Consider the following 117,400-nt stretch of genomic DNA (forward strand, 5'->3'; position numbering starts at 1 on the left):
CATCAGCATGTTCTTCAGATAGAGAACTCATCATCTTCCTTCTCTTCTGAGCTGTTGTTCATCACCATCTTCATACTAACACTGTAAGTTTCCGACGCCCCTGAGCCACTGTGGTAGAATTTCATGTTAACTATGCTGCACATTGCTCACCATACTAAAGCGGATCTATACATAAGATGGGGTCGATATGAGGCGGCTAGTGAGCAAGTAGCTCTTGCCAGGTCAACCTTGAGTAAACCTGGGGGTTTTGTATCGACCAACTGGGTCAGTGATGTTGTTTTCTTACAGGGCTTCATCTGTTGCGATACTTCAGAATGCTTAAGAGGTGGTAATCGATGAGGCAAAGGAGGCAGTCGCCATCGTAAGGTTGTTTAAGATGCCACCCGGCGCACGCGCGCGCCTTGCTTGATTATTGATGAAAGCGCACCTCATGGACCCTGAAGAGTATCGCAAAGAGGCCTCGGAGGCAAGAAGCGAATCGCAGAGACCGAGGACGCAATTGCCCCCTGGGAAAACAGACTTGAGTGATGAAAGCGACAGGGCATTTGATCTGTTGGTGGATATTAGTGTGTGATAATATGAATCAATGAAAATTGCTTTACGCTTTCAACTGTAAACAGGCATTCAATGTGTCGTTAGGTTCAATGATAATGTGTCGGCTAGTCACGATTGCTAGAATGAGAGCACGGATAGATTCTTGCGCACTAAAACAGAAAATTTAAGGGCTTGCATTAGATATCTATATTTCTACATATTTTAGCCGAAGGACTATAAATAACGTAAGTTGGCTATATATAGAGACATCTATAGCAAGGAATTAGTGAACGCTATATTTATCGGTCACGAGTAATAATTAGGCCGTTAACTTAATTAAAACAGACCTTGAGTATATAATAGTTAGTATTCGCTAGTTATTACCAACCTAACTACCATTTAGCCCATTTGTAACTTAACTATAGGAGAGTGGATATATGTCTATGTTTTCTATAACAATTATATTACATAGTGATTTCTTTTATAGACTAACGTTGCCTATTTATTTTGCTTGTCACAGACTGCCTAGACTTCAGGGAAGATTAATATAATTATCCTGCGCAGAAGACCGTTGATCCGAAACATACAGTAAATACATATATAACCAGTTGAACCAGGCCAGCGGTCGTAACTACGACACAATAGCTGAGAAACAGACAATTGCTGGTGTATTTGAATACCATGCACTTTGGTCCTCAGCTTCCACAAAAGGACTTCGATTCTGGCGGCAAAGGTGACTGCCATTAAGGATCGAGCGTGCCAAGGGGCGACGAATCCCGAGCCATTGGCCGATTATGAGGAATAACTTGAGCCCAGAGGCCCCGCTGTCTATTATTTTGTACGAATTCGTATCAAATTACGTCGTCTCTTCGAATCCCTTGTAGAAATAAGGAGTGCCACTACCGCCGTCATACATGTTGCCGCAAAGACCTGTGGACGGAGTTAACTGGCCCCCCGCCGCCGAGGCTCCCGCAATAGGGGCTTCAATAAGGACACTCCAACCGGTGATAGAGCACACCATGCTAAGCAGAGTCCCTTGCCTCTATACGTGAAACTTAAAGTGACTGAGTGCCGCCCATTTTTGGGCTGAAGAACACAGTCAACTCGTAGAGCGCGTTTAGTGGGGTTTCGCTCGACGAGAGACACATGATGAACGCCCTGAGATGCGACGTGGCCTATGAACAGGTTAAGCGGCCAACGTAAGGCTATGAAACTGAGGCCCAGACGCCCAAGAATGCTCCTTCGTCCTCACATCCATATCATCAAAGTGGTGTCGTCGACTCGTCGATTGCTCGGTTGCTCCACCACGCCAGGCACGGGCCGCGCCTTAGCCCGGGCGAGACGCGAACAAGAAGCCCCCGGGTCTTTATCTCGCGACCCGCCTCTGGCGTTAAATCCTGCCAATCCACAATACGTCTATTATCCGCTTGGCAGCCGCGCGGCGACTGTGATGCACAGGCCGCCTGTTCATGGAGAACGTAATGGATCATAAGTCCGATGCCGTACACTGCGCGACCTGTAGCCGCCGAGGCGTAGGCTAGTAAGCGCCTCGGGTTGTGATCCGTTTCGACGAGCCGCCTTAGCCTCACCAGTTCGGAGAAAATATGCAGGATTCAGGATGCTCAATTTTGAGCTAATACTGCATCCGGTCAATATCCCTCATGATGGATTGCATGTGAGGTGGAGTCATGCATTCAGCAACAAAAGTGCCTTGTGGTTCCAATAAAGACCTACCTCCTGTGACCAAGGGCTGTCTGGCTTCGGGATCGCCGGGGTAGCAGTTCTGGACTGTTGGTTCCAACCTGTACTCACTTGCCCCCTGGGCGGCCTAGGTCATCCCGACCTGGGGTCGATGGTGAACATGCCGAGCACACCAAGACCAGTCGCTGAAGTTTCAGCCACCCAACAGGCAGATTCGAGTTGCATACGGGTCGGCAGTGCTTCGCATAATCTGCTGGCACCTCAATGGGGGGCGGGAAATGTATTATTACCGCATCACCAAGGCGCGCTGCAGCCTGGTAACTCTCCCAAACTTCCACCAGCCTTCGACTTTCTTTCTGTATCATCCTATCAATCGTTTTCATTGTCCATTCTACTACAGAACAGTAAACCAAAACGGCCCTGTCTTTGGCCATGGAAGATGTGGCCGCGCTCGATATTGCACTTGATTCCGTGGGGCTGGACGAGCTCAATAGTCCGGAGGCAAAGGCTTTGCTCGACACAATCGACAGCCTCCGGGAGATGCACGTTGGCGAGATTGTTAATCTGCCACAAATCATTGTCGTTGGGGACCAATCTTCAGGCAAGAGCTCCGTCTTGGAAGCCATTTCCCGCGTCCGCTTTCCCACCAAGGGCGGCCTTTGCACTCGGTTTGCCACGGAGTTGGTCCTGCGACGCAGCCCAGAGACCAAGATTGGGGTCAGGATTGACGGTGCTACTGGGGCTGGATCTGGCTCCTCTCAGCAGTTCCGTCGGATCAGCTTTGACAAGGATGCTCTCCCGGAGATCATCAATGAGGCCAAGGAGAAGATGGGTATTCGCGTCGGCAGCTCGAAGGGCTTTTCTAAAGACATCCTTCATGTTGAGATAGCCGGCCCGGATATTTACCCCGTCACTCTTGTCGACTTGCCAGGCTTCTTTCATGCTGAGACTGCAGATCAAACTCCCGAGGACAAGCAGCTCGTGAAGGAGCTCGCAGAGTCGTACATGAAGCAGTCGAAGAGTATTATTCTCACTGTTATCTCGGCCAATCAGCCCCTTGCCAACCAAATCGTTGTTGATGAGGCCAAGAGATATGATCCCAACAGAGAGCGGACGGTTGGCATCATCACGAAGCCTGACCTACCGGCACCGGGATCTGACGATGAGAAGAAGTGCCTCCAGCTCATCAGAGGCCAAGAGAGCAAGCACAAGCTAAAACTAGGGTGGCATGTTCTGCGCAATCGACCGGAGGGCCAAGAAGAGACGACGGCGGACGACCGAGATGCGGAAGAAGAGAAGTTCTTCCAGTCCGGCGCATGGTCTAGCATCATCCCGATGAGCCGCGGCATCACATCCCTGCGAAAGAAGCTCAGCAAAGTGCTTTTGCAACATATCCAGAAGACACTTCCTGGCCTGATTGAGGAGATCGAAAATGGCCTATCTGCTCGCCAGAGAGCCATTGAGCAACTTGGAAAGCCCCGCTCGAAACCAGATGAACTCCGAACGTATTTGCTAGAGATCGCCGAGCGGTTTCAGCGCCTTGCGCGTGATGGTATCGATGGCCGGTACGGTGACGAGTTCTTCGGCGACTTGTACAACAACCAGGGAACGCGAAAGTTACGTGCAGTACTGAGAGCATTCAACCGTGCATTCCACGCGACCCTGGTGTCCAAAGGTATGGATCGTGAGATTGAGTGGGACGGTGCAGAAGGCTTTTCGGTTGATGATGGCGCCTTCGAGTGGATTCAGAACGGACATGACGCGCCCGAATACATAAAGCCATTTCTTGATCTCTTCAAGGACTGTCCAGACCCCACTCGAATATCTGAGACGGAGCTTCGCAAGGAACTCGAAGAGCTGGCGGCGGCAAATCAGGGGACCGAATATCCCGGTTTGCCCAATGGTGATCTGGGATTCCAACTCTTCAAGATGCAAGCCAAACCTTGGGGTGGCATCGCGGACATTTACCTGGATCAAGTCGTCGATTTTGCCAAGGTCTTTGTAGAAGACCTGTTCATTCACATCATTGGAGCCGACAAGCAGACCACTAATGCTGTCTTGGTGCTCTATGTAAGCAGATTCTTTGAGGAGAGGCGAAAGCTGCTGAAGGAGAAGCTGCAAGAGATTCTCCGGCCATACGTATCTGTATACGCCCCCCCGCTTGACGCGGCGTTCCATGCAGCCCTCTCGTCCATGGTTACTAGACGGGAGGCGGAACGTGTTGTAAGCCTGCTTGAAGCAAAGTTTCCTGCAGCTTTCACCGACAAAGCTGGAAAGGGTCTCACACATGAAGAGGTCGAGGAGGCCATTAGCAGTGCTGGAGCAGCCAAGGCGAGCGAATTCGGTACGGACAAGATTGTTGGCATGACAATGACACACTTCAAGGTCCAGAAAACCGTCAGCGCAGTTTTTGATTAAGGCTAATAGGTGCTCTTAGATGTCTCTCAGAACATTCGCCGAGAATGTTGTGAACCTGGCTGTTGAGAACTGCCTTGTTTCTGACATCCCAGCAATCTTAACGCCGTCAACGGTGGTTCGAATGGATCAAGAACGACTGATTGAACTCGCCTCTGAGTCTGAGACCGTTCAAGCGGAGAGACTGGAACTTCAACTAGAAGCCAATATCCTCAGAGAAGGCCTGAAAAGGTGCCAAAGGTCCCGTCTACACGAGAGAACAGGTAGGTCGGCTCTGATCAACTATTAGGAAAGGCCAGTCGATCGTTACTTTACAGATGGTTAACAAGTACCTATAGTCCTTCCTAGGTCCTTCTTGAATACTCCGCCTTCAACTTCGGGTAGGCACTCAGCGTTGAGTATGTCCTCGTAACTGCCTACGAACCACAGACATCATTATTTGTGAGTTTCAAAGACTAAATTATCGCCAGCATCCGAAACGCCTAAGCAAAGTTCGCCTCGACCGAAAAAGCCGGCACAGCCATCATCCAGCTTGGCAGGGCAATCTAGCTCAGTGAGGCCCTCAAAAACCTCAACGCAAACGCTCTTTGCCAAAGACACAGGTTGCGGTAGACCCACGTCTGCACAGTCATCGAAAGCAGAGTCATCCCCCGCACCGTTCAGCAATATCTCCTGGAGTGACGTCTTCAGTAACAGCTCAACTCTCCCTAAAACAGACCGAGACACAACCAGAACTGCCGAGCCGACACAGACAACAGGTTTTGGTTCATTTGGAAACCCGATTTCCAGTAACAACGGCGCTGGAACTGGGTCCTCTCTCTTTGGCGCAAAGCATGCTCAAGCCTCAGTGTCCGGTGGCTCCACCAGTGTCAACACGCAATCCCGCGGCTTTGGCTCTGGGCTTTAAGGTCAGAAGCCTCAGCTGCTTAAGGCGTTCAACAATGCGAACAAATGTGTTACAGATTCGGAGGGCAGCTGCTCTGTTCCAGGACGAAGCGTGATACTTGTATACGAGAACAATGTGAACATGGTGAACTCAACTTTCCACCCCTGCGGCCGTTGGGACGAATATTGCTGCGGCTCAACTGTTCGTGAGTGTTATCCTTTTGGCCTCTCAAGTAGTTTCTCTAGATGATATCTGTCACGGACCAGACAAAAATGCCCGTAGATGCGATGCCGTGTGGAGCAAGGACCAGTGCGAACCAAGAGGAAGAGGGGCTCTAGTATTTACCAGCAACTACTTGTACGTGATAGAGCTAGAGCTCCCTCTTGTTGATTCTCCTTAGCTTTACAAAGGCATAGTAGAGCCCCCCTGTTGTTGATCAAGAACGGGACCAGCCCTTGACACTCATCGCCTTAGCTCCTAATCGAATCCACGTCCAAGGCCACTACTAATAACACCGTATCGCCCTATTTATACCATTGTAAATGGTAGTTCTCTCGGGATAGACGTTGCCACTTATAGCGATGTTTGCTCTCACCTTGATGCTAGTAGTTAGTTCGCCGACGACCACCGAATGCCAGCTGGCGTGTGTTTTCGCACTTTTTTTCGAGGGAAAATTTAACGACTGATCAGAGCAAAGGGCGGCTGCCCATGTATAGTTACTTCCTTGGAGGTACCTTCACCTCTTCTGCAGTGCCTGATACTGTAAATCGATTTCATTAGCTGGGCAGGCATCGTACAGGACTAGACTAGGGCGACGATGCGGCGTGTACGCAGATGTGTCTACGCCCAACTGAAAGCAGACACTGGGACATTTGATCCCGCCATAGCCGCCTCAACTGTCCAGACATGGAGGATCGGCTATCTGTGGCGCGTATCTACAACAATGGCATGCACTCATCTGCGGACAATCATGGCAGTGCACGAAGCATGTATGCTTGACACTTGAGGCAAGACACCAAATGCTTTCCCAGCGGCTGCCTCTGGAGTCTGGTTTCAGACGGAGGGGCAACTGCATCTGCATGTGACTTGTGCTGTGCCGTGCCGCAAAAGTAGCTGATGGGATGTGAGCAAGCATTGCCCGTGTGGGAACGACGGTGATTTGCTTAAACCAAGCGCGCCAAGTCGTCCTGAGGTTCTTGATCTGACCAATGCATTGCGCACTTCCGCTGACTGTATGCAACAATGTTCTTCCAGCCAAAGAATCCCAGCGTTTCTTTCCAACTCATCATTTCGGATGCACAACTATGGACGGCGACACTGATTCGCAAAGCCTGCTGCAATCTGTTCTTGGATTATTCGCTCGAAAACGACCGCAAAGTTCGGCCAGGGCGTCGTCACTGAGGACACGAGAACGCGAGGGCTGGCTACGGACGAATGCATTTGCAGCATTTCTACAGCGCGATGGTCTTGGCGAAGTTGGTCTAGAGAGCGCAGAGAGCGTTGCGCGGACTTTACGGGCATTTGAACATCTTGCTCAAGACGACTCTGATCGAAAGACAGATTTCGTAGGTATCCTTGAAGTGCAGCACGCGCCAATGTTTCAGTCTGCTGGCCTCTCACTTCCTGCCTACCAAGTACTAACGATAATTCGCGGAGCAGAGCTTCCAGCAACCCGGGCATGGGCGGTATCCGAACCTTCGCCGCATAATCGAGAATCCAACTCGCGGTCTTCATGCCGACCCAGGCACTGGCGTCGGCGTTAGCAAACGGGGAAGAGAATGCGATGATGCCATTCAGGAACTTTTGCAATTGGAACAGGAGAGGAAGAAGCGCCGAGTCCTCCCTCATGAGCAGCCACATCCTGTGTCCAATCTCGACGACCCCGATGCCGACTTTGCCGTGCTGATGAGGAGACATTTGGTGTCCTTGGACAATGCGTTGCGAAGACACTGGGTTTGCGTTTGCCAAAAGTGCTCAGGGTTGAGCGTGAGACTGTCACTGCCACAGCACAACAAGGGTCTCGAGGCTGTGGCGAGTTTCGAAGTATTCTTCGGTGTGCGGTCCTTACTTGCAACTGCATTGCAAGAAGCGAAAATCACGGTCAAGTAAACTCTCGGAGCTTTGTGCGACGACTTGTATTTGCTAACACTATCGGTGACAGAGACCTGCATAACAGCACATCAAGGCGCTTATCTGAGCCGCCTACACGTACAATGAGCAACCCGCCCGAGTTTGCCCACATATGCCAAAACATCACGGAGTCTCTCGGCCAGCGAACTTGCTTGCATCTCGCTCTCGAGGGTGGTACATTTCAAAGACTTCGCCCGCAACCAAAGACATTTGGTAGTGACCGAATGTCTCGGACAGTATCCTTGTCGGCATTGTTCAATCGTCAGCAAGAATTACTTGGTGGTGAAGCGGTACTACCACTCAAAGGGAAGCGAATCCTGGCTGTCACACTGGCCTCGGCACTTCTCCCCTTCTTGGAGACACCGTGGCTGGAGTTCTCCTTCAATCACTCCATACTCTTGTGCGAGCTTCACTATTGCACACCTGTGGAGCTGATGGCAAAGGACCCGCATGCCACCAGAAACGTTAATGATGATTATTATACCTGTCTCGATAAGCTTGAAGCTCTGGAAGCCGACGCTGGGATAGATTACTATCTCGCTACCAAGACATGTCTTACTGGGGAGTACTATCCCCTTGGTCAGCACGCTGGCTTCGAAGATGTGAGCGTTCAACGTCTCTTCTACCAAAACGTCGTCGAACGACTGGAGGCCGAGATCTTCAAGACGTGGGGCATTCGATTGGAAAACTTGGGTTCCTTCAATTCTCGACAGAATGATTCATGTTGGGGCTCTGTCGGTCGAGAAGTTGTCCGCCTCCATACAGGCAAGATCGATACCTCTGATGCAAACTATATAGCAAAGGCAATTCCGCATCGTTTAGTGTCTGACACCGCGCCCATGAGCCACGCATCCCTCCACTCAGATGTTGTGCTAGGCATGTCGGCACAAACTTGTTCGAGACCGCAAGCCCACGGATGCCTCGCCTCGCCTTCAGAAAAGAGCCTCTACTTTTTTGATGCAAGCCACCAGACGGGCCCTGAACGAGAGTGAGTCTCTCCCATTGCCTATAAGACTTCAATGTACTAATGACCTGCCAGGAATCCACTCTCGGAACGATGGATGGACAACCTGCTGTCCTCGATCTATCCCTATGTCGACCCTGTTTTCGACCTCGCTGAACCGGTGCGAATAGCAATTCTGGACTCCGGGCTCGACCCTGAAAGCCCATTCCTGATCGAGGATCAACAGTTAGTCAAACCACGAGTCAAGGAAGCGCGAACTTTTGTCCATGGGTCAGAACCGCATGATATTCGAGACGAGATTGGGCACGGCACTCATGCTCTTGGCCTCCTTCTCAAAGTTGCCTCAAGCGCTGAAATCTATGTCGGCCGAATTGCGCGACGAGAAACTCTGGACACTTATACCTACAATGACATTGCAAAGGCAAGGCTTTCTTTATACCAGAACAGACTTTTTGGACTCAGCTACTGACATGTGCAGGCCATCGACCACGCAGTTGACCAATGGAAAGTGGACATTATATCCATGTCATTTGGGATTCGCGAACATCACGAGTCCATCAACACAGCTATATCTAATGCACTGAATAAGCGGACCTTGTTGTTCGCAGCAGCATCCAATGATGGAGCAAATCTTGGCAGAGCTTTTCCAGCTCAGCATCGCAGCGTCTTTTGTATACACTCAACTGATGGGAATGGCAATCCCTCGCCTTTTAACCCTACAGCAAGCCGTACGGACGTCAATTTCAGTCTACTTGGGGAGAATGTCTCTTCTCACTGGCCGACTGGCATAGATGGACACGATCAGATTGTCAAAGTGATGTCAGGAACATCAGTCGCAACACCAATCGCCGCTGGCCTGGCCGCGTCGGTCCTGTCCTTTGTCCGGCAGCAGGATCAACATGTCGCTGCAGAAAATGAAAGACTGGGACCGTGGCTGAAAAGAGACAATTCCATGGATGCGGTCTTCAAGAGCATGGTCAAACAGAGGCGGGGGGCAGGCTACGACTACATCACGCCTCATGTGCTCTTCGATAGCGGCTTGACGAGGGAAGCGGTTTACGGGAGGATCAAGGATATCAAAAGGAACATGTATAAATGACAAGATCCGTTTAGCATGATCAAGCGGGGACGCAATAGACGTTGCCGTTCTCGGTCACATCGGGAACTACCTCAGCAGTCTTGATATCAGCTCCATCCACGTCCCCAACCAAAACACATTCATCATCCTCTTTCTTGCCGCCAATGGTCATAAAGGCGCCCTTGTTGTACTCTTCAAGCTTCAGCCTCCGCCCAAACTTGAGCCTCTTGACGCGGAACGCAAACACAAATTCCGACTCGCGGTTCGACTCTGTCGCATCACCATTCGCGCCAGTCCAGTAGCCTTTCGGGCCAAAGGTCATGCCCAGCGCGACCATGTCAATGCCAAGCTTCCCCTTGACCGTCGTGGTCTGTGAAGTCGAGTACTTGATCTGGGCGCCCTTGACGAGTTTCATGCCCGTGACGAGAAAGAGCTCGCTGACGAGTGCAAACTTCTGCCTGGGCTCTCTCAGCCATGCCTGGACGGCAGGTGCCTTGACAGCCTCTTCCACGTACACCTGGGTCGGCTCAAACGCCAATGTCGTCACCGTGTCGAATGCAAACGTATCTGCCGTTGTGTTTGAATGCTCAATGTCCACCTCGGGACCGAGGGCCAGTCCTCCGGTAGCCAGCTGCAGGAATTGGGCATAGACACCCAAACCGAGCCCTTTCTCGGCGAAAACTGTCTTCTTCCAGTCGGTCTCCACGATAGGTGGGAATGCATCAGCCACGGGAACTACGCTCGCTCTGTTCAGAGGGTATTGTGGTGCTGACGTGGAGCGGATGACAGACCCGAGACATAGCGGGCCCTTTGGTGGTGGATGTATGAAATCGGATGTCGGACACAGAAAATATGTCTTTGTAAAAGGCATCGCTTGAGGATACAAGGGCAGATACTTCCCTAGGGCCCAGCGAAATGATCAAAGGAGCAGAAGAAGGGACTGGAGCGGGTTGACAGACCGGAGGTTCGACTTCCACAGGCACTGCCCGGGGTGTAAACAATCACTCAAGTTCTCGACAAAAGTGTCCCCGGTCTATAACCCCCAGAGGCCCCGTCTTCTCACTCTTGACTCTTCTTGACCAATCAAGTCGTGTATGGTGACCTGGCCAGGTACAGCAGCCAAGCGGCAAGCCGCTGATCGCGAGTGGTCAGGGCGCTTTGTATCCGTACATGTGCCTCATGTACCGCTACTTCTGTCTGTGCCATCACGAGAAGGATGAGGCGGGGTAGGAGCTCCAGTCGGAACTCGGGAGCACCCTTGACACATTATTCCACATTATCGGACTCTTTATTCACTCAGGCCTCAGGATCGGCTCACTGTGTCTTTGCGGCACTCAGAAAGACTCACGACCACACGCATCGCGCCTTCCTAGTTCCCACCATGGAGCGTCTCGAGCGTGCGGGTGACGAGTCTTTGGAAGACGTCTTCCTCCAAGATAAACTGGGCTCGACCATCGCAGAGCATGCGGCACAATGCCAGTCTCTTTTCCACAAGTACATGGCCATGCCGGAAATGGCGCCAGACCCGACTATCATGGACGACCAGCTAGCACGCTTTTCTCTGTGGGCATCAAACATGGACGTTTACGGGCCGCTCAATGTCTCGCTGGACTACAGACTCCGATTCAGTCCCACAGCTACGGACATTATACATCAGCTCTTGGATATCATTTGCGATACTTTGCTGTCTTGTGGGTACTTTCCGCGCCGCATTCGGATCAATCGGAGATCAAGGTTAATCAGAGGCTCGACAATAGTGAAGCCAATCGACGACCGACCACCACCAATTTCGAGCAGGAAGAGACAACGCATTTCAGCACATGGCAATTCAGAGGTGCCGAAGAGAGCTGGCGACGCAAGCGGTTCAGAGAGCGATGTCGATCCAAAGGAAGGGAACATTTTGAAGATTACCCAGACAATCGGCGGAACAGTGACGCGGCTCTTCCGTTTGTCCAACGCTGTTCGAAAGTCCGCCAAAGCCAACCGGGCTCGTAAGATCGAAAGGTACATAGACGACCAAGAGGCAAACAAGGCCGTAGACGAGTTGCGTCTCTACACCAAATGCTATATTGAGTTCCGATTCCCCGAAGTGCCGCAGGCGCTCCGCTCGGCATTGGTCGAAGCCAACGCGCTGCGACTTCGACGGCTGTACTATCAGCGCTCCCATCGAAGGCGCATTGATATGAGTATTCAGAGCCCGGGAACGGCTCCAACCGTTGTCGAACACCTTAACATGACTGAGCGTGCGCCGGCTGTACGGTTTGCGCCTGTCGCGTTGCCAAAGCCTGCGTTGACCAACAAAATGCCGGCCCCTTTGCCAGCGCCAGCAACGAATGCGACAACAGCTCGACAAACTAACGTTGCGGCCTTGTACGCCAAGTCCACAACTGAGGTTCCCCGGGCTCACTCTGTTCTTGTGAACAGCAAGTTGTCGTTCCCTCCCCTACCGCCGACGCAGCAGTGTCCATACTGCGGCGTCATTGCCGAGTTCACAAACACTGCAAAGTCATTGCTGTGGCAGTAAGCAGAGCATGCCTGTCGTTTTATGGTGAAATCCGGCTGATATGCAGCAGAAATCATGTCATCAATGACCTGGAGCCTTTTATTTGCGTATTTTCACACTGCCTGGAAGGAGGTCACGACGGGCACGGGACCGGTCCGCTCACATTCGAAACGTCGAAAGCCTGGCTCGGCCACATGCAGACTGCTCACGGGCATGTATGGGAGTGCAGGGCCCCTTCTCACGATCCAATCGTCTTTGAGCAAGAGATACAGTACCAGGATCATTCCATCAAGGAGCACAGCGTGCCTGAAGCACACGCCGGGACCCTCAGCAACGCCGCACGGAGGCCAGTAATCGAGAAAGTGCTGGAGTGTCCTTTTGGCGACGATTTCCAACTCTCAGAAAAGGTCGAACCGAACTCTGTCTTCTTGAGTGAATCAGTCACATGTCGCAGGACGTATGAAGGAAATTGCTCTTCTTACACTGCAAAAGCTTCCCAGCGATGGTGACGAGCATGCGGAGAGCGTCGATAGCGACCAACTATCAAAAGATAATAGGCAGGCCGGGGCTTTTGGAATTGCACGTGTATCCATGTACAGCGTACTGGACGACGAGGACCTCGCTTTCCAACCTGGAGACGGTGACACTGACGCCGTAGATGTCAAGGTGGAACGTCGCGGAGAAGATATCATTGCAAAGGCGACAGTACTCGACCTAGAAAACAAAGACGACTTTGGAATGACGAAGCTTCACCACGCGGTGCAGGCCAGTGATCTGGGCATGGTTGAGTCCTTGATCCAGAGCGGCGCAATCTTGAGTTGTAGGGACAAAAATGGTCAAACACCCCTGCATTACGCTGTGGAAAGGGGCTCTCTCGAGTGCATCGACGTCTTGGTCCAGAACGGTGCGGATTTACATGTCAATGACACCTTTGGGTTTTCCCCGTTTCTCTGGGCTGTAGTTGCAGAGCAAAAAGACGTCGCTACGAGACTAGTATACATGGGTGCTGATGTCAATTCATGCAGCGCCGATGGAAACTCTGCGCTCCATTGGGCGGCCAGTTTGGGATGGGATCCGACTGTTCGATTTCTTGTTGAATGTGGTGCCAGCATATCTGATACCCGAAATACGCAGCAAACTCTGCCTTTGGAAGAAGCGGCAGCTTCTGGCAACCTTGCCACTGTTCAGGTTCTCCTCGAACTTGGTGCGGATCCGAACCATCGTGATCGTGATGGTTGGTCCGCGATACATTGGGCAGCAGAGGAGGGCCATGATGAAATTGTGCATTTGTTGCTAGAGGCTGGGGTCGAACCCGATACTCTCAGCTCTTCCGGTACGTCCCCGTTGCATTGCGCTGCAAACGGAGGGCATGTTGACATTGTGGACTTGCTTCTCTGGGGAGGAGCCTACCCACTCAAGTCAACATGCCACGGCTGGACTGCACTGCACCACGCCGCCTTCATGGGGCACTCCCATGTCGTCAAGAGCCTCTTGTACTACGATCACACAAGATCCGCTGCCTTTCATCAGGACATCCACGGCTGGTCAGTTCTTCATTTGGCCGTCCACAATCGAGATCTAGCCACCGTCCGTATCCTGCTCGACAACTCTGACATTGCAGAGTCTCTGACCCTATTCGACGAAAATGACCTCACCGCAGAAGACTGGCTGATTCGCGGGCCGACAAGCCATGCACATAAAGCTACCAGTGACTTGGCGTTCAAAAAGTCGCGCTGTTGCCGGGCCGTCACGGGCCTTCGCCAAGCTGTTATGATAGGCGACGTCCCCATGATCAGACTTCTATATAAATTAGGTCATAATATCAATAGCATGAGCTCTGGAAGGAGGACTGCGCTCTACTACGCCGCGAAGAAGGGCATGCTTTCCATCGTGGATCTGCTTCTTGACCTGGGCGCGGATCCGAACGTTCTCCCCGCAGGACGGAAGAGCTGGGAAGAATTCATTTCGACTGCTGACATTTTACTGCGGCTCAACCGAGCAGGATACTGTAAGCGAGATTCCGGCCCTGAGCTAGAGCGCCAGATTCGTCAGGCACTAAGAAGAGTGCACGTCTCGGACGAGGGGATTTCAGCAATTCCGGACCTGCCCGTCTACCAAAGGTCCCGACGACCGATCTCTTCTGCCCCAGAGCTTCGATGGCACAAAGCGAAGCGAGAGCGACGTAGTAGGACATCACTAGAAGAACATCACTCAAGGAGCAAAGGGGAAGCAGAGGCAAAGGCCCAGCCCTTTCATGACTAGATCGACAAATCGCGACGCACGCTTGATGCGTGCGAGAAAGACCTACTCCTGAAGCCTAAGTAGCTATTTCACCCGCTCACCTACCGGGTCCGTAGGCCCCCTCGGGAAGCAACTGCCAGAACAGCTAGTAACATGTCCACGGGCGCTCCGTGCTCAGTTGATTGTCCCTGTGCTGACCGATGAACGCGATACGGAGTGCGGCTGTACTACAAAAGGAGCAACTAGTCGCAAGCTCCATCAGTAGACCTCAAGGGACGTGTACTTTTTCAAAGCATCAACCCATCCCACAGAACACTCACAGCACATCTAGGCGTACCAGAAAATGGACAACAGAATAGTAAATACTGAGTAGTAAAGTCCTCTACTTTCCAGCAAAAGGAGCAATCCATCACAGACAGAACCCGGTCGACGGGGTCGGCGAGAAGAAGACGTACAGCGCCCTTGACCCGGATTTCATGGCCATTCCTCATATTCTCGTCTGGCGAGGGTCCCAACCCGATCGACCCCGTCTATTCCTCGTACTCCTGGTCCTCCTCTTCCGGATCATCTTCATCATCAGGCTCAGCATATCCCTCTTCGTCTTCTTCGTCTGGCTCCGGATCAGCGTCGTCGGCCAGTTCATTGCCATCCTCGTACTGTGGCTCCAAGGTACGCGTAGCATCCTCCTCCCCTTGCTCCTCCTCGTACTCGCCGCCATCATCTCCTGCAAAAGAGGCCATGCCCGTTCCTGCCAGCGCCCCGACCCCAACCCCGGCACCAGCAGCAGCGCCAACAGCAGCTCTTCCACCGCCTCCGCCGGAATCATCCGACTGACCAGGCCCACCACGGGAGCGGATCGGGTAGGGGGAGTCTTCTTGGAAACCCCTGTCTTCCTGGAACCCCCTGTCTCCGTCATTGCCTCTCCCTCCACCGGTGCCGTTGATGCCCGCCGAAGAAGCATAGTAGTCACCGGCGAGTCCATGGCTCTGGCCTGTTTGCGCTGGATCTACAGGAGCCCCTTGCAATGCTTCCTCTCCCTGCTCCTCCTCCTCCTCCTCCTCAATGGCATCATCAATATCCTGGTACGTCAAGTCCTCCTCGCCAAAGTCACTATTGACGGGTTCCTCCTGGCCTCTTCGCTGGAGACTACGGCGATGCTGGACCTGACGCTCCTTGACTTTCTTCAAGCCAGCCATGATGTTCTTGAAGGCGGGGAACCTGCGCTTCCTGGCCTTTGCCTCGTATGACGCTAGAATGAGCTTGAAGTCTTCCTTGCGGCCGAGTTGCACGGCCCGCTCCATGGCCCCCTTGTAGGCCTCCAAGGGAAGGTCCTCGCGCGCGAGCAACATGTGGATAATGTCGTGCCGCTCTTCGGTGTCCGAGTCGTCTTCCCATCTGCTCTCGCGGGCCACGGCGGCCGCAAGAGCACTACCATACTTGCCACTGCCACACAGGCTCTGGGTGGATATCTTGGCTCCTTCTTGTGCTTCGTCTTCCCCCTCTTCTCCCTCCACCAGCAGGTGCGAAACGAGTGCGGCGTCGCCCTTGAGCGCAGCGGCCTGGAGCACAGAGCCGAGCTTGCCGGCCGTCATGTTGGGGTCTGCGCCGCTCTCGAGAAGCAGGCGTGCATTGCGGTTGCAGCGAGCCAAAGCCGCCTCGTGCAGCGGTGTGCCGAGCTTGGCGTACTTTGAACCGGGCCCGGGGACGACTTTCAGTTCCAAATCCGCCCCTTCCCGCTCGAGCAGCTGGCGGAGACACTGATCGTCCTCCTGGACGGCCGCGGCGTGCAGGGCGCTGTAGTGCTTGCCGCCGTAGACGTCGAGCGCGACCTCGTTCTCCAGGATGGCCCGGACGCAGTCTGGCTCGCCCGAGGCCGCCGCGGCCTGTAGGACGGTGTGGTACTCGCCGCCCAGCAAGGTAGGGTCCGCTTCTCCCTTGGACAGGAGCAGCCGGCAGGTGGCCGGGTAGCCGTTGGCGGCCGCGGCGTGGAGGGCCGTACCGCGATGCTTTCCGACAATGTTGACGTCGGCGTCAAACTCGAGCAGCACCTGGACGCAGTCGTCGTCCCCCAGGGCGGCGCAGACCATGAGGGCCGTGTCCCCGTCCTCGTCCTGGTAGTCGACGCTGGCCCCGTTCTCGAGGAGCACCCGGACGTACTTGGCCGGCAGCGTCGAACAAGCGTTGATAAGCGGGGACGCCATGCTGGGCCCTCCCACCGCGTTCGGATTGGCCCCCTTGCTGAGCAGCAGTGCCATGAGCTCGCCGTAGGCACAGTAGGTGGCCGCCGTCAAGGGATTCGACAGCCACCCGGCGCCGTTGTTGGGGTCCGCGTTGCGCGCCAGCAGGAGGCGCGCGACGTCGATATCGCCAACCATGCAGGCCTCTTGGAGGGCACTGCCGCCACCCGTGACACGGGTGCTGTGGCCGTTGATCTTGGCCCCGTTGTCGAGGAGCAGCGCGACAATCTCCTTGTGACCGTTGGCCGCCGCCATGTGCAAGGGGTAGCCCGCTTCGGCCTCTGGATCTGCGTCGTGCTGGAGGAGCAAACGTGTGATACCTACCGTGCCATCGTAGGCCGAGGCCGTGAGGGCGTTGCCGTATTCGTCGCCTGTCGCGTTGGGGTTCGCGTCGCAGGTATCGAGGAGGAACTGGACCATGGCCTCGTGCTGCGCGTCCGTGGCGACGTAGAGGGTGGCATCAACATCCTCGCGGGAGAGTTGATTCGTGTCGCGCGCCGCCCAGAGCAGCTTCACCGTGTCCTCCTGGCCAAACGCGGCGGCCTTTCGGAGCGCCTTGCCCAGAGGCAGCGACTCGGACTGCTCGAGAATCGCGGTGAGGACGGCCGGGAACCCGCTGGCCGCGGCGTGCTCCAGGGCGGCGCCGCGCGAGTCGAGGTCCTCGTCCAGCGCCAGGAGCGACGTGACCATGTTCATGTTGCCCGTCGTGGCCGCGGCGGCGAGCGCGCTCTGGTAGTCCTGGGAGCCTTGCTTCGGGTCGCTACCCTTGTCCAGCAAGTCGGTGACGAGCTCTTGGTAGCCCCGGAGGATGGCGGCGATGAGGGGAGACTCTCCGCTGTCTGCTGTCAGGGTTATGTCGGCGCCCTCGTCGACGAGGAGCTTGGCCGCCTTGCAGGGCGAGCGTGAGCGGCGTCCCCTCCCCTTCGGCCATGGCGTTGATGTCTGCCTTGCCTTGGTGACCCTCGTGAGCGAGGAGCATCCGCATGACGTCGAGGCGACCCTCGCTCGCCGCCATGTGCAACGGGGTCCACGCGCCCGTCTCGAGGCCGTTGTTGATCGCGGCGCCCTTTTCCAGGAGCCGGACGCACACGTGTGTGTGGCCTCGAGCCGCGGCCCAGTGCAGAGGTTGGTTGTCCCAGCTGTCGAGCTGCTGCATCTCGTCCCCGTGTCCGTGCTCCAGAAGCGAGTTGACCAGAGGGAGCAGGCCAAAGAAGGAGGCGACATGGAGCGCCGTCAAGCCCCTGAGCTCGCCCTGGCCGTCTTGACGGGCAAAGGTCCCCCACCAGCGCCTTCGCGCGGTCGAGTCGAGGGACCAGAAACGCTGCGACATGTCGAGCGAGTGGACAAACTCGGGCGTTGCGTCGTATCCGTGCCGTAGCCAGTACTTGAGCGGGTACACCAGAGCCTCCTCGTCCTCGTCCATGTCGCTCCCGCTGTCGCTCTCCGAGGGTGCCTCCATGTCTTCAAACAGCTGGTCGATCTCGGCCTCCTTCTTGTCGACGACTGCCTTGGTCCTCCACTGCATAATCATGGCGTCGTCCTCGTCGTCCTGCGCGAACCGGGACATGATGTAGGAGAAGCACCGCAGGCCGACGATGCCGTGCTGCCACTTGAACTCGGTGCCACTGTCCTCGCCTCCCTCCTCGCGGTCGCCGATGCCCAGATACTTCGCAAGCCCTGGTTGCTCCAGGGCCGTCCTGGCGAGTGGGTGGATGAAGGAGACGCAGGTCTCCTGTGGCCAGTAGCCCAGGGCGTCGACACGCGCCTCCATAGTGCTGACCCTGAGCAGCGGCCCGCAGGCCTTGATGTGCTCCAGCACCCTGTCCTCGACCGAGATGCCCTCGGGGCGGTCTTCATCTTGGAGATCGGCCATGATGGCCAGCTCCTGGATCGTGGGATCTTCGTACGAAATGACGAGGGTGCGGAGGATCTCCCTGACCACTTCGAGCCCTTGCTTCTTGCTGTCGCCAAGCACGTGGACCCAAGCTTGCTCGATCAGCATGGACACATCCTGCGGCAGCAGCTGCAAGGCCTCTCGGACACTGAAGAATGTCGCTGGGAGCTGCATGAGCAGGCTGCAGACCACATCCACCCACAGCGTGCTGCTCTCCGCCCTTTTGACGAGGCTGCTAAAGACAAACTACTCGAGGGCCAGGTTGTACCCCTTGGCCTGGCCGAGCGCCTTGACCCTGTCGCGCGTGTACGTGGCCAGGAACTGGAGCTGTCTCGCACTCCGGGAGCTGCTGTTCAGGTCGATCCGCAGCAGCGTGTCCGTCTCGAGGGCCTTCCTGATATCGGGACGATCGCGGCTAAGCAACATCCACTTGGCCTTGTCGCGCATCGCGTCCCCGTCGGGGCCGTCCTCGCCCTGGAGCATCTCGGACAGGCAGGTCAGGAACTCGGTCCTCGATTCATCCTCTGTGAGCGAGTGCACGTTGGCAATGACAAAGTAGACCTCGTCGACGGACTCATCCTGGAGCATCTCGGCCAGCCCCCTCCAGAGCTTGCCCACGCTGACGTTGCCGCCAGCACCGCCTCCGCCTGGGCCCCGGGACGAGGAAGGGGCTTTAGCGGCGAACATTTTCACGTACTGCGCCAGGTCCCGCCTCTGGACAATGAGCTGCCATAGGAGCGACTTGACCACGTTCTCGGCAGAGCGACCCTCGGTACTCGGGTCGCAGAAGAAGTAGGCCAACATGATACTGCCCGTTGAGGAGGGATCTCTCTCCGTCGCGCGGACGAGGTCGTCTCTCTTGGTCCGGAGCACGTCAATGGCGACCGCCGCCGCCTTGGACTTGCCCAGCCCCTGGTGCCCAGACACCCACAAGCATGATGGCGTAGGGGGATCCTGGCGGGCCCACCGGACAAAGTCGGGCTCCTCGCGTAGCCAGCGCGAATCACCGCTCAAGTTCTCGACACTCGCCAGCTTCCTCTCTGCGTTGACCACGTTGAGACTCTGGACGAGGCGCTGAAAGGTGGCGTCGTCGACGACGGACTGGCGCGACGCCCGCAGGCGGGCCTTGACGAGGGGCCCCGCGCCCTGGACACTCTCCCGGATCCAGTGCAGCACGTACTTGTACTCGGCATCCTTGGCATCGTCGAACCGGTTCAGCTGGCGGTGGTTGCGGCCAAGGCCATACTGCTTGGCGTGCGACAGCGTCGCCGAGGCCTGCGAGACGACCATCTCTCCGCGTCCGAGTCGGGGCGCCCCCTTGAACCTCTCCTGCAGATAGTTGGTCGGCATGAGCTCGTAAAGACAAAAAAGGGCCGGCCGGGGCGCCAGCCTGGCCGTCAGCCGCGCAAAGTCCTCGCGCAGCTCGTGGAGCGAGTCGCGGTTCGGGTCCAGCGTCTGCAGCATCTGCGACTGGTACCCCTTCCCGTTGAATTTGGCCAGCAGGCCAGCCAGCAGCATGCCCCGAAACGACTCGGGCGCGCCGCCAAAGGGCGTGCCGAAGAAGAGGGCCCCCGCGAAGCAGTGCAGGATGCGCGTGTAGGCCATCTCCTCGGGCTGGGCCGCCGCGAGCGTCAGCGCCTTGGCCAGCACCAGCCCTCCCATGCTGTGCGCGAGAAAGACGATGGGTCGCGTCGGCTCGTCTTGGTTCTTGTCGCCACGACGCTGCGCCGCGAGGCTCACCAGGAACAGGCTCGCCACGTTGTACAGCGTCTGCTCCTTGGCGTCGGAGCCGAGCCAGCGCGAGTCGTAGTGGTATAGCATGATCCGGGCGCCCGGGATCGCGTCGGGCAGGCCTTCCTTGGCATCCTTGAGCCAGTGAAAGTCGGTCGTCTCGGAACCGAAGCTTTTGGCCGGGTCGGCCCCCAAGCCGGGGACAGCAACGATGCTGGCTCGTCAGCTCAACTAAATTCTCAAGAGTCAAGGGCCACACATTCGCTCTGCTTACTCGACATTGATACTCCTCTCCGTTGCGTTGTTTGTATTGGTGTCCGGATAGAGAACCTCCATCATGGTCGGCTCTTGCAGACTTACACCCAGGCTCTTGGCCCAGCGTGGGAATGAAGATTTTTTTATTTTCCCAACGCACTAGTCGTTGAATAGATTTGTAAGTAAATTATACGACGACAGGTGAATCTAGCCAAGCCCCGGGGCAGACCTTGTTAATAAATGTCGAGGCTGTTTGCGCTCGAGTCTATTTCGAGATGCCAGGGTCCTCCTCTAGCGCCTATCATCAGCCCTACGGCTATGAATTACTATCCCCTGTCCAATGGAGCGGTGGTCGGGTCTAGACTCTGGCATCCCAATTTATCCAAAGTGGCCGCATCTGCAGTCAGCCGTCACCGACAAATAGTCAAGTATAAGCAGACGGAAGACATGGACCACGACGCAATCGGCACACTGTCTGGTGTCGAGGCTGACGGGACGTCTTGCTATACCATGAGACATGCCATGAGACATGGATAGATGGTAATTCCCGATAGTGCTCGCGATGCTTCGAGAAGCCCATGCAGTGAGAACCAAAACCCTTTCAGCTGAGCAAACAGACCCCTGTCGGCGGTGCGAGGTGTATGGGCGGGGGTGGGCGGGAAAGATGGAATATGGAAAAGTCGACTAAAATTAGCAGACGATAGGCTACAACTTGATGATCACTACTTTTATCTTTTTACACGTGACGGTGGTAGTTTTCATGGCTGGCGGAATCTCTTCTTGTTGCGGACGTGCCATCAAGCAGAAGGTCTCCGAACAGGGAATCCGGAAGGACGCCGGCGTGCATTTGTGATCAGCGTCATAATTAGCCCCAGTATGAAGCGCTACGCTACGCTACGGTCCGTACAAGTTGCAGCAAGGCGAGGCATGGGGGGCACTGATTGCTTGCATCACAGCCATACCTTAGCCTCAATGACCTGTCGTGGCCTACTCGCTCCTCATACTTCTGAATCAACCACCAAGTGAAGGGGCACCTCATCATGACCTCTCGCGCGACGAGCAATCGACCGCCCCATCTGTCTCGCGCAATGATTTGTACATAGCCATTCCTTGCTCCCTACCCTTGGAAGCCGACGCAGGGCAGATCAAAGTCAGGCACCGGCCACAGGGAGGGGCTGCCCCAGACGTACCTATCACTCTACATGTAGACGGCAGGATCATTTTTCCGGTCACCACACCACCGTGAGATGAGCACCTTTGTCAGGCAAGGTTCATTCCACTACTCAATATTGAGTACAACGCTACTGTTCCTCAAGAGCACCCCCAAGCCCCATAACCCATCACTCCCAATATCCCTCTACTATCTTCACTAGATCATCCGCCTGGTTACGCTCTTCGCGTTCCTCAGCAGAATTGTACCAGCCAGCGAGCTCAGGGACATGGTGATAATCTGGATGGGATGGACGAGCGGCAAAGAGACGGGCTTCCATTTCTACTCGTCTTGTAGTTAAAGTAAGAATATTGATCCATATTCGACTCACCCTGTTCCTCGATCTCCACAAGGCTCTGCCGACCCGTAAAAGCCGTGGACGGGATGCGGTGAAGGAAAATAACTTCATCGGCCGAACGTGGGTGACGAATGTTTAATTTGGTTGTTAACTTTGCCGTGTCGAATACGTCAACATCCGTCGACAAGTTCGCTGTGTCTATCTCGTAAACGCAGACCTCGCCGAAGGAGCCAGCGTCCCGCGTTCTGTCTCGTTGCTTCGCCCACCTATGGGCATGCTGCTTGGAGCTGAAGGCCGATATGAAGCAGCTTAGTTTCTAGCAAGCCCAATTCAAATGGGTTTCGGCCGCATGCTTTAATGTCGACTCGTTGGAGATGGGTCGAGTGTGATCGGACGCAACTAAATCTCTGCTCTCAGCATCCCACCGAGACTGGGACGTAGGATGGGTCACCAGCTAGAGAGCTCGGGGAGGATTGGTGCACTTATAGGCAGAGAGATCGAAGTTGGCAGCCTCGCCTAACGGCCTGGACGTTGCTGGTGGTTCCATGGACGGCACGAGGTCTGCAACAACAAATGCCCCAAGTGGTATTGAAGCTGTAAGGCATCGACTTGCGGGTTGGGCATCACGAGGATTTATGCGCGTCGTCTTGCCATGTAGCTTCTTTATCGAATCGTTGAAACTTGACGTCATGGGACGCACAGCTCGTTTAATACACAGACTACTCCCTTGTCGCCCCCAACTACTAGTAGAGAAGGCGTGGTACCCCCTTCGACACTTGACATTATCTAAGGACATTTGTATAGGAGCTCGTATACCTCAACTAGCACTTGGACAGCCCGAACCGAGCGGGGAGTCGCGCCTCTTCCGCTTTTCAACAGGAATGTGTCGCGCTCACAGCCCGCTCATCCTACCGGCAGATGCCTTCCACCAAGTGCGGTGGGGTACAGATGGCATTTCATGCACCAGGTTCGTAGCCGCCATCTCGCTTGCTGTATTGTGCGGTGGCATCTCATGGTACAATGTCCCCTGCCGCGGCGACGTGGCAGCGTAGAGCTCGGATGGGGGAGGGGCAACCATGTGTGGTTGGGACACGGACGGCGGTGATTGAGTCGGGGATGGAGTCGAGGTCGAAAGGGTAAGGGTTGGCTTGGGAGAGTATGCATCTGCCTCGTGGATGGGCCTTGTCGTCGTTGGAACATCTGAATCCTTGGCCTCGGCCTGCTGCTGACCGACAGAGGTATGATCCGTGGTAGTCGGCAGTGTGCTCGTCGTGCTCTTCCTTCTCCGTCGCATGTAGAAGACCATGTACCCCACAATGGCGAGAGCTAGGAGGATAATTCCAAGGACAATGGCCGCAATGATCCCGGGATGCAGCGAGCTTTCGCCTGTTTCTTCTCGAGTCTCAACTTGCGTCTCTTCAGGAAGCAGATCATCATCCGTTTCTGTAGGACCCAACGTCCTCCTCGTCGTTTGGCTTCCAGCAAAATAAGGCGCGCAGTACTCCAGTGCGTACTCGCCCGTGTACATGTCTGCAGCATCTCCATCAGTCCATCTGCACATGCGGGACAATCAACGTGAAAGAAAACCCACCTGCCATTTCAAAAGTGCCACAGAGCTCGAACGCTAGGCAAGTGTAGAGATCCGTGACTGCCCCCATGTGGCTGTTGTAGATATCGAGGCTGTCCGTGCACTGACAGCTCAGGTCCTCCAGCGGGCACCCGATATCGTCGAGATATGCGACGTAACAATCGCGCATGCATTCTGGTATGAGGGCAAGGTCTCCCATCTTTGCGTACTTGCTTGCGCAATGCGTGCAAGCTCAATGGGGATGAGTGAATGATGATGAACAAGTCGAGGTCAGCTCAGCGACCGGGAGGTGGTGGAAGACCGCGCGGTCGTCAAGGCACGTCTGCCCTTGTTGGAGCTGAAAGCCTTTCCTGCAAGCCCAGCCAAAGCATTCTTCCCAATGGTTTCCATCCGGTGCGGATCTAGACCGCGAACGTTTTCTTGCATGGTGATGTGGGAGAGGGGAGCTGCGCAGTGTCTACGGGTACGGGTACTCCGTACTCACAGTCAGATTCGGTACCACCCGGCAGCTGAGCTTATAATGTCTCACCATGCCCCTTTTTTGCATCTTCAGCTTGGGGCAATGGGGCAGCTCGACTGGTCGAGAAGAACAATGTCGCCGAAGAGAGCGGAGATGCAGCAGCGCCACACCGCAACCGTGTCTCAGTCTAGCCACCCTAGTACACAAGAGTCACCTCTTGATGAAAGGGGACTATTTAGTCGAACTTGACCCAAACGTGATGGCCTATTACTACCCATTCCACTTTCACAGTCCTTTCCATTCTGCCTTCCCCTCTCCTCGAATAATCATCCGCAAACCAGCAGCTGCCTAAAGTGTCGCCATGGGCTACCCTTGACAGCGTTGGGAGCTACCATGCCGGCACTCCCCAGCGGGCGCCTCGAATCCTGCCGTCTACGGTCCTCTTGATTGACATTCAGACGTCCAGCCTCGATATGCCTGGCCTGGGCCATAATGAACAGTGCCTGGAGTCTCACCTCGCTCTCGCTGTCTGGACGACAGCCGCCGGGTCGTTATGAGAAGTCGAGCCATGCTTTGCGGAAGTCGGCATCTAGGATGCTATGCAGCTTTTCCGCAACTTCCACTCCCTGTTGCTGTGGGCCCTAGTCAGCGCTCCTAGAGACTCGGCGAACATGGCCCGAATTCTCTGCGATACATAATTGATCATCAGCAGCATCTCCTCCCTTTGGCGTGCCGTGGCCATGGCCACCCGGAGTGCCTAGAATTTATCTCCAGGAGCTTCGTACTCTTCTTTCTCCGCAGTGCCCTCTTTTTCCGAGACACACACCGCTTCAAAGGGCTCAAGACGTATCGCTTCCTCTGCCGTTTCCGACAGAGCGATGGCACGTTGAGGAAAGCACACGCTATAATGTGCTGTTTTTCCCACAACCTTTTCGAGAAGCTTGGCGGAAGTTTTCCTAGCCTTTGAATGGAGTAGAGTGTTTGCATCTCTTAGTGGGCGAGCAATGGACTCGTTGTGCGAACCAAGCTGCAGTTGGTTGATAGCACGTGCACGCTCCCTCGTATGGGGGTTCCATCGGAGTCTACTCCGCAAATCCGTAGTAGGCAGTGCTTGGCCTATTACGGTGAGCATCTGGATGGCTATCAGATTGAAGCGGCATGGCTCCTGGTCTTTGCCTGTGAGGAGCCAAGCGCGGCACCATCGGTGCAGAAGAAATGTGCATGGAATACGAGTTGCCGTTGTCGTCGCGCTGGATCAATGAACAGGCTTCCAGAATAGAGAGTCGTCTCTCGATATCATGAAAGTGCACATTCACCTGGAAAACAAGTGCCAGCCAGCTCTCCAACAGCGGCATTGCCATGATCTGTTTCTGCGGATAGATTTCGTTCAGATGATTGGGAAGGATGTCTTCGTCGTGGAAGAAGCTGAGGACCGTGAAGATATCGCACGCATGCGGGGACCGGCTCATGACGGCTGAAAAGGATGCCTCCCAGGTTTTCATCATGTTCGGGCCATATATGTCGATCATTTCACGTGGCTGCTCTTGGAGCAGCTGATCGAGACGCAGTTGATGTTCGTCGATATCGGGCAAGGTTGGAGGAGAGTCTCGGTGTCTGGGAAATGTACGACCCAGCAATCGAGACACCAAGGGCTAGGCAGCCGAAATCACCAACGATGAGTCGGGCCTCGGCTTCCTAGCTAGCTCTTTCGCCCCGTGTCTTGGCGCACCGGAAGAAGAGCTCGACCGCTTCCTCGAGATGGACTTCTCCAACTTCAACTCCTTCGAAGGTCGAGAGGTCTTTCACGAGAACACTGCGACTGGTGATGATGATGTAGACGTTTGGGCTGTTTGTGCACGTAATCGCAGCTGATGGAAGCAAAATCCCCAGCCTGGATCCAGAGTGTCGAGTCTTAGGTGCTGTAGTGTTGCTGTACGAAGCTGCGGGCGAGCTGAGACTTCCCGACCCCTCCGGAACCCCATATTCCGACGACCCTGACCTCGCTTGTGCTGCTGCCTGCGTCGCGTAAATAGCTGGTCTCTGATCTGCTTCTGAAGCGCGGTTCGCTGCACAAACGTCTTGACTGGCTCTGTGGAGCTCTGTGGGTAGCTCGGGATCCGGTATGCCCGTTGTATTACTCGAGGGGCCATGCAAATCTTACTTCCCCTGAGTGGTATCTTGTTTCTTGACACGTGAGGGCGAAACAGGTGGGACTCGGCCATGGACCCGTGACACTCCTCGCAAAGACCGGGAAGGGTTCGAAAATAAGCATGGAATGGTTCACGAACTGCTTAATGCATGTCTTGTGAGCTTCTTGATCTTTCCACGAACATTGTCTGCCCTCGGTTGAGTGATAAGATGAGGCGCGCGTCGTCTTCCATTGTGTTGAGGGATTGCGAGGCCAAGAAGAGCGCCTGTTGTATTGACATTGCGACGAGATGAGATGAGCTGCCCGAAAACTCAATCTCGGTTTTATGTACTGACCTGTTTGATGACAAGACCGCCTAGACTATGTCCAGTAAAGATCAATGGATGAGTCAGTTCCTGCGATAGTAGTACAAGCTCGGTGGCTACAGTACACCGTTGGGCTGGGCCACACGGAATGATGTTGCTGTTCCTGGGCTTCCTGTCTCTGGTTGACAAGACTACTTACTCAGCAGCGACGACCCAAGACCCCTGATACGAACCCAAGTTGGTCTCAAATCCGGCGAAATGTCCGCATCATAGCCAAACGTCATGATCCAGGCATCTTGTAACATGCGTCCGGAGCTCCCATGGCCAGAAAAAATTGGACTCGTCGTGTCTCCACGTCTTCTCGGGGTCCCCGTTGAGCCCGTGGAGGAAGACATCCAGTTGGCCGTTGTCACCGTTGTACAGAACAGTGATGCCTCTGCGTCGGACTTGAGGGCCTGAAGACTGCGCCAGACTATTATCTGGCTATGTCATGGTGAGCCATGGTGCCGAATCGTTGATTTTCGAATCAGGCACTTCCTACCATTGTTCAGAGGCAGAGGCAGACACACGGGCTCCGATGTTTGATTCGATGGTATTCCGTGGACGGAGAGACCTACAAGGCCATCAGCACAAGCACCCACTGCCAGGTCAAGGACGTAGACCTTGATGGCGGGGCCTGTTCCAGCCGCTCATTGCCAAGAGCTGTTCTTAAGCGGCTGAGGCAGGCTGTACTAACACCTGGCCACTCGGCAGCGAGTTTGTTATGCAACAAGGGGCCGGAGGGCCAAGCACAGTACATGAATACCGCGAATTATACTACAGCACTCGGCGCAATTCGAGCACGATGAGCTGGTCGCCACTCAAGCAATCTTCTTGTCGGTGTTAAATATCTATCGCTGTTGACTTATCCTTTGTCGGGTACCGAATGTCAGGCACAGTATGGGGTGAGGCCAGCGTCACAGCGTGGGTCTAGGGCCTGGTAAAGGTAGATGCTTCATAGAGTCGGGAACTATGGTTGACGTTGCATGTTAGACTTTGAAGCCATCGCTATTGGCGCTGGAGGTAATTGGGCACCTTGACCTATACTTGCTTGCCGCTACGAACGTAAATTCACCATTGACCGTGTCATCATTATATGTACGTAGTATACGGATATTACGTACCTGACTTGTGTGCTTGTAGCAGACGCATGACCAGCCTCTCGGGCTACGTAGTACTACCCCTAATTCCCGGATGCACCGATTGGTCGATGCTATGCCACCCGGAAGTACGGGACCCCAAACGGATGCATCTCGCGCACGGCATTGCTATCAGCACCGGCTTTCCGAATACGACTCGCTCGCTTCGTTTCGTTTCGTTTCATTTCGGGTTCGTACTCGCAACGACTAACTACTTACACAGAGCGACAGCATGACTGCGAGGCCAACAAGTGCAGAGAATCCCCGCGAAAGGCCCTCGAGCAGCTTACAAACCTCGGCATTGATTCTGGTGACTTGTTGGTCTACGTAAATCGCCGGCTCGGGTGCCGAGAGAAGAAGTTTAATAATCCCCCTGGTGCCAGGTGGTGTATAAGTATGGATCAAGATCCAGCCTCGTGCCATCACGTGGTGGATTTGGGGGGTCCAGCGACTGGACCCGCACCTTGACATGCCGTGACGTAACCGGAAAAGCTTCAAGTACCAGACACGTCTATTCTCCAGGCGCGGGTAAGCAAGCACCCTGCGGCACCCACGGAGTCCGGGTGCGTCGCCAGTCGTATAATCAACATCACCACCCGTGGCCGTCTTGTCTCCTGTCTTCTCCCCCCTCTTCATTCGAGTCTCGCCCTGCACATCGAGTACGGCTGCCGCGCAGGCCAATGCCCCGGTCACCATGAGCTCCTCTGCCGACCTCGTCGCCAATGGCGTCGATCGCCACGACCATGTCTTGCGTCCGAGACCGCGCAAGCCCCAGCATTCCGCCGTCCGAGCCCTGTCGCGCGCCTCCTCCGGGGAGAACATGGACGGCCAGACCCCCTCGTCCGCCGCCTTCGAGAACGGCTCCGCCAGCGGCCTCGCCAGCGGGCGCTCGACACCCGTCCCCGAGAACGCCCCTCCCTCCGTCAAGAGCCTGTCCAGTGCGCGCAAGCAGGCGCGTGCTGAGAATCGACGCAGGAGGATCTTCCCGTCGACCGACTTTGAGTCCCGCGTCTCGCATTTCGACCCCGAGTCCGATTATAGGGACTTTCACGGGTTCTTCAACCTCTTCTGGATCGGCCTCTTCATCATGGGCATCACCACTGGCCTGAGGAACATGAAGGACACGGGCTTTCCCTTGCGGTTCCAGATATGGACCCTCTTCACCATCAAGCTGTGGCACCTGGCCGTGGCGGACGCCCTCATGGTGGGCTCGACCATTGTCAGCTTGGGGATACACTGGATGTCGAGAAATGCCCCGGCCAACGGCGTGCTCGCCTGGAAAAAGGGTGGCATGGCGCTGCAGAGCATCTACCAGGTCGCCTGGTTTGCCTTTTGGGTCTTCCTCCCCTTTTACCTCGACTGGACATGGACCGCCCAGGTCTTTTTTCTTCTCCACACCATGGTCCTCCTCATGAAGATGCACTCCTGGGCCTTCTACAACGGCCACCTCTGCGAGACGGAGAAGCGCCTGCACAGCCTCGACAACCACAGTCGCAACAGCCCCTCCGACCTCCGACCGGCGTACCTGTACCCCAGCGCCGAGCGTCCCGAGCCCACCACCGCCCCCAAGAGCCGCGTGAGCCTGTCAGACGAGGACAATGAGAAGAGCGCCGATGAGCTCGGCACCCTCCGCGAGGACCTTGCGCGCGAGCTCACCTCGCCCATCGGCAACGTAACCTACCCAGCGAACCTGACGCTGGCCAACTGCGGCGACTACCTGCTGTGCCCGACCCTCTGCTACGAGATTGAGTACCCACGTCTCGAGCACCGGAACTGGATCTCGCTCATCTCCAAGATCATCGCCACCTTTGGCTGCATCTTCCTGCTCACCGTCGTGTCCGAGGAGTTCATCCTGCCCGTGCTCACCGACGCCGCGCAGAAACTCCACCCCGTCCTGGGCGCCCCGCCCCCCATGTCCGAGTCGCTCCTCATCCTCCTCGAGAGCATCTCCTGGCTGCTCTTCCCCTTTATGCTCACCTTCCTCCTCGTTTTTCTCGTCATCTTTGAGTACGTCCTCGGCGCCTTCGCCGAGATCACTCGCTTCGCCGACCGTCACTTTTACTCCGACTGGTGGAACTCGACCGACTGGATGGAGTTTTCGCGCGAGTGGAATATCCCCGTCTACTCCTTCCTCCGTCGCCACGTCTATTCCGCCTCGCGACCCCATCTCGGCAAGTCCAGGGCTACAGTCATCACGTTCCTCATCTCGGCCGTCGGCCACGAGATTGTCATGGCGTGCATCACAAAGAAGATTCGAGGTTACGGCTTCATCTGCCAGATGATGCAGCTGCCCATCTTCATGATGCAGAACACCAAGTGGGTCCGCGGCCGGCAGACTCTCAACAATGTCTTCTTCTGGGCGAGCATGATCCTCGGCCTGAGTCTGGTGCGTTGGTCCTGTCAAGCCGCCTTCGTCTGCAGCATAGCTAACAATCACAGATCTGTGCACTCTACGTGCTTGTATAATTACACTATGCATTTACATGCAACATATACGGCGTCGAATTGACGAAATCATGGTCGGCAGCTTGAGGGCTGTCGAAGTTGGATACTTAGATATGGACACGCAAGATAAGGGTTCCGGTAGACGTTGTATTATAGTCTCTTCTCATTACTTTCTCTCATATACCCCTGGAGCAGCGTCTCCATGCAATTATAGCTCATGCTTTTTATCAATGTCATTATTCAACAAATTCTGCTTCGCTTTGTGTGCCTTGGATGTCGAGGATGTCTCGATTATATGAGTTGATGACCACCAGGATGAGGCTGTCGCCATACAATGCAGTACTTAACCGGGTCAGTCGCTACGTTAGTGCTTTGGCAGGAAGAGTGAAACAAGTTGCAACGGGCTGGTTCTTGAAGTGCGGATTGGAAAAGATCACCATCACGACTAGAGAACATTGTGTCGGAACATGCATTTATTCTACTTCATCTTCGTTGCTAAAGTACATTGATGCATTACGGGTGCAAATGCCCCCTGGTTCGATATCGCAAACTCGTAAAGATCCGTGTCCTCATTAAAAAGAAAACCCAACCCTGGCCTAACTCCAAAGACTTTTCATTCGTCGGGGTATCAGCATTTAGTCAACCTCCTCCATGGCGCTGTCACCGGTGGCGGCGGCAGGGGTATCAGCGGCGGTGGCACCGGCAGGGGGGGCATCGTCCTCGTCAATGCTGAGGCCAACGCGGACGAGGCGGTGGATGCGCTCGGCGAAGCTGTTGGGCTCCTCGATGGTGAAGCCGGAGACAAGCAGCGAGGTCTCGAACAGGAGAGTGACGAATGATTTGACCTGGGAGTCGTTCTCGCCGTCGCTCTCAACCTTGTTCTTGAGCTCCTGGATGATGGGAGACTTAGGCGAGATCTCAAAAGTCTTCTTGGAAGACATGTAGCTGGACATGGAAGTGTCGCGCAGGGCCTGGGCCTTCATGATGCGCTCCATGTTGGCGGACCAGCCGAACTGGCCAGTGCGGACAGCGCAAGGCGAGGCGCCGAGCTTGTGGGAGACGACAACCTTCTCAACCTTCTCGCCAAGGATGTTCTTGAGGGCCTTGGCAAGGCTCTCGTACTCCTTCTCCTCCTCCTCACGCTTCTTCTTCTCCTCCTCAGTCTCCTCGAGCTCAAAGTCCTTGGTGATGTCGACGAGCTTCTTGCCCTCGAACTCCTTGAGCTGGGTCATGGCGTACTCGTCAATGGGGTCAGTGAGGAAAAGAACCTCGAAGCCCTTCTCACGCAAGGCATCGAGGAAGGGAGACTTGGCAACGGCAGCAGTGGACTCGCCGGTGATGTAGTACATGTTCTGCTGGTGCTCGGGCATGCGGGTGACGTAGTCAGTCAGCGAGGTCATTTCATCACCAGACATGGTGGAGGAGAAACGCAGGAGCTTGGCGAGAACCTGGCGGTTCTGGGTGTCCTCGTGGATACCAAGCTTCAGGTTCTTGGAGAAGGCGCTGTAGAACTTGTCGAACTGCTCCTTGTCCTCGGCGATCTCCTGGAAGAGCTCGAGAGACTTCTTGACAATGTTCTTCTTGATCACCTTCATGATCTTGTTCTGTTGCAGGGTCTCACGAGACAGGTTGAGGGGAAGATCCTCAGAGTCGACAACACCCTTGACGAAGGACAACCACTCGGGGATGAGGTCTGTGGCATCATCAGTGATGAAGACACGGCGGACGTAGAGCTTGATGTTGTTCTTGGTCTTCTTGGTCTCGAAAAGATCAAAGGGAGCGCGCTTGGGGACGAAGAGGATGGCGCGGAACTCAAGCTGACCCTCAACAGAGAAGTGCTTGACACCGAGATGATCCTCCCAGTCGTTGGACAAGGACTTGTAAAAGGAAGCATATTCCTCCTGGGAGATGTCGGCAGGGTTGCGAGTCCAAATGGGCTTCTGCTTGTTGAGCTCCTCCTCCTCAATCTTGCTCTCCTTGACCTTCTTGGTCTTGGGCTTCTTCTCCTTGTCCTCCTCCTCGTCGTCGACCTCCTCGACCTTGGGCTTCTTCTCGCCATCGTCTTGGACCTCCTCGACGTCGGCCTCCTCGTCGGGGACCTCAGTTTCGGTCTCCTTGAGGACGTGAAGGTAGATGGGATAGGAGATGAACTCAGAGTGCTTCTTGATGACTTCCTTGATCTTGGACTCCTTGAGGTACTCGAGCTGCTCGTCCTTGAGGTGGAGGATCATCTCGGAACCACGGCCAAGGGCAGGGCCCTCGTCGTGGGTGATGCTGAAAGTACCACCGGCAGACGACTCCCAGACGTATTGCTCGTCGTCGTTGTGCTTGGAGCGGACGATCACACGGTCGGCCACAAGGTAGGCAGAGTAGAAGCCAACACCGAACTGTCCGATCATGGACACATCAGCGCCGGCAGTGAGGGCCTCCATGAACTGCTTGGTGCCGGAGCGGGCAATGGTACCCAGGTTGTTGACAAGGTCAGCCTTGGTCATACCGATACCGGTATCCCGGATAGTCAAGGTCTTGTTGGCCTCATCGGGAATGATGTCGATGCGCAGATCTTGGCAGGTCTCGAGCTCCTTAGGGTCGGCGAGAGCCTTGTAGCGGATCTTGTCGAGGGCATCCGAAGCGTTGGAGATGAGCTCACGGAGGAAGATCTCCTTGTTTGAGTAGACGGTGTTGATAATCAGCGAGAGCAGCTGAGAAATCTCAGCCTGGAACTCGAACGTCTCAGACATGATGACGGATTCTGAGAGCGTTAGGATGGCCTCGTGGTGTAGCAAGCGGTGTGAGTGTAGCTTACTGTGAGGGTATCAAGGGGCAATGGGACAAACTCTATACGCTGAAGGGGAAGAGTTGATGCTTTGGAGAGGAATGAGAAAGGATGAAGAAGAAAGAGAAAGGAGGAAGAGGCGGTGGTAAGAGGTTTAAGAAAAAAACGGAATGGGCCCCTCTGTGCCTGCCTACGAAGCTCAAGAGATTCCATCGGATTCCATCTGCACTTTGGGCAGAATTCTGGTCTCGCCAGCTCGCAGCCCCTCCAACCTTCGAGAATCAACGGCCGCCGCGGCAACCAAGCTTCTGATTGGCCACAAAGTTTCCGGGGCATCCTCACCGCCTGCCCCTTCCGCCATTTGGTCAAGTTTGCCTCTAAAGTGGAGGATGCTGAGCACGATGGCGAGGGCAAATTGAGCATCGCCGTGGGAAGAGATCATGACATGTGTCTCAATTCTTCATGTTCACAGTTCGCGCTTGCATTGAGCCGTGGTAGCTACTACATCTTTGCCTGTCGCACTGCGAGGCTGAGAAAGAGATCAAGCAAGGTGACCCCACGTGCTGTTTCGGTTTAGCGCCGTGATGCACACAGGGACCGAGCAGGAGTTGGGGATCGAGGTGCTTATTCTCTCACTTTGCCTACCCTAATACTAGTTCTGCGACAATCATGAGAGCTTAAGCAGGGTGATGGCTAGTCACTTGTAACTGACATTGATATGCTTGCATGGCTTGATTCATGCTCAAGGCATGTACAGAGCCTACTTTAATTTCGGTACACGCTTACAATAATCAATCGCCTGTGGAAGCCTGGATACTTCCACTCTCACAACACACGCTGCAACAAACATTGCAGGACATCACTCGTAAATTCTGGGTATCTATCGAACCCTCCCTGCTCCATATCAGAACCGCTCGCTAATGTCGCATTCAAGAGACCCAGTACCCCCTCCAAAACCATACCATCTACCTAGTTTGCAAATATCCTCAGCTTGCAGTCTACCCCCACAGTAGCCAGAACACATCGTATTTGTCCCTCTGCAGCAGAAGCCGTCTTGCTTGGTGAGCCGTTGGCGTCGCCATTCGTCTCTGTGGTCGCTTTTGAAGGCGCCCAGCGTAAGCATGAGATGAAGTGTTCGTGCGAGTCGCTGAGTACCTTGACACATTTTCCTTCCTGGCTGAGATCCCATGCTCGGAGTGACTTATCGTCTGATACAGAGATGAGATATTTGCCTCCTGGATGGAAGACCACCGCTCTCACCCAGTTGTCGTGCCCTACGAGTGTCTTGATACACTGGCCCCTGGCATCCCAAAGCTTGATCGTCTTGTCACGAGAGCCGGTAGCCATGAACTCGGCCGAACTTGTAGGCGGCGGTGGTTTCTTCAGACCTGCCAACGGTGCCAAGTGTTGATATGATGATGGCGGCGCGATAGCGCAGCATTCGTTGAAGTGCTCATGTCCAATCATGGTCATCTTCGTCTCCGCTGTCTGTGTCGAAATGTCCCACAGCCGCCCAGTCTGGTCGTCGCCTGTTGAAAAGAGAAACTTGCCATCAAAGGAGGGCGAAATGTCTCGCACCCACGCTGCGTGCCCTTCTAATGTCCTGACACAGTATCCTGTTGTAATGTCCCATATTTTGATCGTCCTGTCTCGGCTGGCGCTCACGAGTAGATTGCCCGATGAAGGTATGAAGCGGACTGCGCTCACACTATGGTCGTGGCCTGGCAGCGTCCGGATGTTCTTGTAATCATCGCTCGGGTCCCAGAGTTTGATCTTGAGATCAGAGCTGCATGATGCCAAGAGAATGCCTCCTCTTGGACCGCCAAAATCCACGTCCAAAACAGCTCTGGTATGGCCTTTGATCGTGCGCTCGATTTCGCCCTCTTCCCAATCCCAAATTTTGATGGTATAGTCATCCGATCCGGTCGCAACTGATGAGAAGACCGGGTGAAAGGCGACACAGTTAATGACATTGCGATGCGACTCCATTACATGTCGAGGAGGATGCCGCGGTAGCCATGATGACGGATCCTTACTTCGCTGGGACAGCGCAGATGGTGTGAGGTTGTCCATTTCCGTCTGGAGTGTCTTGTTCCTGCTCTCGAGATCCATGACCTGAGCAAGCATTAGCTGAGCCCTTTCCCTCGAGTTGCTTCCTTACCCTCCGTTGCAGCCGGCCGACAATATTCCACTTCTTCTCTAACAAGGTCTCGTACTTTTTTGCGGTCGCCGCGTCAAAGGTTTCCTCGGTCAGATTGGCTTCCGACCGCAACGCCGCAGCAGATTCAGGTAGGTTGTGAGTCGCGAGGTACGCGATAATGGCCTTGTGCCTAGAGCTGATTAGTGGGCAGTTGCAAGCTTGGGCACAGGTACGGACAGCTCCTCGGCCTGCTTGGGCCCCAGCATAGACGTGGCCATCCTGGGCAGCTATGCAACTTCCAGCTCGAGCTACCCAGATTCCTTAAAGCAGTGCGAGCTGTGTATGGGCGCTTCTCCCAGAGGCAACTTGCGGTGCAGTGGTGGTGGTGGGGTATGGACGGTCGGTGTGGTGTTTACGTCGGGAGCTTGCTGAACGTCGGACTACAGCTCCACGATGCGCGTCGTACAGCGCCTTTTGGGATAGATTAAGCGTCGGCAGAGTTGCATCAAGTCTCAGAGTTTCGCATTGGGCGCATCGCAGACTGAAAGTCTCGCGATCGCTACAGGTAGGCTCACCGACGTCAAGCATTGGCAGAGGTGACGGGAAGAGCGGCGGGGCAACGTTTTCCCCTGTCCCGGCGCAATGGCATGTGGGGCAGCATTTTGGTAGCTTCCGAGCTCAAACTTCATCTTGAGCGAAGATGAGCTTCATCCTCAACCAGTGCTCGTTTTCTGCTCTTTGTGTTGCTCTGACGTGAAACGAAGAGTGTCGTCAGAGCGTGTCTTTGTACTCAGGTGTATGCCCTCACGCGGTAACTTTGCTCGCCCATTTTCTGTGGTCGGCTTTGGGCCAACAGCACGGGAACCAGTTCTGCCTGTGATTTAACAGAACAGGTTCCTTGAAACCTTCCTACCAAACTTGCTTTTTCATGCTAAGGTACCAGACAGCAACCCTTTGAGAACCTCTTTCGACCGCGGCACCTTTGGCCATTTCAAGCAGCGGCTAAAAAGCTTGTTGAGGATTGACCATGGTGAAGTGGATTTGAGCCTTGGCATCCGACCTCGGAATGAAACACACAGACAATCCTAAATCTTGACACAAGTAGGTTGGCCCTGACAGCCCAATTGCAGCATTGGCAAAGCTTTAAACCAGCCTCACCGTACGGATACGGCATTCACATTTCCCCAGACGAGATTCGGCGTTCGACTCTGAATCCCGTATATTGATAAATAAGTACAGATACTAGTTGCGACTAGTTTGTACATCGAGAAGATCGTCAGGTGCTCATTCGCCGACTGGCTTATTCTATGCGGGCACCTGCCTGCTTACGAGTCGCAACGTGGCCTTATGGAATGAACATGGTCGCATCAGAATCTACGCCCTCGCGCCAGGTCCAACGAAACGCCTAGGAACGGTGCAATGCGCCTGTGACCGAGTCGACTGTCCGAAAATGAGGCTGGTAGGGATTACGGTGATGTCCTCTTCGAGAGACGTCCCGTTTCTGAATGAGACGAGCGCCGCATAGTCATCCTCAGCCTATTGTGGTGTCTTCAACAACAGACGTGGTATGTTTGGTGGCATTTGCCGAAATCAGTCGCTAGTCTATGCCTTATGATACTTTCGCAGCACCTTGCCCCTCATGGTATGTCCAATTCCATGCCATACCCTCTGTAATTGCCTTGCCAATGCGTCAATGCAGAGTGGTCATCTCCTCCGGGTGTCGCTTCCTCCACTTTGCCAACCACAACCGCATGATCACCGACTTGGATCATGCCACCAGGAGGGTATTTGTCGCCGGCAGCCAGCCTGCACTTTAACACCGCCATGACGCCGTCATCATGTATGACTCCATGTTCGTCCCATTTGAGCCCCTTCCATATACTTTCCGAGTTTCCCTTCGTGAACCTGTGCGCCAACTTGGCTCCGGCGGCTGCTGCCAGAGGAATATGTATGTTGAATCGTGGATTTTCGGTCAACGCCGTGAGTGTCCGACTAGGCGTCGCAATGTTGAAAGTGATTAATGGCGTAGGTGATATGCTGAGGCTTGTGAAGGAGGACAATGTCATTGCGCGGGGTTTCGAGATTTCTGAGTTGGGCGAGGTTGCGGGTGGCGAGGTAAGGACGACAACGTTGGCGGTAATGGCGCGCATTATATGGCGGTAATTCACTTGAAGCGGACTAAGGTGTATTCGCGTTGAATTATGCCGCACTAAAGGTATTAGTCGCATCTTTTCGAAAAGTGACAGAAGCTTGGACTTACCCATGGTCTTGGATGGTGTGGCAGCTGTCCATATTGGCTGCGATAGCCGGACACAGCGTACCGAAAGACCGCACATTTTAATTTGACGCCCGTCGCAAGGACCAAAAGAAGAAGGGAAAGAAGAAAAGGAAATACGTTGTGTTTAACGAGAAGGCCCGGGGTTTGACTGTTGGACCGCCGAGTGACGAGGTTGCGATGCGACCAGAAAATCCTTATCGATAAAGTTCCGACGCGATAGCACGCGACGGGATCGACCCGATTTTTTCCCATGCCGACCGACTTCGAGCATGACTGGAGCATCCTCGCCCCAAATTCGATCCTGCGACGACCTCATAAGCGCAACACTCGCTTGTCCACCGCCAGCGCCTGCCCATAGATCAATTGGGGAGACATCAGTCGGTTCGCCGCGCAACAATCGACATGGGGAAGCTCTCACCCCTATCCTCGTCTTTTCGCCCCACGACCTCCCCTTCAACTCTCACATGCGCCGCCCAGCAGGTCAGGCATGCAACCTACGTGGCCCGCCCTCGACGCCCCTACACATTCACCCAGATCATACAGCTCTCTGATGGATCCGCATACATCCACCGCACAACCTCGCCTCAGGCCCTGTATCGCGCCAACAAGGACTCACGGAACACCCTGACGTGGAACCCCAGCGAAACCTCGCTCAAGAACGTCGAGGTCGATGAGGCCGGAAAGCTCGCTGCTTTCCGTGAGCGATTCGGCCGTGCTTTCGACAACCAGAACAAGGAGGAGGGCGTTGAACAGGCTCAGGAGGAGGTGGAAGATGAGGGCTACGGAGACCTGATTGCGAGTTATGCACCAGACAGGAGTCATGAGATGAAAAGCCAGGCGCCGCCGCAGAAAACAGGCAAGGGTGGAAAGAAGAAATGATCAGGACAGTGGAGGAACCGCACGCACTGCGACATGTACATCACGAGTTGCGCTGAGGGAGGAGGCGAATGTACAACATGTATGTTGGAAGAATAAAAACATCTGTTATAGAGGCACAAAACTACGCTTAATCAGAGTCCTCATGCAGACGGGCACGCGCCCTGTCGACAGCTGTGTCGCCGGGGACTTTGGTGGCGTCCTGGTTGTACACTGGTGGTTTGTAGAAGGCCGACTCGTCGTCTTCGGCGTCGAGCTGCATCAGGAACGTCTCCCACTTTTCAATGAGCTGCAATGATTAGCACGGCGCGCACGTCAATGCATAAGCTAGGGCTGTGACTTACCTCCTTCTGCGCCTCGACAGCACCCTCGAGGAAGGTCTCGACACCGCTTTTGAAGTCCTCGACCTTTTCCTTTTCAAAGCGGTCCAGCTCAGTCTTTAGTGACCGACCCATCTCATCGAACAACAGTCTGGCTTGGTGTACCTTCCGCTCGGCCTCCCCGACTTCGGCGTTGACCTGGTTGAGACGGTCTTGCTGACTCTTACCCTGGCGAAGTAGCTTGTCTTGGGAAGACTTTTTCTTCTGCAGCTCCGACTCAGCTGCGTGCCAGGCATGGAATCCCTTTTGGCGTTGAGAGAACGCTTGCTTGATTGACCCAATAAGACGAATGTATTCCTCAATGATGATGCCAAAGGTGAGAACGTCTTGCTGCGCCTGGCGATCGTAGACATCGCGGATGGTCAGCTGCAAATCCGACAAGGCGTCCAATGGCCCGGACAGCGAGGGCGATAGCTCTACAGTAGAAAGAGCGTGAAGCGAAGCTGAGAAGTCGCCGGCCGCCTCGGCCATCATCTTGCGCTGGCCAACCATCTGGTCCATCGCCTTCAACAAGCCCTTGAGCTGATTCTCGAGCGCATCCAGGTAGACCTTCCTGTCATGGAACCAGTCGTCCTGCTCGACAAACTTGTTGCTGCTTCCCACGCTAATGCCCAGCGAGCCTAGGACGCCCTTGCTTTCTGTGGGTAGAGGGTCCCTCCGCTCCTTGTGCTTGATGTCGACATTGAACGCTTCGCTCTCCAAGAAAAGCTTGAGGTCCGCATCATGTTGCAATATGGGGTGCGAGGCCGTCTTGTTCAGCATCTTCTCCAGGGCGGCCCTTCGGCTCTCGACAAAATTGCTATCGAATCGTCCGACGGCCTGCTTGTCAGGAGGCGGGGGCACGACAAAGCCGGGATTGTTTGCGTGGAGTGTGTTATACAGCCACAGGAAATCGCGGTAGCGGCGCTTGACTTCGAATTCGCTCTGCTTGTAGGCCTTGGATGTTGTCTGCCTGGTCAGCGGCGGAGCTCACGGAATATAAGCCAAGTCGTTCCACTTACCCTCGTCCGCACAGAGTAAACAATGTGCGAGCTCGTGAGATCGCCAATCTTGACCGGGTCCCCGACGTGAATCGTGAAGTTCGGCTTTGAGGCTTGCTCCACGCTCATGCTAGGCTGCGTGCTCGTCCTCACACCACTCGGCCGTGCGGCCTCCACGGGCGGTGGCGCTCTCCCGCCAATCTTCTGCTCGGATTCCTCGCCCTCATCATCGACACCATGTGGATCATGGGCACGTCTCGCTTGCTGGCCCTGGGGCATGCTAGTCCGGATGACCATCTGTTCCTTCAGTGGCGGTACCGGGGGCGCATTGTCGTCCTCCGCGGGAGGCGCGGCACCAAGGGGACCGAGAGGATCGTCAACCGCTTCAAGGCGGGTTGGCTGCGCAACCATGCGACGAGGTCCGCGAGATGGCTTCGACGAGGCTGCTTTTTGCGAAGCGGAAGGTGTCGAAGGGGACGTGTCAGCTGCCTGAGAGGGCTGCGACTCTTCGGCCAAAGTAGTGGGCTTGGAGGTATCGGCCCATGGCGATTCTTCGGGATCCATGTTTCGGAATGGCAGCGATACTGTCAGTGAGTGTTGCGAGGTGTGAGTTGGAGCTCAGAGAGCTGTTTATTGGAGAGGCAGATGCGGGTTGCATGTGTCGCTGGTCAACGTCAGCGGTGATTGGAAGGCAGCCAATGAGGTGATGCAAACTGCCCCGCATCTTCTATGGCGCTGTGCCATGAGCATCAGGCTACCACTTTATATGCTAGGTTTGTTAGAGCATTCATGAGAGGAAAAGATTTGGTCGACTATACTTTTTGTAGAGCAAGATCTGGTTCAGCTCTTTGTGTCATTCCCCAACACTCAGTTTAACCACCAAAATGTGACCATAGAAAGATGAATTTTTCAAACGCTAAACACCGAAGCCATGTAAGAGGACGCTGCCATATACCATGTTATACAAATGACAAACAGCTTATCGCAACGGCACACCCTGTATCTGTGACCTGTGACCCTCCTGGCTCCTCCTCAACATGCCTCTGCCCTCGTCATCCGCCTCCCCGTCGCTGGTCAGCCCCTCGAGCTCAAATTCTTCGGCATCCCTGATGCGACCCTCTTCCATGGGTCTCCCGTTGACGCCTGTGTATCCATTCATCTCCTTGGAGGACGTGGGGTTCGCCAGCCTGTCATACATATGCACCAACATATTGGCGAACAAGAAGACCAAGGATGCCAGCGAGAAGAGAATTAAGATGTAGGCCACGTGGTCCATATCAGAGCCGGCAACAAGCAGCATCTGCTCCTCCGTGGCACCCATGAAAAGGAAACCGGCGGTGTAGAGCAGGAAGATGGGCAAGAACTGGAACGAGTTCCACGTCCTGCCATCCTCGGTGAGACTCTGCTTGTCACCAAGGATGAACGCCACCTCAATGATGCGCGTCAATCCCGCGGCCATGAGCGTGTGCCCAAACATTTTGTGCGTCGCCTCGCTGACCATCAGCTCCTGCGGGTGGGAGGACATGGCCCATCCCGTAATGGCGATGACGAGGCCGGGGATAAAGTTGCGCTTTGGATTGCCATCGCGGTCACGGCTCATCCATATCCCAGCCAGGCCAGCGCACCACCAAATAATGCCCATTGACGTGTGCTGCCAGTCGTTGCGCACCCAGGCGGTGCCCCAGTGATGCTCCGTAAAGGTATTGACGCACCCCCACGCGGCGATCACGGCGCTGTCGTAGAACTCTTGCGAGCGCCCCGTTTGTCGCATCCACACCTGTCCTACGAGGAGAATAATAGTCAAGAGAATGCCATAGGCAATAAAGGCGCTACCCATGATAAAGTGTGCCGCGCATTGGCCTGTGTACTCACCCTGGCAGAACCCAAGCGCAGTGATGCCACCAAAAATCATCTGTGTCCAACTCAACACAGGCATCGCTTTTCCTATAATCGAATGGCAAGGTCTGATCAGCTTCCGAATGAAACCATTGATGCCCTTCTCCCAGTGGCCCTTGAGGTACAAGCCCAGCACGACCTGGGCAATGAGCAGGATCTGCAGAATGTGTGCGAACAGGCCGTGAACATTGTTGCCGACAAACTCGCGACCGCCGTGCGCGTGACCGAGGAAGAACCCGAGGAGGGCGAGCATGGAGCCCACAATCTGCGTAGGAACATGCCACCGGGATTTCGTGATCTGGCCCTGTTAGCTTAAATTCCGGACCTCTGTACATTTACCTACACCAAGCACCATGCCTATCGGAAAGATGACGCCGTAGGCAAACATGTTGACGAAGATATGTATCCACAGAGTCGTATCCTTGTCCCGTTAGCCAACGCTCGTTGATAGCTCTTGTGTTCCGTACCAATGGCTCGACGGAGACCGTCTGTCCCTCTGGTATCTCGCTTCCGCCATGGTGGTCGTGGGCGATCGCTGGTCGTGCAAGCAGAAGCGAAGATATGGCAAGTCCCGGCAAGGGTGTTGGGAGGCCCCGAAGTGCCATGCTAGCTGTTGTAGAATGGGCCGCGTGGCCCTTGGACCCTGACTCTAGGTAGCTCAGTCTACAGTCGGGATTCGGGCGCTGACGTGATGTGACCGTGAAACGATGCAAAACGATGCAGTCAGGAAAAGTGAAACCTCCAGCAAGAACGGCGAGAGGAACAATGAACACTGTGAGAAGAGAATGAAGGTTTGCTGCCAAGGTTTCGAATTCAAAGCTCAAGGGAGGCTTATAGGGTCGACCTGGTCTTGTCGGATTCTTCGGTCGCGGGTGGACCGCGAGAGTCGCGACGGCATTGCGGGCCATGTGATTGGCCACATCTTACTCACGAGTGGGTTCTTAGCTTCATGAGCCACGCAAGGCCAAGACCTCACTCCTTTTTCTTATGACGGTATCACGACGCTTCCGTAATTGTGTTTTCTATTCGCTCATGGGTGAAAGCCAGGCGAGGGCGATCCGTGATACCGTCTTGTTACGTTACAGTACGATACAAGCATGAATGGCTGGTGTACTAGTATGGCGTACTTTGGAGCGGATATCTTCTGATATATTATTTAAATCAGTTTGCAAGACCGCCGCCAGATCATGTATCAAGCAACAACAGCTGCATAGCCGCAGACTTGAAGTATCCTGCATCTTGAGCGTGAGCACGTAGTCGCATGACGGACGAATGGCCTGGGCAACTTGCACCTTGATTGTGTGCAAACCCTCGTAATGGGAATGATGATGTGTCGTTTTTGTTGGTCTGAGTAGCATGCGGACCCTGTTTGCCTTCGAGATTTCTACAGCAGTGTGGCACTGTCGCACCATCTCGCCGAGGGCATACCGTCATGCATACCATCACAATTGATTGTGAAACCGAAGCGGCCGGGTCAGAGTTATCCGACTGACCTGGCTACATGTGCAGGTGCAAATGGTAGCTTTGCCCAGTAGACCACCTCCATCCCGAACCGTCCGAGAAAGCTGGCGAGATATTCGACCTCGCAGAATCGCTATGAAGCTCACTTTCCTCCTGGTCAGCGTCTCCGTCCTTGCCGGCAGCCATCTTGTACTGTCGCTGGTCGCTGGCTACCTTGCCTGGTACTACCGCAAGCAGTGGAAGCGGCTCCAAGCTCAACGTTCAGTTGACGATGAGAACCCGTATACTCTCCCCGCAGCCAAACCATTCGCAGGTTATCGAGCCATGGCACCCTCCGCGAAGAAGATCGCCGCCAGCACACACGACGCGGAGAAAACTCGCAGGAGGCTGGCATCCCCGACGGAGGTGCTCAACAAACGAAGCGGAAGCCTCCTAACCTGGGAGGAGTTCATCTTGAGTGCATTTGAACATCCGCGCACTCCGCCCGTGCCTCCAATGCCTGTGAAAAGTGCGGAGCGTGGTGTCAAGAGAGCTTCATGGTCACTTGCAGCTGAGATAGCGAAGACTGGAGAAAGCTCCAAGCAGCCGCAGGCCATGGAGAACTAGAAGAATCCTGACACGGCTGCGTCAGAGGGCGAATATTGGCGTATCGGGTCGCCAGTGTCGGGGAGGCCGTTGTGGCTCGAAAACTCGACCCAGGATGGTCAGAGAAGAAAGTCGCAAGACGGGTACATCTGAACAGAACGTAAGCACACCTCATCCGCATTTCGTGGTGTAGTAGCTTACCTCAAACCTTCCTCAAGCTCTCGCTCTCTTTCTCGAGGTAGTCTTTTGCCTTTGACCACAACTCAGCCTCCATTTCGCGCTCCACCTTGTTCCCCCGACTGTTCAGCCAGCCAATATCCAATTTGCCCACGTTGCCCACGCCATCTGGCTTCAACGAGACTTTGGTCCCCTTGGCCGCAGGTTTGAGGTTCACGATTCCAGCCTCCTCTAGTGCCATGATCTGCCGCTTCATCCGGACTTCCACGCTGTTCAGAGTATCGAGGAATGAATCAGTGGCATCCTGAAGTCCTTGCTTTTGCGAGGCAACGTCGACTGGCGAAGCGGTGGGGGGTATGGATACAGCGTTGAGGGCATTGGCAGTGTGGTTCATCAATTGCACAATGGATTGATCGATCGCGTTGAGCTGGCGGATGTTTTCCTCGACTGTGAATGGCTTGTGGATGTCGACGGGCTCGTCACCCATGGGAACATCGCCTGACATTTTGGATGTAGGGAGGAAGCAGTTTTCAGGGATATGTTTGGTATAGAGAGAAATGTTGCAATCTCTGGCGCTGGTCGTGTGAAAGTGTGTGTACGAGTGAGTGAGCTTGATGGCCTGCTGAGAGAGCGGAAATCAAGGTGAGATGGGTCCGTGCACAGCTACACGCGCAGTTATTGTTCTGTCTGGTTGATTATGGCTCGGGTATGCCTCGGCTAAAGGCATGACGCGACAAGCATCGCGCCTTCATCCGAACTTAGCTTCACGCATAATCACATCCCTTCACCATCACGAAGAAGCATTGCGAAGATCACAGTAAAACGCCTGCGAGAAATGAAACTGGCACAACCAGTCATTTGTTAGGCTCTGTAATTTGCTCATCGCACGCATCACTCCGGCGCCGCCGACGTCTCCAATTGCGACACCCCATGAGCCGCGACTGCACTCAATGAGCCTGGGCGCTGCTTCCCTTGCTTGAGTCGACTGTGGAGGAAAGGGCACCCGCGAGAATCCGAGCATAAACAATTGTCATCAAAATGTCTGGAAATCCTCCGCCTCCAACCCCTGGTGGGAATTTTGGCGGCGCACCACCGGTCACATCGCCAGCACCTGCCACCGCTGGAGGAGCCGCTGGCTCAGGATCTTCTACCATGTCGAATCAAAACCTTAATCAAATAGTGAGTTTACTGCGAAAAGACGGCCGAGAACACCGCATTTGGAGTTCTTCTGTTTGTTTGTGCTGGAAAGCGGGAGCTCGCACCGACCATATCTCGCGTGTGTGGCTTTCCTCTGCAAGAGGGGCCTTTGCGGACGCCAAACGCATTGTTCACAACGTCTGATGTTTAGGCTTAGACCTCTACACATGCTACACTATAATTCACCGGATTGCACCCTTCGGGCTGCCTTTCACGGCAGGCTCTCGTGTTGCTCTCCGTCCCCCTACATTCACCGGGCGCAATGCTGCATTCAAGCCATCATGACTAACAACATCGCAAAGGTCACCGACTACCTCCTCAAAAGGGGGTTCAATAGGACCGAGGAGATCTTCCGACAAGAATCGAAGCACCTCGGCGCAGATGGCAAACCCCTTCAGCAGTTGGCCAACATGGGGCCCAAGAAGTATGCCAAGGCTTTCAACTTGTTGTATGACTGGGTCGAGAACAACTTGGACATCTACAAGGTGCGCTTCTCCAAGAAATTGATACTGGATTCTCTAACTTGCTCAGTTTGAGTTGTCGAAACTACTCTGGCCCATCTTCGTCTACTCCTTCATCGAGCTCGTCAACCACGGCTACGGAGATGACGCAAAGAGATTCCTCACAGACTTGAGTCATCACTTCCAGCATAGTCATAGCGATGATCTCAACACATTTCAAACCATCACATTACCACAGCATATCAACGAAAATGCGACAGCCAAGCTGTACAAGGGGACCCGGTACCGCATACCGCTCAACCAGCATGCCACTGGCGATCTGTTCAATTTTCTCGAGCGCGAATCAGAGCAGGGTGGCTCAGTCATTCGCCAGCTTTTAGTGACATACTGTCAGATCGATTCGACGGCGCGGGGACCCGTGACACCCTTCAGTTTTGAAGCGGTGTTCCGCAAGACGAGGAATATTGACCTTGACGATGTGGACAAAAACGAAGGCATCCCGGGCGTCAACATCGGCCTGTCAAACAGCGATGTGCTGGACCCGGCGGCACCATTGGCTCTTGGTCCGCTGCCCATGGACACAGACTTGAAGGAGGATGTGCGCGCAGAAATCCAAGACGAGGAGGCACGCAATCCGCCTCAGGATGGTCGGCCCAGTATGCTCGAGCAATTTGACCAAAAAATTAAGCGTGAAGAGAGCGCCGATGTGCCCAACAGGACGGAGCTCCCCCTTCCCCCGTCACGCCCGCGAGATATTGCCTTGGAGATGTCGAAGCTGAAGGAAAACCGTGATCGCTTCAAGATCGAAGGGCGAACAGGGGGTGCTGGCATTCCTGTGAGCGCTTGTATCTTTACTTACCACAACACACTGAACACGTGAGTCTTTCTGTCTTGGGAGAGAGCCGCAGCTGACATCTTGCAGGGTATCTAGCATGGACTTTTCCGACGATGGCACCATGGCGGCTGCCGGCACGACTGAGTCGTACATCCGCGTCTGGTCTCTGGACGGCAAGGCGTTGCCCTCCTCGAATCCTTACGATAAGGACCAAAAGTTCAACAGCCGCAAACTCGTCGGACACTCCGCCCCCGTGTACGATGTGCATTTCTCGGATTCCGCTTCAGGTCCTCCCACCAGATTGTTCGGCGAAGAGGGCAAGAAAAACCCCGCACTGGACACCCGAGCGAAGCTACTTATTTCGTGTTCGGCCGATGGTCAGATCCGACTGTGGTCTTTAGAATCGTGGACGTGTCTCTGCCTATACAAGTCTCACGACGGCCCTGTATTCAGGACGCAATGGGGGCCTCACGGTCACTACTTCCTCAGTGGCGGCTACGACAAGGCTGTCCGTGTATGGATGCAGGACCACGCTTCACCCCAGAGATTGCTGGTGGGCCACGATACGGCTATCTCCTCAATCGCTTGGCATCCGAATGGCCTGTACGTCTTTTCAGCTTCGGACGAAACCGACAAATCCATCCGCATGTGGTCTGTCGCTACGGGTCAATGTGTGCGTGTCTTCAGCGGCCACAATGACTATGTCACGGCTCTCGAGTGCGCGCCAAACGGCAAGCTCCTTGCCAGCGCTGACACTGCTGGGAACATCATGTTCTGGGATCTGAGCAACGGCAAGCGCATCAAGCGGTCAAGAGGCCACGGCAAGGGCGGAATTTGGTCCCTGAGCTTCAGCATGGAGTCTAACGTACTTGCATCTGGAGGCCAGGACTGCACAGTTCATCTCTGGGACGTTGAGCTACCGACCGACCCTCAGAAGGCCGCGCAGCAGCATGGACTCGACAGCCTCACTGCGACCACCGACCTCAATGCTGCCAATGATCCCGCTCGCATGGGGGGCGGAACAGGCGGCCCCTCGACATCTGCCGCCAACGCCACTGGTGCTGGTGCACCTTCGAAGAAGAAGGGCAAGGAGGTCATGGTTACGCCTGACCAGATCAGTGCATTCCCCACGAAGAAAACCCCTGTGATGAAGGTGAAGTTTACGCGGATGAACTTGGTCATCGTCGGCGGCTGCTACGATCCCGAGCGTTAGGAGCCTGAGCGTAAGCCAAAGTAACTTTAGTTGGGCGGAAAAGGGTACGAGGGTTTGTACAAGCGGAAGAGGGACATTTATTCTTTGGCGCCCTTTATGGTGCATGGCTCTCGTAATATAATATGACGATAGCATTCTGGAAACACGAAATCCACGAGATGTGCTGGAATGAATTTTCATGAACATTGTCACCACGTGCGTTCTTTCGTGCAGAATGTCATTGCGATTCCACAAGCTCATCTTACAGGACAATTTGCGTCTCTCAACTACACGCCACCAAAGTCCACTCATTCCACCCCACGAGCCTTCATGAAATCCACAAGATCAAAGAAGCTCTTCTTGTACCGCCGCTCTTGCGATGTCCTATTTACCGTTTGGATGCCGAAATGCGCCGTGTAATCTCCAAATTCCCTACCAACGTCAGTTGGTCACGCTGGAAAAGGGCAATTTGACTCACCAATTGTCCATGTAGCTCCACGCAAAAGCGCCTGAGACGTGGACGCCGTCCTCCCAGATGGCCTTGAGCACCTCGGACATGAAGCTAAGGTAGTACAGACTGCGGGGCGTGTCGAACAGTTGATCGGTCAAGTCCTTGTCGTCCTCCCCGAAGACGGGGAAGCCAAACTCTGTCAGGACGACGGGGTGCCGCCACGTGTTCCAGAGGTAGTTGAGGTAGCTACGTAGATAGGTTGGTGTGATGTAGACGTAGGTCTGTGAGCGATACCCAATGTTCCAACCATTGACCTCTATGGTGGTCTGGTTGACGCAGTAGGGCCTGTAGATGGAGCTGGCGTTGGCGGCACAGTCCATGATGCTCTGCGCATTGCCTGCCTCGGGCGGCGCAATGACAGTTGCCGTGTATCTACGCTAGTTAGTCAATCTTCTATAGCCTTCGTCATATGACTCACGGATCAATGCCCAAAAAGTCCGCCGTCCCGTTCATGTACTCAAGGTCTTCCGCTGTCAGGGGCACATAGTCCTGGATTGTCGACTTGTAGGATTCGGGATAGTCAATGCCCAAGTAGATCGGGTTGCAAAAAGGTCCTAGTTGGAAACTGTTGAAGTGGTCTGCAGCCGTTACATCAGCTTGGCTGTTGGGGTCCCGGGGGACTCCAAGATTGTTGTTGAACTTCATGGAGATCTTGCCCTGGCCGTGTAGCTCGTCCTTGTAGAAGTGATACACCTGCGAGTGGGCCTTGATCACGTTATATATCGACCGCCCATTGTCGGAGTAGAGGAGGGGCTCGTTGAAAGTGAACCAGGTGGCCACGCGGTCGGCGTAATGGGTCATGACGATCTTGGCATAGTTCACAAAGGCGTCGGGAAACGTCTCGTTCTGGTAGGCTCCGTTGTTGTATCCAATCTCCGGAGTGCGCTGGGCCTCGGTCAGGTTGGCGCCGTAGAACTGCAGCGGAGTGTCAAAGTGAAGCAGTGTGACTTCGGGGATCATGCCCTTGGAGACGATGAAATCGATGAGATCGTTGTAGTGGTCGATGCCCTCCTGGTTCACGGGCGTCCCGGGCAGTGCAAAGGGGAGGATGCGGGTCCAGGCAATGCTGAAGGAGAAGTACTTGACGCCCATGGCCGCCACCCTCTCAATGTCCTGTTTGTACAGGTAGTAGTTCTCGTTGGTTACGTACGACTTGGCTCTGTCATCCTGCACGAGAATATCCATGAGTGACGGTGCCTTGCCGGCCTCAGCGGTGGCGCCCTCCACCTGGGAAGCCGAGCTGGAGACACCGAACTCGAAACCCTCGGGGAAGTTATAGCAATCATTCGGACCAAAATAGTCACGTGGAGGGAGCACGAGCTCCTCGCTCGGGATTGGCGTGGGTTCGACGGTGGTGCTGTACACGCCTGTTTCCGTGAAGTTGGGAGGATTCGCATGCTCCCACAAAGCTGTCCAGGCAGCATCACCGTAGAGGTTGTCTGTGTCTGAGGCTGTCTCGGTAGCATTTGGGTCCCATTTTCCCCATGTTGTATACGACTGGGACGGAATCAGAGTGGCCAAAGCCGAGGGCGGGCAGGCGTAGGTTGTTGCTGCACTGGGTGTGACGGACGTGGCCGTGCGCTGGGTCGTTGTGAGGGTGTAGCTGAAGGGCGTGAACGAGTACGTGGGCTCTGGAGTCTGAGAGGCTTCACATTGGGGACGATCCGTGGGACCTTGCGCGGGAAGGAAGACTTGTTGGGCTAGCGCAGTCGAGCCCAGGAGGCCTACCAGTGTGAGGCGGTTCATGATGTGTGGTGTGCCCGTGGGAGCTGAACTGACCTCAGCACTACGCAGGATAGGGGGAGTATATAAACACATATATATCCCCAATAGTGCCGGTCGCATCACATATGCACAGAGCTCAGATGCCTTGGTGACGCAAGGAACAGTCCCTTTCTCGCCATATTGGTCAACCAAGTTCTGGAACTTTTGATAATTCTCCTGATCTTTCGGAGAATAGGAGAAACATTCCCAAAGCACGGCCTCACCTCCTTGGGTGGTATCCTCTATAGGCCCGATACTGCGGGGGACGATCGCCCAAATGCGTCAATTAGAGTTGAGCAGGCGAGGATGACTGCTGCAAAATGCGTCATAGGCTGATTGCGAACCCCCAAGCCTTCCCCGCAAGATGGCAGCCTCCACGATGTTGTGGGGAAGATCGGGGAAATGCAGGCCGGCAGTCCTGCACTTGTGTAATTGCCGAGGCTACTGTCAGTTCTAGACAAAATTCGGGGTTGGAGACTCCTGGATCATGAAAAGCTGAGCGCCTGAAATCTTAAGCCAGGGACGCACGTTGATGAGTCGTATCTAGAACGCAGCCATCGTCACCGGCGTCCTGCGTACACCAAACACTTGACAGTCTTGAATGATCTCGTTTTAGATGAGTTATATGTATCTAATGATACTAATGCGGTTTGAGATGGACTAGTTGCAAATCTTCGTCACTCCGGCTGGTTGTTGTTTACAGGCCAGTTTATAACAGTCCAGCACGCGTCCTCTCTATGCTCCCCTTCAGATCCTTGGATGAATCTATGGTCCAAGGATAGCCTGGTAACTAAACTTGGGATCCGCGACCCACTGAATAACAGAGCCACCAACGGCAAGATACTGTGCATGAGGCAGCCAACTCTTCAAATGGGAAGTGGAACACCCCGTCTGACGAACAGGCTTGCCCTCAAACCTGTCCTGGATCCACCGCAACCAACGAGGGCGGGTCGCATCCAATGTGGGAACGTGACCTGTCCCGTTGACTATGAGAAAATCGAGATCGTGCTCGGGGAATAGGCCGCACGTATCTTCGACAGCGGACTTGACACCATCAAAGGGAACATAGATATCTTCTGTGCCCTGAAGCACCAGCAAAGGGCCCTTGAAGTCCTTCCTGCCCGGGTTGGCGAGCTTCTCGAATGCGGCACCGTGCCATGACTGCTCGATATAGTTCTCCCTTGTCACCTCGGCCGCGAGGAAGAGCTGTTGCGCAGCACCGACGCCGCCTTTGATGCTGGTCCAGAGCTTGTTCCTCGCCATACCGAGAGGAGTGAGCCACAGATCGAGCGTAAAATCGGGAAAGATGCTGCTCATGGCGATTCCGACAAAGTTCGAGATGAAGGCGGGAGAGACGCCAAAGACATCAACGACGGGACTTACTGCCACAGCGCCCTTGTAGCCGCCAAAGGTCTTGTCAGGAAACTCATCCACGCTCAGGGCGAGACGCTCGGCCACACCCCACGCCACACCACCACCCTGGCTGTGGCCCATGGAAACGAACTCCTTGGTCAACTTGCCGGGAAAAGCGTTCCATGCCGCTTGAAGTGCATGGAGAGCGTCCCTGGCACCGACTTGAGCGACGTCCCATTGGTGTGCAATGTGACTCCCGTCCCAGGACTTGTCGATTCCCAGTCCGGCATAGTCAGGGCCGACCACTGCGTAGCCGTCTTGCGCGAGTGTAAAGGGTGCCGAAAAGCCGTACCAGAGGTGTCTCATGGCAGAGGGGGCAGCGTCAGAGTGGAAGCCTGAGGTGCCGTGGGTCCATAGGACAGTGGGAGCAGCCACGCGAGAGCTGTTGGTGTGCCCAAAGTGACGGGGTTCAAAGGGCCAAAGGACGAATGCTGTCGCCGGAACGACTGTGCCGTTGAAGGTGGTGGTCGTGTACATGAAGCGTGAAAGAGCAGTGTTGGGGGGGATGGAGAATCCAGATGTGTCCGTGACCAGCTGGGTCTTGAGGACGACACCCGGTTGGAGGGGGCCAGTGCTGTTGGTCAAAAGTGGCAGGGTGTAGAATTCGTCTTCGCTTGGTCCACCGTAGGCGAGCTGAGAGCGATCTGAGTTGGTGACGACCGCAACGCTCTTTGCGATTTCGTCTGTCAGCAGCGCATCTTGGATATGCTGGGTGGAGAGGGACAAGGAGGAGTTCCACGTGTTGGGCTGGACCTCAAAGTTGCCTAGCTGTGCTGAGGCAGTGGAAGCCAGCAGGGCTAATGGTACTGGGCTGAGCAGTCTCATCGTGGAAGACGTTGACGTGGTGAACGTTTCTGGCTTCGCTGGCTAGTTTGTGTGGTAGATTGCTCTGCTTTGTTCGTGGTACTGTCTCGTCTGGGCCACTGGCCTATATATATGTGTGTTTGTGCGTGTGTATGCGTGTGGAGGTAACTGATGCTTTGGTAATAATTTCATCTATGTCACCATTTCTGAATTGTCATCAGATGGTATCCCAGGGTCATGCCCGGACGCCGTACTATGAGATCGTTTGGGCCATGGGCCCGTGGCGGCGCCATGGAGCCTTTTGTGGAGACACGCCGAGCCACGGAACTCCACGGCGTTCCGGAGGCCGGACTCGGGATCGGGGGACAAGTTTCCATTCTCGGACGAATATGCTCACCACTTCATGATGGGGATCTTAGGCAGAATGTATAGCAAGGTATCGTTTCATTCGACATGGACGTAGATGAGCTGCATCCTGTATCTCCACTGAGATTAGGCATTGCAGGGTAGGCTACAGTTAATGTGTCACCTTGCAGACAGGTAAGGTATCCCATAACACGAGCATTATTCGACTGATTTAGTGACGCGGACACTAGTATGGCGCCTACATTTCTTGAGATAATTGAGATAACTATGAGGGCAGACCACTCCTTACTAATAAAGAAGGTATCAGGGGTGAACTATCGCCGGTCAGAGTGTCCGAGAAGACGATGCCGTGGAGTATTTGGGGGCATGATAATTTTGTGAGACTCTCTTTTATATGTGTTGCTTACATATGTACGCTTAAATATGTTCAAAACACAGCGGAATCCCTCTTTTGGCGTTTGATAGGTTATGAACCCTCGCTTTTCAACCACACAGTTTAACCCCCATTACTACCAACCAGGAGAACATGTACCATACAAGCAGTACACCTTAACAGAGAGGCATAGAGGCTTATTGAGGCCCGGAAAAAAGTGAGAGACTACCATTATGTGGCTGTGGGCAGCCTGTGGGTGCACTGTTCACTAATAAACTCTGAATAGCATTGCGAAAACACAAAAAAATAAATATTTCGCCAGTAGCTGTAACAGCAAGGACAGCAGAACAAGCCATGTATTTCGCTTTCTGCCTGTTCAATAGTATGTATCTGCTTATGAGCACGGCGTCTGGCTATTTCGCATGAGGAGGCTTTATTAGAATTTAATTAAGTTGTATACTGACGGCTGAAGATGGATTAACAGCTTGGCTCAGGGCACTTGGCCTCGACGCTGTATAAAGAGGATAAGAAAATGAATGACTAGGGCTAGCCAGCAACGCCAGTGGCAGGATACCCTAGGCAATAGATTAGCAACTGTCAAGTCCAAAGGCACTAAAAACGTACACCACGAGCACACGGCAATGGCAAGATAGAGACAGACGAGCATAACGCCCTCGAGCCAATTACTCTTGCCATCCCCAATGAGGTAGTTCACGAGCAGAACCGACACAAACATGACCGCCACCTGGAACATGTCAAAGGCCAGCGTCATGTCCTCGACGCCCATACCCCAGCCGATAATGACGAGAAGCGGGACCACAAAGAGCGCGACCTGGATGGAGGAGCCAATGGCTACGCCGATGGACAGGTCCATCTTATCTTTGTACGCGACCTTGACGGCCGTCACGTGCTCGGCTGCGTTGCCGACAATGGGCAGGAGAATGAGGCCGACAAACTCCTCGCTGATGCCACCGGCATCGGTGATGGCCGAGATACCGCCCACCATGTACTCGGCGCAGAAGGCGATGATGACAGTGGCAATGGCCAGCACGCCCAGGGCGACGGAAAAGTGCAACTCGGGCTCTGCCTCATCGCTGTCGTCGTCCTCGTCTTCTTTCTCGCCAAGCGAGCCTTGGCTGGGATCCTGCCGTAGCATGACGTTTGCATCCTTCCTGCGACGCCAGAGCGACTCGGGCTCGACTTTTTGGCTCTCCACCGCAAAGTCCGCACTGTGTGTGTGCAGCTGAAAGACGAGAAAGGCGGCATAGACAAAGAACAGGATGACAGCGACGCCACGCGACAGGGCGGCTGTGCCCGGGCGGTCCTCAAAAGTGGGATTCTCCTTGAAGACGGTCGGCACGATGAGGCCCGCGACGGAGAGGATGAGGAGACTGGCGGCCGAGTCGACGACGGTGGTGTTGAAGTATTGCTCGCGACGACGGTAGCCACCAGCGAGGAAGCAGCAGCCCAGCACGAGCAGCAGGTTAGAGAGGATGCTGCCGATCAAGGAGGTCTGGACGATGGCGACCTTGCCCTTGGTGAGGGCGATGATGGCGACGATGAGTTCCACGGCGTTTCTGTGCTAGTTAGTTTTGTAAGTCTCCAAGGCCCAAGCGTTTCGAGCTGGGAATAGCATGCAAAGTCCGTACGTACCCAAACGTCGCGTTGATGAGGCCACCGATGGATTCACCCGTCCGCAGAGCGACCTCCTCCGTTGCGTCACTCAGCATCGCCGCCAGAGGGACGATGGCAACAAAGTTGACACCAAACACGATGCGCCCATCGAGACCGGCAGCACCCACCGCAATACCAGCCGGCGCCGCCAGGAGGAGAATGTTCAGCCATGACCCGAGCAGCGTCCTCCTGATCTGGTTCGAAACAGTGAAGGGTTCTCTAGGATGCACAGGGCGGTAGAATCGATGCGAGTTCTTCTTTTGCAACTTGTCACTCTTGTTTTTGGCGTTTTTGGCTTCATATTTCGTCGTGGTCTCACTATCCTCCTCTGCTTTCCCGTTCGATCTTCGATTGCGGAGCGCATCCCCATTGGCTTGAGGGGATGTGTTGACCTCCGCGCTGGAGGGTGTGCCGTCGAGCGTCCGGTCGCTGCCTCCATTCTGACTGTGGGTCGGATTCTGTGGCTTATAATCTGTCGGTTCTGTATAGCCGTGTCTCAGTCCTGCCTCGAGGCCACTGTCGGTATTTGCACGGGGCGCGAGCGTCCTCCTGACCTTGGCGGCTTGCTTCCACCTGCTGCGTGCGCCTAGAATGTTATCTGCAAAATTCATAGTTGGTTAACAGAGATATCACTGTCTGCGCGCGCCATGGCTCGATGTTGAAGTAAAGTGAAGGGGATAGAGGAACGGGACGGGATGTAGTTGATGCAGGCACTGAGTCCAGTTCACAGTAAGATACGCTGCGGGTGTGGCTGCGGCCACGGATGACGAGGCTTATCTGAGCCTATATGATGGCGGCTTAACAGATACGAGGACATCTTGCATCGAATCATGGTGCGAGGGCACTTGTTTTAGCTAGCAGCAGAGGAAAGGGAAAGAGGGAGTGGGACCTACGCGTCGCGCTCTGCGTCCGCCGCACGTTGGGCGGCATGGTGCTGGGTTGGGCAGATCTGTACATACAGAGGCTCGGAAAGGAAAATTTATGTGGGAGAAGTTTAGTTTGGCTTCCGAGAAGTCAGAATAAAGAATGAATGAGTCGGAGGATTTGACGCATGGATGGCTGGTCCCCTGGCCATTTGAGTCAACACTCAAGGGGCGCGGACTGGAAATTAGGCAACAATGGACGTCAATCAACGCCCCTGATTCATGATTTCCTTAGCGTCATCTACTGTGGCTTTCGCTCATTCATGTTTCACTGCCGGCCTTGAGTGGCTGAGGCATCATGGCGGACAGCTGGTGAGTGGTGATGTGGTGTTCGAAGCTACGTGTATACCGGCTAACACGGCGCGGCGGAGCGACGTCATGAGGCTGTACAAGGGTGATATTGGCGCCAACGGGATTAGATGTAACTGTACACCCACTTGCCGAGCGCAGGGTCACTTGCTTGATTCGATTTCTCCGTCGGCCTACCGGCATGCCCAAGCGCACGACTGCCAGACACCTGGTAAGGATGTCGTGTTTCCATGACACTTTGAAAGGGCCACTCGTCTGGAACAGCCTGTGACAACGAAAGCATGCATTTGGGTCAAATCAATGAATCCTCAGCTCCGTCCTGGACTCCTGAGCCAGTCGTCCACGCCGAATTCCGTCCAAGCACCCAATCGGGAAATGCGGCGCCGGCCATGGCCAGCGGATCTACATCAGAAATGCCGGTCTTCCGGAGAGCTCAGTCAACAAAAGACCAATAATGCCAACACTTGCCCAATCGATATGCAGGGGCCGAATGCAAGCAAAATAATCACTCCGTGCGTGATCTCGGTCTCATTCTTTGGGCTGTCTGGCTCGTGCGGCCGCGGCATAAGAGACAGCCTGTGCAATCATTATAAAATATACAAACAGCCGTCTCCTCAGTTACTTCATTTTACAGTATTGCCAAATTCTGATCCAGCCAATGTGAAGGCTAGAGTCGAGGCAGAAGAACCGGACAAGAGTCACATCAGGTCAAAAACCACAAGTAAACACCCTGTTTGCCCGAAAAGGGGTATCATCCTTCGTTTCCAGCTGGTACTATGTTTCTGAGTAACTCTCAAAACCCAAAGATTCTACGCATCAAAATAATTGCCAAGCATCCTCATCCATATGTAGCTTGGAACTCACGTCTTGGCCGAGACCTGCGTCGCCTCCACACAAGGCTTCTTCGCCTTGGCCTCATTCACCGATGCCACAGCCCTCCCTACCGCATACTGCGGCGTCGGCAGAGTCGTCGACTGGTACGCCCCTTTCCACGGTCCCAAGGCCTGCGCGACAATAACCCACGTCGGCAGTAGCGGCGCAATCCATTCTCCAATGATGCGGAACAGCCACGTCGACCATGCCGAGATGCGGATGAGCTGTTGACTCTTGGCGACCGATTCGCGCACACGTGGCTCCCTCTTCTTGTTGACCTCGCCCAAGACCTTCTCCAGCTGCGCTGTCGTCACCTTGTCGTTTTGCTTGATGAGATGCTGCAAGTGGTCCACGAGCATGACGACCGACTCGGCCCCCTGCGCGCCACCCTGCGCGAGAATCGGATTCGTCTTGGCCACGGCGTCGCCCAGACAGATGAGGCGGCCATAGTGCCAGCGACGCAGGCTATGGTTGGGACACGGTTGCGTGGTGACACGGTACCTGTTGGCGTAGACGTCGCCAAAGGTTGTCTTGTCACTCAGCTTGGTGTCGGCGTACTTTTCACAGACAGCCGCGCCCTCCTCCGGGGTCCATCGAGGAAAGTCAAGACTGCTCGTTCTCTTGTCCTCGCCGGCCTTGAAGAAGATAAACCAGCAAGCCTCGCCCTTGGCACCCCCGAACAAACCAATGGTCATATCCTGGCCGGTGACCTGGTAGGTGTGGTCCTTGCGCAGGTCCCCCGTGTTGTCGGAAAGGCCAAACACGCAGGCAAACTCGGTGGCTGCGTCTATGCGCTCATTGTCAGCAACAAATCATTCGACTGCCACTGCAATGTGACAACTGACCCTCTCCCTTGTCGCCCACAAACACCTGTGAGCCCGCCTCCTCGGCCATACGCCACATCTCGGCGCGCACGATGCTATGCGTGCCATCCGCACCGAGCACCAGATCTGCAAGATGCACTTCTCCACTCGTCATGTGCAATCGAACGCCCTCGTCGCCCGTCAGCTGCTCTATGCGACTTACTCGCTGGCTCGTGTGGATTTTCTTCTTGCCCTCCTCGCTCACGTTGCGATATAGCACCCGGAGATACTGTGTGCGCGTCCACGTGCGGATGCCATACCCATCAGCACCAGCGTGGATGGCCTCCGCCACGTGATGCGTGAAGATGGGCTTGCCAGCAATGTCACGCGCCGTCAGGGTGCACAGCTCCGCCGACTCGTCGTACACATCGTCCAGAACCCCGAGCTGGTCGAGCACGCGCTGGAAGTTTGGGTACAGGGCGAGACTTGCGCCCACCTCAGGGGCAATGTCGTCGTACGCCTCGAGAAGGATAAAGTCGATGTCCAGGCGGTCGAGATGGAGGGCGGCGGCCAGGCCAGTCATGCCACCACCCACAATGGCGACTTTGAAGGGGGCCATGGTGAATTGACTGGGTCTAGAGGCGGGAGAGTGAAGCTGTTGGCCCGCACTCGTCGCTCAAGTTCAAAACAGAGGAGGGGTATATGGCGAGGATAAGACCCCAAGATCGGACGTATTACGGCATTCCTTCCATACTACACGAGGCGCTCGGGGAAGTCTTTACCGTGTCCCGCCCGTCCACGAGACTCTCGACAGGTGTCGCTATCCCTGCAGGTGCCGGGGTGCCTGTCTATGATCCCTGCTCTGGGCGGCCTTGAGGCTTCACTTTAAGATCCCGTGGGTACAGGATCTGCTTTCTTAGTCGAGCACGGCAGCCTATTGAAACTTCTCCAGTCGCCACATTCACTACGACATCTGCTTTCCCAGATCTCCCCTTGACGGCCATCTGAGTCGCACATGGAACGACCACTGTTCACATGCGACCACAGTCGAAGAGATTACGTGCCTAGACGCTCGGGTTTATCTGGGACGCTGTAGACGGATGCGAGCTGGGCCTCGAGCCAATGGCCCCCGAGGGTAAAAGTTCTAGAGCCTGGGGCTCGTGCATGCTGCCCCATGAGACTCGTTTCATGCATTGAATTGACACGACCAACATGTCAAAACGTGCAGAAGGCAGATCGGCAGATGATTCGGCCAAAAATTAAGCAACCTGAATTCTGCTGTTCTGAGCTGGCCTCGCCGATGATCGACAAGTACGTATTGCCTATTTACAGTGATTCCGCGCATGCGATGAGGCTTTCGTTTTGATGTTCCTCTCACGTCCCCAGTAGACACGATGCCACAAAATTTATCTCACACATCTCATTGGGCGAGAATCGCCGGAGTTGGAGGGTACCAAGACAAGTCGTGAGCCAACATCCTTTCTCCCAGCAGGAGGGATCAGGAGGTCGGGGACAGCATAGGTTGGCTTCAATCAACAGAGCCAACACGACGTTTGAAGAGGTTGCAAAATTACCACACTTGAGCAACAAACTGTCTCTTCTCTGTTATCATCAAAACACCTGGCTCACTCTTTTCTGTCTCTTTGCTTGTTGAACGCGTGCTGGCAAGCACACGTGCAGTCAAAATGTCAGTCTCCGATTGGGCTGCTCTCTTCCCGCCGGATCAAATTCCCTACCACTGGGACAAAGTCCCCATAGTGGGAAAAAGCCTGGCATTTCTCATCGCCAACTATGTCCTCGAGCCAGTCGTGATTGCTGTGGTTGCCCTGCGGTTCTACTCGCGTACGACGATGGGGACACTTGGCTGGGACGACTGGTTCGTGTTGATAGCCAAGGTAAGATCGTTTGTTCTGCTGACGACTCATTTTGATTCTAAATCTCCTAGATACTTTGCATATGCACCTTGACCGTGGTCACAAGCTGTATGAACCTAGTCCCCTTCGAAATCCGCACTCACTGACACTTCACAGTAAGCTCCATCGGATCCGGTTATTACGTCGAACAAGTCGCCATGAATCTGTCGACAGTCTACCTATTGATCTTCATCCTTCAAGGTTTCTTCCTCTTCGCCAACATGACGGTCAAACTGAGCGTTTGCTTCTTCTACCTGCGCGTCTTTGTTGGTAGGAGCATGCGCATCGCCACCCATGCTACTATGGGCCTCGTCGTGGCCTGGACCGTCGCCATTTTATCGCCGCCGTCTTCATCTGCAATCCCGTTCAGGGGCAGTGGGACCTCCGCTTAATGGCGACGGCTCAGTGCGGGAACCAGATGATGTTTTTTTAGTCAGGCTTGAGTATTAATGTCGTCCTCGACTTTATAATCCTCGTCCTGCCATGGTGTACGTATCCCATGCATGTACTTGCACCATGCAATGAATTAACTAACGTTCAACAGATACTATCTGGAATCTGAACATGCGCACGTCCGACAAACTTGGTCTCGCGCTCGCTTTCTCCATCGGTATCGGCATGACCGTCGTCGGCATTATCCGTGCCATCTACGTATCGACGACCTCCGTGAAAGGCGACATCACAGCGACGCTACTCACGAATCTCTTCCTCACAGTGATTGAGCAGCAGCTGGCTATCATAACCGTCAGTATACCCATGCTTCGCCCGCTCTGGCGACGATATAGGGGCCGGCTGGGCGGCTACAGTCTCGATGAAAGTGAGCAGGCGAACAAGGACAGCCTGCCCAACGGCACGTTTGACGGATCTGGTGCGAAAGGGAGGCGCTTGCCTCGGCGCAGGAATAACAATACAATGTTGGATTCGAAATTTGAGCTTGGGACTGTCTTAGGCGAGGAGAGACATGCAGAGGGACGCACTGCCGATCAGAAGAGCCTACCAAATGCAGCTTCATGGGATGCCGTGGACTCAGGGTCATAAAAGAGGCTCGATGAAAAGGGGAGAGGGCGCGTGGCATAGCAGAGCAAAGACAATGTGCCAACAATTACTTTTCGTAGCCGAGACAGAAACCAAGTGGACTTGCTCACAAACATGCGTGACTGACTATTCTATATACTCTATCAAAGCATCCCATTTCGCCTAGTGGTTGAGTACAAGAAGGCTGCAAATCAGGTCCCTTGCAGTCCAAAAATGACGACAACGACCAGTGTCTACATGCGCCTCGCCCCCTTAATCATAAATATAGCAGAACGGTGTCCCTTCAAGAGTATCCAGTGCCTCTCCGATGGTGACCATTTCAGCATTGACACCCATATTCAGGGGATCCGACTTGACAGCGTCCCTGCTCGGCGGCCTGTTGAGAATGGTGATAGTCCCCGCAATGTCCTTAGCCTGGCGCGGATGCAAAGCTTGCCAGATCCAGTAGACACGGTCAACCATGGCGTGGTGCAGAAAAAAGACGGGCTCATTGGGCGAGGAGAAGAGGTCGGACGAGTCACCACCCATGGCAAAGTGACCAGCGGCGTGGATACCGAGGAACTCATCGGCGAAGCGGCCCTGGAACTCGTCCTGGAAGGCCTTGATGCTACCCGAGGCTTCGCCCATTGTGATGTTGTAGAGGTTAGGTAGGGTCATCCACGTATCGATGGCGTAGGGGCTCAGGTCGCGACGGAGGCAGCGAGGGTTGTACTCGAGAGGTGTGGTGGTCGCCTCCATGCCCGCCATCCCGGGGGATGGTGGGCCAAGGTTGGCGACGGCACCGACAAAAGGACCTGATTTGATGCATCCGCCTCCGTTGCCGCTGGGGATGTAGATGTTGTCGAGACCGGAGAGGGCGCCGTCGTGTTCGAAAAACTCGCCGTCGCCACCCATGCTGGTCTCGGAGCCGTCGAAGATGGGGTTCGTGGCAATATCGCCAGTCTCGAACCAGTTCCAGTACTATATGTCTGTTAGCAAGACGATGGACTGTCATGTATGCTCGACGCAACTCACTGGCTGGGTACCCTCATAGCCGCACTCGTCCTGGAGAGCCTTCTCGTAAGCCCATGTGAAGTAACGGTGCCATGTGAGGAAATTGCCCTAGGTGACTGTCAGCAAATTGTCATATGGTGGTACGAATAGCTATTGTTACAGTTCCGTGGATGCTCAGCGTCTGGTTGATGTGGACAGCAACAAAGTCGTCGTATCTGGTGCGAGCCCCAGGCGCAAAGGCAGGGTCAGCCTTGGAGGGCTTTTCGCGAAGGCACAGGACAGCACTGATGTAGGCTTTCTTTTCATCATCAGACAGGGTCTTCCTGCAGAATTGAGTCGCAATGTCAGAAAAGGCGCAGGCAGAAGAGGGCATTGGGAACTCCAGCTTACCAGTCTCGACGCACAGTAGCCTTGGACACGGTACACTTGCTGCACGTCGACCTCTTGGCCTTGTTTTCTTCAGCCTTTTTCAGTGCCAAAACTGCTTTGCTGTTGAGATCGAGCATCACATCGTTGGCGGACTGCTCAGCAGGCGCAGCTGCGACCAGCGACGAGACGCTGAGAAGGCCAGCGAGGACAGCGAGTGAGATTTGCATGGCGGATGGGTTGGGCAGCCTCAGAGATAGATTGAGAGAGGTCAGTAGTAACGGACAAGGCGGTTAGTTAGTCTTTTGACTATTATGTAGAAATGGAATTTCCCCTGTTCACATAATCGTCCAGCGAATCGGAGCTAGCACTGCTGCTGCCAAGTCGCACATGGAGTGTTGGACCGGGGAAATTTGTTCCCAGCATCATGCAGGCGATGTTTATAATCAAAGCAGCCATGGCTGCTCACCGCGTGTCCAGTCAGTCCCGCCCGGTTAACATGCCCTCTTCATCCTGTGCCCTGTTGGTCGGCAACTGGATTCGGCACAGCACCGGTCAAGGATATACGACCACAGGTGAGGGCCACGGTTGAAGTGATTCCCCTGCATCATGCACACAGGGATGAATGAAGAGGCGAGAATGAAGTAAAATATCCGGCAGCTTTAATCTGGGGACGAGTTGGCCTTGAAGACTGATGTGCATGCGAAATTGGGGCAGCATTTCCGTCTTGCATCAGAGAATCGACAGTGTCAGGGGTGCATGCCGGCTCAACCAACAAGGCTGCCTACGAATCATATTATCCTGCATGTGCATCAGCCGTCTACAACAAGTACGGGCAAAGAGCCGGTGCGGTTCGCTCAGCCTGCCGTGTCCGAATTCAGGCTATTGTCTATACCTGCCAACCATGGACGGGCCGCTTTGCGCGGATCCGGCCCGAATGTACATCTACCCAAAACTAAGCCACAAATGAGACTTGTATGATCAAACAGGTGCAGAGCTCTGACCCCTGGCCGGCCGCTGAGGTGTTCTCATGCTGTTGAACGCCTGCAAAAACCAAGACCTGTGCCGCTGACAAGCTTCCCTGCGCCTGACTTGCCGTTTCTACATTGATTGTGGTGGGAGAATTTCTGTTCTTGCCCATGTGCCGCTCAGCCAAGCAGCATTGAAATATGATGGTGATGCCGTCTTCTTAATCTGGGGAGGATGCATTTGAGTTCTGATACCCTTTTTTATTTTATTTTATTTTATTTATTTATTTGGCTACCAGTTGCAACCAGCACCTGCTCTGCCTTCGGGACCCGCATCCTGTTCTTGAATATGGTGCCGCCTCCTCCATTTGTCCTGAACGAGGACCCGGAACGCGTAAAGGAAACCCAGACGGCCATGATAATAGGTGTCATTACAGCGGTCCACTCAATCGCCCTGCTCGCCGTTGTCGTCAGGACGTACATTCGTCTCGTTATATTGAGATCTCCTGGTGTCCAGGATGCGCTCATGGTGATCTCTGCTGTACGTCTTCCCCACTCATGGCCTGCCCCCTGCCTTCCATTGCTAGAGAGGAGACGCCCGAGTCCAAGTGACGGACTGAATCGAGTCGTTGGTTCCATGCTAATTGAACCTCGGAAATGCAGATCACCGCCTTGGTCGGAACAATCATCCTGTTCATGCAAGTACCATACGGCCTGGGCAGACACGCCGATACCATCCCGCGACCCGATCTTGCCGCAATAGGAAAATTCAGCTTCATACATACAGTCGTCCCTCTCCTCGGTGGCATCGGATTCCTCAAGATCTCGATAGCGCTTGAGCTGAAGAAGTTCAACGGCAGTATATGGCGTTGGTACAACATCACTCTGTGGTGCTTGGTTGGTTCGTGACCCAATCTCGCCAAGGGATTTTTGTCCGCTGACTCGATTTGTGCAGCATTTGTTGTTGCGTATACATTCGAAGCGTGGATGTCGTTCATCTTCTTCTGCCAGCCTGTTGCCAGGCAGTGGGACCAGTCGCTCGACGGGTCGTGCTACTCGATCGACATGTTTATCAAATTTGGTCTTGCCAACACGGGTAACAGACGCCCACTCATAGAAGATTGATGCATTACAACTCATATTCTGCAATAGTTTTTAACATCCTCACCGATGTCGCATTCGCGACGCTGCCGATCCCCATTGTCTGGTCTCTGAAGATGCCGGTCAAGACGCGTGTCTACCTCATTCTAGTGCTCAGCCTCGGATACATGTACGTGCACATGTAAATGGATACAGTTGCTCAAGTATAGAGCTGACAGTGAAAGTGCCGTCGCCATGGGGGTTGTCAAGGCCATCCATCAGATCAACTTCAACCCAATGGGCGACAACACATTGTAAGGCCACCAATGTCCTCATCGACGCACGTCTGACTTACATCCACCCACAGCGGCTACGATGTTCAGTTCTGGGGTCTGTATGTAGTGACCATGCACAACTTTGAGCAATGACCAGAGCTGACGAACACTAGCCTACAGCTCAATGTTGGCATCATCGCCGCATGTGCACCCTCTCTGAAACCGCTCGTCAAGAACATTCTGCGTCTCAAGTCGGTCACCCCTCGGTACGGCTACACCAACTCGGGCCACCGTAGCAACAACAGTGGCGTCTACACCGTCGGGGGTGGATTTTCTGGTACCCATGGCTACGCCAGGCAGGGTAACCGCAGCGATCACGCGCCCGAGGGGTTCGAAATGCGCAGTGCACACCGTGGTAAAAATGGTGAGGTTGCGTATACGACAGCGGTGGGGAAGAAAAATCGCCATGCGCCGCCGGATGTGTACGCGTCGCGGGAGGGTAGACATTCTGGCAATGAGAGCAGTGGAAGCCAGGAGACGATCCTGCCACTGCAGGGTAGCAAGAGTAGTGTGAGAGCAACTGAGGTCAAGATATCACTGTAGGTAATATAGTTCATGTAACATCAAGACTCGGCTTTCACATACAGACTAGCTCGAATATAAGCAAGCCCCACACCGTTTTTGTTTTACGCACGGCGATCTAAGGAATGTGTATATCCTGGTCGAGAATGACAATCTCCCAGGCATTGTCAATCGGGAGGCAGGGGGCTACTGTCCGACGTGGTGAGAGTTCACCAGCGCAGAGGTAAAATTGAGTTCTGATGATGAAGAGTGGGAGGCTATGCTAAAGGAGTATTCATCTGATTATTCGCAATCACAAGAGTCCTGGCGCGATTTCTATGTGTTCGTGATATCCCAGGCAAAAGCAATGACAATTCCAATGCTCAGCAAGGATGGTGATACCCAAGTTGAAAAATCAGGATCGTGATGTGGTAGGCACGCAGTTGTCTAGGACGCGAAAGATGGAAAGAAACCTAGGCGAGGATGGAAGGCTAAAGTATAGAGAGAGAGATGGCTCAGCGTCGCAGTATTCACAAGTAGTCCTGCTGCGACTAAGATGAGTGATACAGGCTCTAGGGTAGGTATACGCATACGACGAAAGGGGCTGAAGGGCGCTTCGCGGCTCGCCCCGCAGCTCGGGTCGAGACGAACCGACTGCACAGCAGCACAGTGCTGGGATAGCTATTGCATGTGCATAGTAAGTGACGAGATTAAGACAAATGCGGCTGATGTTTCAACACCCAAAGGCCAGTTCAATTACATCTTGTTCTTGGGCGGTCCTATGGCGCCATCGCACTCATGCCATGAATTACATGTACTAGTGAATACATGCAGCAACGATCTCGGGGCGCAGCTGCGACTCGTACCTCCACGACCATGTATTTTGATCAATGCAGGAGATAAGAAACGGAGTTAATGGGGGCCTTGGGGCGATTAGCAATGGACGATTAACACCAGACTACTCTCAAATACTATATACATAGTTCGTGTTCCCCAGTCGCTTCCTAATCCTCAACCGAAGCCAAGGGCATTTGCCGCCATATGGGTACATGTACGTACAGCGCACCTGAGAAAGCTATTCGACACTCCAAGCCTTCTATTTCTTAGCGTGTCTGCTTGGAAGACTGGTTCCCCGGTTTAATTTTCCATTGACAGCATGTCTTGGGGTGGTTATCTTCCTTGGCTAGGAATGGTCCATCAAAAGGGGGATGGATAGTAAAGGTGGCAGCGGCATATAACAACATAGGTGCCCAAGCCAAGACATAGGCGGCTGCATGTAATTGCTTACAAGTGTTATTCGATACGTGCACGATCGCTGCATGTCGTGCACTAATCGGCGGGAACCTGTGACGTATAGAACTTGAGAAGCATGCCCACTGCCGAGTCCACTCAGCTGGCACGATTAGTGCGATCGTGTATACATGCCCTATATGAGGGGACGCCTCAGTTCAGAGACCAGGGGCCAGCAATCGACAGAGCGAAAACTTACTTGTTTTCGCTCCCCCAGTCTCGTTCATCCTTGCGTATGAACTACTGGACTGGCTCATTCGCCGCTGTGAGCCTGCTGTCTGACGCTGGGACTGGAATCTACGTCCAATACGACATCAATGAAGCAGCTACAACTCGGTGCAGCAGCGAAACCTTGCAGCATGCTCCTGTACCACTCCCTGGCTCAGACCAAAGAGCCAGCAACTTGATGGCGTACATGTATATGTAGTCACCGTGGCGAATTTCTCATCGGGCCGGACAGGTTTGCTTGTCGACATGTCTGTGGCATGCCAAGGCGATATGCAATTCCGGACTCCAGGTGCGGATTGATCATCGGAGGCTCGGAGCTGAGAGCCTGAGGCACGGAAGACTCTCACCGATGATGGCTTCCCAGAGCCGGGAAGCGATGTCTGGCTGTGACTGAAATCCAGTGATTCAGCAGGTGGGAACTGCGACATCCTGCCCCAGAAGGATGTTTCTACAGCACTTTGCCTCGCGAGACATAATTGCGCCCCACGTCCACTCGCTGTGGTGCGTTTCCTCCAGCATGGCTGGGACCGGCATTGTCGAGAGCGCCACCGGTCTGGTGGGTGAGTGGGCTTGTACGAGGCGCATATGGGTTGTGTTGCGCGGAAATCAGCACCTACCTATGTAATTCCATAACATCTCCTTCTCACGGATAGTATAACGCTTTTTACAGGGCGCCGTCGGCGACTGTCGTGGTTGACTCTTGTCCGCAACCGATGATCGGCACCAACCCTGGCATCAAGCCAGTGCAAGTTTCGCCAAAGACGGCCCCTTGGCGCCATTGCTCTGATTCAAACATATGTTTCTATTATTATCGAATCTCTGCAGGCATTCAAGATGCGCAGCTTGTGGTTCCGACTGACGAATGGCCGTGCAGTATTGAGCAAGCGATGGCTGGCTGGGGGCACGCCCACGGTTCAGCCGATTTCCAACTGATCACAGAAGCCGGTGATGAAACAAGTTATGCTTCTTGTGGTGAGGGCCACCTTTGTCCCTTCCGTCGACTCCGTCCAGTATGTCTCGTGCATCATACTAGATGGCGCATCTTCCGCCCTGCAGGCCGCTGATCATGTCAAGCTTGCCCTTGATGGGCCCGAGGCTGTTTAATTCCTTGCTGGACATGCCTCGCCGCGCGTCTGCAGCGTTGCGGAACCCCCCTCGCCCGACGCCGGCGCCGGCGAGAAAGCCAAAGATGGCCATGAGTGCACTGTCCGGGTCCTCGACAATGCTGTAGACGAGGAGACCGGCCTCGCCGACAGTGCCAATGAGGGTGAGCATGGAGCGGAGGGCGCCCATGCCGACGCCGCCAATAGCGCCGCCGATAAAAGGGATGAAGAAGAGGAGGCCGCTGATGAAGTTGAGAATGAACTCCTTCCTCGCCGCTTCCTTGATCTCTTTGGCCTTTTCGACTATCTTGTCCATGTTCTTGACGGCCTCCTCCATGGAAAATGCCGGCAGCGAGGCCGAGTCGACCAGGTCGAGCGCTGTGAGGCCAAAGTCGTACTCCATGTTGTCTTGTTGGATTTTAAGCCGGCGCAGCAGGTCCCGGGCCTCGGGGTAGCCCTCGCCGATAATGTCCTTGGGGTCAAAGACGTCAACCTTGTCCTTGACAGGAAAGTCGAAGAATTTGTTCGACCGCCTCTCGATGCAATCTCGAATGTTCTCTCCGCCATATTGGCAGCCTTGGGGCGTGTTGACGCGGACCGTGTCGAACTTGATCCAGCCCTCCTCGATGCCGTACTCGTCGTAGATGTCCTTGAAGAATTTGTCCTCTTCCTGCATGATCCACGTCGTGTTGGGGACGGCCGGGCCGGTGCCGGGCTCATTGGAGTCCTCGAGCTTAGACGGGCACTTAATGTCCCGGGAGCCGTATCCCGAGTGGCAGTCGTTGCCCCGGACGCAGTCCTCCCAGCATGTGGCGTAGGTGCAGTCGTTGCAGCACTTGAGCTTGGTGTACTCCTTGCAGTCAAAGTAGTCATTGCCCCGTTCTTTAATGAATGCGTTGATCTGGAGCGGCACCTGCGCCTGGACGTAACCGGCATACACGTCAAACTTGTCGTCATAGCCGTTGTCGAGGAGCGCTTTGTACTTCTTCAGGGCCGCTTCCATGATGCGGATCTCGAGGGCAAAGATGTAGCGATTCATGCAGTGATCGGGAATGTCGTCTGCGACGTCCTCAAGCTGTCCAAATGACGTGAAGACCTTTGTGCACTTGGAAAAGCGGTTCGAGATGGTGGGATGATCATCATTGTTTCTGTCGCTGCCACTGGGGCCACTGGAGAACCGGCACGTCAGTTGATGCATCACTTTCCTCAGACCTGGTACTCACTCATTGAACTCCTGCAGATCGACGGCCCAGTCGGTGGTGCCAGCAAAATTGTACGAGCTGTAAAAGCTCGTGCGCGCCTTCTTGGTGTCTTCGTCCATGTAGGCCACCCACTCGGTCTTGTCGTAGACGAGCATGTTAGAGCCCTCGGCCTTCCACTTGCGGGTGACCCTGTCGGACTCTAGAATCTCGCTAATCTCGGCGTTGGAGATATAGCCGGCCGTGTCGGTGCAGCGGCCTTTTTTGGCGTTGGAGAGGCGGTTGGTTCCGGTGAAGAGACAGTTAACGCCGTCGCAGCCGGCCTTGGCCATCTTAAAAGAGCGCCCATACGAGCTCACACCGACCACGACCTTGCCCGAGGGCACGCCCGCCTTTGTGATCATGGCCAGGGCGTCTTTAGTCTCCGTCTCGTTAACGTGGGACCGGAGGCAGTTGCCGCCGGGGCAGCCGGGGGACGTCCACTTATTACCGTAGTCCCACTGGCCGTGAAGGTCATAGGTCATGTATACAACATAGTCAAGCGCCTCGCCCATCTTCTTCATCGGGAACGACTTGAGGTAGTGGTAGGAAGCCGGCGCCGCAAAGGAGACGGTCTTGCCGGAGCCAATTTGCTTCTTGAGGCTAAGGAGCGTCTGGTAGTAGTCGTCGCCCTGCTGCGGGTCGCCGGGGGGGATGCCTGGAATGTCGGGGGCCTAGAGAGCAGTGGTCAGGCGAGAAGAAAACGGGAGGTGCTGGACGCGGAGCTACGTACCCCAGGGTACTCCCAGTCGAGATCGACGCCGTCCAGGCCATGGTCCTCCACAAAGCTGACCAGGTTCTTGACGAATGTCGGTCTATTCGCAGCCTTTGTGGCCTCACGTAAAATATGGAAGGTACTAGGCGAGTTACTGAATTCCCAGCCGCCGAAGGAGACGACTTTATGTACGTCTGACATGTCCTTGAACATGTCGAATTGCTCCTGGACCTTGGACGCGTCGATCCCAAACTCGTTGTTAATATCGACAAAGGCGAAGTGGATAGTGTTGTAGCGGTCCGTGTCGATCTCGTCCACGTTCATGTTAAGGCACTTGCGCTCGAAGTTCCAGGCCTCAAAGTAGGCGATGTTGATCTTCTTGGCTGGGGCGGCGCCCTTGACAATCTCCATGCCGCAGTTGTCAATGCCTGTTTGTCAGCATCTAAACTGCCTCTCTTAACCGAGATGACTTACATCCGCTCTCGCCGGCAGGCGCCGTGCCCGGGTTGCCGCTGGCGGCCTTGTTGACCTTGCAAAAGTCGTCCGTCAGGCCGCAGTTGCCCCAGTTATTGCAACAGACGTTGAGAGGGCACGGGTTCAGCGTCGAGATGTTCTTGCCTGCGGCGGGCGCTTTCGTCCCGGGGACCTGTTCATGTCAGTATCTGCTCTCGAAAGAAGGCTGCCGATGCCGCCAGTGTGTGTCGTCCGGCTGTCATGCTCGAGGCGCGCTCAGGGGTCAAAGTCAGGGTCAGGTTCGCTTACCGTTGGTCCGCATACAGCATTCTGTTTGCGTGTCAGTCAAAGAAGTGCCAGCCTATGTAAATACCGGTCAAGACTCACCGATACGGACGCGGGCATCGGGGGCGATCCCTTGCTGAGGCAGATTTTGCCAGTCAGAAGGGGGTCGCAGCCGATCCAGCCCCAAGTTTGCTTGTTGAATTCCTTGAGGTCGGTGACAGTGATGTCGTTCCGGACGGCAATCGCGGCACACTCATCGCCCTTTTTGACCTGGTAGTCAGCGCAGTAGCCGTTGGGTTTCTGCTTGGGCGGATTGTACGGAAGCTTGCCCTTCGAGCAGCATACAGGCTGGCCGACGATGAGGGACGAGCAGAGATTTTTCTTGGTGTTGACCTTCATAAAATCGTTACCGGAGATACCGCACTTGGAGGCCAGCGTCGTGCATGTGTCGTCCTGGACGACGCGCCTGATCTTGCAGGTCCCGTCTGCGTTACCCGGGGGGATGGTCGAGGGGAGGGTGCCTGAGCTGCAGCATACCACCTCGCCCGAGACGAGCGTGTTGCAAAAGTTGGTGCGCGGGTTATACTTCTTCAGGTTGTTCTGGGTGATCTTGCAGCGATCGGCCAGAGCCCAGCAGCCATCTCCCGGATTCACCTTTGTCGTGCGACACTCGGCGCGACGATCTAGTTGGGCGAGGTCCCCGCGCGAAAAGAGGCGCGCAGGCGACTCGGCATCCTCGGCCGTGACGATCTCGGTCGAGTTGGCCTTATACGGTTCCGCCTTCGGGACGCGGATGGTCACCGTTGTCCAGTTCTCGTCGTCAGCGTCAGCGTCTGCAAAGCATCGTCCGTTCGCCCACGACCGCATGGCCTTTTGGACGACGGCAAAGTTATTGGTGCTGCCGGCGATGACGCCCACGCCATAGTCCGAGCCGCGTCCGTCGCTCTCACACAGCTGGACAAGGGTCGTCTTGGAGAGGGACGTCTCTTCGGCGTGCGTGAGGAACCTGTCCAGCAACTCGGCCGTGAGGCCGTGCTGATGGACCTCGGCGCCGCCAAAGACACCCACAAGGGAGGACTGGAAATAGGCCATGCTCATGGTGTTACGGGTGCATGACGGGGTCTGAGACCCCAACTGGTGGAGGACCTGGCGGCCCGCCGCGAGAAGATGCTGCGTCGAGAAGCTGTCCTGGGCGTGAGCCCCGGGCACAGAGGACGAGAGGGCCACGGGTCTGTCGATCATGACATGGTTGGGCGTGGTGCAGAGCGCGGCGACGTCGTCCTTGGGGCGAAAGGACACGTCCTGTGAGGAGAAGTCTGACACGCAGGCCCGGAGCGCTAGGTTCGCGTTTTGACCGTCGTCAATCTCGTTCTGGTAGACGACGTCGACGAGCATGGTCTCATTGCACGCCGCCAAGCTGGCCTGGTCTGGGTACACAGCCCACCCTTGGCCCAAAGACGCGACCTCGCTGCAGGATAGTGGGCAGATGGTGGACGCGGGGGCCCTCTGGAGCGTGGCAAGCCAGGCCTCCATGTCCTCGTCTCCGGCTGTGTCGATGTGGTACGCTGGATCATCGCGCGGGAAGACCTCCAAGGACGGCGGGCGGTGGCTGTGGGCTTCTTGCGCACAAGTGCCGGCCGCGACGAGCGCGCCCAGCAGGGCCCATGACTTCCGCGAGTTTGCCATGGCAGACAAGGGAGTCGGGACAGTGGACGCTTGAATTATGATACGCGTATCGGCGGGATACCGAGCCAGCTGAGGTTGACGTGCTAATCAGAGGGACGGCCCTTGAGGGAAGAAAGGTATGGATAACGAGGGAAGAGGCTCGAGAGATGAGAGAGGCGCAGAGAGGTCTTGATGTTTGCGCAGCGGAGAGAGCACTCTGATGCTCATTTACGTACGCGCGGGATGGCCGAGGCACCTGACCATGAGGGCGAGGCCTGGCCAAGCTGTCCCAAGACATCGTAGCATCCATGTGGATCACGGTGTCCTGGAGTCTGGTCGTCTAAGGTGTCCAAGAGACCATATGCAGGAAGTGTCAACTTTAGGGGTTGTCGGCGTTCATGCAAGGAACCTCTGTTGGTGGCCAGGCTGGGCCGTCTGTTCTTCGTACATGTAGACAGCACAGGCCGACGTCTTTTGCCTAAACTTGTTCTCTCTGGAGTCTAGACTATGTATCTTTGTGCACTCGGACGTGCTTAGCTCGGCGTCGAGCCGCTTGTGGGAGCCGGCCCCCGGCTGGCGACATGGATTGCAAAGGGCTAGTTTGGGGGCCGAAACAAAATTCACGAAACAGAGGACCGCGGAAATCAATCATCAGCCGCGGCCCGCAGACAGTGTGCCTGCGGCTTGGCCTGCATTCTTGGCAAGGAGTTAAGGACCACCCAGGCTCTTTTGCGGCCTTTTGCAACCAACAAGGCCCGACGCTTGTCGACGGCCTCGAGGCTCCCCGCGGCTCACGAGACACAGCGTTGGCAGTAAAGATTCGGCGGTTCATCTTGCTCATCCTGGCTTCTCCTGTCTTGGCGAGATGCTGTGCAGCTCGAGATGTGTGATTCGCGCAAAAAGTTCTCGCCAAAAGGACCAGGACGACTCTATCCGAGTCCGCTACCAACGTAACGTTGGTGGTATGCGTGGGCGTGAACCGATCAAGGACTTTGACCCCTGGCCCCTTTTCTTGCTGTCTCGTGATGGCAGGATCCTCGTCGACTTTGCTTTTGCAGGTCCCTCCCGAGAGACTGCGCAGCTACATGTATCTACGATATCATATCTCCGTCTGTCGGTGTGTCGCCCTCGCCAGATTTTCTCGATAAGCCTGCTTGCTCAGGCAACCTGTCTTTCTTGTGTTAAACATCTGGTCCTCAGGCTATCCCGCTTCTCACCCTGCGTCATCTCACCATGCGCTTGTCGTTGCTCCTCTGTGACCTCTACCTGGCCACGGCTGTCGTTGCTGGCGGCTACCAGGGTGCTCTGGAGCGCGTCCTCCTGTATTACGCGTACCAGATCGACGGGCTCAATGATCCCAGCTACCGGCAACTGGGCTACAAGTGCGTCTCGTGGCAAAAGGATGCCGGCGAGTGCAAGGACAACAATTGGGAACAGTACAAGTGCACTGCCCTGGACGACCCAAATGAAAAGAAGGGCAAGCGATGCAACTTTTGGCAGCTCATGACGAACCTGGGCGAGACAAGGGGCGGAAATAACGCCAAGCTCATGATGCCTGAGGGCGTGGACGCCAACGCTAAGACGCTACCCATTGAGAAGACGGCCGTCAGCTATTACATGTACACGCGTGAGCACATGCCTGATGTCAACAGCGCCGGCGAGCCGGACAAGGGCAAGGTGGGAGACTACCAGCCCTACAAGTTCCTCAAGTACGGCGAGACCAACTATAACGATTGGCTGGGTCAGCTGGGCGACATCGTGCAGAGCACAGCAAAAGCAAAAAAGAGCGACGCCAACAAGTGGATGTTTGAGGAGTTTCAGAACACTGTCAAGCAGATCCGCGCCGCCCGCATCGGCGACAATGGCCGCTTCGTCGTCGCGGAGTACAAGAAGAACGCTAGCATGGACAATAAGAACATGGTCACCGACAATCCGGGCACCAACCCAGCCACCAAGAGCGAATACAAGAACCTCGACTGGTACGAGAACCACCGGGGCGAGTGGATCGAGTTCAACTGGGCCGAGACGCAGAACGAGATGGACAAGAATGGCGTCAAAGAAGCAGACAAAAAAATGGCCACCTTTCGGAACAAGTATTTTGAAAGCGAGAGTGCCCGGCAGCACCAGGCCGTCATGAACGAGTTTGAGCTCATAGAGAGGAAGGTCACGGGGTGTAGGTAGGTGACTGCATGTGCACTCCGAAGAGGAGGGAGAGGAGGATCGTGAAAAAGAGACAGAGGAGTAGAGCTCAATTGGTCAAGTGGTGTGCGTGTGTTTGTGTACGCCGTAAGCATGCCTCCTCGTGTATTGGTCTACTTCGAAGTATAATTGTGTGCCGCACAGCGGATATTCAGGCTACTTCCCCTCGGACACCCCAAAGAACAGCTCGTCAGGCACTTCCCCCTCGGTCCCCTTGATCCTCTTGTCGTACATCTGGCGATAGTAACTGTTACTGTATTCTGGAAACGGACGCGCGGGAATCATCTCCAACATCTCCCGCCTGCTGTATATGGGGCTCGGGCTCGCGGTGCTCTTGGCGATAAAGAAGACATTGTCCGTGGGAAAGTGCTTCTCCTCGGCCACGTTGATCCAGTGCCCGATGTTGTCCTGGCAGACAATGTGCAGTTCCCTTAGGCCGGTCAACGTATTCAGCTCCTCAGACTGGAAATGAAAGAAGCACTCGTCATTTTCGCTCTCGAAGCGGAAACGCTGGATCAGCGGCCTGTCGTCCTCGAGCCACGAGAAGACCAGAGGCCCGATGGAGATCATGTCGGACGCAAAGTTGACCCAGGTGTAGCTTTGGGGCCGGACGAAGGCACGCTGGTAGAGCTGCCGCTGGATAGCGATCCGCCGAGACTCACGGCAGACATGGAGAATAGCGGGCGCCCTCGAGAGACAACGAATCTGCTCTCTAGTGCCGCGCTTCTTCGTATGTTCGAGGTGGTGTCGGAGCTCCACGACGCGCGGCTCGGCGTCGACAAGCTCCCAGACGCGGGTGCGAAGCTCGGCTGGTAGGCGGCTAAATTGATGAAAGGGCCGCAGCTTCTTGTTCTTGTCCTTGTCCTTGTCCTTGTCCTTGCCCTTGCCTTTGCCCTTGCCCTGGCCGGGCATCTTCCTCTTCTTGGGCATGGCGGCGAATGCGACCTTTGATAAAATGGTGCTTCAGGGTGGATGGATAGGGAGAGGTGAGAGACTAGGACGTTGGGTGTAGGAGTCGGGATTCCCCGGTCGCGACCGGCCGCTTGCCAAGGACGACAGGCCAGAGCAAAGGCCAGAGACACCGTGCAAAGCGAAGAAGGCTTGTGATTAGCGGCGTGCGTGCAGTCGCTGAGGGCGAGGCTGCTTGGCGTGATTAGGGGCCGGTTGCGATGGAACGTTGCTGTCGAAAGGATGTTGGCCTGTTGGTCTGTTGGCCTGTTGGTCTGTTGGTCTGTCGAGCACATGTGACAGGGCACTCTACGGACTGTTCCGTGTACTCGTGCCGCGTCCCACTTTAAGTAGCCCAGTCGAGGTCGGTCTCTAGAGTCTAACAATTCGACCCGCGTGATCCTGCAGAGGTCCGTCTGGTGTGTACAACGCACAACCAAGGTCTCTCAGGGACCTGCGGCGGGACAAATGTTATAGTATGAACCCCCCACACACCGCACCACGTACACCACCCACACCCGGCAGTGACGGCGCGTCCGACCTTTGTCACCTCGGGCTGTGCCCGCCCATCCAGTCCCCTGAAGTGAGTGTGGCCGATTCCTCTGGCCCGGTGGCCGGTGGCCGGTGGCCGGTGGCCGGGGCTGGGGCTGGGGCCTGGAATCCGGATCTCCATACGGAGTATCCGTAGTCTCCTCCAACTGCCCAGATTTGCATATTGCACCCCTGCATCAGCCATGGCACGTACCTTCCCGAAGCAGTCAGAGCCTCAGAGCGCTACAACGTCCCTCATGGGGGCTGCCGCATTGTCATTTGTCAGGGGTCCACGACTCCACGCGCCATGGCCCGATGCGCGCCCGAGATGGTCCTTGTCCATTGTGCCTGCATGTACTTTCTCGGCACAGCAATTGGCAATCCTGGACTTGCGGATGCTCAGTCGAAGAAAAGGTCCATTTCTTCACTGCCCGCCAAGTCGCCCGATTCTTGGAGTCCATTGGCCAGACGGACGCTTAGTGGTGCCTCCCCGGTGCCCTCCTGAGACCTGATAGTCAGCTCACGTCCCATCAAATCTCTGCTTCACTCGCCGCGTCTTTCACTCTGCTCTGCTCGTCTCCCTCTTCGAACTCTTCCCCTCCCGTCTACCCCGCGGTCTGCCAATCCTCGTCGTCCCCCTTCCCGTCCCTGCCACCTGCTGCCACCAGCCCGCGTCCGAGACAAGGCCCCGTCGGCATCATGAATATGAAGGCCGCCCCTCTGTTGGCATTGATCGCCGTCCCTGGAGTCCTGGCGGGCCAGTGGCCGAGTCTCCAGGTCGACCCAGACACCATCTCCCCCTGCGTCATGTGGGAGGACAACGCCAACGACCTGGTCTGCGAGGACGTCCGCGACTTCTGGAACATCACCCCCGAGGAGTTCTCCCGCTGGAACCCCTCCGTTGGCCTCGACTGTAAGCCGTGGCGCATACAGTCCTACTGCGTCGTGCCCCTCGCGCGCCTCCCCACCACCACCTCCTCAGAGGCGCCCGAGACCACCGCCACCACGCCCACCACTTCGGCCAGCACCCTCGGCCCCTCCCCGACCAGCTGGTCCGCCCTGGGCTGCTACACGGATGAAAACCCCAAGTACGCGGCCCTCGAGGAGCGAGTGAGCGACGAGGGCGGCGATGACAATCTCACCGTCGCCACGTGTCAAGACGCGTGCTACAGGGCCGCCTTCATCTTTGCGGGCGTCAAGGCCGGGAACGAGTGCTGGTGCGGCGACGCCGTTCTCGGTGACCTCGCGGGGAACGCCACCGACTGCGATACCCCTTGTTCCGGGGACAACACAGAGACCTGCGGCGGCAGCAAGCGCCTCAACGTCTTTGAGCCCGCCGACTCCTTCTGGGACGAGGTCACAACCGAGACTGAGAGCGAGACAAAGACAAAGACAGAGACGCAGTCCGAGTCCGAGTCCGCGTCTGGCACAGCGGTCGCCATCGACGACGCCGACTCGGACTCGTCCGCCTGACTGCATGGCGGCGCCCGGTGCATGCATGTGTACATGCTGCTGATCATCTCTGTCGGATGGTCGAGCCTATTCATGATGTAGGAATATGGGGGAGATAGTATGGACCTGGGTCCAAGTGATAATATGACGAGGAAGAACATGACGCCCCATTTTTGCGTCGCAATAATCGCTCAAGGCGTGAGACCCTTGTATTATTTATAGCCTGTGGCAGATAGGTAAATCGTGACTCGTGACCTTGCCATGCGCTCGCAACTTGCACGTGGCCTGTCTGGGCCGATCACCCAAATCTATTACCATCACTTGTATCATCGACTCCATTCTGCTCATCGCCTTTACTGCCCGACCCACGCCCGCCACAGTATCCGTGTGCCTACAGGCCGTCGTGCGCTCAGCAGCAGTTCCTTTGCGGCAGCGCAACATGAACTATCCACCCCATTGTCGCTGCGGGATGTCCCAGAAGAGCAGCTGGAGGACCGCAGCGAGATATGGTGGGACGGAATTTCGGCCGAAGCCAGAATCTATCTCGATGGAAACAAAAGATGGGAATGGGTCGTGTACCGGTGCGCCTACGGCCAGGAGCTCGATGCGCGCTGGGAGGCTACCAAGCGGCGCATAGTGGAAAACCTACGCAGGGAGATTGACGAGTCTGACGAGTCTGACGCGCCCTCCATTATCGACAAGATGGATCTCATCTTTGTGGAGGAGCCTGCCCTCGAGGGCGTCACGAATGACGAGCTCAGGGCGCACTTTCAGACGTGGGCGGCCCCAAAATGGGCAGCGTACCGTGAACTGAGCATCTCCACACGACAGGAGGTTCACGGTATGAGTACTTCCTCAAGGTCGACGGTGATCAATTGTGCGAAGGCCCCGTTGGTCTCGTCCGGGGCTGGCTGCATGAACCGTGCGAAGGCCACCCCGAGGAGGAGGAAGACACGGACCCCGAGGATTGGTCCAAGGTCCGGGACAGCGAGATCTCGACTGATCTCTACGAAAGCCTGTATGGCACCGAGCACTATTCCTTACTGTATTAAACACCCGAGGACGGGCCGGCTTATATTCCTAGGGCCTTCTATATACAGGACCCAATGCAATGACAAGAGTTCTATAGTTGTGTCTACGGTCACGCTCTCCTTGGGCAGACTTACAGCCCAAGCTTGAAGCCACCGGGCCACAGCCGCTGCAAGAGTCGCAGCGGGTCGTACTTGCGCGAGATGGACAGCAGCTTCTTCTTGTTGGCCTCGCCATAGCCGTCATAGACCTCCTGGAAGCCGGCCGAGTCACCCATGTAGTTGAAGGCGTCGTAGACACCGGCCGCTTGGGTGGCGTTGGCAATCTTCCAGGTGGTCGTCTTGATCCAGTCGTACACAGCCTCGCTGTGCTCCTCCCCGCGCCACTCGACAACCTCGGCCCAGGCGAGGTAGGTGCCCTTCTCCTCGGGCTCGAAGCCGAGGGCGTTCCCTGCCGGGTTGGCCTTTTGGGAGCCGGCGAGCCAGAGATCGCCGAGGGGCTGCCAGTCCATGGAGATGAGTTGGCGGTCGGCAGGAGGAAGGATGGCAAAGAGCTTGGGCAGCTCCGCCTCGAAAGCCGCCCAGGACACCTGGACACCCTCGAGCAGGTCATCGTAGGTCTTGCCCACAGTCGTGCCGGCAATGAACATGTCGTAGATGCCAGGGACGACCAGCTGGCCCGTCTCGTCGGCGAACTGCGACAGCGTCGTCTTGGAAAAGGTGTTGCCGACGTTGGGAAGGTCCCAGAAGGGGCGGAAGCACTCGGGCTCGGGGTCCTTGTCGCTGTCGTAGTACAGGATCACAGCACCGACGGTGGTCTCCTCGTCGACGGCCACGACCTGGGGCACCATGTGGGACAGCGGGTCCGTGTTGAAGGCGGAGTAGTTTGCAATGGCCTCGAGAAGGGCGGGGATGTCGGTCACGGAGTAGACGCCGGCGTAGACATCACCAGAGGGGAAGGTGTTGAGTCGGAACCCGGTGACGATGCCAAAGTTGTTGCTGCCGCCCTTGAGCGCCCAGAACAGATCGGAGCGGACGTTCTTGGTGACCTTGACGACTTGGCCGGTGTACAGGACAATCTCGTACTCGACAACATTGTCGGCAGACCAACCATGCTGGTTGCCGTGAAAGTTGATGCCACCACCGAGCAGGAGTCCAGGTACACCGACAGGCGAGAGACGTCCGCCCGTGGTCGCGAGGCCGAACTGGCCCAGGTAGCTGTAGACCTCGCCCCAGTCCAGGCCGGGACCCACCCAGACCGTCTTGCGATCGGCGGCGACCTCCAGTTTGGTCAGGTTGCTCATGACGATCAGCGGTCCACCGTCGATGCTGTTGGCGCCACGGATGCCCATGTGGCCTCCCCCGCGCACCGCGAACTCGGTCGTCGTGACCTCGTTGATGAGCAGCGCGGCGGCGACATCTTCGGCCGAGGTCGGGCGGAAGACGCAGGCGGGTGCCATGATCTGGTGGTTGGACCAGAAGTTCTCAACCTCATAGTCATAGACGGACTGTCCTGGGACGAACGTCTTGGCACGGGCAGTCAGGCGCAGCGCGTCGCAGCCATCCAAGAATGCGTCGACCTGAGTGAGCAGGCCACCCAGGGCGTATAGCGCCGCGGTGAGTTTGGTGGTGCGGGCGATCATGTTAGCCTCGAAGAATGAATGACGATGAAGGAAGGCGAGGGATGTGAGATAGATGGTCACAAGACCGCTTGTCTCGATGGTTGGTGAGGGAGGGATAGGGGAATCTCAACCACCGCGATGATCTGGCCTGGGGTTCATTAAGACATGACAGACACGATTGAAATATCGAGCCTCGGCCGGTCTTTCGGAACGCATGGCATTGGGTCTGCTGTTCTGTAATTTGAAAATTTACGGTCTGCAGTCCTGATGGAGTAGGCGATGCTCGGCGAGATGCAAGGGGAAATTGACCCGTCAGGTCGGTCAGGTGGAGAAGAATGTCTGGAGGACTCCCGATTCGAGCGCACTGACGGTCCACCGAACAGCTCTAGGTCACCTGCAGCAGATAAGGGCCTTGGCGCGACTGCAGCATCTGGCCAGATCCTTGCTAGGTCCCCGACTCCCCTGTCTTGTCCCTCGCTTGCAGCTTGGTCACAGCTCGCGGCGTGCTGCCCCGATGGAGTTTCTTGGAGTCTTGGGAGCCGAAAGCTGCTGCTGGACCCACGCCAGCTTTTGTCTTTGAACTTTGCGGCCGAGGCCCGGTATACGGTGACGAAGAGCAAATCAGAGGAGAAGATGATGTTTATTCTCTAGCTGAAGGATATGCCGATGGCGAGAAAAGATAGCGCGAAAATGCCGCTTTTTGACGTGAGTAGCGAGCGGTGTGGGCCGAATGTGGGTGGCGGCCTCACTAAACTAAAAGTGAGGCAAACATGAAATAACACGGTCATGTCCCCGGACAAGTCCACGCCATGGCTGGGGTTTGGCGGTTGCATGGTTGCATCATGTGTGCAATACTACGACTCTACGAGTCAGGAGGCTAATCACCGCCTCGGACTAAGGGTCGGCCGATGTAGGATTCAGAATCTACGTAGCATGCGACAACGTGGAATGCACGTGCGAAGTAAGGCTTCTGCAGCGGAAAATATGACCGATCCTCTGGATTGGGACAGTCTCGAATTTCCACGTGCAGATAAACACATGGCCAAGTCCACCCACATGCCTCGCCCCCAACTTCTTCCTGTTCCTTTGTCTTGACACTCACCCAGGGCGGTTTTGGACGTACGCACATACCAAGCTATAGCTAACACGCCAGACAATGTCAATGGATCACGGTGTCATGTACTTGGAGGATCCGGTTCCCCCCGTGACCCGTGATCCGAGCCTGCCCGGTCATGCGACACCCCTGACGGTTGTCACGATTGTGTCCTTCTCGCTGGCGACGGTGTTTATGGCCATTCGACTGTATGCTCGTCAGTTTCTCGTTGGCAGACTCTCGTTCGACGACTGTGAGTTCACTTGCACCAGGGGTTCCCTGAAAGTCTCAACATGAACTGACGGCGGAACAAAGATGTCATGGGCCTGGCGTATGCCTGTGATGCAGTCATGGTTGGCTTCACACTAAACAGTACGATCCGTCTTCTCCTCCTCCTCGACAGTATATCTAACAATACCCAGTGCTCAAGTACGGCATGGGAAAGCACATCTGGAACGTCCCTCTCACCGATCTCTTCCCGCACTTCAACCTCAACAACATGCTCGCGGCCGTCTTCTGGTGCGCCGCCACCGGCTTCGCCAAAGGCTCCATCCTCCTCTTCTACCTACGCATCTTCCCCGCCAAGTCCGCGCACATTGCCGTCTGGGCCGCTTTCGCTTTCACCATTGCGTACTCGTTCGCCTCGGCGCTGGTCAACATCTTTGCCTGCGACCCCGTCAAGGGCTCGTGGGACTTTGAGGCGGCCGCGACGGCCAAGTGCATCAACCGCGAGGCCTTCTACTTTGCGCAGGCGGGACTGGGTATTGCGACGGATGTGATCACAGTCGTGATCCCACTTCCTTGGTTGAAGACGCTCAAGCTGCCTACCCGCCAAAAATTTTATGTGGGCATCATGCTCACTATGGGAGCATTGTACGCATATTTCCTCCCTCGAGTACACGAGGAGTAGACTAACATCGACTAGTGTCTGCATCGTGAGCGGTATCCGTCTCCAGTCCCTCAAAGTCCTCCTCAGCGACCGCGATCTGACCCGTAAGCCAACTTTGTGCCACGGTCCTCCCATTTCCACCAGCTAACACCTGCAGGCAACACCGTCCTCGCCCTCATGTGGTGCGTCCTCGAGCTGAACCTCAGCGTCATCGGCGGCTGCATCCCCACGATCAAGCCCCTCCTCAAAGAGTTCTTCCCCCGACTCCTCGGAACCAGCCTAGGCCGCAGCCGCACCGGCGACGACATTTATCTACAATCATCGCGCAAAACGGGTCGCAATGCGGACAACGGTCCCTCGGGCGTGCGCTCATTCCACGCTGGCACGCACTCTGCCACCGGTCGTCAGTCCGACACGGGCAGCGAGGAGTTTATCATTTCAAAAGCCTATGGGTCAAGCACAAACGACGGCGTGGAGGAGGGCAAAATCACGAGGTCATACGGTATTGAGGTGGAGACCACATTCGTAAAAGACAACAATAGACATTCATGAGTGCCCCCTTGATCTATGGTAGTCACGAGGTAGAGTAGGTCCCTCATAGAAAATGCAACAACCATGGTAGTGTCCTGTCGTCCTTCGTCTGGGGGTCTGCGAACCAGGCATTTGACGTAACCACGCCCTCCTCGCCCACGTCCCACGTCCCGCTCCTCACACAGTCGATCCACGCGTCGAGCATCTCTACAAGCCTCAGCGGCCTCTCCTCGCCCCATGGCCTTCTCACCGTGAAGGACCAAGTGTTCGCTATACCTCGATCCGTAATCAAGAGCGTCCCGTCGGCAAACTCGTGGCCTTGAACATAGAGGCCCGGTCGGCGGGCAATGGTGAATTTACCTACGCCCCAGCCACGGTCAAAGGTCGGATCGTCAGGTGTCGCCGACACGGTATCGGTTACCGACGGAAGAAGGCAGCAAGCGAACATGCCGCTGCCCTCAGGAGCCGAGGCGTTGAACCTGCGACGCGGAGAGGCGTCGTCTTCGGCATCCATAAGGGATGAAAAGCTATCGGTTGTGAATGTCGTAAGCCCCGGTGCGACGAATCTGCACCGAGGTCGCGAGGCGCTCGAGAGGAACGCTTTACCAAACGGGCTGATCTCGTATTGCTCGACAAGATCGGCCGGGAGCATTGACTCCTTTTCGGTAGATGGAGGTAATCCGGGCATCCTCTCCGTGATAGCGACAAGGAGCTCATCCCACGCTTCGAGAGCGTCTTCGAGATCTCGCACTACCCAAGGCACGAAATCTATTGCATTGCTCCACGAATCCCTACAGAATTTACCTCGATCCCACATCTCGAGCATCTTCACGAGGACGACCTCTAGAGGGAGCCACGACGGCGATTCATCGGGCGGAAGCTGCGATATATCGAGCCGCCAGCTCGTAGCATAAAAGCTGTCTAGGTCCAGGTAGAGCCCACCGTCCATATACGTATCGGTGAGGTTATCCGGGTAGAGTAAGATAATCTCGCGATCATCCGACTCGCCGAACACGGTTCCGTGTATTTTCATACACTGCGGATCGGGCTGACGAAACTCAGCGGTGAGAGGCAAGCTGTCAGGGCGGAAGCTGTCGAGCTGGGAGAAGAAGCGATAGATCCTGCGCTGCTCCAGTGGCTTTGCGTCGCGTGCATCATTCTCACCGTCGCGATCACAGTCGTCGCTGCCATCGTCCATGCCGTCTTCACTATCATCATCAGACCCTTCAGCATCGCGGTCCGTGTCGAGGATCCATGTTGCGCAGGCCGGTACGCGCTCGCGCATGCGTCTGACGAGATCCCGGCGGATACTGCGACCGACCTCAGGTACCTCGTGCGGGCTCTGTGCTATGGCCCTCTGAAGAATTTGGTTGTGTAGCGCGGCGCAGCGCTCGGGGTCGAACGTGCCATCTTCCATGGTACACGTGTGTTTAGGTGTTGCCAGGCCAGAGGATGGGTGGCGAATGTTGCTTGGGCGTCTACAGGGTAATTCAACGGGACTTTAACTGTTAAGTTAGTTAACTTAACTTACCTACACCGCCCGCCCATGGAAATGACTACCCGGGGCATGTTTGATCGTAAGACCGTGCGTGACCTCGATCCTACTCTGTCTAAGATGGCGATTATCAAAAGGATTAGGAACTCGTTCACAAGACGAGCGGCAAGTCTGGGCCGATCGTTATTTTTCCTCTAGTTGAGCCAGGGCTTATTGACAATTTCCTTTGCGACACAACCCCTCAAGGCAACAGAGCAGAGCGAGAAATTCCAAAGTGGAGCGTGGTAGAAGTTCTATCTTCTTGATATTCTTGTATGATGCGACTCAACGTCACTAAGCTCTACATAAGTGGCTGCAGATGCCCACGCACTATTTTATAGACAAGTTGCTAGGCCCCTTTTACCCTGAAACGTGAAAGCTCCTGTGTCCCTAGAGTTTAATCGCTGTCAAGCGGCCAACAAGTTCTAGAAAATCAGAGTGTTAGTGTTCTCGAAACGATTTTGGTTTTAACTGTAGGTCGATTTGAGCCGGGGAACGCACCTTCAGTCTCATTCATAGATCTCAAGAAGGCAAGGGTACAGTCGACGCAATAGTCCTGATTGATATCATCAACAATCTCCTTAAACTGCTGGACCTCTGGGATATTCTTATTTGCCACGACTCTCGTTTTTTCAAACGATAAGCTGTCTTTCAATTCATCTACCCGTTCATTAGTAACCATAGACCTTTCAAAATGGGTACGCACCTGAGAATAGTATTGAGATCCGACCTAGAATGCCGGGATCCTGCTCCCTGCGACGACGTAGAGCCAGTAGATTGGCTAGCACGGGCAGGAACCACACCGTCCCAAATTGTAATGCTATCATCATCGCCTTGCAGAACTCGGAGGCGCTTGTTGGTTCCGGCTCCACATCCGTGTAGAACGGCTCTCGGAACTCTATCACTGCTTTCGCCCATCGTGGTTTCCCATCTTTCTTCTCTTTTTTCGACATGAAGTCGACTTTGAATTGAGGCAGCATGGTGAACAAGTCATCGTTGACGATCTTGTCGCAGGTTACCGTGGATGAACGACCCTTGATGTATGTCTGCCCTTGAGAGAGGAACTCTCCGAAATAGTAGACACCAGAGTACTGCCAATGTTTCTTTTTGCGCAAGTCACGTAAATCGTCGAGTCCTCTCTCTCCCCAAGTGTACCTCCCGCTTTTTATCACTTGACCGTTCGGGACCTTGTCATGGAATTCCTCTATCAGGTCAAGGTCTCGTATAAACACTCCTTTTGGGAACTTGGTGGTGTCAACAATGCACAGGTGCATTGTCTGCAGCGCGGCATCTTTTTCCGTCTTATATTTATAGATGATGTGTTCGATCGCAAGAAGCAGCGAGGTTGTCCATGATATGAAAGGGTCTCGGCACGATTCACGTTTTGGCCACCATCGAAGATGCTCGTTGAGGACTATAGCGACATTGGCAGTGTCCTTCCGTGCAAAAACGTCCGTCAGATTGTCTTCCAGAGCGGCAGGGGATTTCATCAACTCGGTACTGTTCTCTCCGTGAGAATTCTTTGAGTACACACGAAAGAGATAACGAGGAGTGTTGTCCAATTTCGTTGCCAGGTTGCCTGACGGGCGGAACGGAACCTCATCGTCAGCGAAACCAGAACGGGATCCTCCGACTACCTGCGATGCGCCGAGACTTGGGGCTCCTTCGTTCATGGCTCTGCGGTTGGATAGAGCTTCTATCCAGCAGTGATGGACTTGATGGTATGTTGTCAAGAAACATGAGCATGAAGCAATGCAGCAGTAGTCAGCGTCAAGACGCGGGGTTCTGGTTCGCACCATGGTGCCCAGCCAACATGTAGGTTGCAGCCCAAAACAAGGCGGCCACTTGATCGGAATGCAGCACCCAGTACGAGCGGGGGATGCGTCACACTTTGGTGTGTCTTTGGGAGGTGTCTGCTGCCATTGCGAGCTTTTGCCGGGAGATGAACGGTCGACACCCACATCGTAGAAGGCTGGGCATCACGGGATTTTTAAGATCACGGAGCTCCTAATCAGAAGTCTTTTGAATCCGGAGATTCCAGAATAGAAGATATCAAGTCATGTGAGTCTTCATTCAAGATTTCTTCGACACTCGTGTGCAGAGTGACCAGTCATTTCCTCAATGGGTCGTGAGTAGCTTCACTCAAAGGGCAGCTACTGGAATCACTGGATGCACTAGGGCGAACGGGTCACCAAATGCATCAATGAAAATGATCTGGATTGGCGAGACCAATCAATCCCACAGCAAACGATCTGCAGACTTCGACCTCGCTAGCAAGGTATACATTGAACAGGTGGCGCCCGAGATCTGGGCCTGACGCTTGCCGAAGCACTCGTCGAAGCTAGGGCTAAGGGTGCGTTCATCCATATTCCACGTCACAATCTTAAGCTGATTGGAACTGTGGCCCGCAACATGCTCGAGCATCAATGCAACGACAGCATCTGCCTCGTCGCCAGCATATCGGGGAGCATTGCCAACAAGGGCCTCGTTTCACCTGTCTACAACTCATCCAAGGCAGCCGTCATCCAGCTAGTCAAGAACCGCGCCATAGAATCGAATCCTGTCCGTCAGGATGGCAGTGGCGGCATCCGCATTGACTGCCTCAGTCCCAGACACATTCTGATGCCCATGGTCGCGCAAAATCCCAAGGACGAGCCCGACCTCAAGGACAGCTGGTGTCGTGAGAACATAGTGGGACGCCTTGCCGACATTGAGACGAGCAAGGTCAAGAGCGCTGCGCGCTACTTGCTGAGCAAGGCGAGCAGCTTTATGACGGGGAAAAACTTGGTCGTCGACGGCGACCACACGGTGTGGTGACCTGTTGACGCCATCGTGATGCATGCGCGCGCCCACGTCATCATGGCATGAATAGCTGGTGTCTTGCACTCCTGTGCCACCTGTGGGAACATAATCTCGACAAGACTCGTGTTCTTCACAAAAAAAAGATACCCCAGACAAACATGTCTTCATTAGACTCCGTTCAATTGAAGCCCTCACAGAGGCAACCATTGCTCAAGTCCCGCGCTCAGAGATCACACTCGCTCGAGGCTAGCACGACGAAGTCACACCCCAGAGATGACGCACTCAAGGGCACGGAAAACGCCAGCCTGTACTTTGTCGGCACCGCCACGACAATACTCGAGTGGGAAGGCATACGGCTCATGACGGACCCCAACTTTCTACACGCCGGCGACCAGGTCCATCTTGGACCTGGTGTCACGGCAGAGAGACGCACCAACCCTGCCCTGGAGCTGGATGAGCTGCCTTCGCTGGATGGGATTCTGCTATCCCATTACCACGAGGACCACTTTGATCGAGATGTGGAGGACGCGCTCGATCGCAACTTTTTGATTGTGACCACGCCCCATGCACGCCAGTGCCTGACGGCCAAGGATGAATCTTTCTGCAATGTACACGCCCTCGACTTCTTTCAGAGCCTGCTCCTGGTGGGTGATCGAGCGGACAAGAACGAGACTCGGCCCGTGATCAAAGTGACGGGCATGCCTGGCAAGCATATCCCTTCTGGTTTCCTGTCTGCTGCCAATGACCTCCTGGGGGCTGTACCGCCAACAAACGGGTGGATGCTCGAACTGGGCCATGGCAAGGGACAGCAGCAGGGTAGCAATGCTGAACCAGGGGTGGGCTACCGGATCTACATCTCGGGCGACACACTCTTCGTCGACGATCTGAAGCGGATTCCCGAGTGGCTGAACGGCGAGAAGATTGACCTGATGCTCATCCACCTGGGGGGCACATCGATCCCCAGTGCGTCCGCGCCCCTGGTGATGGTGACCATGGATGCGGTGCAAGGCCTGAAGATGATGCGGCTGATGGACCCGGATGTGACGGTGCCTATTCACTTTGACGACTACAGCGTGTTTGCGTCGCCATTGAACGACTTTAAGAAGGAGGTGCAGGGGGCGGGCATGGAGGGGAGGGTGGTGTATCTGGACCGAGGGGAGAAGTATGCTTTTACCGTGAGGGACTGCGCTGCAGGTGCTCGTTGATGCTGGTCATGGATGGAACTTGTCCAATCATTCAAGGTCGTGTCGAATCAAGTAGTTGGAACAATGGCTTGGTTGGTGTACTGGATCGTTATGTCCATGTCGATTTCGGTCTGAGAACAGACTCGTGTCCAGAAAATCTCTCGTCAGTCAGTGTCGTGTCCAGGAGAAATGACAACATGGTGGTCTTGGATGAGCAGAGTTTCAATTCGACACGAGCTTTGTTGGAGGGAGAAAGGAGACTACAACCAACCAGACCATGGCGCACTCACATGCGCGCCTTGGATTCACATGCAAAGCCGTGAGCACTGAAGCAAATGATCCACAGGTACGAGGCGCTAGCCTCAAGTCGGGAACATGACGTATACAGTACCAGACGGTTACGGGCGGCGGAAATATAAAGTATCGAGCATACACGCCTGGTAGGGCTGACGTATCACTTGTGTCTGTCGGCTGCCGGTCATAATGCAGGCCAATTGCCGCCGAATGACTCAGTGGGTAACACGTGAATGAAAACGCCCAGATGCCCCCAGTTAATAATGCTTTAATCTTTAATCATAGATTCTTAGTGGCAGATTGTCGCCACTTGGCGCCAGGCACCCTGGGGCTGGGCGCGCCTTGGCACTTGGGAGCAAGAACTTTTGGTCCTTGCAAGTTGCCAGTGAATGAATACTTAATTGCTGACTGCCCATCTTCCCACTCCACTTGCCCTCACGGCAATCATACATACTCGCGCAACCACATTCGCTCAAGCACGCTCGCTACCATGAAGACCACTCCGCTCAGCTTCTGGGCCTCTTCCATCGCCCTTTTGCATGTCCCAGGGCTCCATGTCCTCGCGGAGCCGACCATCACTTCCGATCCCACTGCGGCCACCACCACCGCCACCACGTCTGAGGAACCAAGCTGCACAGCGTCCCTCGTCACCAAGCTATGCGACTACCCTAGTCCGTTTCGCGCTGTCGCCAGCAGCGGCCGAAGCCACTGTTGGGAGTGGTGCAACGAGAACCAGCCTTGCGACTTTATCATCTTTCTGCCCCACAACCCGCACCTCGGCGACGGCACCTGCTGGTGGTACCCTGGCGAGAGCTTCGACGAGAGCAAAGGCACCACCGAGGGCTGCGGCAATCCATACCTAGAAGTGTACGACAAGCCCGTGTGCGAAGGTCCGAGCACCACGACATCGGGCGCCTGCGCTGCTACCGCGTCACCTTCTGCCATCGCCTCCGTGTGCGACTACCCCACGCCCGATGACGACTGCTGGAGCACCTGCACCGCCAGTTCGGGTGCCGTCGACTGCCTAAGCCAGTGTGCCGAGTCTGACGACTGCAGCTATGTCGTCTACAACCCGCGTGGCGAGACTAACTCTCCGTATGAGCCGGGGACTTGCTGGATGTATCCCGACGGCGAGTATAATCCGGAAGACGCAGGTACTTGTGGCAGTGAGGGCCCCGAGCAGTACGTGTACGAGAACGTGTGCCCCAAGCCATCAAAGGCGTCCACATCGCTGTCCTCCTCCACCCCTCCATCGGCGACCGGGTCGGATGGAGATTCGGCTACGGCCGAGGCCGATGGCGCTGAGGCTGATCGCGCTGAAGCTGGGGATATTGAGGATACTGCTTCTGCGCCTGTCGCCCTCTCGCTCACTGGCCTCCTGACTGTAGGACTGGCCATGCTGTTGTAGGTGCCCTGCGGGCGAGGAGGTCACTTGTCTGTGTGCATGGAGCCGCCTATGCGCTGAATATACTTGTGTTTCCGCCAATCGGTCTTGCTCTCGGACGCGACACATAGTCGACGTAAAGCTGCGACGATCCACACCATAGACATGAAAATTTCTTTTCCCATCTTCCCGGAAGCTGCCGCGTATGGTAAATGCATCTACGAGTAATTACGCAGAAAAGCGTCTGGTGTGGCCAGACAACTCCCCAGAGCAATAGTACACTGTGGAGACGAAACTGCCCACCTTGGGCTTGGATGGGGACTTGTCCCAACGTCAAAGGACTTATGACTCGGCTTCAAAGGTTTTAAAGTTCTCACCGTACAGGAAGACACGCGTGAATAGGTTCAAGATATGACCTTAGCATCATATACAGGAACAATGAAAGGGACTTTGAGGCCCGTGCTCGCGAGGCTGACTTGGTGAGCGGCACCGTTCTTGCACAACAAATGGCCGACATGCAAGGAACCTTCTCTTGGCAGGATATGAGTGCCGATGATCCCGATATGCTGGCCGGTTTCTACACCTCCCAACTTTCGAGTACGTACCTGTAGTACTATACGTACATTTGCGGGCCCAGCCGATCTACACCAAGTTCCAATCGGACGGCTTAAAAAGGGCCGCAGGACCCCCTCAGTCAATCTCACGACACCGTCCTGTGACCCTTCCTGTCCAGCTTTCATCACCAAATCATATTTACACCTTAATAAAGCTCCCCGCGATAGCTGATTCACAAAGGCCCGAGATAGATAAGGATGGTGGTGTACCCCCCTTTGGTCTGATTGATTTCGACCAGTACTTGATTGTAAGTACCGTGACCTTACCCTCTAACTTTTTCTGGGACTGGTCACTCGTTCCCTTAGCAACACTGGGACCTGTTGCGCCCTATTCAGACCGACAAGAATCAGTGGAGGCAGCTTTGTCAGCAGTACTGGCAGCTGTACCCTAGCAAGCCATGGGTGAGTCGCTACTCCCTCCACAATGAGTTGAGCTTCACTAATTGGGCAAAGCCATACCACAAAGACAAGTTGGATGCCGAACAAGATTGGAGGAATCAGGACGAGCCGCCGCCGGCCTATCCCGAGCTCGAACAACGCATTGCGCCGTTCCAAACATCGCTCGAGCGGAGGCTAGGCGATGGATCAAGGACGCAGTGCTGCCTAAGGACCTGCTACGACCCTGAGCTTGAGGAGGACTACCAGCAATTTATCTGTAATTATCAGATAGACCGAGATATTGGAGGCATACTCTACGCCTGTGGGAGTATCCTCGACGACGCGGAGCGCTATAAGGAAATGGATGGTGACCCCATGGAGGTCTTATATAACATGCCTGGGTACACTGATGTGGTGGACGTAATTGACGAGGCGTTGTATGACGAGCTTCTGCCGTGGAACGACGAGGAATGGGCCGCAAGAGACCCCGGGGCCATGGATCCCTGCATGGTCGTCTTGGAAGTCTATAATATTATTATGATTTTAGATACAGAGGCTCTCGAGGAGGGTCTCCTCAACGTGAAGTGGTTGAACTGGCGCAGCGAGGTTGTCTGGGAAAACAAGCTCTACTGGGGCACAATAGATTCCTCTGTGCAGATTTGGCTGCAAGGTTTTGGTATCTACGACTTCTCAGACAGGAACGGGGGTATTATAGGAGAGGGATGGATGCCGGGCTCCTAGGAGTCAGGATAATGATTAGTATTGTTTGTCGGGCACGTTTGCCTTGCTTGGCCATGACGAACGCCACTCATTGTCTAGTTCCTCCTCAACTGCCACGACTCAAGCGTTTTGGATGGGTACCTTTGGTCATCCACCCCAGCAAGGTCTGCCAAAGTCCGACCATCGATACCAGGCACATTGAAGCGGGACACGTCCGCATCAGCGTGAGGAATAAGACGATCCCTCAAGGCAAACAGCAACGTCCAAATAGCAGGTGCGCTCTTGAATAAAGCGAGCAACAGCCCACCAAGCCGCTCTCCAAATGGTGCATAGTGCGCGACTTTGCCATACACGTCGCCATCCCCGACTGCGCGTTTAGACGCTGTCATGCCTCGCTGCAATTGCCCAAGCGCATCATCCATGGCTGCTTCTGTCATGACGCTGCCGTCTGGTGTGACCTGTTGAACGCGCTTCAGCATCTTCAGCAGGGCCGAGTCGGCAAGGACTTGATTTGGCTCAATGACCTTGCTGGCATAGCTCCAGCGTCCCAGCCAGCTCTCCAGCCAGCCGGCTCCGATCCGAAGGAAGCGAAATCGCTGCCTGCCCAGATCGTAATGCACACCAGGGATCCATTCCTCGTGAATGTTTGACTTGGAGTTGTCCTTTCGGCTCGCGAGGCAGGGCTGGAACACCCAAAAGCGATCATGCAGCGAAACCAAGTGATACACCTCCTCCACGACGGAGGATACGTTTTGGTCGTAGAACTCGGGCCAGTCGAGCCCGACGCCCCCCGTAAAGGTCGGAATGCCCAGCGAGCCTACGGTGTCGAATAAGCCCATGAACCGAACGGGTGGGCGGCGGGGCGGTTCATCCTTTGCTTCGTCGCCGATCAGGGGCCAGGAATGGCGCTCGCGAAAGTTGACTGACTGTTCGGAATGTGGCGCATTGACGTGGTACCGAGAGCGGTACAAGCGATATACTTCGTCGCAGAGCAGGTCTGTCCTGGTGTCTGTCGCAGGCTTCCGGATGATACCGCAGTTGTTGATCATCCCAGCCACGCACCGCACCGTATACGCGCCGCGGCTGAGGCCAAAGAGCATGACCTCGTCGCCGTCTTTGTAGTGATGCACGATGAACTTGTAGGCGGAGATGCACTCAGCCGCGAGGTCCTGTGCGGTCACACCGTTGAAGAGGTAGTCGAGGAACGTGCTCTTGAGGCCAACGCCATGGCGGTATCGCGCAGCAATGGTAGGGGTGGTCCGGGTGTATTCGTCTTCCAGATTCAAATTGTCAATGCGGATATCAAAAAACCTCGCGAGATGGTAGATATTGGACTGCGTGCCAGTCTCCCGGCCGCACCAGGTACCGTCGCCCATGACTATGATACGTCGCATTTTTTGGGATCTTGGCGCCCCTGGCCGAACGTGGGCGATTCAAATTAGTTTACTGGGAAAGAAGAAAAAAAGAGAAAAAGGGCGCATCACAGGCCCATTAGTACGCAGTTGGAATCAGGGCCTGGGTTGTCTGCATGTGAGGTTCAAGACATTTCGTGCCTCTAACGATCTAGATCCACGGTGGATGTCGCTCTAAGATCTTCCATTGGCTGCGGCAGTGTCACGCTGCCTTCGATAGACAATGCAGCTGACATTTGAATATTGCAGAAAGCTGGCATGCTCAAGCCTCGGCGCCACTTGTCTCACCTGCATTAGAAAAGTGTTTTCTCTAATTAGCATTCCCTCAGTTTTGCAGCGCGGCAATCTTTGGCCAAAGTTTCCAGATGACTCGGGTCTCTCCATCAACGACCTCTCCCCGAGCGGCCGCCAGCCACTAACGAGCGATGATGGTCTGATTCATGCCGTTGTCAACGGCGAGATATACGATTTGAAGCGTCTGCGGAGCATTTGCATCCAGCATTACGGATACCAATTCACAGGCGACAGCACATCGCCAGCGACAGCGAGCTCGTCCTCGCGCTGTACAAGATTTATGGCGCTCACTGTTTCTTCCAGCACCTCCGTGGCGAGTCAGCCCTGATTATCTATGACGGGCGTGGTGGCAAGACAAAATTCATTACGGCCAGGGACCGGGAGTGGCATCAAGCTATTAGTATAGACGACGAAGCCCCAGGGCAAGATTCTGATGGCGTCTGAGATGAAAGCCTTCCCTCCCCTCGACTAGGAGCCTGGGTGGGGTGTCAAGGCTACTGCAACATCGCCTGGCAGCTAGACGACCGCAAACCCTTCAAGGGGGTTAGTAAACTGCCCCCGGGCCATTGGATGCAGATTAGCAACGATAGTGTCAACATCAAGCGATACTGAGACGCTGGAGCATTACTGTTGAAGCATGTCGCAGAGCGGATGGTTTCCGACACTATGTAGCGCAATGTTGAGCCACGAAGCGTTGAGAAAATAGTAGCGGGAGTCAGCCTGCGCCTCGTAGAGTCCATCCCGGCTCAGGTTTCGTGCCGATATGCCTATCAAGGTATATCTTCCAGGTGGGATTAACTTGTCTGCCGTCGTGCTCACAGGCGAGGGCGCAGACGAGCATTTCGCCGGCTATTCCTACTTTCCGGTTACGTTCCTCCGAGAGGCGGGGCCACTCGCGACCCGAATCGATCCTTGAGAGCCACAGAAAACTAAGGAATATCCTGCATCGAACGGTGGACAAGGATACGAGACAGGTATTCCGCAACCTGGGCGCAGCTGGCGAGGGGGCGACGAGCTACTCCCCGGCCCTCGCAGAAGTGAACAATAGCACCATGCCCTGGACGCTATCAGTGTGGCACGCAGACCAGAGCCTATTTTCACCCTGGGTGCGCTAGGCGGCCGAGAATGTCGAATGTGCGAGGACGGTCGGTAGCGGAGGTGAGACCCAGTATCAGGGCGACATACTGTGTTCTTGGGCATGATTGGCAGGGTGGATGAACGCAGACTTGGAGCGTTTCTTTACGGCACAGGTATTATTAGCATTATGGCAATCGGCCAGGTTAGACGGCACAGTCAGAGAGAATGTGGTCAAGCTCCGGTGTGGTGGAGAGTAGGTGGACTTGGCCATAGGTCGGCCAATGTGTGGCATACCGTATACGTAGTATTAACGTCAATATTTAATGAGTCACATTATGCGCTTGGGCGGATCTGCTCTGTAGGGTTCACCTCCATAGACTAGTCACTTTTGAGAGGTCTCAATCAGTCCAGAACGAACATGAAGGCAGATGATTTTGCCTGTCTTCATGTTGTCTCAGTCTGGGCAACCGTCGAGCGGGCCATGACAGGTCTAGTGGAGTGAGTACCTTAAGCAACGTGGGTGGCGTCTGGACCCTGGAGAGATTGGGTTGGCACTTGCTCCAGGTGGGTGGTGGCGCATGCTTAGATACTATGTAGTACTCAGTAGCGTGTGGCTGAAGTCCAGTCACAATTCACAACAGCACAGCAGGGACGACTAGAGTCTAAGCCACCACCAATACCAAGGGCCTAGTACATGCCACGTCTCTCACGCCCCCGCTTTTATTCCCTCCCGCACCCGGCAGCGTCGATCATTGTGTACCCACAGCCCAATCACCATCCCGTATTCCCGGACCCCGGTCGCTCAACCTGAACCGCGGCGCTTCCCGCTCGTCCCGCCCTGGTCAAGAGTCACTCCCCATGCGACAACGACTCCAGCCCGCTATCACGGATCCGTTCGATAGCTCGGGCTGTTCGTGAGGCAGAGTAATGGCTTGCCTGCCATCCTCAGCACGCGCTGCGCTTTCGCGCTCTCACCTCACGGTGGCCTCGTCACGAGGCACCTGGGCGAGGCATCGCGTGCCCAAGGCTAGTGGCAGCGGCAATTGGTTTCTATGATCCCAGTCGTCTCATAGCTGAATACACACGTTTGTAGGCTGGGGCTACATGCATTGCGCCACCACCTAGGAGGTAAGGTGATACGGCTGTGGTGATTGGTGGTTTCTTTAGCGGTCCTGCCTGCCTAATCTTCAAGTCCTTAATCAAGCAAACCCAGGTATATAACCCAGCAAACGCTTAAATTTCTTGCGAGACGCCTCACTTTCTCTATCATCCACCATTCACCAAAGTTACAGAAAGTGTGTGAGAAAACCCATCTATCACGTCTCTACGTAAGGGTACGCGTCTTCGTCACGATCATCTGCCATGGTGTCACCAATGGACTCGAGCCGCCTCACACCCTGCAGAGTCATACTTCTCATACTCCTCCTCGGTCTCCATTATTTCACAGGAGCCACTCCCAACGACGATTTCGTGGCGGAAGTCCGCGACTCAGAGGAGTATCGGGCCCTCAGCGACGAAGGTCTATGCGCGCAGTGTCCCTTTGCTGGCGTCGATGAGGGCAGCGGCTGCTTCGGCCGCAAGTCCGCCGCAGAATACTCCACCTGCGCTGAGAAAACATGTTTCTGTGCCCAAGAGAGCGTGAATACGACAGTGAACTACATTATGGACTTTGTGCGGGACAAGTGCCCCGGTGAACAAACGTGGCCGGGCACAGCGATTCAGGCGGCCGATTCGTATACAGGGTATTGTGGTCTCGCCGCCGTTCGTCCTCGTAAGTAGCCCTCCCATGCCAAGCCTGACTGAGCAAAAAATGATCCAAAACGGAGCTAACATGGGTGGCTTCTCCCTTAGTTCCCATCGAGGAACCACTTTCGACTTCTGCGTCTAGTGCGCCACTGCCGACTTCCTCGGCTACATCAAGTGCGCCTGCGACATCCTCTACCAGCGATGACGATGGAGGTGGAGGTGGAGGCCCCGGGCTCTCAACAGCAGATATCATTGGTATTGTGATGGGTGTTCTCGCCCTTCTTATTGCGGCTATAGGCATTTGGCTGGATCACAAGAACCGATGGTTACGGAGATGGTTTGGGGTGACGGCGCAAGGAGCAGCCGATCCCGAGGACCAACCACGCCGGAATTCCGACAGATTCAATGTTCACTTTAATAATCTAGTTATGGGACAGCGACAGGAACACCGGTAGCTAAATGGACAGAGGAGAGGACCACTGGACCTTATTGAATATAGTCAGAGGGGTCTTTGGGAGACTCCGTGCAGTCAAGTCTTCAGATAGGTCTAGCCCTAGCTGATGCTCGAATCACCCGACAAGGAGCTCGTGGCGTTAGTGCCGAAGGAACTGTTTTTTAATATTATATCTTGGCACTATGATTCGTTGGGCTCCAGTGTCAGTGCTTTAAATAAAGGGACATGAAGCGCAGGCACTGAAACGACCTTAACGACAGTTAACTTTAGCAAAAAGTTTCCTGAAATAATTTCTAGTCTTCCAGAGTAGAAAGAATCGCTATTGTTCTGTTTTGAGCACCATGGGCAGGGGACACATCGAGGGAAATAGATCGGAAATGCAGCGCTTGCGGGAACTCCATCCAAGTCATCTTTCAACTTTGCCGCCCCCACGAGACCCCACCTACGGAATACATGCCGGCTTTTCTAGCTATCATCCACAACTCCATCCCCTTGTGTGTGCGTGATCTTGACTCTAGGCCCTGCAATATCGAGCGTAGGCAGATCAGGAGTGTTCCTTATTCGTCAAGCTGTCAAAGGCTGGGCCCATTCTCATTCATGTTCAATAGTAGGGGCTGAGTGCTCTATTATATCTTTGTAAAGAAATCTCTCGACTATTTACTCCTCTATAGCTCAGAAACTCATTCATAGAAATTAATTTTCGCCGCTTGCGTATGCGGACGACCTATACCTACGCTAATCTCGCTGAGGACGGACACAGGTCGACAGCCCAGGGGCCGTGTAAGTCTCCGATGACCTGAAGCGATTTGGCAGTTTTATAGGGCTAAAGAACCTACATAGTTGTGTGAACGTGCAGGATCAACTCGACCACGTTACCACCCGAATAGGCTTCGGAAGAAAGACTACACGCAGGCTGTCAAGCCACAAACATGTAGCTCACGTACGGCTTGCGTCGCAGACGCTGAATTGCCCTTTAATAGGTCATAGGAGGTTCATAGAGGCGTCGGGAGGATTTGGAAGAATCCACGACAAAAGGGCGGCGTGGAGCCGGCTACTCAACGAATACTACGGATATACGATGCAGCCAGCGGACGCAGAATAAGAGGCTTTCTAAATTCTCACTATGCCTGGCCAGAAATAGAAGGCAGATATGATTGCAGATTTCTTGATGTCCCTTGCTTGTTCTATGTTTCATAAGGCGGCATCGCGGGATCCCTCTTCCTGTGGAAGTGTGCGGAAAGTAGAAAGCTTTGAAGCAGCCCCCAACGCGTCGGTCAATCACCGCTATACATGTGATCCAGCTGGCGACCACTAACATCCTTACATCAGTCGTTCACATAACGAACATAGGTTTACAGGTTTCTCCCAAGTTCACCTCTTTAAGCGGGAAGGCTGGGCGAGAATGTGCTGGAAGTCTGTTGTCAAATAAGAATAGACTTACTGTTGATGTACTTCTCGAGCCCTCTTTATCTCGCTTTCTGGACAACTGAGAGCATTTAAAAGGATTCAGATAGCTTTCTTCAGATGTATTTTGCAATATACGGGCTCCACCGACGTACCGATGATGGCGGAATTATTATCAACCCTTATGAGTACGTATTCGACGTGGTGTCTCCAAGAAAACGGATGATCGCTATGTGCTTGCGGCTCAGAAACTATTCTTCTCCGGAAGAGCCAGAGTCTGCAATCTGGGCGAGGTCAAAGCCGCCAGATTTGAGCAGGATTCTCAGCACCCCAGCCTCGTGGGCAATCGGTATCTTTGATTCCAGTTGAAGCGGCAAGGATTTTTAATTCTCTGTATCGAAAGTAGGGTTGCGAAGCGACTCAGTCATATCGTTAAGCTACTCGCCACACGGTGAGTATGGAGGAGGCGCGTTAAACCCCCCGCAAACAGGACCATTGAGTGATGCGAAATCGCCAAGGGCGAAATATTCTGGAGGACCCGATTGCCTAACTATTCTTCGTTTGAGCAATGGCATCGGCATACAAGTTTTGAGCCAACAGCCAAGCGCCCGAAGGGGAAAGCGAAAAAAGGAGGAAGACAACGCAGCTGACATTTAGATGTTGCAGAAAGCTGACCTGCCTAAGCCTCGACGCCACTTACTCACCCGCATTTAGAAAAATGTTTTGTTTAGCGTTCCCTAACTTCTGCAGCGCGGAAATCTCTAGCCAAAGTTTCAACCTGCAGAACCTAATCGCATTGGGGGCGGGGGATAACCCCTGACATGACAGTCGAGAGACCGACACATGTTCGCGGCTTTCGTTGACGCGTGGTGTTGCTGTTGGTTTCCTGCGAGATACATCGACGGCGTCTCACAAGCACTAGAGAACGCCGTCCCAGAAGGTCTGACCAGACATGAAACCGATAATAAATTCGGCTTGCAGCAACCTCATGACAGGTCGCTCGTGTTAGTACGGTCCGTTCTTGCCGCAAATGTAGACATGTCAAGGGCTCACTGGAGAGAAGTGTTGCAGCAGTCCGTGGCCCTGAGGCGTCCTCGGTCACGACAAGTTGACAACATTCAAACCGAGTTGAACCACCACTGGCTCTATCGTGTCCATATCAACTTCTATGACTATCACCAGACCGACGACCTCAAACAAGGCAACAGCAAAGACGAAAGAAGCCTATCCAATTCCGCCTCGAGAAAGTCAAACTCAGACCTGTGTTCATACGGTGCGCCAAGGTTGCATTGCTGTTCGTCCCGTTAGTAAGACGAGAGTAGACCGAGGGCAAGGGAACCCCCCAGGGGCCAACTTACACTATGACGGAGAGTCGTTGCTGAGAATTCGCCACTCCCTTGTTGAAGAACACTATATTTTCCCTGTATGATTGCAGTTCCGTAGGCTTTCCAGTTTTCTTCCATATGTTTGCGACCAAGTGCAGTGAAGGTACTTCGTCTCCTTGAGGACTACAGTGCAGTTGTTGTTCGCACTCTGGTATCGGGAGGCACCGCGGCATCCCATCCTCAACGGCGGCGGTTTGTGGTACTGCGTTTTCTGCAACGAAAGAGTCCAGAGTTACATTTCTCCCGCGGTCTGCTTGTAGCAGATGATGACCGTTCAAACCTTTCCACAAACACTCTCTTATCTACTACCGTCCATTTTACCCTCGGCTTGGGCTATAGGTAGGTGATCGATGCAAGAACGTGACTATCACTAAGGGGTCCAAGTTAGGATTGGTTTCCGAATTAGCCACTCCAATCCAAATTTGTGAAACGGACGATTGGCGTTACATCTCTGCTGCGCCAAGAGGGCTTAAGATTGAGATTGGCGCCTGTTGCTACTATGTCAGTCTGTTGGTCAGCCGTCCTCACACTGACCCTACCGGCCGAAAATACAACGAGAGTGTTCTAGACGTCGCCTAACAAGACGCATTTCAGCGTGGTGACAACCTGTTCTCGCCGTCTAGTTCCGCGACAGGGCAAAAATCTGAGCTATCCAGCTCGGGCTTCTGGAACGCAACGCCAAGCAGCCCAGTAGCTCCCGTCGCGCTCCCTGGCAGCTCCGCCTTGCCAATTGCGCCATCCTGACCCCCTGTGCTGGGGTTATTCTCCTGGTTGGGGCTGTCCTGCAGATGAGGCAGATTCTTCCGTCGTCGCCGAATCATCCAGACTAAAATCGCTGCAACGACGATCACCGCGACCGGGATCACGACTCCAATTGCAATTTTGGCGCCAGCCGATAGCCCAGAGCTGGACTCGTCAGTGCTAGATTCATCGTCGGAAGAAGGCAGGCCCTTGTTCCCGCCGGCATCGGACGTGGCCCTTGTCAGCGTCGTGTCTGTCCTTGTCTCGTTGGGTAGGATGAGGATCACGCGCGGAGCTTCAGCAAATTGGGCATCCATGAAAGCACCCCAAGCAAGAGGGATATGCGTCCTCAAGGTGGACGCCTCGCATTCCGAGTTGTAAGTCACGGCTGTGATGGTGGTGGGGGCCGTCACGGTGGACTCGCAGACGCTGTATGTCTCTGACTTGCAGACGAACCCTCTGGACACAAGGTCAAAACAAGCATTCGGAGAGAGAGGACATATCATGTGTGCAAATTGATATTGGGGGCACTTACGTCGGGCAGCACCCAACGGCAGTTTCGTCATCTTCCAGGATGCCCCAGAGATCGTAGAGACCTGTCTCAGAGCTTGACCCTGTGGTCAGCGCTCCTTTCCGGCGCGTCAAGGAGCAGGCAGGTTCGTATCCGGCTGGGCACGCCAACCCAGGCGAATATGCGGCCGGTGCAACCGTGTCTCGTAAGTTGCTACTCGGATTGTTGAACCAGTCGGCTAACTTGCCGGGATAGCACGACGCGGGGACGAACGTAGACGCGCTGCCCTCGTCGTCGATGGTGCATGTCTCGCCATAACCGGCATAGAATTGATTGTATCTGAAGCCTTCTCCGTCGTCGTCGTCGACTACGCTTATGGTTCGTACGAGCAGCGTGCTGAAGTCACTTGGTGGAGTGAAGGTTGTTGTCAGGGCGCCCAGGTTGGACACGAGAGACCGTTTTGCTGCCATCGCAGCTGGGGCCGTCGGTAAATCTGAGCCTCGGCTCTTCGACGCGATCCCGTCAGAGACTGTTGACGATGTCGCAGCTATCGCAGCGTCCATGGCTAGTGCAATAAATAGGCAGGCTATCACTTTGTAGTCACCCTTGAGGAGGGACTGTTATGTGACTGAGGTGAATGAGGAAAGATACGCAGCCCACTGAAAAGCCATTCCGCTGTCAACAATGACGGTCTCTGTAGTCTGTATATACTCACTTGATTTACCCAGCTTGGCTAGGCCCCCTAGCAATTGTTGCAGGAAGCTCGACTGGGGCGTAGGCCCAACGCTCTGTATGCCAAGCAGATCTTATTTGGCGATTGGGCGTATTGAATAGCCGTCCCTGTCGCACAGAGTTCCCCTCTTGGAAGTGCAAAAGTGTCAATGCAACGCTAGCTTAGGTAGGCCCTGCAGCGTGTCGATCGACTCGGCCGCTGTGACTATCATCGAGGCTGTTCAGCTTCATGCGGAGGCCCCTGGTGGTCTTGATTCATTGCGCCACGTCGAAGCACACCTTGTGTCGCGCCCCACCTCTCGTAAGGTAGTGCTGACCACCAACCGTAGAATCGTAACCCTCATTCCCCTTTTAGTCGTAAGCGTAAGCTCAATTCATTTGGGAGGCAAAGTTGTCTGTAGTGGTGAGGATTGCACAGACATTATTAGCCTCAGTGCGAAAGGGAAATACCTCGAGCTCCATCCTGATATATTCCAGACCCTTTGTTTCCAAGATCCCCCGACTCACAAAGTCAGCCACAAGCCCCAAATAGTGCAAATCTACCTACCCCTAAGATGCTGCAAGAGCTCTATCTAGGTTGAACCTGACTTATCGCGTGTTCTCATGTGCCAGCTTCTTGTAGCCTGAGCTCGGCGACCAAGATTGCATATAGTATCGCCCAAGGTGTGTCAGCCAGGCTGGTGAAGTATAGCCAAATCAAATCACCCTCACTGAATATTTTTTTTTTTTTCATTCTCTTCGAATAGCAGAGAGCCTCTTCGCAGAGAATAGCCACTTTGCACTTGTCAAGCTGGAGACTGTAAGCGCCTCACATGTGTAGGGTAGGCACTAGATGCCCAGGCGAGAAATGCTCAACAGGAAAGACATAAAGCCAACAGGTTCGCTCTTGGACTCGGCATTCTCACTTCAGGATCCATGAACGCGACCTGTCGAACCCCCGACGATGAAGATGATCATGCACAGCCAAGAGTTTACGCCACAACATGGTTTCTGCTCTCCGCGAGCGATCAGGCGTCCTGCAGCGACCGCCCTTTGTAAAGAGCGCCATAACAAGAAGACACCCAAGAGCTGTGAGCAACGTCAAATTGATGTGAACTCGCATCCTTCGGGTGCTGTCAAAGCGGCACGCAGAGTACGAGCGTGCAGAACCCAATTATGTCAGGTCTACTGGGAGGGATGAGTCCAGCCAGCCTCCGCCTAATAATTGAGGAATACAATGAGTAAAGGACCCGCATATATCCACCGGGGAGCTGAGAAAGATCGTCTTCGCCAGTCAGGTCAGTGCACTACCAATTCGGAGATGGGACCAGAACGAAATGCGGGAATCTCACGAGGTTGAACGTGGGAAGCGGGACACTACCATTCCAGTGGTTTGTGCTAGGACTACCGCGTCAAGAAAAACAGTTATTGAAAAAAGACGGCACTCGGGAAATGGCTGTTGCTCGGTACAGGCCCTAGCCCTGGGCACGTAGCTACGATTAGCGGGGCACTTTGGAGGACAGGGCGCAGACGCGACAGGACACATGTTTTTCTTTTTTTTCATTCTAATTAATTGAGGGCGCCAAGATAAGGGCAAAGACGCACATGCTCAGGGTGCCTCTCAGGCTGCTATGGCCTACGATAGCATCGTGCCAGTCAGTGCTGGGCCAAGCTATAGGGGGCTGGTCCCAAGACAGGACCGGCATGCGCAAGTCAAAGAATTGCATGCTTGAAGTGGATGGGGGAGCACATGGCATGCCAGCGTCGGGCAGGGACAGGGGATTGGCGAACGCACATGTCTCTCCCGTCATGGTCGAGCGGCCAATCATTGGCGCTCGCTCAAGAGAGTCTAACTGTATCGATTCAAGGGAGTGGCCGGGCCCGCGCAATGGGTTCGAGGGCGGCGACGAGACCCGTGGAGGGAGCGCCCGGGGTACAGACCCCAGAGCCGGTGGTCGAAACCTGTCTTGCTGTAATCTCGTCAGCCCTGACTGACAGGTAACGGAGTGAGGCACCGGAATTCCCCCAGCATGCACACACGTGTCTGGGAATGAACGAGAGGGCGTCTTGTCACGTCCGCGCCGAGAATCAATATTGCGAGCCGTAATGGCTACGCAGTTGGAGTCCTGGACGCCCTTGCGGGCAACGAGTTGGTCCAATATAAAAGGCTCGACTGCGACGGCTCAGCAGCCTTTCCCGTGGCATCATCCTTCAGTCCTCAGGTCAAAGATCCAACGCCTTATCTGAATCGACTCGACTCTTCTACACCCCATCGGCCCAGACATTTGATACTTGTTCTGCGCCTGCAAGGAGGCTCTCGAGGCACAGCATGACTGGCATTCAACAATATGGGCGTGTCCTGGCGACGGCCCTGGCCATTGTTGGGGTTCACGCCCGACCTGACTACCTCGCGTCAACAATGGTCCACACGACCACACGATACTTGGCGCTAGAGGATGTGCAAGCGAGCTGCGTGGCGGGCAACTATGTCTGCCAGCCCACGCCCGGGCCTGCAGGCTCCCACTCTCTCTTTCACGGCGGTTACAGCAAGGGCGATGACGGTGGCGAATGCGACGGATGCTATACTCAAGTCGAGAAAGTGTGCGACACCTGTGAACTTGCCGGCGGTGGCTACACGTGGTGGCCATCCCCCGGCCCCGAGGGCGCCCCCCGTTGCTGCGTGGCTGATTCCGACTGTGCCAACGGGGCTACCTGCAGCCCCTGCGGCATCTGTGAGGTTGTAACCGACCGCAAGTGCCAACTGTGCAAGGATTGCGAGCTGGGTGAAATGTGCAACACAAGGGGAACATGCCAGCTGCTCCCTGGCCCTGCCTGCGACGGCAAACAAGCCTGTCCCGACGGCTACTCCTGCACCAAGGACAAGGTCTGCGAAGTTCCGAGCGGTCTCCTGTGCGGCAACAACTCGGACTGTGCGCGAGGCCAAGTCTGCAACTCCTTTGGGGTCTGCCAGACCGTGGCCCTGCCGCAGTGCACCATGAACTCGGATTGCCAGGAGTTCCAGATCTGCACCTCGGATAACATCTGCAAGGCCGTGAACGAGGACGCGCGCTGCTCCAGCCAGGCCGACTGCGAGGACGGCGCGATTTGCAACTTGAGCGGTGTTTGCCAGGCCGCGGAGCGTCCCCCGTGTGAGGACGAGGCCGACTGCGCGGCAGGCCAGACGTGCGGCCCACAGGGTTTCTGCCTGAACCCCCCGGATGGTCCCCCCTGCGACGGTCCTTCGGACTGCGGAGAAGACGAAATCTGCGGCATCAACGGCGTTTGCCAGCCCGGGATCCCCGAGTCCTGCACGGGAGACGACGACTGCGATGCGGACGAGGTATGCGACGTCAACGGCCAGTGCGAGCCCAGCCCTGTTCCCGGCCCCGACTGTACCACTGACACGGACTGCGACGAGGATGAGTTCTGCAACGCGCAGGGCCTTTGTGAGACGGAGCCAGTCACCGGCTGCACCGAGGATGCCGACTGCTCCAGCGGGCAGACATGTGTCGAGGGAGTGTGCCAGCCTGACCCAACCGAGCCTGGAGGTGAAGAATGCTCCAGCAACGCCGACTGCACAGACGGCCAAGTCTGCAAAGAAGCCACCTGCGTCCCATGCTCAACCAATGAGGACTGCACAGGCGACAACACGTGCAGCGCGGGCGAATGCTCCCCACCCGTGCCATGCGTAGGCGCGGACGACTGTCCCGACCCCAATGATGTCTGCAAGGAGGGCGTCTGCGGCATCTGCACCGTGGACCAAGACTGCCCCGGGGACCAGGTCTGTGCGGAAGGCGTCTGCGGCCCTCCTCCCCCAGACGCCGAGTGCTCTACCAACGACGACTGTCCAGCTGGCGAGGTCTGCCGGGACGGCAGCTGTGGTCCTTGCACCGCGGACGAGGACTGTCTGGGCGACCAAGTCTGCGCGGTGGATGGATCCTGCACCACGCCGCCAGATGATCCCGAGTGTACCTCCAACGACGACTGCCCCAACGGGGGAGTTTGCCGCGATGGTGTGTGCGACGTGTGCAACGTGGACGAGGATTGCGATGGTGAACTAGTCTGCTCAGATTCCACCTGCCAGCCAGCGGGGCCCACAGACCCCGAGTGCTCCTCCAGCGCCGACTGCCCAGAGGACCAGGTATGCGTCGATGGCGTGTGTGGAACCTGCGCCTCGGACGACGACTGTGCCCTCGGCGAGATCTGCGTCGCCATCTCCCTCGATCCCACTGACTTGGTCAAGAGGCAGGTCGACGTCGACGCCCGCATCTGCATCCCGAACCCAGTGTCGCCCCCTACGTGCTCGGACAGGTCAGACTGCGCCGAGGGCCAGGTATGCGTGGACGGCACTTGTGGCTCGTGCTCAGGTGACGCCGACTGCCTCCTGGGAGAGGTATGCCTCGACCTGGACGTGGACCTCGACCTCCTCAAGAAGCGGCAGGACGTGAGCGTGGACGTGAGCCTCTGTATCCCCACGACTGTTGTCCCCACGCTCCCAGGTTGCGACGCAGACTCCGACTGCGCGGGAGGTCTGATCTGCCTTGGCGATGGTACCTGCGGCTCCTGCACCGGGAATGACGACTGTGAGGATGGCCTGCTCTGTGTCGGGGTTACAGCTGGGCTGGAGGTTGATTTGCTGCGCACCAAGCGCCAGGACACCCCCCTGGACGTCTTCATCTGCGTCGCTGTGCCCGAAATTCCCATCTTGGACCCCCTCGCCTGTGACACCGATTCCGACTGCGCGGCCGGTCTCCTCTGCCTCGACACCAACCTGTGTGGTGGATGTACTAGTGATGAAGACTGCGGCACCGACCTCGTCTGCGGTGGTGTTGTCGGCGGCCTCCTTGACGACGCGCTTTCCATCTTGAAGAGACAGGTTATTGGCGTGGACCTTGGCCTGTGCATTTCTCTCATCCCTGAGGATCCCAGCACGTGTGCCAGCAGCGCCGACTGCCCCGAGGGGCAGGTGTGCGACAGCGACGGCCAGTGCGGTTCGTGCACGGACGATGCCCAGTGCGCAGACGGCCTCGTCTGTGTTGATCTCTCCCTTGACCTCGGCCTGCTCGATGGCGTAACCGATGGGCTCGACGGCCTTCTTGGCTCGGGAAGCGGTATCCTCTCCAAGCGCCAGGTAGCGGCCGACTTATCTCTTTGTCTCCTTGGCGGGGATGTCCTGAGCCCTCCCGCGCAGGAGTGCTCTACCGCCGCGGATTGCGAGACCGGGCTCATCTGCACCTCCGAAGGCCAGTGCGGCTCGTGCTCGGTGGACGCGGACTGTGACTCGGGACTCGTCTGCCTGGGCGTGGCGCTGGACGTCTCCCTCCTGAAGAGGCAAGACGTTGGAGCCGACGTGCAGCTTTGCGTAGAGGCGCCTATCCTGGACGGCGTTCTCCCTGAGCTCACCTGCGATTCGACGTCCGACTGCGAAGGTGGCCTGATCTGCCTTGGCGGGGCCTGCGGATCATGCACAGGAGATGAAGACTGCGCCGAGAACGAAATTTGTGTAGGCGCGTCTGTGGACACGGGATCCCTTTTGACCAAGAGGCAGGACGGTGGTTTGGACGTCTCCCTCCAGATCTGCGTCCCAACCATCATTACCCTGCCTGAGCTTTTGGAAGATGGACTCTTGGGGTCAACCTGCACAGATTCCACCGAGTGTTCGGGTGGTCTCGTGTGCCTCGGCTCCTCGTGCGCGTCGTGCTCCGATTCCGGTGACTGTGCCGATGGCCTTGTCTGCGTCTCTGCCTCGACCGACATCTTGGGCGCCGACTTGGATCTTCGAATCTGCATACCGGATATCCTTTCTCTCGACGAGGTCACCCCTGTTCTTGATGACATTGAGGATACGCTTGGCTCTGTTATAGGCGGCATTGGCCTGTAATCTGGGCCCTCAGAGACTTGTGCCGGCGAGCTCACATCCAACCTAGAGCATCACGGCAAGACCTTGTGCGTTGTATCAATAGAATAGCGTTTAGGAAAAGTCAAATGGATCCATATCAATGGTAGACATGCTTCTTGGAGTCACAAGGTCAATGCTCCCTTTTTTCTTCTTCTCGCAGTGAGATGGACTGAGCTAGCATCCACGCATATCGCCGCATTGTATAGGGTCATACTTTAGTAGTAAGCCACAACTACTACGGTAGTATGCGAAAGTGATTTTTGCTGGTATGCGACTCTCAAGCAAAGCCTCTTTCTTCAGTGGAAACGATGACACGAATGTTGAATTCAATAAATTTAAATCAATGCTGATTCCGCATCACTAGGCACGCTTAAGCCCTTCGACCGCACATGTAGTGCTGCCTAGTATCTTCACATAGCATCTCTTGCACGAAACTCGTTTGGACAAGGGGACATTCCGAACCTTCATATTCCTTGTGGCCTTAATGGGTCTGCACGTATACCTCGGACTCGCCGCTGCTTTGGTAGCCCTCAGTCGCCACGATCTGGTAGTAGTGCGAGCCCAGATTCATTCCGTGGCTGGCCCAGGCGTTGAAGTGGTTCTGCATAGTCACGGAGCCTCCGACGCGCTTGCTGGTGCGGACGGACCAGTACTGCTGAAAAGTGCGGGTACCATCGATGGAGGGCTGGTTGTAGCGGGTGGACACGTAGATGTTGTAGGTTCCTCCGTCGGTGTTGACGGTGCCGCGGTACGAGGCGCCGCTGCTGGGGTTGTACGTGCCGTACGATTCAATCACGTAGTACTCGACGAGGGGGTTGCGCGTCCAACCGTATACTGCCAGGTAGCCGTTGCCCCTAGGGTTGAAGTAGCCACCGTAGTTGATGGTTCTATCGCCATGAGTACTGTTCTGTATCATCCTCGGTTCTTGGAAGTTAAGCTTACCGGCCATTGCCTGGGTTCCAGCCCTTGCCTCCAACAAAGTTGCCCGTGTCGCGCCAGGTTACGGCATACTGGCTGCCAGCGCCCATAGTGTACTGGGCGTAGCCGCCGCCGTCGGACCACCACGAGTAGAAGTAGCCATTGTGGTAGCCCTCGCCGTTGGCTGTAATCTGGCGGGCTTCGAGGGTGCTTGTAGCGTTGCCGTCGTCCTCAATTTCGTCGAGGAAGTCAAATGGGCGGCTCAAGACGCCGGCAATGGTCGCAAAAGCGAGGAAGAGGGACTTGAACGCAACCATGATGTCTTAGTGTCAAAGGCGAGTGCTGAGAAGCTGTCTGGGCTGGGAGATCGTCTCGAGTGGCAGTGGACCATTCGGCCGTTTATATATTTCTTCGTCTGTAAAGCACAGGCAGTAAAACCCTGCTACTCCGCATCGTACCTATTGCACAGAGCTTGTTGATCCTCAGAGCAAAGGCGGTAAGAAACACGCCTCATTGAGCCACGAACCACGAACCACGAACCACGATATTATCCGTAATACTGGAAGAATATGGCTTCGCAAGTCAACTTCCGAACTCATCGCGGAATAGCTTGTCTGCATTGTATGTATACACAGCTCGATATTCGCATTCCGGCTAATATTGACAATCTCAGAGCGGGAACGACGTCGCGTGGGTGCGATAGCTCTCAGCAGGCCCCAATCGGAGAGTTTGCCCATTGCTATGCTAACCTTGAAAGAGCCAAGCCATTGGTCTGGTTCTTATGCCGGTAGACAAGATAGCCGTGCGGAGATGCAGGCCTCTTTCATATGCAGTGTGCTCAACTCCACCCTTGTGATTTGTGAATCCATCAGTGCGAATGATGTATCACGCTCTATCTCGTTTCGATTACGCCCAAGGGTAATTTGACAGAGGCGCCCAGATGCAAGGAATGTTTTGCGCCTTACCCCCTACCACCGATCATTCGATCTCCAATTTTGACCCTCGGCGGCCGAGCAATGCTGGGGAGCATCATACGTGCAATTAATATATCCTGCATAATACCTAAAACTTCCCCAGAAAGAGCATTTAGGCTAAATCAACCGGTCCAGACTCTGGCAGCTGGTGCGCACGATTTGATTTGCTGTGCTACCAGACAAGAGCCTTGCCTAGACTTTTATGCGGATGAATACCAATTTCCAAGCAAGATGGCGCATTTCCCCCGCCTTGATTTACGCGGTTGCAGCTGAGAAAGACTTCGCAGCTTGCGCCGAGTGAAGACAGTCCGGCTACGAGCATGAGGAAGAGGAGAAAGAGGTGCCGTGCTCGGGGTCGTGTGACGCTCGGTCCATGAGGGCTGTCTCTTTTAGGCATTTTCGACGGTGACATAGAGGCTGGATGTAAAAAAGAAAGCTTCCAGAGAATACAGCCTCTCAAGAGCGTCTTGTGCCGCGCTGAACATGGCTTGTTTCTTCCACCAGCATGCAATTTTTACTCCCTAGCGTAAGTGCTCGCGTCTGAGGGACTCTCCTCTAGAAAATCAGCAGCCCCAACGGCGGCTGATTTGTTTGGACCGCAGCGCAAGGTGAAAGCCGTTCGTCCGCCTTCTCGATGGAACGGGCATGTCGGCGGGAGAAAGATTTTGATCCAGTAAATCGTGGCTGAAATTTAATAGTGACAGAAAGTTGCGTCGCCGAACGTTGATAACGACGTTGCGGGCAGCCTGTCGTGTTGAAGAGTGGCTTATGATGCGTCAAGATCGTGTCACAGAGTGCACCCTTTCTTTTGTTATTTAATCTCCCAACGTGAAGTGTTGATACTGACAATCTTAAACTTCTTTGGCAACCATGCTGTGCTCAGTGCAGAAGGCAGAAACTGACCGAGCGCGACAAACGGCGTGTCGGGCTATTTCTGCAATGTTGTCAACCAGTGCTACCGCCAAGGCCTCCCCGACGATGCTCCGCCGCCTACTACCACTGCGACCACTGTACTGACTGTGACGAGAGCCACTATTCAATCGCCGTCTTTCGGTGAGGCTCCTCTCTGACTGATTTCACCTCGCTGCCACCAACAGGTTCTGCCACGTCGAAAGCGGACTGGGCATGTCGTCAGCGGCAGATCTCACACCAGTTGCAGATGCGCGCGCTTGATACTATGTGACCCAGGTCTTCTTCTGTCACTGGATCATGGAGGGGGAACTGTCTGAGTTTAGCGTCAGCGAGGAGTTTCGGTCTGTGAGCTTCTCCGTCGGTGTGAACAAGCCAAGTGGCAGTGACATCCCAACCATGCGTATAGCTTCGCGAGCATGCCAATTCCTAATAATCTAGTCACATTTGCTTTGAAAGTTTCGGGATTACGCAAAAGGAAGGTAGGGCTCGAAGGGTTGTGACATCTCCCACGATATACATGGTTCGAGTCACCGTGCTGGTGCTTTGACTACCTGGGCTTGCCGTGCCTCACGAATCATCGATGCTTTGCAGAGCACACCTGGTGTAGACATTGACGCTACTCCTGTCGGGGGTACCGGCTGCTCCCGCAACGGCAGGGGAGCTATGCACGTGATTGCTCGCGCCTTTGACTCTCCTATCCGTCTGCTTCTACGCGGGGCCGCATCTCGGCGCCTATGTGACGATTCAGTTTGCACACTCCATGGTGGTGTTTGGTAAAAAAAAAACAAAAAAAAAACCGGGGCCTATTTCCGCGACGCGGGCTCCAAGGAGGAGTCGGTGCGTGTGTCTGTTGGTCTGGAGAAGACAAGCGATATCCTTGAGACGATTCAATCAGCTCGAGACAGCTAAGGCATTGAAGAAGCTCGGGTATAAGGAGCAGTAGGCCATGTCTGCCACAGTTCGCTTCTGACGCACGCATAGCCTTTCTTGAACTCGGGTGCTCCTGCATTAATGCTCGAGCCTTTGTTGAGCCTCAAGTACACTTCGATGGACATGGTCCATGTAAAAGGCCTTGAACAGGCCAAGAACTCTCAGTCTGCCTCTGGTGAGGACTGGCGAGGATGAAGGCAGGCCTGCACACAACATTGTCCATCTTTCATTCGCTTCAACCTTTCCAGCCGCCCATCAGCGCATTGGGCTGTCCCAAGCTGCTGGTGCTGTTGCTATTTTCATTATTTATTTCATTTGCAACCTCGAAGACTACTGTATTATTTTGGACTTTTGCCATCATACAGTCTCGATCTGTTCCATAGAACTTCACACGAGACCTCACTGTTGTGGCGATTACACCAGTTGCACCAGGAACGTGGTAATGTGAAGGCATCATGCATGTATAATGTGACTCATTGCGTACGCTAGCATGGAGTGAATACACACAGAGAGTAACCTTGAACGTTGCTCATTCTGTCACTGGGCCAGAGATAAAGTTCCACTGCGCTGCCTCCCATCCGCTCCGTCTTGTCAGGCGAGTACCGCAAACTGCAGCCTCGTCTGCTGGCTTGCGCACAGAAGTCGCCTGGGGACACGACGCCATAGGCGGCGGTTTATACGCATGCCAGTTCCCGTCCAGAGGCTCCACATGATAGCCCAAGACCAGCGCGGCCACGAAGCCGTAGATCTCGGCCGTAGCAAAGTTCCGCCCAGGACACATGTGTGCGCCTCCGCCGAAGGGGGTCCACGCAGCACGTCTTATTTTGGCTTGCTCGTTCGTCAGTCCCTTGTCTAGGAACCTGTCAGCCCGGAATGTCAATGCGTCCTCGCCCCATATGTCCTCCGAGCTGTGAATGACTCCAGTGGGTATCTTGACAGCGGCGCCTTTCTTGAGCAGGTACGGGCGGCCTTGTCCGTCTGTGATGGTGGTGTCCTCTAGGGCAAGTCGGTTGCAGGTGAATCCATTGCAAATGCGGCTGGCCTCCCGGTAAGCGCTGATCAACAGAGGACACCTTTCGAGGATATCGTCTATGTTGATGGTCACTGCATGGCCCGGACCGCGGTGGGCAATGGGCTCCAATTCAGCGCGCATTCGGAGCACCAGTTCGGGTCGCGTGAAAACATGCATGAAGAACCAGAAAATTGTCGGGATCGAATTGGACGTTGGCACGTGAATGAGCCCACACTCAATGACACCAAGTTGCTCCTCTTCCACGCCATAACTTCGAAGAACGCCGACCCGATTTCTGATGTAGGCCGAGACTTGTTCGTCGTCCTGCTTCATGGCCTTGCACCACTTCCCTAACGCTTGCTGTATCCTCTGCCTAGCCTCTTTGGTACGCTGCAGCGTTGTTGAATTGAAGAAATGGAGGAAGAGGTAAGGCAAACCCGTTTCGAACGTCCTGTGATGGAACCGTCGTTAGCAACCGTCATCTCGCATGATACATCTCTGATGTAGAGTGATATCATCTTACCAGACGTCTTCTACAAGCTCGTCGCTCCTGATTGGATTTTCAGGACCATATAGACCCTCGCATGTAGCGACGGTCATAAGATTGCGCAGCCACAGGTACGTGTTGGCAACGTCCATGCCATCGCCTCCGATGCTGTTGAAGTGGCTTGCGACATGTTTGAGCGAGGTGACATTCAGCTGGTGGATGTGCTGGGCAGTAGTCCCGTCGTAGAGGCTCTTAAAGTACTCGGGCAAGACGTTTGTCTGCATGAGCACTTGGTGATACTCGTCAGAGAAGCCCGCAACCTTCTGAGCACCCCCCACAGCAAAGGGAGTAAAGGAGAGATGCTTGTTGCAATACGCAGACTGGGCTAGAATAGGGTCCGATATGGCATACAGTTTAGTCCTCAAAATGGGGACGGTTGCGATGGGCAGGTGATATTTCTTGCTACCGAGGCGTTTGTGTTAGCGACCACCGTTGTTGCGTCTCGTCTTCCCAAGCAGTGTGCTCTTGCTACAGTGGGAAAAAGGAGGAAGCTCTGATGATGTGGGAACCCACTAGAGATGTTTAAAAAATACCTCTTGGTCCTTGAGTAAACTGTAGAAATGACCAAATATGGGAATCTTGGATCTGAGAACCGGAGGCTCAAGGTCGTCGATGCTGGACTCGAGCGCCCGCCCGACGAAGAAGAGCAGAGCGCACGTTGCCAGGCTGAGAGAGATGGGCGTGGACAGCAGCAGGGCCACTACACCCTCTGTCAGTGCCATGATGTTCTGCGAGAGTCTTATCGGGGCGTGATCGGGAAGTCAAGTGCTGGAAGTGCGTAACTCCAATCATTCAGAATGGGGGAAAGATGTAATTAATTGTTATGTGCATTGCCTAGGTAAGAGGGGAATGGCCAGCTACGCCTCGTTTCGAGAATCCTTCTGGCCACGCACACTGCTCCCGGCACGCCGAGTTGACTGCTGGGATTCCTTGTCAAGTAGGGGGCGTGTGTCCGTAGCCCGCAGATTCTGAGAGTAGTAAATTTCCTGGGGTGCGATAAGCTACGACGGCAATATCTTGTAAGGATCCAAGGGAATCATCTGCAGTAACTTGGAACTTGTGGAGCGGGAGTCGGTACGGAGCAAATCCGCCTGATCCATCAGCTCTACACTGCGTCGAACCTATCACATACGTGCGAGTACTGCACCAGAGGATTGAGTATCCCTAGCGGTGTGGTAAGCCTCCACTGGGATTACTTTGCCCAGAAGACCCAACCGACCTCGATATCCCCTTGGCCGTAAAAGGTCGCCTTGGTATCCACAAGAGATTCACTATCCCATGCCGAACTAGCCGGTACGGAGAATCTCGGGGTCTTGCCGCGCTGTGGCGGGGAGCGTTTCGTGTTCAAGACGATCATCCGTGGTACTGAAAATTTAGGTGGGCTAGCACGGACGTAGTGTGTATCTCCACGCGCAGAGTCTTTTAGGAGCTCAACCCCTGTCAATGCGATGCTGCTGATTCTACCGCTTTGGCAAATAATATTGTGACTGATCGTCAGCGTCTCCAGCTTCGCTAGCGTCTCACTGACAAGAAGATACCACTCCGCATACAGCAACGACATCGTGGTTGGCTGAGAGGAGGCGCGGCATGCATATTCCTTCGAGGTTCGAGTCTTGGCCGACGGTGTGCTGGCAAGTGGGTAATAGGAAGAGCCCACATATACGGTAGGATATTAGATAACACACTGTTAACTATATCGACTATTAATTGCACATATATACCTTCGTAATAGCCTTAATATTTAAGATACCGCTACGCACGAATATAAGTCATTATTTAGACATAAATTTAATCGCTAATAACTGTCAGGGGGGGTCGGTCGGCAGGTAGGACGGGGAACACTCGGTCAGGCTGATCTGGTCTATTGCTACGGATAGGCACTCCTTAGGTAGGGCAGGCTCTATATATAAGACGTAGCTCGAAGAGCTATAACAGAAGACGGTCGGGATCGCGACAAAATATAAAGGCAGGCGCGAGTTTATGTGACTACTAGGTGCAGGGTGGGTCCCCGCTCTTGACCAGCTGTGATAATACGCCCCCCTTCTAAGGGCGAGCTCTTACGAGTATTTATTAAGGACTAGGTTTATCGGGATATCGGCGGTGGTAGTTGGCGACGATCTATTGCGCGTTCTCTAGATACTCTACGGGTTCTTCGGTCGGATCATTATACCCGACCTACTTTATAGTATACCGTAATCGTAGGTTACCTCGGCTTCTTTATTCCTAGCGGGAATCTACTATCTCTTATACCACAAACTCTTTAGCCTTATTAACTTTAATAGGCGGCGGGGGTGCGATACGTTATCCGGGATAGGGGTTATTAGTAACGGGTCGGAGTAAGTTAACGTAGAATATAGGGTATACTCTTATACTTATAGGTAGTTCTAGTTTATAGGCGTACGGCGATACGGCCTTCTCGACCTTTAAGGGGCCGATATTCTTCTAGTCTAGTTTCTTCTACGGCCGTAAGGTTCGTAGGTTTCGGGCGTCTAGCTAGACTAAGTCTCTAATACGATACGTGCGGGTAGGTCAGCGGTTCCGGTTCGCTTAGTCTTTATAACGGGCTTAGGCGGCGGTTAATTCGGACTATAGGTATTTATTAATCTACTTTATCTTACGAATAAAGCTTTCTACGTCCCGGGAGGCAGGAGTATTAGCGGTAGGGATATCTAGTTCGAACCCTATCCGGGGGTAGGAGCCGTAGTTAGTAAAGAACGGCGATATACTAGTAATCTCGGATTTCTAGGAGTTAGTAGCGAATTCAGCTAGCGGGAGCTAGGTAGACTAATCGTCTTATAGATAAGATACATAGGATCGTAGGTATTATTCTAGGATAGTATTAAAGCGTTTAGTCTGGCTATCTATTTATAAGTATATAGCGGTTAATAATAAGCTCTTGATCTATAGCTATCGGTTTAAGCTCTTCTAGAACTTAGAAATAAACTAGGGGCCTCGGTCGGATATAATAGTTAATAATAGGCTATATAGCTTCTAGATATAGTATAGGTATAGACGGGTAGTCTTAGCCGAATCGTAGGTTACTTTATAAGGTATTAAGTATCTTATCTTCGTTAGACGGTCTACTATAACGAGGATTGCGTTATATCCCTAGCTCGGAGGTAGGTATATAATAAAGTCTATTAACACGTCTCTCTAGGCGCGTTCGGGGATCGGTAGCGGCTTTAGGACTCCTTAGTAGGCGTCTCGGGATGGGTTAGACCGGCGGTAGGTATAATAGTTCTTGATCTATCTTTCCACGTATGTTAGTATACCTAGCTAGAAGTAATTTCTTAATAGGATATCGTAGGTGCGGGCTTATCTAGGGTGTCCGGTAATAAGTAACTTATAATAGCGGCGGAGTAGTTTAGCCTTTAGTTCGTCGTAGTTAGGGATATATAAGCGGTCTCGGAAGTATAGGCGGTTATAGTTCTCGGTATACTTAGATAGTATAATACGGGTATAGCGTTACTTACCTTTATAGATCGTTTCTTAAATAGATTCTAGGGTTTTATTAGCGGTATAGCCTTTATTAAAGAGGTCGGATAAGTTAGTAAGAAGTTCGGTTAATAAGCGAGCGGCGTAGAACCTTACCCTCGGGTCTAGGTTCTCTCTCTTTAGTACTATCTAGCTTTAGTAGAGAAAGTATTTATCCCCCTCTTTTAGGAGATCCTCTAACCTCCTAGTTAAAGCGTCGGGCTTAGTACCTTACTTCCCGGGTCGGTAGGTAATCTAAAAGTTAAATTATAATAGGAACTTAGACTAACAGGCTTATCTTCGGTTTAGTAGCTTCGTTATAGTAAAGTACTCTAGGTTACGGTAGTTAGTGATTACTTTAATCGATAAAGAGGCTCCCTCTAACTCCGGGCGCTACTCCTCGAAATAGCGAATTATAGCTATTAGTTCTTTATCGTAGATCTCGTAGTTATACTTAATAATAGTATGCTTTTTTAAGAAAAAGGCAATAGGTCGTAGTATCTTATTATCCCCTACCTAGGATAATACCCTAGCGGAGATATAGTCGGAGGCGTCTGTCTCTAGGATAATATTCTTTTCCTAATTAAATAGGGCTAGTATCGGGGCAATACTAAAAGCGGTTTTTAGGCCTTTAAAGGCGTTATAGTAGTTAGTAATCTAATAAAACGGGACTCCCTTTCTAATTAAGTGGTTTAAGGGTACGGTAATCTTCGAGTAGTCTCGGATAAATCTCCGGTAGAAATTACCGAAACCTAGGAAGGCTTATATATCGGTAATATAAGTCGGCGTCTTTTAGTCTCTTACGGTCCGGACTTTCTTAAGGTCTATTCGGATTCCCTCTCGGCCGATAATTAAGCCTAGGAATTTCGTCTCGGTTACGAAGAATTCGTACTTTAATATCTTAGTATATAGCCTAGCGTTCCTTAGGGCTTTTAAGACTATTCGTAAGTATTCTTCGTATTTAGACCTTATTCGGCTATAGATTAAGATATCGTCTAAGTAAGCGGTATAGAAAATATTAAGGTATTCTCTTAGTACGTTATTAATATACCTCTAGAAGGTTATAGGGGCTCTAGTTATTATAAATAGTATAATAAGCGACTTATATAGTCTAAATCGAGTACAGAAGGCGGTTAAGTACTCTTCCCCTACGCGTATCCGGATATTATTAAACGTAAAGACGATATCGACCTTCGAGAAATATCGTATACTAGCTAGGTTATTTAAGGATTCCTTAATTAATAGCAGCGGGTATCGGTCTTTAATAATAACGTTATTTAGAGCGCGGTAATCGATATAGAAGCGTAATCTACTGTCACAGCTGGTCAAGAGCGGGGACCCACCCTGCACCTGGCAGTCACGTGAACTCGCGCCTGCCTTTGCATTTTGTCGCGATCCCGACCGTCTTCTATTATAGCTCTTCGAGCTACGTCTTATACATAGAGCCTGCCCTACCTAAGGAGTGCCTATCCGTAGCAATAGACTAGATCAGCCTGACCGAGTGTTCCCCGTCCTACCTACCGACCGACCCCCCCTTAATATTACGTAGCTCCTACCTATAGGACGCTGAACACGATAACCTCCCGCCCGACGCCTCTAGAGTTACCTTAGGATACGCGCGCCTTCGTAGATACCGTAGTTAGCAACCCTTTTAAATAGTTTTACTTCTATTAATAGGTATACGCCTATATAGAATCCTAAGATACCTAGATTATGAACCTTACCGATTATATAGCTATACTAGACGAGAAAACAGCCACCCTCGAAACCAAGATTATCGAGGAGAGCGCGGCTAACCGGAACCTTCTTGCTTAGATAAAGGATAAGGATATATAGATTATTAAGGCAACCGTAACCGCCCGACTCGCCTAGTAAGCTAGCTTACTAACCGTACGAGTAATCACTCTAGAGGCTTTAGGAACCCCCCCCGCTAAAGAGGTTATAGCTCCTTACTTAGGAACGACTCCGCCGCCTACTACTGGATCTACTACCTCCTCCCGACTATCTAAGAAGCTTCCCGACCCTAACAAGTTTAAAGGATCCCGCCCCGATCTCCGCCGTTTCTTATACTAAATCCACGCGAAAATAATAGCTAACGCCGACCGATTCCTTACCGCTACGAGCTAGTTAACGTATATAGCCGGTAGGCTTACTAGGAAAGTATATACCTTAATACTCCCCCGCACTATCTTTAGAATCCTATAGTTTAGCGACTACCCCGAACTCCTAACTTATCTTAAAAACGCGTTCGGCGACCCTAACCGCGTCTAGAACGCCTAGAACCGCCTATACTAGCTCCGCTAGAGGCACTAAGACTTTAGCACGTATTTCTCGGAGTTCTAACGCCTCGCCTTAGAGGGAGAAATAGCTAATAGTAAC

At 54.6% G+C, this 117,400-nt stretch overlaps 40 protein-coding genes across 40 annotated transcripts; 17 read left to right on the forward strand and 23 right to left on the reverse strand.

Moving 5' to 3' along the window:
* Positions 1 to 2,667: 2,667 nt before the first annotated feature.
* On the forward strand, positions 2,668 to 4,653 carry J7T54_005025 (putative dynamin family protein; the record flags this gene model as incomplete). The annotated part of the gene is made up of 1 exon (XM_051509621.1): positions 2,668 to 4,653. The coding sequence occupies one exon, from the start codon at positions 2,668 to 2,670 to the stop codon at positions 4,651 to 4,653; it is 1,986 nt and encodes a 661-aa protein (XP_051359357.1).
* A 2,334-nt stretch (positions 4,654 to 6,987) lies between these two features.
* Positions 6,988 to 7,453, reverse strand: J7T54_005026 (uncharacterized protein; the record flags this gene model as incomplete). The annotated part of the gene is made up of 2 exons (XM_051509622.1): positions 6,988 to 7,017; positions 7,232 to 7,453. 2 exons carry the CDS (start codon positions 7,451 to 7,453, stop codon positions 6,988 to 6,990), a joined length of 252 nt encoding a protein of 83 aa, XP_051359358.1.
* A 2,295-nt stretch (positions 7,454 to 9,748) lies between these two features.
* Positions 9,749 to 10,579, reverse strand: J7T54_005027 (uncharacterized protein; the record flags this gene model as incomplete). Its single annotated transcript, XM_051509623.1, has 1 exon — positions 9,749 to 10,579. The coding sequence occupies one exon, from the start codon at positions 10,577 to 10,579 to the stop codon at positions 9,749 to 9,751; it is 831 nt and encodes a 276-aa protein (XP_051359359.1).
* Positions 10,580 to 11,089: 510 nt separating this feature from the next.
* J7T54_005028 (uncharacterized protein) lies at positions 11,090 to 12,232 on the forward strand (the record flags this gene model as incomplete). The annotated part of the gene is made up of 2 exons (XM_051509624.1): positions 11,090 to 11,399; positions 11,466 to 12,232. 2 exons carry the CDS (start codon positions 11,090 to 11,092, stop codon positions 12,230 to 12,232), a joined length of 1,077 nt encoding a protein of 358 aa, XP_051359360.1.
* A 2,750-nt stretch (positions 12,233 to 14,982) lies between these two features.
* Positions 14,983 to 20,650, reverse strand: J7T54_005029 (uncharacterized protein; the record flags this gene model as incomplete). The annotated part of the gene is made up of 4 exons (XM_051509626.1): positions 14,983 to 17,610; positions 17,678 to 18,764; positions 18,831 to 20,528; positions 20,589 to 20,650. 4 exons carry the CDS (start codon positions 20,648 to 20,650, stop codon positions 14,983 to 14,985), a joined length of 5,475 nt encoding a protein of 1,824 aa, XP_051359361.1.
* Positions 20,651 to 22,969: 2,319 nt separating this feature from the next.
* Positions 22,970 to 23,834, reverse strand: J7T54_005030 (uncharacterized protein; the record flags this gene model as incomplete). The annotated part of the gene is made up of 2 exons (XM_051509627.1): positions 22,970 to 23,607; positions 23,669 to 23,834. The coding sequence occupies 2 exons, from the start codon at positions 23,832 to 23,834 to the stop codon at positions 22,970 to 22,972; spliced, it is 804 nt and encodes a 267-aa protein (XP_051359362.1).
* A 4,617-nt stretch (positions 23,835 to 28,451) lies between these two features.
* On the forward strand, positions 28,452 to 30,223 carry J7T54_005031 (sterol O-acyltransferase-like protein; the record flags this gene model as incomplete). The annotated part of the gene is made up of 2 exons (XM_051509628.1): positions 28,452 to 30,143; positions 30,197 to 30,223. The coding sequence occupies 2 exons, from the start codon at positions 28,452 to 28,454 to the stop codon at positions 30,221 to 30,223; spliced, it is 1,719 nt and encodes a 572-aa protein (XP_051359363.1).
* Positions 30,224 to 30,837: 614 nt separating this feature from the next.
* J7T54_005032 (uncharacterized protein) lies at positions 30,838 to 32,943 on the reverse strand (the record flags this gene model as incomplete). Its single annotated transcript, XM_051509629.1, has 1 exon — positions 30,838 to 32,943. The coding sequence occupies one exon, from the start codon at positions 32,941 to 32,943 to the stop codon at positions 30,838 to 30,840; it is 2,106 nt and encodes a 701-aa protein (XP_051359364.1).
* Positions 32,944 to 33,947: 1,004 nt separating this feature from the next.
* On the reverse strand, positions 33,948 to 35,396 carry J7T54_005033 (Nuclear distribution protein nudF-like protein; the record flags this gene model as incomplete). Its single annotated transcript, XM_051509630.1, has 4 exons — positions 33,948 to 34,909; positions 35,015 to 35,093; positions 35,140 to 35,308; positions 35,356 to 35,396. 4 exons carry the CDS (start codon positions 35,394 to 35,396, stop codon positions 33,948 to 33,950), a joined length of 1,251 nt encoding a protein of 416 aa, XP_051359365.1.
* Positions 35,397 to 37,798: 2,402 nt separating this feature from the next.
* J7T54_005034 (mitochondrial 54S ribosomal protein YmL36) lies at positions 37,799 to 38,275 on the forward strand (the record flags this gene model as incomplete). The annotated part of the gene is made up of 1 exon (XM_051509631.1): positions 37,799 to 38,275. The coding sequence occupies one exon, from the start codon at positions 37,799 to 37,801 to the stop codon at positions 38,273 to 38,275; it is 477 nt and encodes a 158-aa protein (XP_051359366.1).
* A 127-nt stretch (positions 38,276 to 38,402) lies between these two features.
* Positions 38,403 to 40,196, reverse strand: J7T54_005035 (sorting nexin 3; the record flags this gene model as incomplete). Its single annotated transcript, XM_051509632.1, has 3 exons — positions 38,403 to 38,561; positions 38,617 to 39,588; positions 39,654 to 40,196. The coding sequence occupies 3 exons, from the start codon at positions 40,194 to 40,196 to the stop codon at positions 38,403 to 38,405; spliced, it is 1,674 nt and encodes a 557-aa protein (XP_051359367.1).
* Positions 40,197 to 40,611: 415 nt separating this feature from the next.
* J7T54_005036 (uncharacterized protein) lies at positions 40,612 to 42,133 on the reverse strand (the record flags this gene model as incomplete). Its single annotated transcript, XM_051509633.1, has 3 exons — positions 40,612 to 41,826; positions 41,881 to 41,949; positions 41,996 to 42,133. 3 exons carry the CDS (start codon positions 42,131 to 42,133, stop codon positions 40,612 to 40,614), a joined length of 1,422 nt encoding a protein of 473 aa, XP_051359368.1.
* A 991-nt stretch (positions 42,134 to 43,124) lies between these two features.
* J7T54_005037 (uncharacterized protein) lies at positions 43,125 to 43,595 on the forward strand (the record flags this gene model as incomplete). Its single annotated transcript, XM_051509634.1, has 1 exon — positions 43,125 to 43,595. One exon carries the CDS (start codon positions 43,125 to 43,127, stop codon positions 43,593 to 43,595), a length of 471 nt encoding a protein of 156 aa, XP_051359369.1.
* Positions 43,596 to 43,776: 181 nt separating this feature from the next.
* Positions 43,777 to 44,256, reverse strand: J7T54_005038 (uncharacterized protein; the record flags this gene model as incomplete). The annotated part of the gene is made up of 1 exon (XM_051509635.1): positions 43,777 to 44,256. One exon carries the CDS (start codon positions 44,254 to 44,256, stop codon positions 43,777 to 43,779), a length of 480 nt encoding a protein of 159 aa, XP_051359370.1.
* Positions 44,257 to 45,229: 973 nt separating this feature from the next.
* On the forward strand, positions 45,230 to 47,457 carry J7T54_005039 (Transcription initiation factor TFIID subunit-like protein; the record flags this gene model as incomplete). Its single annotated transcript, XM_051509637.1, has 3 exons — positions 45,230 to 45,433; positions 45,480 to 46,285; positions 46,332 to 47,457. 3 exons carry the CDS (start codon positions 45,230 to 45,232, stop codon positions 47,455 to 47,457), a joined length of 2,136 nt encoding a protein of 711 aa, XP_051359371.1.
* A 287-nt stretch (positions 47,458 to 47,744) lies between these two features.
* J7T54_005040 (Beta-glucosidase 1A-like protein) lies at positions 47,745 to 49,693 on the reverse strand (the record flags this gene model as incomplete). The annotated part of the gene is made up of 3 exons (XM_051509638.1): positions 47,745 to 47,868; positions 47,915 to 48,319; positions 48,366 to 49,693. 3 exons carry the CDS (start codon positions 49,691 to 49,693, stop codon positions 47,745 to 47,747), a joined length of 1,857 nt encoding a protein of 618 aa, XP_051359372.1.
* Positions 49,694 to 50,476: 783 nt separating this feature from the next.
* Positions 50,477 to 51,949, reverse strand: J7T54_005041 (uncharacterized protein; the record flags this gene model as incomplete). Its single annotated transcript, XM_051509639.1, has 1 exon — positions 50,477 to 51,949. One exon carries the CDS (start codon positions 51,947 to 51,949, stop codon positions 50,477 to 50,479), a length of 1,473 nt encoding a protein of 490 aa, XP_051359373.1.
* Positions 51,950 to 53,213: 1,264 nt separating this feature from the next.
* J7T54_005042 (vacuolar calcium ion transporter) lies at positions 53,214 to 55,271 on the reverse strand (the record flags this gene model as incomplete). The annotated part of the gene is made up of 4 exons (XM_051509640.1): positions 53,214 to 53,242; positions 53,292 to 54,244; positions 54,321 to 54,939; positions 55,235 to 55,271. The coding sequence occupies 4 exons, from the start codon at positions 55,269 to 55,271 to the stop codon at positions 53,214 to 53,216; spliced, it is 1,638 nt and encodes a 545-aa protein (XP_051359374.1).
* Positions 55,272 to 56,433: 1,162 nt separating this feature from the next.
* J7T54_005043 (uncharacterized protein) lies at positions 56,434 to 57,868 on the reverse strand (the record flags this gene model as incomplete). The annotated part of the gene is made up of 2 exons (XM_051509641.1): positions 56,434 to 57,233; positions 57,292 to 57,868. The coding sequence occupies 2 exons, from the start codon at positions 57,866 to 57,868 to the stop codon at positions 56,434 to 56,436; spliced, it is 1,377 nt and encodes a 458-aa protein (XP_051359375.1).
* A 1,066-nt stretch (positions 57,869 to 58,934) lies between these two features.
* J7T54_005044 (uncharacterized protein) lies at positions 58,935 to 60,200 on the forward strand (the record flags this gene model as incomplete). Its single annotated transcript, XM_051509642.1, has 4 exons — positions 58,935 to 59,144; positions 59,195 to 59,231; positions 59,280 to 59,432; positions 59,707 to 60,200. The coding sequence occupies 4 exons, from the start codon at positions 58,935 to 58,937 to the stop codon at positions 60,198 to 60,200; spliced, it is 894 nt and encodes a 297-aa protein (XP_051359376.1).
* Positions 60,201 to 60,449: 249 nt separating this feature from the next.
* J7T54_005045 (tyrosinase) lies at positions 60,450 to 61,786 on the reverse strand (the record flags this gene model as incomplete). Its single annotated transcript, XM_051509643.1, has 4 exons — positions 60,450 to 61,157; positions 61,212 to 61,298; positions 61,351 to 61,513; positions 61,581 to 61,786. The coding sequence occupies 4 exons, from the start codon at positions 61,784 to 61,786 to the stop codon at positions 60,450 to 60,452; spliced, it is 1,164 nt and encodes a 387-aa protein (XP_051359377.1).
* Positions 61,787 to 62,873: 1,087 nt separating this feature from the next.
* On the forward strand, positions 62,874 to 64,482 carry J7T54_005046 (uncharacterized protein; the record flags this gene model as incomplete). The annotated part of the gene is made up of 7 exons (XM_051509644.1): positions 62,874 to 63,065; positions 63,188 to 63,425; positions 63,480 to 63,620; positions 63,677 to 63,794; positions 63,850 to 63,918; positions 63,972 to 63,998; positions 64,053 to 64,482. The coding sequence occupies 7 exons, from the start codon at positions 62,874 to 62,876 to the stop codon at positions 64,480 to 64,482; spliced, it is 1,215 nt and encodes a 404-aa protein (XP_051359378.1).
* A 2,505-nt stretch (positions 64,483 to 66,987) lies between these two features.
* Positions 66,988 to 71,438, reverse strand: J7T54_005047 (uncharacterized protein; the record flags this gene model as incomplete). The annotated part of the gene is made up of 6 exons (XM_051509645.1): positions 66,988 to 68,230; positions 68,285 to 68,973; positions 69,033 to 69,442; positions 69,489 to 69,660; positions 69,777 to 69,797; positions 69,855 to 71,438. The coding sequence occupies 6 exons, from the start codon at positions 71,436 to 71,438 to the stop codon at positions 66,988 to 66,990; spliced, it is 4,119 nt and encodes a 1,372-aa protein (XP_051359379.1).
* Positions 71,439 to 72,650: 1,212 nt separating this feature from the next.
* J7T54_005048 (uncharacterized protein) lies at positions 72,651 to 73,598 on the forward strand (the record flags this gene model as incomplete). The annotated part of the gene is made up of 1 exon (XM_051509646.1): positions 72,651 to 73,598. One exon carries the CDS (start codon positions 72,651 to 72,653, stop codon positions 73,596 to 73,598), a length of 948 nt encoding a protein of 315 aa, XP_051359380.1.
* A 174-nt stretch (positions 73,599 to 73,772) lies between these two features.
* Positions 73,773 to 74,546, reverse strand: J7T54_005049 (uncharacterized protein; the record flags this gene model as incomplete). Its single annotated transcript, XM_051509648.1, has 1 exon — positions 73,773 to 74,546. The coding sequence occupies one exon, from the start codon at positions 74,544 to 74,546 to the stop codon at positions 73,773 to 73,775; it is 774 nt and encodes a 257-aa protein (XP_051359381.1).
* A 1,248-nt stretch (positions 74,547 to 75,794) lies between these two features.
* On the forward strand, positions 75,795 to 77,599 carry J7T54_005050 (uncharacterized protein; the record flags this gene model as incomplete). The annotated part of the gene is made up of 3 exons (XM_051509649.1): positions 75,795 to 76,558; positions 76,928 to 77,388; positions 77,478 to 77,599. The coding sequence occupies 3 exons, from the start codon at positions 75,795 to 75,797 to the stop codon at positions 77,597 to 77,599; spliced, it is 1,347 nt and encodes a 448-aa protein (XP_051359382.1).
* Positions 77,600 to 77,709: 110 nt separating this feature from the next.
* J7T54_005051 (uncharacterized protein) lies at positions 77,710 to 79,218 on the reverse strand (the record flags this gene model as incomplete). The annotated part of the gene is made up of 1 exon (XM_051509650.1): positions 77,710 to 79,218. One exon carries the CDS (start codon positions 79,216 to 79,218, stop codon positions 77,710 to 77,712), a length of 1,509 nt encoding a protein of 502 aa, XP_051359383.1.
* Positions 79,219 to 80,359: 1,141 nt separating this feature from the next.
* On the forward strand, positions 80,360 to 81,731 carry J7T54_005052 (uncharacterized protein; the record flags this gene model as incomplete). Its single annotated transcript, XM_051509651.1, has 5 exons — positions 80,360 to 80,543; positions 80,606 to 80,662; positions 80,713 to 81,163; positions 81,216 to 81,283; positions 81,337 to 81,731. 5 exons carry the CDS (start codon positions 80,360 to 80,362, stop codon positions 81,729 to 81,731), a joined length of 1,155 nt encoding a protein of 384 aa, XP_051359384.1.
* A 43-nt stretch (positions 81,732 to 81,774) lies between these two features.
* J7T54_005053 (uncharacterized protein) lies at positions 81,775 to 83,127 on the reverse strand (the record flags this gene model as incomplete). The annotated part of the gene is made up of 1 exon (XM_051509652.1): positions 81,775 to 83,127. The coding sequence occupies one exon, from the start codon at positions 83,125 to 83,127 to the stop codon at positions 81,775 to 81,777; it is 1,353 nt and encodes a 450-aa protein (XP_051359385.1).
* Positions 83,128 to 83,634: 507 nt separating this feature from the next.
* J7T54_005054 (uncharacterized protein) lies at positions 83,635 to 84,224 on the reverse strand (the record flags this gene model as incomplete). The annotated part of the gene is made up of 3 exons (XM_051509653.1): positions 83,635 to 83,669; positions 83,746 to 83,841; positions 83,951 to 84,224. The coding sequence occupies 3 exons, from the start codon at positions 84,222 to 84,224 to the stop codon at positions 83,635 to 83,637; spliced, it is 405 nt and encodes a 134-aa protein (XP_051359386.1).
* Positions 84,225 to 85,656: 1,432 nt separating this feature from the next.
* On the forward strand, positions 85,657 to 86,061 carry J7T54_005055 (D-arabinitol 2-dehydrogenase [ribulose-forming]-like protein; the record flags this gene model as incomplete). The annotated part of the gene is made up of 1 exon (XM_051509654.1): positions 85,657 to 86,061. One exon carries the CDS (start codon positions 85,657 to 85,659, stop codon positions 86,059 to 86,061), a length of 405 nt encoding a protein of 134 aa, XP_051359387.1.
* A 143-nt stretch (positions 86,062 to 86,204) lies between these two features.
* On the forward strand, positions 86,205 to 87,251 carry J7T54_005056 (uncharacterized protein; the record flags this gene model as incomplete). The annotated part of the gene is made up of 1 exon (XM_051509655.1): positions 86,205 to 87,251. One exon carries the CDS (start codon positions 86,205 to 86,207, stop codon positions 87,249 to 87,251), a length of 1,047 nt encoding a protein of 348 aa, XP_051359388.1.
* A 763-nt stretch (positions 87,252 to 88,014) lies between these two features.
* On the forward strand, positions 88,015 to 88,932 carry J7T54_005057 (uncharacterized protein; the record flags this gene model as incomplete). Its single annotated transcript, XM_051509656.1, has 1 exon — positions 88,015 to 88,932. The coding sequence occupies one exon, from the start codon at positions 88,015 to 88,017 to the stop codon at positions 88,930 to 88,932; it is 918 nt and encodes a 305-aa protein (XP_051359389.1).
* Positions 88,933 to 89,414: 482 nt separating this feature from the next.
* Positions 89,415 to 90,641, forward strand: J7T54_005058 (uncharacterized protein; the record flags this gene model as incomplete). The annotated part of the gene is made up of 3 exons (XM_051509657.1): positions 89,415 to 89,505; positions 89,715 to 89,770; positions 89,829 to 90,641. 3 exons carry the CDS (start codon positions 89,415 to 89,417, stop codon positions 90,639 to 90,641), a joined length of 960 nt encoding a protein of 319 aa, XP_051359390.1.
* A 74-nt stretch (positions 90,642 to 90,715) lies between these two features.
* On the reverse strand, positions 90,716 to 92,014 carry J7T54_005059 (uncharacterized protein; the record flags this gene model as incomplete). The annotated part of the gene is made up of 1 exon (XM_051509659.1): positions 90,716 to 92,014. One exon carries the CDS (start codon positions 92,012 to 92,014, stop codon positions 90,716 to 90,718), a length of 1,299 nt encoding a protein of 432 aa, XP_051359391.1.
* Positions 92,015 to 94,777: 2,763 nt separating this feature from the next.
* On the forward strand, positions 94,778 to 95,604 carry J7T54_005060 (uncharacterized protein; the record flags this gene model as incomplete). Its single annotated transcript, XM_051509660.1, has 2 exons — positions 94,778 to 95,174; positions 95,255 to 95,604. The coding sequence occupies 2 exons, from the start codon at positions 94,778 to 94,780 to the stop codon at positions 95,602 to 95,604; spliced, it is 747 nt and encodes a 248-aa protein (XP_051359392.1).
* A 3,378-nt stretch (positions 95,605 to 98,982) lies between these two features.
* J7T54_005061 (uncharacterized protein) lies at positions 98,983 to 100,114 on the reverse strand (the record flags this gene model as incomplete). Its single annotated transcript, XM_051509661.1, has 3 exons — positions 98,983 to 99,592; positions 99,669 to 99,740; positions 99,918 to 100,114. 3 exons carry the CDS (start codon positions 100,112 to 100,114, stop codon positions 98,983 to 98,985), a joined length of 879 nt encoding a protein of 292 aa, XP_051359393.1.
* Positions 100,115 to 102,774: 2,660 nt separating this feature from the next.
* J7T54_005062 (Cysteine-rich) lies at positions 102,775 to 106,236 on the forward strand (the record flags this gene model as incomplete). The annotated part of the gene is made up of 1 exon (XM_051509662.1): positions 102,775 to 106,236. The coding sequence occupies one exon, from the start codon at positions 102,775 to 102,777 to the stop codon at positions 106,234 to 106,236; it is 3,462 nt and encodes a 1,153-aa protein (XP_051359394.1).
* Positions 106,237 to 106,735: 499 nt separating this feature from the next.
* On the reverse strand, positions 106,736 to 107,489 carry J7T54_005063 (uncharacterized protein; the record flags this gene model as incomplete). The annotated part of the gene is made up of 2 exons (XM_051509663.1): positions 106,736 to 107,141; positions 107,197 to 107,489. The coding sequence occupies 2 exons, from the start codon at positions 107,487 to 107,489 to the stop codon at positions 106,736 to 106,738; spliced, it is 699 nt and encodes a 232-aa protein (XP_051359395.1).
* A 3,028-nt stretch (positions 107,490 to 110,517) lies between these two features.
* J7T54_005064 (25-hydroxycholesterol 7-alpha-hydroxylase-like protein) lies at positions 110,518 to 112,269 on the reverse strand (the record flags this gene model as incomplete). The annotated part of the gene is made up of 3 exons (XM_051509664.1): positions 110,518 to 111,451; positions 111,524 to 111,949; positions 112,061 to 112,269. The coding sequence occupies 3 exons, from the start codon at positions 112,267 to 112,269 to the stop codon at positions 110,518 to 110,520; spliced, it is 1,569 nt and encodes a 522-aa protein (XP_051359396.1).
* Between the last annotated feature and the right edge of the window lie 5,131 nt (positions 112,270 to 117,400).

The sequence above is a fragment of the Emericellopsis cladophorae genome, assembly GCF_022114955.1.
Source record: "Emericellopsis cladophorae strain MUM 19.33 chromosome Unknown NODE_66_length_117400_cov_117_744279, whole genome shotgun sequence".
Lineage (NCBI taxonomy): Eukaryota > Fungi > Ascomycota > Sordariomycetes > Hypocreales > Bionectriaceae > Emericellopsis > Emericellopsis cladophorae.